We start from the raw sequence: 120,990 nt of genomic DNA on the forward strand, positions 1-120,990 counted from the left end.
TTAATAAATAAATAAAATAAAATAAGCTCAGTGATGGCTCTAGTGTGTGTGCTTTGCAAAATCAAGGACTAAACAGTTATGTGTGTGTGTGTCTGTATTTGTAAATTCATAAAATATTACTCCAATCCATTATCTCTGAATCCCCAGAGATCAGCAGTTTCTGAAATATTCATAGTAGCCCGTCTAGCACCTACAACCAGGCCACATTCAAAGTAAATCAGCAGTTCGTTTGACCATGTTTACATGTTTAAATGGACGTATTTGTGTAAAAAAGCAGTTGAACAAGTACCCAATAAAGTGGTTGTATATGTATATGAGTGTATATGGTAGGATTGTTATCTTAAATTAAATAATCTTAAATTACACTGTGTTACATTTACAGGCTCTGAGCTGTTGTGCATGTGTGGCTGGCAAGAACACGTTAGGATGAGCAACAGAAATGAAGTTAAGGTATGATATTAACACACTCACTACACCATCTCTCCCATTAAGTTCCAGCATGCATACATAAATATAGATGATTTGAATCATCTTTCATTTCTGCTGCATGAAGAGCCCAGTGTTACGTCTTGGCACAGTGCAATAACGTGATGCTCAGGAACATTGTTACCCAGGGATCCAAGTTTGTGACTTACAACCTCAAACTCTGTCTCAGAAAACACTGTTAGAGATATCACACACACACACACACACACTCATATTACACTACCTACATGGTCTAATTATCTGTCTGAATATTATTATTTTCATCCTTTTCTTTATTTGTTTCTCTTAATTTCTTTAAAACCGTTTTTTATTTTGTAGGTTCTACAACTGCATCACCTGCATTTCCCAGGGGTGCGTACATTAAGTAAATCTTATCTAATCTAATCTAATTCTTACTTGATATTTCAATCAGGAGAGGCAAGTGGATGAATTAATTAATTACAGATTGGAGAAAATAATGTGCTAATGAAACAGAATCCTTTGTTGGCAGTCTTAAATGAATCTTTGGTGCTTGGGTAAGATATCTGGGCTGAGGACACGTGTCTAGGAGGGTGCACATCATGACAGCGATGAGTGAGAGAACGAAGGCAGGAAGAGAAAAAAATAGTGAAGAAGAAACAGCAACAAGATGATCGGCTAACAAGCTATGGGCATCGAAGTGCTACAGGGGCAGACCAAACCAGCTGAAGAGCTGCTCGCGTCATTGAACATCATGTTCTTTTCCTGGTGCTTATGGTCATGATGCATTATTTCCAACCATACTATATATATATACATGTGTGTATATATATATATATATATATATATATATATATACATGTGTGTATATATATGTGTATATACATACACATATATAATTATCTGTTCTGTTTTTGGTAAATAAAGTGCCAAGGTACAGTACGTCTCTAAACAACTAGAGTTGCCCACTCACGAGCCACAGTTTCCTCAGCCTATAATTGTCCAGGACAGCCAGGCAAAGCCATTTCTGGAGAGTTGTCTCACCCTTTATGCATTTTCCTCATACACTGCTAAATGCCATAATTGTGTCTATCACATGTCAGGAGCCTGTGCAACAGTGCTCACAGGAAGTGGTCACCTCAACAGTGATGCTGTACTAGCTCTCTTTCTCACTCTCACACACACACACACACACACACACACACATAAGCAAACATATAACAATTCTAAATGAACATTATGAGAAGACATGCATACACATCTTGTAATCTGCAAGAGAAAAGTCAGTCCTCTCCTATGCATCTTTGCCCAAATATTCATCCCATCTTTTGTTTTTTTTTGTGAGTTCATGTCCACTGTCTCACACGCTGTGGATCGTGTCAGACAGCCGCTGGTTTCATGTCAATCCAGTAAGGTGTGAAAAATTAATGAGCAGAAGCAGTTTGAAACTGATAACCCAAGTATCCTTGGGCAGCTGAAACCCGAGCTTGCTGCACAGGAACACAAGCTAAAATTGCATTTGCAACAAGTTATTTGACTATTGGCAAAACATCTGCTAAACAGGAGTTTGCGAGTAGTAGCTTAGCAACTGCAGCTGCAGGCACAGCGAGCAAAGCTTGGGATTTCGCCACACAGAATTTGTGTAGAAAGAATGGATTTAATACGGTGGCCCCATTTAGACCTGGTATTAACATTGATCCTTAGTAATTCGAGCCACAAGTGGACAGGTTCAAGTTCAGGGGTGAATTTGAATCTCTAAAATAACAGATTCTGCACGTGAATATGCAGAATAACAAAACAGTGACCAATGGCTTTGGGAGTTTTGCAAGAAGGCCAAACCTACCCTCAGGAAAAATCTGCACTTACTTGTATTATTCTTGTCTTATTCAAAATGGTTGTTGAGGCTGAGCCACCACAGCCTAGACTGCGCAGCCCTGAACATGGAGGCATAGGTCTGAGATTACCAGTATTTATCCTAGTGCAGCTATGTGCTCTGTCTTCTCTGGCTTCTGCAATGAGTAGCAAGTATGTTAGAGTATATCTCATCTCCAGCCATGAAATTTGGCTTTGCAGCCCCAGGCGGGATGGTGAAAAATCGTGATCCTCCTGATCTTCATCTTCGGGATAGTTCCTCTCCAGGATGTTTTTCACCTGATGCCAGCCCCTGCTTCTCCATTACAATCAGTACATTTACATGCACAGTTTAATCGAGCTAAGACCGTAGTCTGACTAAGACAGGCAATCAGACAACATCTGACTCCGCCTCCATAGGTGGCGCTGTATCTCTATAAGCTAGTCTGTATTGAATCAGTTTCCTGTTGACATTTCCTTGTGGTTGTTGTGTTGTCCGAAACAGTACTGTGGTTTATCAAAGATCGGGGAGGACATTTTGGTGCATGTGCAGAGCGTAAGTGAACTCTGAATGGCATCATCTAGGTATGTTAGTCCGACTAACACTAGCTTTATTTCAGTTGGACGAATGTGATTACATGACATTAAATAAAAACAAGTTAGTGTCTTAGTCAGACTAAAATCGGACTTTTAACATGCAGGTAAACACACTGACTGTTCCTCTCCTCTATGGGCTCGACAGCATGGATTGTTCAGTTCTGAGTGCCTATTGGAAATCTCCATTATAAATAAATACCAGAATTTAAGTCCAGCTGCCTATATCTACACTCTTGAAGATACCAGTAACCGGATGAGAACCTTTGTGGACATGTAATGAGATTAGTGCTTCTGAGGTCACAAGGAGGCAGAAGAAAAACAACTGTAGCTCTAGCTTCAAGCTTTCAGCATGATAACATGTATGCATTTGCCAAGGGCATATTTAAGTCTACTTATCGTGACAAAAAACAGGTATAGAAGCATGCGTTTTCAAATAACCCCATTTTGCACATCTCACACAGTCTCTTTCACCCACACTGCAGAATAACCAGGTTACTCCCCTTAAATTGCAACAATTAGGAGCTTTTAAAGCATTTTACAGACTGAGCTGCTGCTGCTGCTGCTCTAAACCAGACCAGACCAGTTATTCTATTCCCTCAGGGAGAGGATCAGGCCACTGAGACAGAACCACTACAGTTAGAAAAGTGCCACAGCTCCTGACCTGTTGTGAATCTCATATCTTGTCAGTGTCTCCCCTGGCTTCACTGTATATAAGTGTGTACTTTTCCATTTGACTTGGTGTCAGGGGTCAGGGACGATAATGGGGTAAACGGCATGTAACTCACTGAGTGTCTGGACCGCTGGAGGAAAAAAAAAAAATGTTTTGTAAACTTTACTCGTGGAGGAGGTGAGGGAGGGAGACTATATATACTGAATAATACAGAATTGTTGTCTCCGAGTGATCTAAGTGGCAATTTAAATCTAGATGTCAGAAAATCTACTAACATCCAGCTGTAGTCTTAAAAAATTTAAAATAAACTTCTATTCTCAAATTGTTGGATCAGCCTGTTTAAATTCAGCTCACATCCTCCTCAGTCCATATATTTTAACATTAATGTTGAACAGTGAGCATTTTTGTGTGCTGAGATCACTGCAGATTATCTAGTTTACATTAAAAACAGTCAACTTGAAATGCACCATACTAAATATTTTATTTTATACCAAATTAGACAGACTATCAAGGAAGCTTCTTGGAGTTTAGTGTGGAATTATGTAGCATTAATAACTCCAGAAATCCAATATTTGGTGATTTGATGACCTGATTTAATAGAATGTAAAAAAAAAAAAACCCTCTGTATTTGGTCTTGTGAATGAAAATAGGAAAACAGCCGTGGAAGAGTGCTGGGGGACACAAGATTAAAGAGTGCAGCATGTCTTTTACGACTCGTTCACAAATTCATTTATAAATTAGTAGTAAGTGATAAATTGGAAGTAATTTCAGAACATCAAAATCCAGCCGCCCTTCTCCTCCTCCTTTGTGGATGTGGTGTACTGGAGCACAGACCATGTGGGACCAAAGCAGCCTCTGGTGCGTAATGACTTGTCGCTGTGGCACAGATTTAGAGACCCTCACATGTAGAGCCACAATGGGCAGACCCACTGCTGTGATTCATCTTCATTGTAATTGGGACCATTTTTGTGTTGCTCACATTAATAAACCAAAGCCCTACAGTGATTTTTCTCCAAAACTCATTAATGCACAAGATGCAGTCCTGGCCGCCACGGCGCTCACCGAGGAAACGAGAAAGTACTTTTCTTCCTCCTCTTCATCACCCATTTGTCCTCATCCTCATCCATCATTACTCTCTTATCAATGGAATCATTTTTCCCATCCTTCCACTGTTGTCTGCAGCTGCATAATCAGATGTGATGCTATATCTCTACCAACGCCGGAATGGTGTAAAACTATTAAAGTTAATGTTGAGGTAATGGTGATTAGGCCTGCAACATAAAATACATTAGTAATTGACTACTACATTATTTTCATAATTGTTTCATCAATTTGAGTCGTTTTTTTTTTTGCATCTTAAGTTTTTGGTTTTCATCAAAAAAATAAGCTTCAGCATTATCAGAGCAGACAGAAGCGCTGCATTCAGGCTCATACTGTGTTATGAAGTGTTGATATTATGGAAGTTGTCACTGCAGAGTGTTCAGAAAGACTCTCGACTCCTCTCAGTTGTGTGACGGGTTTGAAACAGTGAGAGGCAGATGTAACGCGGTGACGGGCTGCAACCTTCTGGTCACCTCCTGCTACAAACGCTGGAGCTGCTTTGGGAAAGCGATTGGTGATTCCTGCTGGCAAACTGATTCATTTTGTTTCTGTGTCCATATGCTGTTGTGTGGCTTCGAAAAGACTTGGAACGCGTCTCCCTCAGGAAACGGGAAGGGCACACAATAACAGCAGCGTCTTACACTTATTCAACATCCAATTCAACATCACAAACCACAGCCATACTCTTAAAATACGCACCTGTGAGAATAATACAAGCTTCACTTTTCTGCTTTGTGTTTGGGTTCTATTTTTTCACCCTAATCTTGACAGGCTATTGCTGTGATTGCAGCTGCTCGACAATCTGTGTGTGTATCTGTATGTATGTGTATGTTTGATAAGTGCCCTGCAGGTGCATATCTGGCTTTAAGAATACTGAAAATGGAGAGGGAAGGAAAAGGCTTTGAGTGGTTCTTATCAGCAACAGGCAGTCCATAGCAACACAGCAGGAAACCAGACCAAAAGAGAAACAGGTTCATTTGTGCTATACATCTCAGATCTGCTCCGCGCTGCCTTTGATCACGCAAGCCGCCCAACCTGTAACCCATTACTCAGCACCCGGGGCAATTGGACACGTGCGCTCTGAGATTTGGGCATAGTCCCTCATTATCACAGCCCGGCTTCTTACCAGTTCTCTTCCACAGCACAGCCAGTTTAAGGAGAATAAATCATTTTCAACGTCAGCCATTGCAAAACTGGATCGGTTCCAAACTGGAGCTCATTCTGAGAATTTTCAGAGGATTTAGTTACAGTGGAATTGTCAAGAAACAAAAGGGATTCCAAACTTGGTGAAGCAATTAACAAACTGCACACAACAAAAGGAGACCCAACACAAAAGAACTAGACTAAAGCAAACCCCTGATTTAGACTATTTTTATGTGCTTCCCACAGCTGCTGAGAGCACTTATCTTGCTTGTGCAAGACAATATTCCATGTTCTACGATGGAAACCTCCCCACACAGTTGCATAGCATGTTAGCATGTTATTTGATCTTAATTTTCTATAAATTCAAGTTACTTAAGTGAATAAATATTGAATTTATGTGCAACAATAATTAACTGTTGTGTTGAAGACCCCTGACTTACTCAAGAGATTATCTCAATGTGCAAAAGCTCTGTACTCTACAGGACACACCACTGTGACCACATATTGATAATGCAATATATTTGAAATCATGTCTCACGCAATATGATTATCCAGAGTCTGGTGCCAAAAACTGCACAGAAAAAAACAGCTCTCATGTCCTGAGCAGCTCCTGCTTGTCATTGTTGTGAACATTCAGCAGCACACGGGTACTTTTCCTCTGACCTGTATTGTGTTGTGTCATAATAAGCAGTAAAAACATGTATACTTAATGGTTTTTGATACAGAGTTCCCCATTTTCCGTGAAAACAAAGAGATAAACATAGGGAAAGCAAGGCTCATAGGAGATCAATACAAACCTGGATGATGTACTTTTTCTATTGTTACTACACTGAGTAAACATCATAATGACACATTTAAGAGAAAGGGTTGATCATTTCAGCTTTTATACTGTATATAAATATATATACTTTTTTTTTGTTTTGTTAAAGTGTATAGATATTTCCCACACTCTTTGACTGTATTTTTATGTCGAGAATGAAAATCAGGTTGTATATACTGTAGGCTGTGTCCGCTGCTTAGAAGCACTACACTGGAGCAACGCTTTACCACATTCAACACAGATATTTAGAGGTTAACCTTTGTTTTCCTGCAGGCACTGTAATCCTGCTCAACTTTGTGTGTTCCAGCTATAATAGTAAGTTTTGATCATTGATTATTATTGGTATGCTGGTATCTGTAAAAGGATGCCTCTCACCTTTTCACCAGAGAACAATGGAGTGGAATCTTTTGACCGCATTTGATTCTGTGTGTGATTGCACTCTCACACTCAATGAGCCATTAAGGAATCACATGTGCAGCCTCTCAAAGTATGTTCACGTCATCAATCAACTCCCATGTTTAGTCTGTCACAGCTAGACGCCCCCATTTTGTTGAGGGCAATTAGGACTGATTTGGGAAGAACCAGGTTTAACCTCTGAGGCTGATACCGGTCTAGTGAGTTGAACCATGCAGATTGTTCACCCCTCCCAGTTTCAGGTTGTTGGTTTCACCCAAGACAAGGCGTGAACGGGTAATTAGGGGGTCACCTGAGAGGCGGAGTCTACTATTGTGTGGGTGTTGGACTTCACTGTTGTTGTTGTTGTGTGTTTGCTTGTTGATTCTTAGATAGTTGGTGTCGAGTGATGGTTTCTCCAGGTTAACACAGATGGCTCCTTCACTCCTCTTTCAAACCACCTGTCTTCCCTGGCCAGAATGTGTGAACATTCTTATTCTCTGAAAACTGGCCCTTGTCCTTCAGATGTAGGTGGACAGCTGAGTCCTGTCCATATGAGCTGGCTCTTCTGTGCTGTGGCATGTTTATGCAGAGGCTGTTTGGTTTCAATGTAGAGATCAGGACACTCCTCACTACATTGCACTGCATTTACTGCATACATTAAGCCTCCACCTCTGCTTCTGTCAACTATAGACTCATAAATGACACTTTTTGTTTCTGGTTTAACTTATGCTTGTTGGCCTGTGACGCAACAACCCGACTGAGCATGTTTATTTTTGTGCCTACAAAGTAAATGGAGGTCACCATTTACATGAATGGAGGTTGTTTCTTATTTTCATGTCAGAGGTAAATGGCAGCGTTTGCTTTTATCAGTGATTTTGTGATGAGTTACAGGGTAAAACTGGCAGCACAGGTGATGAAAGGCGGAATGGGCTTCAGGAGTTGAGTGATGAGACCACGGTAACATGGCACCCTGTCCTTCTGTGGGAGGACAGGGTGCCACACACACACACACACACACACACACACACAGAGGGGAGGGGGTCTGTTGATGGGGCTGTTAAAGTGGCATGAGTGGTTCTCAAGAGTGTGTGTGTTGTATTTTCTGGCATGCAGATCAAAACCTGGTCCAAAATCCAAATCAGTGCCCCATGTGCACCCTTGGTAAATTGCTGTGGGAATAATACACAACTCCTTATATGGACATCCTGGGGTGTGTGTTTATAGGTCATCTTCAGGCTTATCTTATGTGTTTTTGTGTCAAAGTTATGATTCATTTTATATCACAAAAGAATTGAGAGTAGCTTGTGCAAAAGTCACAAAATAGACAATTTTTCTTTTCTTTTTGTTTTAAAAAAAAATGAGCCTTCTGAACTTTGAACTTTGACATATTTCCAAATTCCACAAATTCAACCCGACTTACAACATTTTTAGTACCTTTAGCTCAGGTATCTATTCTGCACATTCTTATCGCCTCTGTAAATTACATAGTAATGGAAAAAAGCAGCCTAAATGCTCTGTGTTCTAAGGGTTAACGTTAGTGATGACACTTCGATTAGGCTGTCCAAATGAATGGAAGTCAATGCAGTGTCCTAAGAAGAATGGTTGCACAAACCTGTGTGTGTGTGTGTTCCCGGTCTTACTCATGTTGTGGGGACCTTAATCTGTTTCCACAGTCACAATATGTGGACTTGTCTTCCTGATAGGGACAAAAAGCAAGTGCCAATCATGTAAATGAGGACATTTTGTATGGTTAGGTTAAGGCCAGGGTTAGGTAAAGGCCAGTAGTAGTTATGGTTAAGGTAGTTATGGTTAAGGTTAAGATCTCCAGGAAATAAATGAAGTATATGTAAAGTGTGTGAGTGTGTGTGTGTGAGAGAGACAAAAGATGTTTCACTATTTGCATAAGGTTATGTAAATATGGCACAGAGCCAGCATAATGTCGCTGCTTCATGATTAACTTATGTTTGAGAAATTATAGCTTAAACATTTGCTATGTGCCCTGGCCACATGGCAGTATATTGGCTAGCACTGTTGCCTGACAGCAAAAAAAGACCCGGGTTCACGACTCGGTTCAACCGAGGGCTTTTCTGTTGTGCCGTGTGTGGGGGGGAGGGGGGGTTCTCACTGGGTTCTCTGGTTTCCTGCCACAGTACAAAAACATGCAGAGGTTAACTGGACACTCTAAACTGTCACAAATAAAGAAATACTTTTGGCACAGCAGCACCACATTATCTTTAGCATCAGGAAAAGATTGTGAAAGAAACTGAGTCTGTTTGAAAGAAACAATCACAAACACAGACTTGGAGAAAATCCTCTGCGTTCTGTTGTTATATAACAATAATAAAAATAATACTACATTAGATAATGATAAAAAGAATCTCATATTACGACTATTCTATAATAAATTTTTTATTATTACTTTATTCTCTTCAGTTTGGCCCTAATAGTCGTAAATATGTCTGTAACATTTTTCTTTTTAAAATCTACATCTGTACGGCTTTCTACATAGCTACCATGTAACTGTAAAGCTTGAAATGCGCTCAGGGAGGTTCACAAAGCCGTGAAAAATTCTCGTGTCTAGCTGCAGTGTTTTATTTGTACTTTGAGGGTCACATCAAGGGTGTGATTGCAACCCTGTGATGTCATGTTTGTCTTTTTGATGAAGAGAAAACACATCGCCCAGACCGACGGGTGAGACTGTGGAATATTTGCCAGGAAAAACAAAACAGGAGGCAATGTTCAAAGTTTTTAATGTTACCTAGAAAAAGACACATTTGTCCACTGCCGTCACCGGAGTCTACAAAAAAAAAAATAATGACCCACTGTCACCAAATGAGAGGAGGGCCCCCAATGCAAAAACAAGAAGTTCACTTGTAAATGCATTCTCTAGTCACAGTGTAAAGGCTGTCGGCAAACAACATTACAAATACAGCAGTTAAAAAGCAATCAAAAGTAGAGTAGTCGTTAATAAATGTACAGTAAAATTATACATTCATGTTATAAAGTGTCATTATGATTCAACAATGAAGCTACCGTGTTTGAGCACATAAAGTAGCAATGTAGAGATCAAAACATGTTCAAAATTTTAAAAAAAGCAGCAGCGGAAACCACATGACAGGCACAGTGTGAACTAATATTAGCTTCCCATCGAGGTCAGTTAATTTATTCAACTTCATTGTTGTTTTCCACGTACTTGACACTCAGTGACACACACAATGGCACAACTCACACTTCTGATCCGTTAAAAATGTCCCTCTCCACACACTGATATAAATAGGACACACAAGGAGATCACACTGCTACCTCATATTAATATTCTTTACCCTTTACCCAGCAGAACAGAGCACCTGGTGGATATTTCTCCCCCATCAGTGTTGATTGAACACGAAGCACGAACAGAGCCGTTATTCTCAACAGTTTTGTGTTTCTCTCGTGACCTTTTGAAAACATGTCAGCCGATCACAACCAATGTGATTTGTGCTTGAATTCATGATATCAATTTAAAGAAGTGGTATCCACTGTCCACAGAGTGAAACTGAACAGACGGACGGATGAGGAACACCAGAATCACATCTGCGACTGTGACGATCGCAGAGGTGCTGTTACAAAGCTGCTGCTGGCTGTTGATGCCGTATGGAAACTTAAAAACAGCACGGCCACATTTCAGAGTCAGTGACAAGCTGTTTTTTCTGATGAACTGAGAAAAATTACTAACAAATGTCTGTTACATTCAAACCCTTGCTCTCTCTACGTTTCTCAGATCTCACTCTGCGACATTCCCACACTTGCTTCAAAACAGATGGATGCGACAGCTGCAAACTGGTTGGAGTTTGACTGAAAAACGCAAAAGTCTCAGATGTGCTGATGTCGGGAAAACAAAACAATTTAAAGTGACATGAACATGGGTTATAATCTTCTGTGGGTTTGTGACCCAATTTGCATCAAAAATATGTAACACAAAACCAATTAAAAGCATTGTTTTTCTTTTTTTCCCCCCCCGTAGCCCTTGAACATGTTCATGTTCTACCACTGAGATAATGATGAACAACTGTTGAGTTTTGCTTTAAACCTTTAAAAACATATAAAAGCATCAAGCATTCATAATTCAGTGTCATCTACAGGAGCATTTCAGCAGAACGGATGCAACCAAATCAATTAAATCAAATTTGACTAAGACTTGCTAATCATTCATTAATTCAACAATACATTACTGGGATGATGACAATTTAGACTTCACTGCCTGTGTTTTCATCTGTATGGAAGTCAGAATATAACGAGAAACTAAATCCTAATTTAAGATAATATCCCATAATTATGAGATGCTATGTCATAATAATGAGATTCGAAATGATGACTTAGTATCTCGTATTTCCAACTCAGTATCCCATAATTATGACTTAACATCTCATAAATATGACTTACTATCTCACAGTTATGACATACTAATATATATAGTTATTTATATATAAGTGGAAGAGTAAACGTCCTTCCATACAGCGGGACAGGCAGAAACACAGACCTTAACTGTAACACATGAATCCCTGACTGGTTGTTATTGGTCTTGACTCGACTATCAGCTGTAAAAAAAACAAAAAATAACTTCTGTAACACTTACTTTCAGTTTCAGTGTCACCGTGGCGTTGGTCTAATTACAGAAACCCGTGTTTTTACATTTCACCGTGGGTCATTTCCCATTAGTAGTACTTTCCAAAAGTAGGCAGACAACTGCAGAGGAAAGAATCTGCTTCCTGTTTACACAAGAGTGTGCACGATAAGTGTTTTTAGTAGTAAGTATGGACGCAGATTACTGATACGGTGCTGAAACACTCATCTGGACACGGATCGTTTTGATCTGAAAACAAAATTGTGTATCTGCCCCAAACAGAGGGAGAACATGTAAATGCCACGCAGAAAAACCCCGCCTGAACCAGGACTTGAAGCAAGAGCCCTCCTGCTGTGAGCCACCATTGCTAACCACAAGAATGAAGGTAAGAATGTTCGCAGAGAGTCTCACAGAGAGACTTCAGACTCCACCTGTGGCAGTGGCACACAACGATCCACAAGTAACCACTGGCAGAAACCATCCACGTATTAAACACAGATAATATAATATTTGCAGGAAGAACAGCCAATGTGAGCGATAACTATAATCAATAAGACAATAAAGAAAATGACAGACACTCCACTGATTCAGGGTGTCTAATTATAAAGAGTGCAGTCACTTAGACGTCATGCATTACCTTACACAGGGGAATAATGGAAGCTTTTTTTGTTTTGTTGACGTGTGCAAATACGTAATTAAATATGTGCAGAGCTCCCATGCATGGTCCTTTCTCCACTTGTAAAAGTCAGTACTCTGTACAATGGCAGCACAACACTTCATCCTGCTTCAATTGTGGATCAGCTCAGTCACTACAGGACTCAAACACTTCTTCTTCATCTTCAAAAAAAACAAAACAAAAACAAAAAATCATCATCAAAATGCAGGAGAAAGCTGTTGTCTGAGGGGAATGAGGGTGATTCCTGGTTCCTCACTCCCTGATCAACAGACATAACTCACTCTGGTTCTGTCTCTCCGTGTGTTAAGTTCTCCGCAAATGTTTATTCATGTTTTCTCCTGGAGAGGGAAAGGAGAGAGTGCAGTGATTGTGGTGGAGTCGAGGGAGGAGTACAATCTTTTCTCCATCTGCTTCATCATCAAGACCTGACGAGGGAGAGGAGGAGGAGATGTGATTGTTCAGGCTTCAGGAAGAATCTTAATGCGACATCTTGGCCTTCATCAGAGCTTTCACTCCTCCAAGTAAATACCAGACGGAGACAAGAGTCCAAGCGTTTCCCTCTGTTTTCCTCCACGGAGTGAAAGTTCACATGACTCCATAGTCAATGAGAGACTTGAGCAGCACAGTGTCCTTGACATCGCTGAAGACCCTGCGGATGTTGTTGGTGTCTGTAGCACAGGTGAAGTGCGGGTAAAGAGTCTTCCACTCGTCCTTCTTGTCGTGGTTGATGGCGTTCTGCTCGTACATCTTGCGGATGAAGTTCTTGGCATCCTCGGGATCATGCCTCTTACCTGTTACAGAGATGAGGAGGAGACAAGGGGTTGGACAAAAATGCAAATACAAATTTGGTTTCGAGACTATTTTGATGAATGAGGCAAGATTAGTCTGCAGCTTAGATTATAGTCTCATTAACATACTTCTGGCTTTCATCTCCACTCATGACTCCGAGCAACAGCGCTGCCATAGACAGAATATGAGCCACTTGGCCCCCTCGGCTGTTGTAGAAGCCAAAAGTCTATTATGAAAGGCAACATGAGCCAGAATTGGGCTTCCAAATTATTACTGTTGCATCCAATAATTATTTAGACAATCCTTTATTTTAAACCATCTTTCATAAAAAAAATGTTTAACAATTAGTCTGTATAATGCTAAAAAAAAAGAAAAGAAAGTAATTCAATTTAAGATTAATATCAACTATTGTCTATCATTTGATAAGCCGATTCACAAAATATAGTTTGAGATTCAATCAGTTGATAGTTTAGTAATTTCTTTAAAGCAAAAAACACCAAGAATATGCTGGTTCCAGCTTCCTGAATTCTTCTTAAATATCAGAATTGGTCGCTGTTTTGTAGTTTAATTCACAAAATATTTTTTAGTCACTGGAGCGGCAGTCGTATTAAACAGCCTGTCAAAACAGACTGACTATTTTGAGGACAAAATAATCTGCGTACGTAAATACTAGCTGTGAATTACAGTAATTCTAATTAAAAACAGATCCTTCACTTGATTTACTGGAAGCGACGATAGGAATTCTGTGTCAAATGACTCATCATTTAATTGACTCATCATATTGACAGCCGTAGCCTTCAACTGTAGCTATAGTAGCTGCACATCTGCAGCACATCTGCAGCGAGTGGCTGGAGCAGCTCAGAGTTAGTGTGAGGGTTAAACTGACATCAAGGAGCTTGACCCTGTATGAGTCATTATTATGTGCTGTTAAAGCTAATGGTGAAACACAGTGGGCACAGCACACACACACACACACACACACACACACACACAGTAATATTCACTCACACCTCACATGTACACCTGGGGATTTGCAGCGGGAGCAAGCTTTCAGGAAGCACAGTGTCTGTCTGTGGTTGCCATGGGTAACGGAGGGAGAGAAGGTGAGGTGGAGGGTGTGGAGGGTGGGTACTGTTTGGGTACCGCTCAACAGCCTTTCACACCACAGAAGCTACAAGCTGCAGCCACATCAGTCCATAAGTACACCAAGTACCTGGACGTGCAGTGACGTGCTCAAAATTTCTTTTATCGTTGACAAAAGAAATTCAATTTGTCCACTTGACTGTTCTATAAATTAGTTTTCTGCATGATTTCAACATTTCTGTGGTCAAAACTGCTCAATTCATGCATTTCCTGTTCAAATACGCGGGAGAACGGTGAGGTGAGGCAGCGATGAGCTGTGCCTCCGCTCTGGTGACGCTGTGCCGCACACACTGACTGAAGCAGGCAGTTGGCGCATGCCCATTGCTGCCTCTCTCTATATCACCAATATACAATGTACAATATACCGTTACAAGATATGTATATATCAATATAAAGGTAAGACTATACACGATTTTCAATTTTAATTAACAAGAAAAAATTCGAATTTGACCTTATACTAATAAATATTCTTTTGTTATTCTTGCTATCGTATTGTTGAACACTATGGAATTGATTAAAGCATAATGAAAAGCTTTTAAAACAACTACATGTTTCAATTAAGGTTTAATAATAAATAGAAGCTTCTATTTTGGGTTCATATATTTGTGCCTCCCCAGTCATGAACCTCACCGCGCGTCACTGTTTGTGTGCGAGTGTACGAAGTGAAGTGAAGAAGAAGGAAAGCCGAAGCAAAACAAACAAACAATGATTAAAAATGTGATTGCTTTCTGGCTTTGCTGACATCATGAGGACCTTTTGAGTTTAGGCGGCACCAGAAATCACTCAACAATTCTGAAACATTATTTGCATCAGATGTTTTTGGATGTAATGAGATAAATGTTTACAGCACCAACATCACAGCCCTGTTTGCACATTATGATGGGACAATGAAGTGGTTTCTTGTTAATGGTGATGAACGTGCACCTGTGCTGTGACAACCTCTTGTTTAGATGTTTCATCCCCTACTTTGACATTCTCTAAAGCATGAGGCAAGTTTAAAACTTGTTTTCTTTTCTTGGTGTTTCAACTCATAGTGGAAACGAAATCTGAATTTTTGTGTAGGAACTATGCTATTGGTCAAATTTAAATGTCTATAGAATAAGTGTCTATCATATGTTCCCAAAAACACACAGATCTTTCAGTTATGTATTTCATATTTTCTCGTTCACAATAAATGCAGTAAATCCATTTTATTTTACCAGGCTAATACGCTGATTGATTTACATGTAGTTCATTGAACTAACACGACTCCTTCTGTATATCTTCATTTTGAACTAAAACTAACAGCTTACCTGGGAAGCTGGGGAAGTATTTTTTCAGGTCAGAGGTCTGGATTTTGTCAGCCAGGATGTCAGTCTTGTTGAGGAAGAGGATGATGGAGGTGTTGCGGAACCAAGGCGAATGGATGGTGGTGTAGAACAGAGCCAGGCTCTCCTGCATTCGGTTCTAAAGAAAGAGAGACAGAGAAGGATACAGCATCAGTCTGTTCTTAAGTTTTGATATTGTGTTCAAGTGATTGAAATGAACTTCAAGAGTGAAAAACAGGAGATCTCTTTGAAGATTTAGATACTAGAGGATGACGCATGGGGCAGGAAGGAAGTGGTGCCTTATATGGGAAGAGGGGGTGTTAGGCATTCAGGCCACAGTGGAGGTTAATTCACATTCAATCAAATACATTTTTTCTTTGTCTTGGTGAGGTGAAGGACATGAGACAACCCTCCACGCCCCACCACCACACAACCAAAAAGATAGGTGAAAAAAAGGGGTTCAGGGTTAAGGGAGACATGCAAAACTCACTGTGATATGTTATAGGCAAGGTAATAGTGGTTTACATTGTTATTATTATTATTATTATTATTATTATTATGATTATTATTATAATCATAATAATGACAGTGGTACAAAGTATGGAAATATAGCTGTTAGTGATGATAGAATGAACAGCTTTGTGACAGGATGGTAGGGAGGAAGTGGACAGATGGAGAAGGACGACTGGGGATGCTGAGTGTGGTGTGTGTGCGTGTGGGGGGGAAGTTTTCTTATACAAGGGTGAGACCTGCTGGTGGAGAAATGAAATGACTGACTGATGAGATAGATAGATAGATAGATAGATAGATAGATAGATAGATAGATAGATAGATACATAGATAGATAGATACATAGATTTCTAACCTTTTCACTTTTGCTGCTATCCTTCTATCACACGTCAGCCCTGAACACTTGTCTGCACCCACTCCACCCGGCCTGCACTCTCTGCTTCACCTCTCTTGTGCACTGTCCATTGCTTTGAATGATATTCTGTCTTGCTTCTACTAACTTTCATCCATCTTCTCTCTAGTGCATACTTCCACCTCTCCAGGCTTTTTCCCACCTGTCCCTTACTCTCACTACAGATTGCAATATCATCTGCAAAAAACATAGTCCACGGAGGCTCCTGTCTGACCTCATATGACAACTGTCACCTTTGCAAGAAAACAAGAAGGGGCTCAGAGCTGATCCCTGACGTAAACCTACCTTCACCTTGAACCCATTTGTCACTCCCACTGCACACCTCACTACTGTCTCACCGTCCTCATACATACTTCTCTGCCACGCCCAACTTCCTCATACAATACCACAGCTCCTCTCTTGGCACCCGATCATAAGCTTTTACTATATCAACAAAGTCACAGTGTTACTCTTTCAGGCCTTCTCATTATGTCTCTCCACCAGCACTCTCAAAGCAAAGCCAAATGTTTTTTTTCCAAGATTAATATTTACAAATAAGTGTATATATATATATATATATATATAAACACAGGTTCTTACTATGGTCTCTCTCTCCTCCAGGACTTGGTCAAACTCGCTGAGGGAGGCCAGGAAGATGAGGGAGGTTACATTTTCAAAGCAGTGGATCCACTTCCGACGCTCTGACTTCTGACCGCCCACGTCCACGATCCTGTCAGGGACCACAGCAGAGTGACAGAAAGAAGGAAAAGTCTGTTTAATATACTTCACAATAAATCTTTCCACATAGTATTCTATGTTTGGCCTGTATTATACTGTACATACATTAATATTCTTATTCAGGTGCTTTCTATATGTATTGTATTTATTGCATGTCTCTTAGTCTTTAAAGTCCTTATTTTATTCTTGGTTGAAGGAACTGAGTCAATATAGAGTCAGCACTGACCTGGGATATTTACAGGTTCAGAATAAGAATTAGTGACCTCTAATGGTTAGACTGCAGATTACAACAAACAGAAGACTCCCTTAAACTCTCCCATTATCCCTGCCTTTTCCTCCCTCTTCTTCATTGGTTTAGTCACCTGGTTTATGGGGACGAAGCAGGTCTTCTTAGTCTTCACTTCAAAAAAATGAAATGCACACTGACTGATTTGTCTGTTCCGACTTATGTGGGAAGCACTTGAGTCCATTGAAAATGTAATAAAACCTGATAATGTAATAACTTCCAGATAATGTAATAAAGTGCATTTCCCAATAATGTAATACACTTTTTTACCAATAATGTACTAAAGTATTACATTAACGGGAGGTTATTACATTATCAGGTTAGCCTTCATTTCGCAGGTCCTGATAATGTAATAATTCCTCAATATTGTAATAATTTAACAGCAGACCACCCGTTACATGGGTTCAAGTGGTGATACTGTGTAAGCAACGCAAGCTCGAGAGCTCTAGCGCCACCAACAGGACAAAGTTGGACATGCATGTATGTACATTAACTTTTGACTTGTTAATCACAAGTTGGGCCAAGCCGAGTTCAACGCATCCTTAATGTTTTTTTTCCGGCCATATTGGATTTTCTGCCATCTTTGACTTGATCCATAACCTTTCAAAGGCTTCTCTTGTCACACATTTTGTGTAATCTTCTCAAAACATTGTTCAGAAGATCTTCAGACCATGCCACACGAATGCATTCAACATCTTGAAATTCAAAGGCACTTGGCCGTGGCAGCCAATCAAACATGACGTTGAGGTCACCAAACCGGAGGTAAGCCAATTTCTCTGCAACTCTTTAACATATTTTAACCAAACTTGGTTAAAATAAATAACCCTAAATAACCCTAACCCTAACCCTATTCTAAAGCAATTATTCACAAATACAACACACTTACTTGGATAGTATATTCAATTTCTACCAATTATTCCTAAATGCTACCCACATGGACATCACGTGTTAACTTTACTCCATGTCTTTCAAGTGTTCAACAATAACTGAAGCTCAATGCTTTTGTCTGTTTAGATTCTGGGATCTACCATGTGATTTACTGTAAGAATAGGTGTCATTTCACACAGTAACACAAAGTCTCCTGTGAGTGAACTTTGGTCTTTGTCTGCTGAGCTCTGTTAGAGCCCCCGCTGGTCTAAGGCAGAAACAATACACTGCTCATGGTCAAAAATAAAAATGTACAGACAGCTCTGTGTGGAGGTAGCCCCGAAATGTGATCCCAACAAGAGACATCAACAGACAAAGCCTTTGTAGGAGTCAATTGTGTGGGGTTTTGTGTTTGTTTGGTTTGCTTCTTCACAAAAGAGGTTGTAATGTGAGGAGCGGTCACCTTAGTGTGATGGTCTTGATGTTGAAGGCGTAGTCATGGATGCCCGTGGTGGGGAATCGAACTCGAAGCACATCCTGTTCTGTGGGGATGTAGTCCTGGCTCGAGATTCGGTCCAGATTATTCATGTAGCTGAAAGAGAGGATGGTGGGAAATAATAAGCACATTTTACAGCAGTGCACACTAGTGTCATTGAGGCTCAGGGCGAGTAAAACTCCTGTGCCCTATTTTTACATCACATCCAGCCGTGCTTATGGAAAACAAACTGAAGTGTGATGAAGTATACGCATTACTGACAGTAAAAAGTGATTAAAAATACAAGGAGCAGGGGACGTGTGCAGATTATGGCTTTATGGCTTGTGTTGATACAAGGTGTCATTAGCTAATGTTGACTGGCCATCTCTTATCGTGTGCACACCATGATGACTGAACTGCAGGGTAAACACAGAACAGCAATAGAAAAGAGAGAAAACAGAGGAAGGCTGCCAGGCTTTGTTCTCTGTTACATCAGACGCTTTGAGCGTGAGCCTCACATTATCTCCGTGTTTGGCCTTTTTAGTCTGACGGTAACTCTGTGTTGCTCTTTGGGGTTATCATTTTATTTCTGATCGATCGATTGGTTGGTGAAGCCACTCTCGTATGACTTGGTCTCTGTTTTCCTTAAAGACTCAAAACATAATAACAGTAATCCTTATTTTTACGCCAGCAAAGAATCAGCTCCCTCCACTGGTCAGAGCACAAAATCACAAGTTAAGGCAGGAAACTATGATGTGGGCTAAGCTTAAAGACAATATGTCAATATTGCTTTGAATCTGATTGAAAAAGTATAAACACAGATAAAAATGCAACCAATTTTCATGTGCATGTTTAACATGCTTGAAAAAACCTTTTTATTGGTGGATTATTTGGTGTGAATGACAGCATTTTCTCAGAGCCCAAAGTTGTCCAAAATCCAGAGAAACATTTTTTAGATGGTATTCATATGCTGTGTCCTTACATTATACTTAATTTTTTTAGCCTAATCCTTTTTGTTGGTTAATTCCAGTTGAATGTTTCAGTGGAATGATGACACATCCCTTTGAGATTTTAACCATGTAGATAGTTTTTTGCTCTCACCACAATCATCTCGATACAATCAATATAGCACTTTGTGAACTTAGGACAACATTGAGAGTACTTCGCCTGTTTATTTATATGTTTTTTTAACAAATGAAATTGTTTCCTATAGGAACTCTTCACAGTGAATAATCCAAAGTGACGGGGGACACTGTTTCCAGAGGGAGAAATTTGAGTCATTTGTCAACCGGTCTCTTAACCAGGACAACTAATTAACTGAACTTATGAATTGAAGCTCAAATTATACCGATTTTATAGACAAAAAATCCATCCATCAATGCTTATCCTACAAATAAAGTGTATCATTGTAAATTAAATATCTGGCGTTACACTAGAGTACAGACTGATCTATAACCATAATAAATAAATATAGAATTAGATCAATGTGTAGGGCTTTGTTTCTAACGTGTGCAGTAAATAAAAACACAGTATTATATGATTTTTTTTGTTTTGCTGTTTGATCACTCATTGTGATGCGGTGCTTGCTGCCTATGACAGATTTCTGTAATGTGATATCACCTTTGGTAACTTTCACCAACAATGATTCATCATGTGACCCTCTCAGATTCCCAGCACTAACTCTCACTAGGGTGTGGTGCACACTGCACTCAAGCTCGGACTGTAGCTACGACACAGCTACTCACTACTCTGTGGAGTCCAGTAGTTGGTATTCACAGCGGCGGCTGTAGCAGACACGGATGCCCGGGTCTGCCCACAGGCGGCGAATCCCCTCAACATAGCCCCGTTCCAACTGGCTGATCTGAACTGTGTTTACGTCCTGCAGCCACTTAGCAAACATCTGAAAGGCAGCAATCAAAAGACACTCAAGTGAATGTGACATGGAACAAATCTGATCCTGATCATCTTGAAACCTTAAACCAAGATATAGTTTTCAGTTAACGTATGAATTTGTGCCAGTTTGATGCGTGCGTTTCCTTCAATGTCAGCATTAAGCTGAGTTATCTTGCATCGGTGCTGACATCTGTGTTTCTGAGGGAAAGTGTTCATGTGTGACTGGGTGTGTCCATTGGTGTTTCTGCTGGTGAAGGTCTGAGGACTGTTTGTGCCAGGTTTACCTCATTCTCTGGGTTGGAGTAGGGGATTCTGAGCGTGTCCATGGCTCCGGTCATGGCCTTGATGGCTGAGAGGATGTTCTGAAAGATACATTTGGCAAAGGTTTTCCTCTCCTCTTCAGAAAAACCTCGCCCATGGATGATCTTCATTTGTCGGATGAAAGTGGTTTTTCCACTCTCCCCGGTCCCTGTGCCAACACAGAATATGAGTTTCAAAAATGCAGCGCGGTGGTGTCAGGCAGGTGAGCAGCACAGCACATATTCAGCAGGTTCAGCAGGTTCAGCCCACATCTTTTATTTCATGATCTGCAACTTTTAATGCCTTATCTCAGCTGGAATTTCTAGACTTTAGAATCTGTAACGTATATGCACACACAAACACACACACCAATGAGTGATAGTACATTATCTTTCTGCATTTAACTCATCACCCGGGAGCAAGGCCAGTGGGCAGTTATCCTTGTATATCATTAAAGTGCACAGCTTGAGCCCGGCAGAGACGCGGTCCATAACTGCAAAAATGTTTCCTGCTAACATGGCCGCTAAACCCAGTGAGTCACATGACACCTGGAGCTCTATATTTTAAAAGTCAAAACCATACAAAGATGCCACAGAGGCTGTGCGGCCACGTACTCTATGGTGGAGTAGCTAATTGAGCAACAAGCAATTAGCAGCTTTAGCAATTATGACAGACTTTGCAACAACTTTTACTGAAGTCATTGTTTGTAGGATTTAGAGGCCTAAAGTGGCAAACTCGTGTGTTACGACTAATTTAATACCCTTCCACCCACCCATCCATCCACCTTCTACCACTTTATCTCCCACATGAGGGTCTTGTGGGGAGCTGTGCCAATCTTAGCAGACCCTGGACAGATCACCAGTCCATCACAGGGCCACAAACAACCATCCACTCACACTCTCACAGCTACAGTCAATTTAGAGTGTCCAGTTTACCTAATCCTCAAATCTGCATGTTTTTAGACTGTGGGAGGAAACCGGAGAACCCGGAGAAAACCCACACACACACACGGGGAGAACATGCAAACTCCATACAGAAAGGCCCTTGTTCTGACCGGGTCTCGTACGTGGGTCTTCTTGCCCCAAATCACCCCTTCTAAATGTGTGGTATAACCTACAGTGACACTTTGGTTTGTCATTTTTGCGCTACTATAGAAACATGGTGGTGGTGCATGGCAGTCCCACTCCCAGTGTGACTTATAAGTGAATGAAAACACAATGACGCTTAGTTTCAGCTGATTACACAGGGAAGATTAATGATGAAGTGTTTACAGCGTCTATTTTACCTAGTTAAAAGGTGAAAATGTGAACACCGTTAAAGGAAACCACAAAAAAGGAACTGGATTCCTGACAGATACTGTTGAACCAGACAATATTTAAACACATACATGCTTTTTCTGCACTGTTAATTGTGCTTGGATTATAGATATGAGGGAAAATGGTTTGTTTTGGTATGTTTGCTTGATTTAACAATTTTCTCTTATCTTTGCATATATTCATATAAAGTTGCCTTGCTGTTTATTGTTTGTAGTCTCTTCCAAAGCAGGCAGATGAAGACATAACCAAGTACTGACATGCCTAACAGAAAAAGGGCTGGGAAATTCTGGCTGATGTCGGCTCACATTCCCACAACAAATCATCATCACCAACTAAGACCAGAACTAGTACTCTGGTAAAATACCCTGCGTGCTATTTACACTATAGAACCTGGGACGATGCTAATACTGGCATCTGAGGCACAACATGAAGGCTGGAGAGCAACAGTCCACCCAGTGGAGATTGGCTTCAGGGGCTTTTTACTGTGAAATCCACCACTCAAAGACTCAAGAATATATAGACAAGCCCTGTGCTATTATTGTACACTTTATCATTTTATTGTATACTGTATCATTGATGGCTTTCCCCCAAGAAGTTGTTTATCAGACGTGGTAGGCCCATCATGATGATTTATTTTAATCATTATCCTTTAGTGTGTCATTAATAAATGAGCAAACAGGCCACAATTTAAAGGCCAAAATTTACAATTGACGTCATGGAAAACCCCAAATGCAATTGTCATATGAAGAATGTTATTTATTCATTTACTTTAAAGTTTCATTTTAAAATCTGGGAGTTTTTATTTGTTTTTATACAACTATTAGACAATTCTGTTGCCCATGTGAGCTTAAATACGTAGGTATTACTACTACTTCTAATACTACTCTTAGTACATGTCAGTATTGAAAAACTGAAACTTCCTGATACATTTGATCTATGTTGCCTTGTAAGACAAAATGGAAACATTTACTTTACAATGTACTTGTCTTATGCCTTCTCAGTTACTGTGACATCTAGGGGGGGGGGGGGGGTAAACTGGCAAATAAGAAACATTAAACAAAGAAAAGCACACTTGCTGCCACTCAGGTCTACAGTGCTCAAAGCAGCTGTGAAGTAGACCTGAAGATTTCTGGACGATGCAACTCTAAAGTCCCTGTGGTTTTTCAGGTATAACCAACCCCAGATCGAGACCATTCTTTAAATACTTACCGATCGTGACACATGCCTTACATTGTTTTCTCACTTGACTGCGGGCTATGAAACAAGCCTGGCAGTTTTTATTTGTATACAGGGTGTTCCGTAAGTCAATTTTATTTCGTTAATTTGTGCAATTAATGCCACTGGTATTGTTGAGTGTGTGTGTGTGTGTGTGTGTAAGACAGAGAGAGCGAGAGAGACATTTCAAGTTCGACATATAGTTATGTAAATATAAGGACATTTTGAGGTAGTGAGTACATTTTAGCAAGTCCTCACAACTTCAAATGGCTTTTTAAGGGTTAGTTTAATGGGTGTTTTATGGTTAGAACTGGGCTAAGACATGTAGCTAAGATTATTAAGGTTAGGGTAAGGGGCCTGGGAACACTTTACTGCTCTTAACTATGAGGCAGAATCTCATTTCTGAGGAACTGGTTAAGTTTTGAACTGTGGTATGGTTGAGGTTAGGGTTAAACATCAACTGGTTATAGTTAAGGTTAAGGTTACCCTTAACCCAACCAGGTCTTAACCCTGAAAAGGCCCTTTAACTTTGTGGTGACTACATAAAATGTCCTCATTAAGATAGGTTTGTATGTTTCTTGGTCTGCACGAGGATAGATAATAAATAAATTCATCTTTATTTATATAGCACATTTATACAACAAGGGTTGACCAAAGTAAAAGGTAAAAAGGGCTAAGTTAAGTTAAGATCTGACCAGATAACATATTGCCATGCTGAAGGGAAGACCAGAGAGAAGAGGGTTGTTCAATATGTGTTCAATGTTCAACAGTTAAATGCATTATTGTGTGTGTGTGTGTGTGTGTGTGTGTCATGTAAATACATGTTTTTCTATCCTTGTGGGGGCCAAGAAACATACCTATCTTCATGGGGACATTTTGTCTGGTCCCCACGAGGTTAAAGGGATTGTTCAGGGTTGTGTGTGTGTGTGTGTGTGTCCACTTACCCAGCAGGAGGATTTTAATTTCCCTCTTCTCCTTCTTCTTCTGCTGCTTGAGCTCCTGCTTAATGGCCTTGTCCACAGCGATGGTCCTCTTGTCCTCCTCGGACAGGCAGCACACGCAGGTGCGGTGGCACCACTGCCAGCAGCCGGCCATGGCCAAAACAACTGAAACGAGACAGTTAATGAATGATCCGCTGCAACGATGCGCCGATAAGGACCGACAATAAACGCTCTATCAAGCTGCCGTGCTGTGCCCAATCGTTGGCCTTTAGTTTTTGTTCGGAGTTTGTTGTAACACCTGGTCCCAGGAAGTTTTCTTTGAGGCTACAAACATAATCACTGCCTGCGTCAACACGTCGGTGTTCAGCTTTGAAAGTGCACTCACACTACACTGCCTTTAAAGTATTCATCATCTGCTTGAGTAATTATAGTCTTCTCTCTTTTTTTAGACTTTTGAGAGTTATAAAGTGAAAACAACACAAGCTCCTTACCTGGAGTCGGTCTGTCTCCCTCCCTGTTAACGAGCAGGTTCAGACTCTAATTGCTTTTTATCGTGGTCCATTTCTCACCGTGTCTCGTGTCCGCAGCGTCTGAGGCGCATCAGCATCGTCCCTGACCCACACTGACACACGGTTTTGATCAAACTTCAATAAGAAATTTCCACACACAAAAAAATCCGGTTCACTTTCAAGCGAGCGGGGAAAGTCCACCGCGCCTACAGAGGAATGCGCAGCCTCTGTGGTCCGCTGCGAAAGCACTGTAACCGGAATGCGCTCACGGCTACGCATGCGGTAAGAGAGCGGCAAAATACCGCGGGAGCGCCGGAAGTCAGACGTTGCTCGTGTAAAATAAGAGCACAATGTGACAACTGGACTACACTTAGAATATATTGATTGATTGAGAATCGAAGTAACTTCGCGGATTTTTGAGAAATTTAAATCGTTGAAATATTTAAGAAATTTTATACAAATTTAATTTCATAACACTTGTTGCCTGTGCTCATGGCTGGTCAATGATTCAATAACTATATATATATATATGAATATATATACACACACATACTACTAATAATAATATGTATATGTTCATGCATTGCATCAACACACTTTAACATATCCCAACAGTCTGCCGCTTTGTTTTAGCTCCGATGTATAGAATATTTGTAGCTTTAAGGGAATGTAAAGTACATTTGTAAAAGTACATTTTACTGGTTTCTTATTATTTTCTTTTAATTTTCCCCAAAAGCAAAAGTCTACCTTTAATTTCACCTTACTTCTGAACATACCGTGCCATAGGTTTTTTCAATGAACAAAAACAAAAAGCCAGGATGGGAGAAATATATTCATATATGTGAGTTCTAGTCGAAAGGCATGTCGCAGCATTCGGAAAAAGCTGAAGGCGAGCCATTGGAAGTGTATAAGTTTCTCAAGGCTGTGCCTAGGCAGAATCAATTTAACCTTGGTTACTTTTCCTTAATTGAAAGAAAGAAGCTGTTTTTATAACATCTATAATCATAGTCCATTATTACCCCCAGGTTTCCAATCACGGCTTTGTTGTAAAGATCAACAGTGGTAGAGGTGCTGCCTGGACTGAGTAGTATAATTTCAGCTTAATTTTCATTAAAAACTTAGAACATTTCAAGCCATTTAAAGCATTTAATCACAACACTAAAGTTGAATTAGCCTCTTTGTTCAACCTGAGAACTATCAGCAAAGCTTTGAGAAAGTTTTTGACTCTGGGACCAAATCAAACCAGTGAATCTTCTTATGGAATGCACTGGGAAAGCTGCATCATGTTGAACAATTTCAGTCCATAAAGTGCAGTGTCGCAGTTCTGCTCTGCACCTCTATGATTCACTGTTGATACTGACCACTCCCATTGCTGCAGAGTAAATTGGCCGCTGCATGACTCACCGCAGCTTGTTGCATGCATGAATACACCAATGTTGTGAATGCATCAAAAGCGGATGGATACTGTGATTCTGACTGTGGTTTTGGACGTTGTGCTGAATGTGTGACACTTGAAAAATGCAGTCATGTGGATTCAAGAAGCCAAAGAAAGTGGCACGCCTCAAGTACATAATGAATTTATCTCAAAAAGAAGTTAACAATATGTGAGTGCAACAAATACAACTCATTTCTAGTTTCTTAAAAGCATTTTTCATACGTGCCCCTCATGTTTAGGAAAAAGTGGTAGAAGTTGGATGAAAGGATTTGAGCTGAAATAATTACTCGACTTCTCTTTTTTCAGCTTCTAAAATGTGAACATTTGAGAATATCATCAGCAGCTCTAGAATGGATTATCAGATTTCGGATTCTTCGAATTATTTATCAAGGTCTGTTCGTGACCCTGTGACTTATTTTGAAAGGCTAAAACCGGAAAACAGCTGTGTGCTGTCTGATCTGACAGTTCTGTTTATGAATGAATGCGCTGCGCTGAGACGCGGATAAAGTTTCGTCTACGTGAGAGACTCGATGCTTCTTGTTTCCGCCGAGCTCGAGTGAAAGCAACCAGAAGTCTAAGTGTTAAACCTCGTCCGTGAATTTTCTAAAGCAAATACACACATTCGAGTTTATTACGTTTTGAGAACGATAGGATTTTGCATTGTTTGGAGCTCAATCTGTGCTTTCTTAATTTCCCATGACAGATGTGTTAATATTACAAAAAGCGCACCCAACAACGAGGGAAAGTTATTCTCTCACGGGGAAAAATGTGAATATGTCAAACAGTGCAGCTGGTGATCTGGTTTCCCTGAGTTTACAGCAGGTATTTAGTCACTCCTTCTCCTCAGCTGCTGTTTGGATGTCAAGCTTTTGTGTCAGCCAGCAGAACCGGTTTATCCAGGGTTTCCTGGTCTTCAATAGTGAGATCGCCCACTCTGCGTTGTCATGGTAACAAAGTTAGGTGACAGAGCAAAAGAGGTCTGCATGGACTTTCTGGTACAGTACATTAAGTATACATGACAGTTTAATATAAACCTGCTCCCAGGTCCTTACAAAAACGATGTCCTTTTTCAGGGTGTCACATGAGTCATGGTGTCACAGGTTACAGGGTTAGAATCAAGGGTTAGGGTTGGACATGGAGTTGAGATCTGTATGATTATAGGGTAAAGGGTCAGGAATGCATTATGTGTATGAAAGTCCTCACAACTGTTGAGGGATAAGTGTGTGTGTGTGTGTGTGTGTGTGTGTGTGTGTGTGTGTGTGTTGGTTGTATTTGTGACATTTTCTGGCATAAACATTGATTTTTGACTAACTTTGGTTATAGTTAAGAAGGCTGTCCAAGTGGCTGTAAGTGGATGTGGATCCTTAAAAGCACAGCCGCACCAACCTGTTTGTGTGATATTTGACTTACATTTAGGTAAACAAGTTTCATAAGATGAGTGCCAGCAGACATCCTATCTATATCATCCCTGAATGTATGGGTCTCCAATGTCATGTGCCTGTTGTTTTGCTGCGTCAGAGCTGATACATTTTATGTAAAATAAGATACAGTGAAAGAAGTAGGGGACTAAAAATCCAAGACAGTGTGGTGAGGAAACATGCAAAAATGGATGGGTGTGGACCGAGTGGAACAGAACATTATAGGTTTAACTTTATTTTATCATCACTGCCCATAACAGCGACGACGATAATGTATATACAGTCGTGTCATCGTCTGATAAAATCCTGCTCGTAGCCACAGCAGCACAGGGACCACAGGAGAAGAGAGTGAGGAGACTTTGTCCCCTGCTGCCGGCTGGTATAGGAAACAGGATGATCAATAATTAATCTGACAACAAGCATCACACCCTGTGAACATGGACGGGCACAACCCCAGGTGGCGCTCAAGCACCTGCTCTTTTGCCCTCTGACCCTTTGAATGACATGTTTATTAATTTTTTTTATGTGGCCCATAGCATGAAATACTGTATGTAATATGTTCTACATTATAATATCTAAAAACAACATGACTGATGTTTTATATTTTGTTTAGTAGCAGGTGCAAGCTTTTGAATTTTGAGTATGTTCAGAGAATGCCTCAAAAAGTAGAAAGGGGAAAATGCAAATTATAAGAAGGGCATGACTTCTCCTGTTGAACTCCACTTCTGCAAAGGGTTTTTATCGGACATTTAGCACAGTCACTTTAGTCACTCCTGTGGTGGGTGGAGTCTTGCGATATGATCAGCAGCCTGGTGAGTTGTGGGCAGGCAGGTCAGGCTGTAATCCTGTGAGTCATGACTAAAGATTTTCCTGATCATACCAAACATACCAACTGTGTTGACACCTGAATCACTTTGTTCTTTAGAGTTATATTGTGTGTCTTCAGGAGCTCATACTCAAAACTGCCACAGTTTATCATTATGAGAATATGAATGTGATTTGAGCCTCAACACATTTCTATTTGTATTTTCTGTATAATACGTAAATACGAGCATTTGCTTCAGATTAAAGAACACAAAAGTTATCACCAGTGTTGTAATGTGAATTTTGTACTTCAGTACAAATACTTTGTTACAGTACTTAAGTACAAAAGTCACATAACTGTACTTTACTTTGTTATTTATATTTCTAGCAACTTTTACTTTTACTCCACTACATTTCCCCTAACTATTTTTGTTACTCGTTACCACCAAATAAAATCAGAAGAAGAAGAGTTACAGTAATAATGGTCTGTATTTATATAGAGCTTAGTCTTCATAAGCTGCTTTACGCTACAGTTTTGCCATTCACACACTTCAACATGAGGTTATGTTTCTTGCTCAAGGACACAAATAGACTAGCTGAGCTAGGAATTGAACTGAAAACTTAAGTACATTTTATATCAGAAAATTACTTTTAATACTTCAGTACAGTAAATGCCATCTACTTAAAGACTTAAACTTCAGTAATATTACTATATACACACGTATAGACACCCTCCTTCCCTTCCCTTTCAGGTACTTTATACAAGACTGGTTATCACCACAGTTCTCTAAAATGGGGCGTTTTATGGAACCTTACTCTTGCAACTGCATCCTGTGTCCACAAGATGTCACTTGGCTCAACAACACTGTGTGCAAGCTCATTCCAATAGAAAATACCTTACACAGAGTAACTTTGTTTAGTTTCAAGTTGCTACAAAATGAAAATAAACACCTAAGAAATAGTTTGCTGTTTACTTCTGTCACCATCACCATCATCTCCCTGCTCCAGTGAACACTGCCGGAACAGTAGGAAATAAATAAGTAAAGCTTAGTGTAATGTAAAATCAGGATACACATGACGGATTATTTCATTTTTGTGTTACTGCAAACCAGAACTTCACCTCACAAAATATGAGGCAACTTTTTTACATTTCACTTCTTAAAAGCACACTAAGTCATTAAAAAAATTATTTAAAAACACTTTACTAAATCAAGAACTTCCATCAAAGGATGCCAGAAATGTTGCAGTTATTACACGTTTAGCATTTTACTCATAATAAAGTACTTTCACTTCCAAATACAGTGTGTAACTGTAAGTAAGTTCTCTACATCAAACTAAAACTAAACTAAAAATTAATTGGAGGAGTGTATGTCGTTTATTGTTTTAAAATGTATTTCTTTATGTTTGGGGGAAGTTTGACATTTTAAAAATGTTATTTTAATGGCTGATATTTCAGATTTGTTGAGATTAATTTTGAAGATTAAGAGTGTTTTTTTTATTGACTTGCATATACAGTGATATTGTCTTAGAAACGTATTATTGCACTTATTCACAAGGTCCATATAGTATATTTTAATGTTATGTAATCATGGTATTCTCTCCAGATTGTTTTTAATTGATTGAATAAGGTCTATTGGAATTGTTGTGTCTCTCTCGTATAAGTCTTAATAGAACAGTCAGTATTAAATGTTGACAAAAAATAATGCAGTTTAAGTAAAGGATCATTTACGTTAACATATGTGCAGGTCTTTGACAGGAGCTGGGCGTGGTCCATCCAGTCAAATGTCAGCCGCTTTTCGCCGACACGCCTCCAAGAGGAAGCCTTCCGCTCAACCAAACATGACAGGTTAATCATTCAGTAAAGACACGCCTTCAACACCCACAAGCTCTGAGTTAATTCGATCTGCCTCCGTCAATCAACTATATCCCGAACTACGTCAGCAGCAGCAGGAGCTGAAGCAGCAGCGCCACACCGGGGTTTAGGAATGGGTGACGAGGAATGATCACCACCACCAGGAAAAATCACCAAGAACCGTCAAATGCACGGATTAAGATGTGACTGCCAGTAAGGCGTTTTCGCGTTTACGAGTCGAGTCCAGGAGAACTGTTTTGGGGAAACTTAAATTTTGCCGGAGGTCCTCTGTCAACCCGAGCGTTGCTGTTTTAAAGCGAGTCTGTTGCAAATCCTTGGATGGCTAGCGGAGCTAACCTAGCCGAGTAACAATTAGCCTGTCCATTTAGCTATCCTGGTTACTGGAGCCGCGGTCTGTGAGAGGACACCAGCTCCAAACGCCGCTGTCGTTGCGGTAGTTTTAGTCGTGTTATTATTCGGCAGGCCGTTTGTAGACGTTGGAGTTTGCCCTTCTGTTTGTACAGTGGATGGGCAGTTTAACGGGCGCTCATTGTCACTGCGCGGGCGTAAGGCTTTGCTTTCGGGGCGGCTAGGTTTGTGCTCGGCCGGGCAACCAGCGCAGTGTTTGTACAAATGTGGCAGTGACAGCCAACTGTGTCCCACTGTGTCTGGGGCCGAAGTTTGTATTCTTAAATTCATAACCGTTTTATCATTGAATGCTGTAGTTACACGGGGAAGGGAAAAATATACAGTATTGTCATGGTAGCCCGTTTGCAACATTAGCTGCGTTTAGCTCGCCAAGTAATATCAGCCTCTCTGGAAAGTGCTGCAAATAAAATGGTAATTTGCACCGTCGTTGAATATCGTACATGTTTATGGCCATGTTGTGTTGTAAATCTTCTGTGATCAGCTGTCAGACCCCGTAGACTGATGATTTAGACGTTGTCGAAGCTGTCACATTTTTCATACTGTTTCACCCTCGACGTGGAACGGCCGTATTCTCCAGCGAACTTGGTTAACAGCGTCTGGAAGTAACTCTTGAGTGTTTTTCATTTAATTGATAAATTAGTGTGAGGTGTAGCCCGGCGCCCCTTGTCACACGGGCTTTTTAGCTCATGTGGTGATGACTTTAGACTCCATGATGGCTTGTTGCCTGAGTGAGGAGGCGAAGGAATCCAAACGAATCAACGCTGAGATCGAGAAACAAATCCGGCGAGACAAGAGAGATTCAAGACGGGAGCTGAAGCTGCTTCTGCTGGGTAAGACCGCTGCATCCACACTGACTCACACTTGACTGGAGAAGTGTGCTTCACCTCAACTCTGACACACACACACACACACACACACTGGTTTACGTAGCTATTCCTAATAGGACACTACATTGACTCTCAGTCATTTGGATAGCCTAACCAAAACCTTATCTCTAAGCTATATAACCTTTATATCTAAGCCATAATAGGTTATAGCTAAACCTTCATCTTTACATGTAACCACAACTAACATATTTATCCTAACTTTAACCACAGCTTCAGAAATTAGGTTCAATCTCATTAGAACCTACACACACACACACACAATGGTTTTGATTGTTTTGCACAGGCTTCACATGCAAAACACTGCACCCACAACTGCACAATTGCATGACCCATGTCACCACAAGATTTGTGCTTCCCATTCAACGGGAAATAGCGGTGGGAGAGATATAACTGATAAGATTGATCATTTTAGTTGTATATAATTTACACAGACTTATAGGTTGCATGTGATTCTTACTATAGTTACTGTACCATCCATCTTTGACCACAGACAGCCACAGTAAAATAAATTAAAATGGCTATTAGTTAGATCTGTGGTTCTCAAACTTCTTATACCAAGTACCACCTGAGAAAATATTGAGCACTCAAAGTAGCACCATTATCACCGACATTGATATACAGTGGTCTAAATAAACCCAGCACAGTCCTCTTCCTATATACATCAGACACTGGTAAATTGAAATTAGGTTAAGATGGAGTTATTCGTTTCATTTTCTGCACACTTGGGTCTAAGTTAGCTCCACTCCAATTATGCACCCTGGTATATTCAGTAGAACAGTATTTCTGATATTTCTCCAAGTACTACCAGAGGAAGCTCACGTACCACTGGTCGTACACGAGCCACAGTTTGACAACCATGGAGTTAGATCTCACCGTGTGTCACTATTTCAGTTTGGGGGTGGGAATCACAGGGTACCTCACGATACGCATGGATACATGGTCCACGATACCAATAATATCACGATTCGATTCTGTGATCATCAATATGTTGCAAGACAATCATATAGCTATACATCATGATATCTGTCTGACTTGAAACAAAATGTAAAAAGCTAAAAGTGCAGGATTCCTCGATGACTGTTTACTTTAGAACGGCTTTATTTAAATAAAATATTGATATTTGCCCTGGCATTTCAGTTATCATATTGCATGAGGAAAGAAAACTGTGACACCAAAATAATATATCTGTTTGGGGAATTAATTGTTCTCCAGAGAATAGGCCGTGCCACCTACAGACACATTTTGAAGGAAGCCTGGCAGAGCATTGTTGAGCATTTTAAATGTAATATCACAATGATTGAAAATACTGTTCTTTTGTTCACTGCACACTAGTGCTGGGCGATATACAGATTCATACAGAAAACTTTATTTTTTATGATATGAATCACACGACTGGTGTATATAGAAAACGAAACACCGCACAGCAAAACACTATTTGGGCAGGGACCCTTTACACTGTTGCGCCACACATGCTAAGGCCATAGCTGAAGAAGTAACTGTGGTAGCAATTGCATCAATGAGCAATTTACTTCACCACCTTAGCAGAAAACACATGTTAGGGCTCCAATGTATGTAGTTACGTTAACCAATACACATAATTCTGCCACGCACTCTCTCTTGCTTGATCACTCACTTAATACAAACACACACACACACACAATCACCTTCACCTCTCTCGCTGGAGCACTCACTCTGTTGTATACCATGAAACGGTTGAAATACCGTGGTATAAATGTCTGTTCATGCTGCCCAGCACTACTGCACACTACAATGAAACTAAGTTAGGGTTTCATTGTATCAGACTTTAGCCGGTATCCACTGTGTGGATAACAAATGCCCATATAACAGTATATGTATGTATGTATGTATGAATGTATGTATGTGTATATACACACACACGCATTCCCCATGTGCCCAACTGCAGGACATTTAGTCTCTTTTGTAGTAAAGTTAATATAATATTTTGCATAATCAAGTCACAGCAGATATAGACATACATTTGATTTATTGTGCATAATAAGTAAACATAGGAAAATAATTGTTGATGGCACTAGCACTTGCCAATATCTGATAATACATTTTAAATTAGATTAGACTGTATGGACTGGCGAGCTGTCCAGGGTGTACCCCGCCTATCGCCCGATGTAGCTGAGATTGGCACAGCACCCCCCGCGACCCTCTGGTGGAGGATGAAGCGGTAGATGATGACTGACTGACTGTATTGATCCCACACTGGGGAAATTGACATTACCGATTTAGTGCCAATTATATTTTTTGCAAAATTTTGTTGCTCCCCTAATACACCACAAACATCACAGTTTTCATTATTTTATTAACAAATGTAATTATTGTTACTTCATTAACAGTGCTGCTAGCAGTAGAGTATTCATAACATACTGCACTTAGTAGTGTAGGGAAAGGGAAATCACTGACAACAGGAGGAGGCTCTAACAACTAAATTGTAATAATGGTAATCCATTTTATGGTAAAGCATAGAACCAAACGGCCTATATTTATTTCTGACATTATTGCCAGAAATCCTGATCTCTTTTTACAATATTGCCTGCTGATAAGAACACAAGCTCAGAGTACGCAGATGTCCCTGGCACACACAGACAGCTTCCAGAGAGTATTAGGTTAGGTTATTAGCAGGTTTTTGGTGCACGCCAAGTATCTTCATCAAAAGCAGCGGGTGCTATCCGTAGAGAGGAGAGGGAGGAGTATCGCGCTTACATCTCTAAGATGTTGTGCCTGCTGTGCTTACAGCTGACACTCATTTGATATGGTAGGAAACCTTATGTGTCCCCTCTGCTGGATTCTAAGGGATACTACTTAAAAAGGCACGTATGAGATGCCGGCCTGCATTTCGACCGTGAAAATTACATCCAATGTTCAAAATAATATGGGAATTTAAATAAAAAGGGACAGCCCTAGCAGAGATGCCAATATTGTCCTGCTTTTCCTGCTCAGAGATGAGATCCTGTTACCATGACTCATTGAAGGAGACAGAATTGGGAGACATCCCTTTTCCCTCCACAACCCAAACTGTTGTGACGAAGATGTCAACAATCATATATAAACAATGTATTATGTAACCGCACATTGTTTTGCAAATATTTTCCTTTTACTTTAACATAACTATGCAAATAATAATGATTATTTTGGTGGTGGACTAGTTTGTTGTTGTTGTTGTTGTTATTGTGATAATAATAATAATAATAATAATAATAATTATAGTAAGCTACTTTTTTTCGATTTATCACAAAGAGCTCATCCACATGCCCTTGCTTAGTAGAACTCACACTGCAGATACACCTGGACAGTTTTTTGCTACCACTGATGTAAGCATTCAACTTATTTCATTGGTTTAATTTTAGTGAACAGTTTCAGTCCCAATTTTTCTGCCTTTGCACCATTCTTCATACATGTACAGGGCTTTTGTAATATCTGAAACCAAATATATGCTATATTTTAGCTTGAACTATTAAAGCTGGGTATTACTTGAATTTCCATTTGCAATTTCCACACAAAGTTTATTTAAATGTAGTGGCTTCACTGTAGTACTGTGGATTGATGGACTGTGAAATTTGCCTGTGCTACCTACTGAGGCAGACTGGTAGTTGTGTCTGATGTTTTAAGTGGAGGTAATTATTGCAGCTGTTTATCAGCAACAGGCTGTCTTTCCTCAGTGGTGTGGTTAGTTAATGCATGGAAGACATGCAGGCTGAGGAAGAGCCAGGGTCAGAGGACTCCTCTGCCTTTTGCTCTGTAGCTAATGAAAGCCACATATAATTAAACATGTACAGCCTGAGCTCAGGGAGCTGCAATTACTATACCAGTTTTTGAACTTCCTTTGGAAAATAAACAAAGTTTTTTTTCTTAATTAACTGTGTTGGAGTGACTGTGTTACACCTGTTACTGCTATTTTTTAAACTAATTTAAATCATCAGGTGAACTCCTGCAAAAGTTGGCGTACAAATAAAAAACAGAAAACGCTTACGCACATAAATATTCTGATTTATAAAATCACACACATGCTCTTCCCATGCTAGTTTTCCTTTATCAGCCCTAACATTCCTTTTATCAACTTGCAGTTTAGCACAGCTATTGCAAGCTTCAGGTAACACCCGTAGTTGACCATAAATATTCAAAAACCACCCCCAGATTAATATTAAAAGATGCTGTAAAGGCAGAAGGCCAATGGTGCACACTAAAGTTCTGCTTCTCTGCACACTGGGTTGGGAAAAAAAGAATCAGTAGTCACTGCTTATGTAGTCGCCATACCTAGAAGCAGTTGGGGGTTAGGGTTTCTGGGCACGCTGATGCTGGATCCAGTGGGGCAAAGAGATCCAGCAGGACACAGTCGGAACTGGCTCACAATCCATTCATCATCACTGGCTAACAGATCTGACAGGTCTCTGAAAATCCTCTATCTCGCTCTCCCTGAAGCTTCCATTTGCCTCATCCTCTAGCAGAGCCAAATAAACTATTTGTCATCTTTGTGCATTGTGATTGCATTTCTTTTTATTCCCTCTCCATTTGGCTTCAGTTGTGGCAATTAAACTGATCGTAGATAACAGTCCTGCACAAGGATGATGATCATAATGTTTTTTTAATTCCAAAATTTGCGTAGAAAGTGGGGCATGCCTTCTTTTGTGTGTGTATGCAAGCTTTATAAATTAGGCTCCTTGTGACTGTGGAAGGCATTTCAACACAGTGGGAGAAACTGTTGTCAGGTTCAAGGTTTGCTATTTGAGCTACATGACATGGTACTATCCTGCTGGAAGTAGCAATTACATGGGTACACTGTGGTCATAAAGGGATGGACATCATCTTGATCATATCTACATCCTAAATCCATTTTGAGTTTGTCATGAGGTGGGCTGAATAGATATTTGAATTAATAAGTAGTTGAACGGATGTTAAAGGAACAGAAAAGTTTGTCATGCATTGTGACTGTGTGCAAACAGTGAGACACTTTACTATGTGGATCTGATGTTGACTGATGTCTAAGTCAATTGTATAAATGGAAAAACCTGTGTAACATGTACTACTGCAGTGCTGCACAAATTGTTCATATATTTCCTATTTGTGAAAGTATATTCATATTGAAAAAGCAGAACATCTGACCTACCTGACAAACTTATTGCATCATTTGTGGTTTGAATATTATTTAAGACATAGTCGTATTAAGTTGTAGGTATACTTATTACGATGATGGGTAATGCTAATTACAAACTTCAAACAAGGCAGCACTACAAGAGTGAGTGTTACAGGAATAAATCCCTGGCAGTGCTAGACTCAAAGATGTGCAGCTATTTGCCTCGGCCGGTTGGGTTGAAAGGAAAATAAGGGGCAGTGGAGAGGGGGTAGACAGAAAGGGGAGTAACAAGGCAACAAAAAAACAACATATCAATGCTAGTCTGGGGTGGGAATCGCCAGAGACACCACAAAATCAAAAAATCAAAAGTGCCCCACGACATATCACAATATTTCACTGTATTGATTTCCCCCATCCCAAATCCTAGTACAAAAGAACACACAAGAACGAAACAGCAAAAGGACAAAACAATAGAATAATTACATGGGCAAGCTAAAACAGACCAAGCCTGAACACACAAGTTTAAAAACAAAAAAACAGAAACGCACGTCTTTTTCTGTACATTACACTGTACATTAGCAGCATGTCAGTTATGTGTGCCAATTATAACAAGGCTGCTGTGTCACCCTGTTAAAAGTTCAGTTTGAGTTCAAAATATACAGCCTGGAAGTTCATTGCACCATCAGAAGTAATTACCATGTGCATTGCATAGGATGAGGTGAACGCAGCTTATCCCTAGTTTCACTTTGAATTCATCAGAAAAAAAAGACGGCGATGCTATGTTATTCTGTGAACCTAAGGTTTTGCTGTAATAGTTAAGGACATAGGGTTAACAAAACCATCCTCTTGCTCACAATTCTGCTTGTGTTCTTTATTTCATGTGAGTGTGGAAGTATTTCAGGTTCCTTACTGTAGATGAGAATCTAATCAACAACTCTGCACTCACCTGCAGCTTAAGAGGCATTACAGACAGTGCATCAAATGATCAACCTCATGTTACTAATTGTAATATAATGTCATCACATTTGTGCGTGTGGGTAAGGGTTAGCGAACAACTGGATAACTTTGAAGGAATAACCTGTCGCAATATTAATTCAAACATGACTTCTGGAAAAAAGTGACAGTCCTAATAATTTCCATTCCTGGAGGGCACACACAGGTGTCGACAGTTGTAGTCTGCTCTGACTATGTGTCAGTATCTCACACAACCACACCTCAGAAACTCGAAGTATCACTTGAATATTAATCATGTTTGCTTTATTTAAATAAGAACTGGCTTTCAATTAATGTGATCAAGCATGCCATATTTTAAGGAGTTAATGCACAACTGAGCAGCAACACTGTGCTTTGTGCAGAGAATCACTCCAAAGATATGTAAGCTAAAAGCTAAAATTAGTCACATTTGACAAATGTTTATCATTCACTTTATCAAACAACTCCTTATGCTGCCACTCTGAGCATTGCAGTATTTGTCATGTGAAACCTCACAATATAAGACAGCAGAGAAAGAGAACCTAGCAGACAAAGAGAACTAACAGAGATTTGAGTCGGATTTTAATTCACCCTATGAGGAGCATATTCTCCATACATAAATTAGCTGATGAGTCAGGATATACAGCAGGGGTTAATTTGTGCCAGATCCTTTTCTGGCAGGATCCGCTTGGATTTGGCCTGCCTGCGTTCCAGGACTTCTTTGGGCCGACCCAGTACCTCTTGTATAGAGAAAAAAAAAAGAACATATATATGAATATATATACTATATATATAAAAAAGAAGTTTAAAAATAATGTAGAAAAATAAAATTCACTGAACAAACCCCAAGAATTTCATGTTTATTAAGATTTAACGTCATTTGAGAGAGTTGGAGATCTGTTGACCCACTGAAAAGCTAAAACAAAAAAACAAAAAAGACTGAAAAGTTTACTGGGTCATCTACAGAAGCGTATTGCTGCCACACATACAAAAAAAGTGGTGCTCCGTATTACGTTATAACGAGAAACTATCACAAGATAAGATAGTTTCTCGTTATAACGTGATAACATCTTTCCGTGACTTGGAAAGATATTTAAATTGTTAGCTAGCTATATATAGACAGAATTGTCTTGGCTTTTCACATTGGTATGTTACTGTCATGCTAAAGATCCTCTTAAGAACAACTCCTTTGAACAAATGTGTTTAAGTAAGATGACTTACTAAATTAAATTAAAAATAGTGTTCAGCTACATGTGAGAAAGTGTAGGGCACCATAACGCCACACACTAATCAGGTATATGATAACAAGTAGGACTGCAATTAATGATCCAGTTAGTTGCAGCCTTTTGTCTTTATTGTGGATACAATAAATACTTATTACTGTGTTTTATGTAATGCAATTCTACTTGTTCTGTCATCCATCCTAACTTTTCTTTCATAGGGTTATGTATGCTGTCTTATTTATATGTGCTGTACTTTATAGATACACCCCCCCCCCCTCCCAAATAAAAAACAAACAAACAAAACAGAGTATTACAGTGTGGTACGAAGTCAAGGCAAGTGTAGATGTTTGTAGTTCTGCACTATTTGTCTGGCTGTTCTGTTGGTTTAGCGAACTGATGTTGACACACCCAGTTTCGGCAAGTATGTGGCAGTCAGCCTGTGAAAGACAGCCCGATCCTTCTCATGTCACTGCCTGTCTTGCTTGTTATGACAGAAACGTATGGCCCACATTAAATTGTCACATTATTATTATGTTATGATGTATATTCAAGCGCTCTATCAACATTTTTAAATGTATATGGGCACGTTTAGGTATTGTGCAAAAACCTACCTCACATGAGATGTTAAGCTGCTGCCACTTGGGAGCAAAAATCTATCTTTGAATATCTGACATGTATTATGTACTATTTTTTTTAAACGTTTTATTTTGATCATGTTTCTTGGCCATATTGAGCATGAGGTTGAGTGAATCTTGAGAATGGTGGAGAGGAAATATGGAGTTATGTAGCAAGTGTTGCTGGCAGAGCCTGAAAGGCAAATGTGTGTTCATCGAGAAGAAAAAAATAAAGTTAAATTGAGAAGAATATTCAAAGATAACTGAGAGCAGACTGTTCTTGGTAGACAAGAGTGTATGCCAAACTGGCTGCAATGGTGATTTGATAAAGAATTTGACTACATAAACTTCAGGGCTGATGAGTTTGTGTGTAGACAGTGTATAGAAAGTTAGGTGATCAGGCAGGTGGGAGAGAATGAGGAGTGTAACACCCACACCAGCAAGACAGAGAGACAAATATGACAGAATCACCATATTATCACAAATACCCTGAATTTGAAGTGACATTTCGACTAACTGGAACTTGTTAGAAGAACAACAAAAGTCGTCACCTCATTCATATTGGTATGCAATCCCATATTGTGTGCTGCCGGCCCACAAATCCCATTAAAATTTCTTGTCAATGTAATCAGCTTTTTCTTGGCATACATCTACCTCCTGAAAAATCTCTTACCTTTTACTTGACTTTCAGACAGATTTTGTCCCAGTTGATGACTTTATAAACACACCAGACACCATTTAAATGTCCATATTAATTAGTTTAGTGTCACTTTAACAGCTGTGTATTGTGTAAAAGAGGTGCATGCTTCACATGCAACTTGGAGAAAAAAAAAGCTGAAATAGAAAACGACATTGGGATCACTTAGTCGGGAAAGTAAATAAACAAAGGAGGTTGCAGCTCTACTAAGGGATTGTGATAAATAATGCTGCTGGTTTGGCTGGTCATGTTTTCTGCACCATTTCGGGCTGGATGCATATTCCTGTAGCCACTCTGTCCCTGGCACTGACGAGAAGTTTAAGAGATTGATACAGTGAAGACTTGATATCTTAAGTTTACTGTGTGTGTGCGCAGGGACGTAGTGCAATATATTAATATTATATCTATATCGTGACATGAGACAGACATTGTCTTACATTTTGGATATCTTTGTATCGTGATGTATAAGGTATCTGTGATGATTTTATAACACTTGAATTTTTTTTATATATATATATGTGTGTGTGTGTGTGTGTATATATACATATATGCATATATATGTGTGTGTGTGTGTGTATATATACATATATGCATATATATGTGTGTTTGTGTCTATATATACATATATGCATATATATATATGTGTGTGTGTGTGTGTATATATACATATATGCATATATATATGTGTGTGTGTGTGTATATATATGCATATGCAATTCTGGAACACTTGAAGCTAAAATCTTAATGGTACAGCAAACAAAATATACAGCTGTTACCATTTAAAGATGTAATGTTTAAGCAAAGTTGAAGTTCTTTTCCGTGACACCCACAGCATAACTTTGAATCCTGCTCACATAGCCAAGGGCTTGAGAAGGCAAGGGAGGCGAGACTGGATGTGTGAGTGTCAGTGTTATGGGTGTCCTCAGGTCATACAAAATGTGGAGCACCACAGACTCGTTCAGTAATTAAACCTGTGGTAGGCAGGATTGACAGAAAATGTGTTGCCTGCTGAGTTTAATGTGCAAACTGTAAATATACTAATGTTTTGGGATCCAAGCTCCATGTCCTGAGCTCCCCTTATCAGATGAGCATAACATACTTGTTTCACATGCAACAGGTGACCTGAGGCAGTGTTTTATCCTCTGAAACTATCTTATGTTGACACTAGATTTTGTCACCTCATTATTTTTTAAGTTTCTTTTTGGGGTTGGAAGTCATGCTGGACTAGCTTTCTTTCCATCTAACTACCCCCTCCAAAGGGGGGTAGTTCATGTGGATGAAGACATTTCCTGAAATTAATTAATTACATTTTTTCAAAACGACAAAGAAAAAGAATGTTTACGTTTCTGTGTCGATGGGGCCTTATTAGCTCAGGTCATAGGAGAACAGCACAAGATGGTGGATAGCTGTTGTGCCAAAACAGTCGGACAGAGGCTAATGGGAGAACATTTTACCGGATCCCCACACATTCAGAGAGATGGCAGCGATGAGTTGCCGTTATGAAATGAGCTCACGATGAGCAGAAGATGGAGTGATGGGAACCCACAAGGAATGGATTTCATCTCAAGAGCTAGTGTCTGCACTGCAATGTAAACTCAATTATTTACGTTACACTGTCCATGCAAATTCTGACATTATCCTAACCTGCCACTTATCCTTCCAATGACAACAACACTATCTTTAGCCGGTGGACTCCAGAGTTGAATGTTCATCACAAATCCAGATTGTGTTTAAGTGACTCTCCAGAGTAAGACGAATGGAAGCTAATGAGGAAGTTAAAGATATCAGGATACTGCAGGTCTGGAATAATGTCCTCTCTGGCTGTTTCCAAACTTGCTAAAAGCGTGTCAGGGGCTTTACAAGTATCAGATATATTCAGTCAAGTTTTGCGATATTGGCTGGTCTTGTGGATTTCAAGTGTGCAGTGAACTCAGACAGGTTGAATCCACCACAGGTCCTGTTCGTTTTTGCTGCATTATAGAAAGGGAGTCACGTGACGTCGGGAGCTCGATATAAAATGGTCACCATATCAAGAATGACACACTGCCATCCCTACAATATCTCGAGGTATCAACAGCTGTGAATCAACATTATCTTAATTCTTATGATGAAAAAAGGTGTGAACTGTGCAGCTAGGTTCTCAGATGGTTGTTGGAAGTGAGGGCTGCCCACTTATGATGACATAATACAGGTACATGAGTATTAATAATTTCAGTTTTTCAACCCTATATAACCCAAATTCCCTTTTTTGTCCCATTTGCTTTGTCCATAAACTCTATATTGAGCTATATATAATGAGTTTCTGGAGGATTTGTTGGGGGTTGGATGCAGTGACAAGAGAAAATAATATGAATGAAATGTCGTGGCACACGTTATTTTTTTCAAGCAAACGGGAATTCCAGTATCTATAGCAGTCATAAACTGAAGCATTTACCAAGCATGAAGATGCCATCAGTAAGGCGGCCAGCCGGTTCTATGTGAGTGAGACTTAAATAGCTTCCTTAGTCCAGGACTAGCTGTAACTAGCCCCAGGATCTAGAAGCTTTCTCATGTATGTTGGTTTTTACTCAACTGGAAAGGCAAATAAGACTTATAATAGACAAGTTATGCCTTTTATATAATAAGTACATTAAAGAAGCCAGCAGTAAGTTGAAAGGGTCAGTGAAGGTACTATAAAGCAAGCACACCAGACTGTTGAGATCTGCTCGTTTTTTCCCCTGCCTCAATTACAGTGAATCAAACATGCACATGGGTGACACATTAAAGTAATGATCTGAATAATTGAGTGGCTAACAACAAATGCTGATGCTTCAATACATCGTGTAAGGGGGCAGGCACTTAATGAAAAATGTGATCTATCTGAATGAATGCTTTAAACAAGGTAAAGCAATTTTGAAACTAATTGGCATTCCAAAGGTCAACCCCAATATTTCTTTATGGCATAATCCCAATATTGTCATGGAGTAGGAAATGTCATGCCTTTTTTTTGTTAACCAGTGATGTAAAGTAAATAATTATGGAGTTAGAACTGAAACAGTTTATCTTCAGAAGTCTTCTCTAAAATATTTAGCCATGTCTAAAAATGGCTTCATGATGCACAGGAGCCATACTTAAATCAACTCCTCCTCAAACACAGTGTCGATATGTAAAAACTCAGCGGCTGTAACTGCTGCCATTGCTTTGCTAGCTAGCTGAGCTGTCTTTGTCTCACAAATGTGTCTTACCTAGAAGAAGATCTGAAAGAGGAGCAGACTCCTGCTGTGAGGCTGCAGGTAATACTGAAGAAGAGGGACAGAGAGAGAGGGTTGAGGACTGCTGCTACACTAGTTCTGTTTATGTGCAATAGGTTGTTTAAAAAATGGTTTAAATGTTGCTTCTCCACACGTTATCAGAGCGTATACATTAATAGTCTGTACCAACACTGACGAACCAAGATATTCACAGGCTCTGGTCCCCACTTGAATTGGAATTGGTCCACACACACACACCAGTGGCTGCAGTGGTCAAGCCCCCACAGTCTCAGATCAGACAATAAAGCTGAGGGTTTACATGATTTAAAACCTAATTTTTAAACACTTTGTGAGTTTTTTAATCACTCAAATTTAGTGAGGTTGTTACTAATGTGTTTTCTTGTGGGGTGATAAAGTCAGAAGGGATATTTTTTTATTACTTTACAGGATCTTAAATGATCAATATCCCTAGTATGGAGCATGAATCTCAAAAAAATGCTGAAACTGACCCAGGAACTTTACCCGGGACTATGCTCTGGCAGTCAAAACAAGAGTGAGAGATTTCCTAGAAATGTCCTTGGAAATGCCCTTGCAGACATAACAGGTCACCAAACAGCCAATCAGTTATTTACTTCTGTACAGTCAGACAGGCCTTCAACAAGCATTTCCCAATACTGAGCTCAAGTGAATGTAGCTTACTTTTTGTTGTGCTTTGGGAAGATTTAAAGGATAATTTGCTCAGAGCACATGTCTCGTCTTCTGCCATGTTACTCTTCATGAAAACCATAGCTAAAATGTTTCCTATGCCCTCCAGCTAGTTCTGACTGATGTGACAGATCAGTTTCAGCTACTCCCCTGTTCTTTGTGAGTTAATGGTTATGTAGCAGAATGACTAATACCTTAGCCAGTCTATGATGTGGGTAGAGTGACGTGATGGTTATGCTTTGGTTAATGGTCACAGCAGTGTGACTACTGGGCTTCACTCTGGTCCTGGCTTTGCTGTGTTAGAGATTTTGTGATGGCTCGAGGTGGAGGCAGATGATCTGATCCTTAAAGGGAGAGGCCGAAAGAAGAATAAAAATAAAAATAAAAATAATAATTACTTATTATAAAAAATAAGTAACATAGTCAGGATTTTTTGAGCAGAAAATAATTGCTTTTAATAAAAACCTAAATTGTAGTTGTGAAATTGAAAACCTAAATACCACAAAAGTGATTGTATTGTAATAATTTACTTCAAAAAGCATTTATTTAAATGTTTGTGTATTGAACTCTATGGGTTTACAAATTCAGTGAGTTCAAGTGCACATTAGTCAGTATAAGATGCATGTAAATATATAGACATTATTTTCTTCAGAGAAATGTAAGTAGATACCTGCCATTTTTTGTGTGCGAGACTTCTGGTTGGGCCTTTCCTGTCAGTAGTTGTGTAGCTTTACACTGCAGACAGGACAACAACCTTTGACAGATGATATCACTTCTAGAAAATGGGTATCATGTGTGCCCGTCAGGGCGTTGGTTGAAGTGGAAAGATTTAACGGAATGTTTTCATCATCAGGCACAAATAAGACTGGAATGTGGATCCAAAGTATAAACTTTTTTTACTCCTCCGTTGGTGATCTAGTCATGTAATTTAAACTGTGGTATTCATTGTTTAATTTCATTCATTCATTCATTCAACCGTCCACACCGAGCAACAGCACAAAATAATTAAAGATACCCTCATACGTTACCTGAGGCCACTTCCTCATATTCCTCCCCATCCGTAATATTAGTAATATTAGAGGATGTAGAACTGACCTGCCATTTCTATTTGTTGTCGATAGCTGTGAGTGATTGCACAAAATTGTCAAGAAAGTAGACTTGGTCCGTTCACACGTATATACAAGGAGAAAACAATATGGAAGTGCCACACATGCACAGGACGTTGGACCCTTTGTTTTTTATCAAAAATAAGGTCTATATGTATCTAAATGTTTTATATATTTTTCATTTCCAGGCCCTGAGAGCAGAATAGTGGCTAAGTGTTTTGGGATTAAAAGTTGCTTCTGTGGAGATGTACCGAAGCCTATCAGCTGGTGTTTTCTGCCATGTATTTATGAGTCTAGAGCAGGAGTTGCCATGGGAACTAACATTACCCCTCAGGAGTAGCTCCAGTGAATGTACACTAGCTTGACTCTGAGAAATGTTTCTGCTTGGTTTTCCAGTCGGGCAGAAGAATGAGATGTGTTGAATGAAGCCGATCATGCCTACAAGACCTGTTATTCTTGGAATTAAAATTGTAGTACTAATTGTCCCACATGAGCTATTTAAATTCATGCAGAACCTGCAAATAAAACGGCATATGCTGCAGGGCAAACATAATCAGCATTTCAGTCTAAAATCAATAAAAGAAGTGGGTATTAGGATATTACTTTTTTGCAGTCTTCCTGACCAATTAATTTATTTCTGTACTGTAAAAGTGAGGCCAGCTTGAGCAAGGTCAGAGAAAATGACAGACGGACTGCAGTCATTTAATAAATAATTTGGCAGAAATGGTGAATATTATAATCATGGAGAGTACTTTTTTCTGTTGCCTCTTTAAGCTCTAGCCTGGTGCTACTGGAGTTCTCCTGGCCTGCTGAGAATTGCATGTCTGTTGCAGCAATGAACATAGTTACAGCTGAAACAATAAGTGATTTACCATGTTTATGTCTGACAACACTAACAGAAGGTGAGACATTAGTTTTGAGGTTGCAACAAATCTTTTTTCATTTCTAATTTTTTGATAATATTCTCAATTACAGTATAAATGCTGCCTACCATTATGTAGTTGATACAACTATCAACTGTTTGTCCTCTTCAGTAACCAAAATCTGGAATACCTGCAGTCTGCCTTGGATGTTTAGACCCACTAAACTAAACCCAAGCTGCTGGTGGTTCATGCAGAACAATCCTAATTCATGTTATTTGCAAATGGCAAAGAACTACCATCTAATCTTCCAAAGATCTCAACTACTCAATAGATTGAAATTGAGATGGTCACATCTTACAAGTATTTAGGTATCATCATTGATCAGAACCTGTTATTCACCGCACATTCCAAACCTTATCTCCAAGCTGAAGGTCAAGTTGGGTTTCTTTTTTAGTAACAAATTCAATTTCTCACTCAGGGCAACAAAGTACTTGATATCAGCAGCTTTCTTACTTTAGGTGTATTGTATTATGGTGATTTGGTGTTTATGAATCCCCCTGAACAGTATCTAAAGATGTTAGACATTGTGTACCATTGTGCTTCTAGATGTTTCTGTAGGGCTGTAGCCTGTTATTCGGTATTTAATATTATTTTGAACATGGGATATTTAGTTTGTGTTCAAACTGTAATTACCTGCTCGAAATGCATGCTGCCACCTCATAGGCACGTAGTGAAATAGTAACCCTCAGAATCCAGCAAAGGGTTCACATAAGGTTTCCTACTATGCTGACAGAACCGCTACAATGCCCACCCCTGTAAGACCCATATATACTATTAACCCACAAAACTGATGTGTCATGATCACAGGTCAGTTTTAAATTGGCTGCTCATCAACACTGAGTGAGGAAGAGGGAATCTGATAAAATACACTAAAGTTGGTAGATACCTTTTCTTTCTTACTCCATCCCACACATCCCAGAATCTCTTCTGAAGCTGTTCAGCTCTTTAGTCAATGAGAAAGTAAACTCCAGTGCTGTCTTGACAACTGCTATTTATGTCTCTCTCAAAGACATACTTTGTCTGAGGGGGAAACTCCAATGTTGCTTGACCTGCTTCCTCCAGTGAAAGATCCTGTCTGGTTAGAGGGCAGGCGATGTTCATGGCACTCCTTTACTGTACACAACTCTGCTCTTAATCCAGCGACAGTCAAACACCACTCAAGTAATCCTGGAAGACATTTCAGTTACTTTGCCTTGGGGATACCAGCTGTACTTTCTAACACAGAGCACAATCTATTATCTAATGAGCCACTGCAAAAATGGTTGGTCTGTATATATTATCAGTGTTTCATCAAGCCTTACATGTTTTGTTTTGCAGATATTTTGTTCCCGAATAGTATTGGTATGCTCTACTGTCAATATGCAGTTTTACTTTCACTTATGAAACCCTCCCTTGCTTGTTTAAGGAGGGGACTATGAATGATTATGTCAGTATTTGTTATACTACCACTGTCCTAATATCTTGACATAAGATAGACAGTCATTGTAATGTAGGATGAATTTGAACATTCTAACAATTTGTCAGTGCCACTATAAGGGGGCGTTCACATGTTCATGCACAAATACATTACTTTAAATGGAGATGCACGTCAGGCACTGGCACATACAGATTAATTCCTGGAACTGGTTCGTATCTAGCTCTTTTTGTATCAGTTAGCAAGTCATTATAACAGTCCTTTGTTCAGAGGCCATGACAAAATACTCTTCCCAAAAGACGATGAGAAAAATATAAAACAGAAAATGATGTACTTGCACTACACTGATTACAAAACAGTCATAAAGAATAATACAGTATGTGTTCACCTAGATTATGGATATAATTTGCCACCCCTAAATCTTGATGAGAATTTCTTTCTGCACTTATTTAGGAAGATCTGTCGATGGTGTTTTATAGGGGTGGACCAGTGAGTTCACTTTAAGATAACTCTTAAACTGCTCAGAGATATTCCTTTGAAAATAGTTATTAAAATACATGTGATTATTTCATAAATATTTAAAATCTAGAGTCTACAGTTTTATACACCAGACTCTGGTCGGGTTGTAACTCAAAACATTTCTGGAGGACCGTTTTTATATTTTATTATTATTTTATTTATTAAATATTTCCCCAAACTAAACTACATTATGAAAACGTTTCAACATTTCCTATTACTAGCTAACAATATTTTCATGTCATCTTCTCAGGAACTGGAGAGAGCGGCAAGAGCACTTTCATCAAACAGATGAGAATAATCCATGGTTCAGGCTACTCGGACGAGGACAAGAAGGGCTTTACCAAACTGGTGTACCAGAACATCTTCACCTCCATGCAGGCCATGATCCGTGCAACTGAGACCCTCAAGATCCCATACAAGTATGAACAGAATAAGGTGTGTACTCAAGTATTGTGGTACAAATATTATTTGTGGCATGTGAGGTTCCATTGCAGTATTCTGTAACGTATTATATTCTCTGAACGAGATGATGAAGATGATAGTGATGATGATTATTGTTATATCATTCTCAAATACACTTGTTATACAACTGTTCTACAACTGTTCATGGTCTCTATTGCCAAAAGCTTGCTCATTGTGTTCCTGTGTGCTCTCTCTATGATGATTGTAAGGTCTTGACCTTACTATATTAAGTGCCTTGAGCTAATGTATGTTATGAATTGGTGCTATACAAATAAAATGTTTTTTTTGGTGGGGTATAAATGCAGGTTTTGTTAGTAGACCCTTATCTTTGAATATTAACTGTTGTGAAAAGTCTTTGGTGTATTGCTCTTCCACAAAAGACTAACCACTCTGTGTGGAATCTTAATTCTTAAAGTCAGTCTCTTATGAAATGTTTCACTGCAGTCAGAATAATCACGGTGCATCATTTTCAATCACACCAGCTAATGTAAACATAATTCTGGCTGTGAGCTCCCCTTCTCCAGCCAAATGTGGCCTCCCACAATGAATGTGGTCAGTGGTCTGACATGAATAAGTTTCCCTAGAATAGTTGATTTGTATTTTACCAATTGAATTTTGAACAGAATCTGAACGTACTAATTTCAAATGCTATTATTGCAACTTTCCCTTTATGCACTGTTGCTTTTCTCTCAGAATAATGCCCAGATTGTGCGTGAGGTTGACGTGGAAAAGGTGTCGTCATTTGATCAGCCGTACATTGGTGCGATAAAGATGCTGTGGGCCGACCCTGGCATCCAGGAGGCCTATGATCGCAGGAGGGAGTACCAGCTCTCTGACTCAACCAAATAGTATGTCTTTGAATAACCAATTATTTGCATAATGTTAAAGTGATGAAGCACTCAGACTTGGGTTTAGGCAAATGTTAGGAAAATCCTCAAGTGTTGCCAGGTTTATTAATGACTGATAATTGTTGCATTAATCCATTTCAGAGAATATGCATCTTCCTGATGTTTAGGACTAAGAATTAATTGTAATGAATGTATTTTTTTTGTATTCATGAGCTGCATCTGCTGGCTATATTCATATTTGTTTTATACTTGTAGGTTTTTGATGGACAGCAATTGTTTGTGAGTCAGTACTTGGCATGTAAATGTGCATGTGGTCTCATATAGTTGAGATTGGTGAATTGCCTACATGTGCATTCCATATGTTCCTTCCCCCTCCACAGTTACCTTAATGAATTAGAACGAATAGCTTCACCGGGGTACGTGCCCACTCAGCAGGACGTCCTGCGGGTTCGAGTGCCTACCACCGGTATCATTGAGTACCCATTTGACCTGGAGGATAGTATCTTCAGGTACTAGTGTCAAGTGCTGCTGATCACTGGTTGACTAGCTGCTTGACAGTTAGTCAGTTAGTTGGAAACCCGCCGATGCCGCTATTCACGTCTACCTTGTGCTGCACAGCAGAACTTGGCACTGTAACGCATCCCTGATGGTGTACTCTCAAAGACATCCTCTCGAGGCTCATCAGAAAGGCACTTGCATGTATTTTCTCTCAGGCAGTCAAATGTGGCCTTATAAGTGCTAAATCATCCATCTGGAGGCAACTTTAAAGTCCCTGCTTGCCTTAAAATTTCTAACTTATTTTGTCTTTGGGAGCTGCCATCAAGGATGATCTTAATTTCTAAGAGAACATTTGTGGGGTGGTGGTACTAAATGTCACCTAATCCCCTCATAACTCTTGGGAATGTTTTCTCCTTTGGTTATATCTGGACTGTTCTACTTGCTTTTGGAGGGGGTGTGCCGTATCTGCTGTTATGCTTCACTTTCTCCTCCCTCCCTCCCTATGTCCTTGTTGTCCTTCCTGTCTCTAGCTATCTAAGTGATCTGGATCGTATTGCTGAACCATCCTATCTACCAACCCAACAAGATGTGCTTAGGGTTCGAATCCCAACCACTGGGATCATAGAATACCCTTTCGACTTGCAAAGCATCATTTTCAGGTAGAAGAAGAACCACTCTTTATATTTTTTCATCATCATTTCAAAATCCAAAAGGCCCACTGAAGTGTGAGTCAAGATGTTTGTGTGTCCTATAACAGCTCATGTCCCATTTGTACAATAAAACCTAATGTCTGAATATTTTTCCAATCTGTTATGTGTTGCATAGTCAGTAGTTTTTACCGAAATTGAAATAACAGTTTATCTGTTAACTGACAACACACCATGAATGTTAAATTAACAAACATTAGGACTTTTTTTTTAGTTGATTTGTCAATGCCTGTGGTTACCATGGCAACAGCAAGTGTTTCACTACAGGAAACACTACTTGGTTAGAAATACGACAGTGAAAGAAAGTGGTGTATCCATTTACAGCATGGACAACAAATCTGGTGTGTTGATAAAAGAAGTACGACCAGAATCTGAATTCATGCTGTGCACGGCCCAGTGAATGTTCCATACCTGCTACATTTCTGTGTACGGCCTCTGACCTGAACACCACACTTGCCTGCAGTTTTTGTTCTGCTAAAAATTAAAGATAAATAAAATGACACTACATTATGCATGCATTGTTTGAAAGAATCCCACATACATATCACTCAAAGCGGAGTAGACAAATGTGTTTTATCCTCTGAAGTCAATTAATGCAAACGTCTAACAACAAAATTATTTCCTTCATTTGTAGAAACTGTACTGCTGTGAATAGCTCATCCAATCATGCATCAAATCAGCTAATTGTGGCTTTGGTGGGATGCATGAAGGTGTTTTTGTTGTTGTTGTTTTTTTTTCTCTCAGTACTTTAAATACTTTGAAAATCTCTACTGCTTGTTTTTTTTTTTCAACATCGCCAACTTTACTTTTAACTGCAGCATAGAGTTTGGCATCCCTCAATCATATTGATGCATTCCAAGGCAAACTATTCCTTTGTGTGTCCAGACACCGAAATGCTGACAAAAGACAACACATTTTACATGATAATCCCAGTCTGTGTTTCCCAGAGACACAGGTCCCAGGAATTGGCACAGAGACGGTCTTAGGACCTGACACAAATAAGCAGAGCAGAGCTTCCATTTGTAGAAAGAGAGCTATTGCAGAGACGTAGATACACCCAGGCAACAAGAGCATTTACAGAAGAGCAAATCAATAGGAAGCCATCATGTCAGCCCTCTCCTACGCTTACCAAGGCTTGAAATAACTCTGCTTGCAGTGACGTTGTGCTGAAGAGGTTCCCAGCTGCCCTGCTGCCCTGCTGCTGTTGGCCAATAGACTCCTTTCTGCTTAGCTGTACTGCTCATGATGAATCACTTACATGCTCTCATTGACATCAATTATGTGTAGAATTGTGCCCAAAAAAAACCCCACAAACAAATATGAAGTGGGCATACACGTGAGGTGTCAGGCTTCATTGAAAGATGAGCATGATTATGGAATTTATTTAGTTATTTATAAGTATGTTTTGTATTGTTCAACCCAATATGTTTAACAAGGACGTGTAAAATTAAGCTGCCTCTACTTGCAGCTGACAGGCCTGTTGCCAAAAAAAGGACGCCTTTCATAGACATCAGGCTCACATCCCTCTCTTGTAATTGGCTTTTGAAGTAATTGAAAATGTAATTTTATTCTGGCTTATCCAGTGTAGGAGAGCTTATGGTACAAAGTAGGTCACTCATCCTTGCTAGAGGAAGAAAGGGAGGCTGTCTGATGTGAAGGAGTTTTATTTTGGGCATCTTCTTTTGGAGGACTCCATTTATCAATGCCCTCCCTCCCTTAGAGTCAAAGACTGAGTGCACCTGTGTGATGTATTTAAATTTTCCTTTGTAGGTGATTTTAGATATTTGGTAGAATTAATTATAAAGCTCTGGCAGCTCACATCACAGTGTTGTAATGCAACATTTTGATAGGAAGCTGCGTTGTTCAAATCCATAGCGTTGTGGCCAGGATGCCAAAACAGTCGGGACAAGCAAAGACAAAATCATTGTATCGTATCGCCAAAGACCCTGTGAGATGGCAGAGGTGGATCGCTGCTATATACGCTCAAGGTGATCACAGGAGTCATGGGAACCCACAGGCAACAAATTCTGCGTGTGTAGTGATCACTTCATTTTAAGTACAGAATCCAGGGCTAATTAACTGTAATATCTTGCTTTTATTGCTATGTCAAAACATTCCGTGAAGTAGAACGAGGGAAAGTTCATAAGGAAGTTGAACATATCAGAATAATGTGTGTGTGTCACGTCTGTTTACTCGTGAAATGCCTTTATAAGGGTCACGTATATTAAGCCTGTCCAGTTCTGTGATAGGTTGATCGATCTCCGTTGATTTAAAGTGTATAGTGAACTCTGACGGCTTAAAACCAGCACTGGTGCTGTTCATTTTCGCAGAGAAGAGCAGAGGTGTAAACATGGCAGTGTGTGAGTCACATGATATCTGGACCTCTATGGAAGTGAGACTAAATTCCAATAAATATAGTCAGAGGGTTTTTTTTTTCGCTCTAGGTCTCCATCTCCAGAATTGAAACCGGTGTCCTTGTTTGACTATTTCTTCGTATTTCTTTCTTTTTGAAATTCCTTTTGTTCTCCTCCAACTTTAATCTGTGACTCCTGTTATCCCTCACACTCAGTACTTCTTTGATAGGCACCTTTTAAAAGAATAATATGTAGCAATATGTTCTTTGTCTCTCTCCTGCATGTGCTCTCCAGTATCTGTGTTGCATAGAATGAAGTGGGTCGTGTACATGCATGCTTACTTGTAGATATTTTTGATTCCCTTCAGGGAAACTTTGCTTGGTCCTTGCTGCGGATTCTTGTTTCTTTTATACTCTCGGTGCGAAAAGGACATTTGGCTTGGACTAGACTAGAATCCTTAAATATTATCTTAAAGTTGTCATATCAGTCGGAACACATTGGCTTTGACATATGTTTATTGGCCACCATTTTATACAAAACGCTGGTGCAGTTTTAAATGAGAATTTGGCCCAACCATTGCGAGATAAACGCCTCTTTACAATGATGGATTGTGTACTGTAAAGTCCCACTCCTATTCTGTACTGATCCAGACTGTCTGTCCTTGACTAAATCACCTGAAGGTTTCCTTTCTTGTGGCTTTTAAATGATTTGAATATCATAAATGGGATGTTGGTGCAAATAAAGGCGTAGGAATTTTGTGCTAATTGTAATTTTCTTTACTTTTGTGGCCCTTCATCGTCTGTCACGTTCCAATCAGGATGGTGGATGTGGGGGGTCAGAGGTCAGAGAGAAGGAAGTGGATCCACTGCTTTGAGAATGTCACCTCCATCATGTTCCTGGTGGCGCTCAGCGAGTATGACCAAGTCCTGGTGGAGTCGGACAATGAGGTGAGTCGGAGGCACAGAACAGTTTGATACAGCATGTGCATACATTTAAGTCGTTTTTTTATTTGGTGCTATAAGATGTGAGCAAATTAAGGATAGGGGATCCAGCGAAGCTAAATTTGAATTACACATTCTAACCTTTTCACTGGGCCAAAAAGTCATGTTTTACGTTGCAATAAATATTTGGTCCAAATAGTCCCTAAGTGTATGTAAAAACTGTAAATTACTTTACAATAACTTTTCCGTTTCTGTTTTATTTTATCATCCCTCTCACATTACTGAGGTGGGATATACTGTAGTTATTAATATGCCCATTACAATTACAACTTCACAAATACCTTATTAAAATGAGTTATTTTTGCACACACCCACCAATTAATGATTCCTTTCCTCTTGGCCATGGGCTGCCAAGAGACTAACTACTGTTACGTTTACAATTACGTAAATCAGGACTGAATGATAAACCGTTGTTAGGGGTATTTGTCCTCTCCTGTTGACTTTCATTTGAAAAAGACGTGTTTTCATTGTCTTTTTATGATGACAAACGTGCAGATGAGTGGAGGTGTGTCATTGGTGCCATCCCGAATCATATACGCAAACACACAGTAATGATAAATGCAAGGTCGAGTAAGCTCTCCATCTGTTTACTCCATAGATTTGCCCATATCACTGGCTCTATCTCTCCTGAATGTTCAGATAGAATTAAGCTAATGTGATCAACCCCTGCAGCCCTCCGCTCCACCCCGATGAACGTTCTCTGACCTGGTCATTCCTATGTTTTATAAACCAGCCTCACTCGCTCTCCTCTACATCACTTCAACTTTACTCGATGTGATATACGTAGGGCCCTTTAACAACAACATCAGAGACACTGTAGTAGTACATTATCACACAGACAGTGCATCATCTGCACTGGTTCTTTGTAGGTGTAGTGTCTCATTAAACACACAAACAATTGTGATTTGTGAATGTGGGCTATCCAAATAAACTTTTGTTTAATTAAATATATTTTCCCCACTAAGGGGGTTATTCTTCAGCCGTGTCTGTCTGTCTGCCTGGTTTGTTTGGCTGTTTGTGATCAGTGCATCTTAAAAAGGGCTGCGTTTGATGAATTCTTCTGGGAATGGACCTGGTTATATTTAGGCTGCAGACAAATAGATTATTTTGGTGATACATAATCCATTTTAATTTTTTATTTATAAATTGTATTATTTTTTTACTTCATTGAGTCACGTCTGACCAGGATCATATTATGAGTTACTGTAAATAAACTGAGGGAGTGATGCTGGAAAGAAGTTAAAATCAGAGGAAGATTGTTGTTCCACTTTTTACATGTGTTTGACTGTTTTATTTAGAGGAACAAGTCTTACATTTATAACTTGTTGGGATCAGTGAACAGGAAAAATTTCACGTTCAACCCCCTCAACTATTTCTCAAGCTGATCTAAAATAAAAAGATAACTAAAAGCTAACTGATGCTGGCAATGTTAACAACCGTATAATATGATGAAGTAACATAACACATTAGAGCGGATGAATGCAAATAAATCACCAGTAGCTGCTCTCCAGTTGTCAGGGTTTCCTTTAAAGAGAAGCTGAATGTTGGTTTCAGTTCTTTGCATTTTCATTATCACTACTAATATTTTTGCTGCCATGATCTAGCTTGGTGTTTATGTTTTGATGAATTCCACTGTCCCTACCCACCTAAACACATACCTGTAATCCTATTCTTTTATGGCTCTAATTAGCCACATATTCAACATTTCATCATACACAGATTCAGATAAATGTCAAAAGTAAAGGTTGTCTGCAACATTTTCAGATTCTTAGACTTGAAACCAGAAAAATAGACATACAAAGACACACAACTCCTCAAAGTAATTGTGTACTTTTGTAATTACTTACACTCACCTGTCACTTTATTCGGTACACAGACAGGAGGCTTCTGTTCACTGCATTCAAAGTCCCTTAAGTCAACATTCTCAGATGCACGTTTTGATCTTGAGCAGGTCGTCTTGACTGTGTCTGCATGCCTAAGGGCACTGAGTTGCTGTCATGTGATTGGCTGATTAGATATTTGCAATTATATACTGCATATTTGCAACATGCAGTTGAACAGGTGCATCTGTGCACAAGGCCATAAATAATTAAACCTGCGTTTCTATAATTGCATTCACACCGAAGACGGAGTTGAGCAGAATTCTAAATGTCTTGCATACCGAACGCGTGCTAACGTTGTGTTTCCTCCTCGTCTGCCGTCAGAATCGTATGGAGGAGAGTAAAGCTCTGTTCAGGACTATCATCACATATCCTTGGTTCCAAAACTCCTCGGTCATCCTCTTCCTCAACAAGAAGGACCTGCTGGAAGAGAAGATCATGTACTCTCACCTGGTTGACTACTTTCCAGAATTTGACGGTATTTGAAAATCCATTTTATTTATTTGTGTAACCTCTGGCTGTGTTGTTTTACACAGAAATACAACTTCCTGGTTTCTGTCCAACAGTTTCTTCTGAATGCTAGGGTTAAAATGATCCACCTGTATTGTGATTGTAGAGTGACATCTTATGGTTGTAATGCTGTACTGCAATGCAACCAGATACTCACTCCCCGAAGTAAGTGAACACAGTAGCTCTTGGTGCATTTGGCTTATGACCTTCTAAAATGCCTACTCACCCCAACCCATCACAGGGTAATCTCGGATTGGCACATTGCCCAGAAATAATCCTCCTCCATTTTTATCACATTTAGGGATATTTTATTTTATGACATATTTCAACTCAAACTGAGAATAGTTATAGTTACAACCTTAAATGTCCACCAGTCCAATACAGTCATTTAGCCTCTTTCAAACAACTTAGCTCTTGCTAAGAAATGTGTGCAAGTCATTAACAGCCATATAAACTCCCACTGCATTTGCACCCCTTGTCACATGACGGTGGTGTTGCACATCTGTCTTTACGGCATGTTCCCTGTGACTAATGAAGCATTTACATTATATTTGTGATGTATGAAATCGACAATCATATTTTTTTAACCAATCCAGTTACTTGGGCCACTGTGGAGTGGATACCGATACTGAGCAACGGTATCGTCTTATCCCTAACTGAAAAGTGATGGAATGACACCAAAGAACAATAGAGGCTGAATGAGGCTAACATGATGCTCCATAAAAGCTAAACAAAAGCAATTGTCTATTGTTCTCCCAGGTCCCCAGCGCGATGCCCAGGCCGGCCGCGAGTTCATCTTGAAGATGTTTGTGGACTTGAACCCAGACAGTGACAAGATCATCTACTCCCATTTCACGTGCGCCACCGACACGGAGAACATCCGCTTTGTCTTCGCTGCTGTCAAAGACACCATCTTGCAGCTCAACCTCAAAGAGTACAACCTTGTTTGAAGGAGAAACGGAAAATAGAAAGTGATGGAGTGAGAGCCAGCAAGAGACCTGTAGCCACCCCACCCCACCCAGACACACCAAAAGCAAACTCCACACACACATACACCGACATGAAACACACAGCTGCATAGAGATGAGCTTTGTTTTCTACTTTACCAGACCAACTTTACTCTTGCTCTGTTACCTCTTCAGTTGTGTGTTTGCTTCTTTTCTTTTTTTTTTCTTTTTTTTAATGGTTTTCTTGTTTTATTAATCACTCCTCTTGCACAGACACACTTAAACACACTAATATACACTATAACACTCCTATCACCCGTTTTTAACAGTTTTGGTCTGGGGGGGCTTTCTTTGGGGGGGTGGTCCTCTTTTTGGGCCTTGTCGTTGCTCACATTTCTTTCTTTCTTTCTTTACACTACATTATCCACAGTGTTTGTGTATGTGAGGTGGTTAGAGGGCCTTCTTTGGGCAGAGTAAGCTTTTATGGAGTAAGGGCTTTCTCTTGTTATTTAACCCATGCATGCTATACACTACAGGACGAGGGATTGAGGCCAGGCTGCAGGCTCTGGACTCACTATGATAATAGGGATATATTATCAGGCAGTGCTGGGGTGCAGCGAGGCACCTCTTGGTTCCCCTCTGGTCTTTAGTTGTGTATTTGCAATTTTCTTTTGGCAAACCTGCCCCAAACCGGAGCACAGGAGCTCTTTTGAATGTAAATAAAGTTTTTGTGGTGCTCATACAAAGGTGAGGGGTAGATAAAGACAACTACACATTCTCTATATATTTTAAATATTTTCCGCTATATTACTTTCTTGGTTATATTATTGCTTTTATAGTTCTCCTGTTCAAGTTGAATTGAAGATGACCATCCTACAGAAAGAGTCACAATCTTTTCCTTTATACGCTGCTTCTCACTGTAAAGAGTCGACCAACATCTTGAAAGACAAAAAAAAAAAAGATCGAGACACAGCACTTAAAAGTATTTACACACCACGTATCAACTCTCATGTTATTTTTTTACCACGTTGCCAAATTCAAACCACACACGTGTTCTGTAAATATAATTACATTGCCAGTATCCTGTTCGTCACCTCAAGTCGTTGAGATACCAACAAAACATATTTGGAAACTGGCATTGCCGTAGCAAATGTTTTCTCGTATTGGATCTTTCAGACATCGGCGTGGCGCAACAACTCACTTTTGTGTGGCATTTCCTTCCATGTCGACAGTTTGTCTTAATCACACGGTGTATCGGTGCCGTCTCCACTGATGGCGACAAAATAAATCCTCCTGTTCACGACCTGTGAATGACGACACTACATTAATCCAGTGCGGTCGTCACTTGTAGATAAAGCTTTCGCGCTGCCAGTTAACCTCATTCACAAGTTGGTCTTGATCGTCCAAATCGCTCGTCATCAAATTGATTTTACACCATATTATTCAACTAACATTTGATAAACTGTAAGTGATAGCACGGGAGTAAATACTTCTTTTTTTGTGTCTAATTTATCAATCAAATCTATGTATTGTCAACAGTAAATGAGACTTCCTCCCTAGTTCCGGTGCAAAGTTTTTCCAGCTGTCGGAGATGGAAGGAGATTTTATACTGCTGTAATATATCAAGACTATTTTATGGACAAGTGTTCTATCTTTCTAATGATACTTAATATTTTAAGTTGTTGGAGTTCTGTTTTTGAAATTCTTGACAACGGAAAAACAGTTCCCATGTCGGGGTTTATGCTTTATGCAAATAGGAAAATGAAAACAGACAAAAAAAACAAAAACATAGTGGTTGAATATTTACTGTTCAAGGATGCTTGCTTTTTTTGGAATTTGTATTTGGCTCTTGGTACCGATCCCATATTGTGTCTCTTGCCTGATAGTTGTTTGAATATTCCATTAAGCTGAACGTTGATAGATGGCTATTTTTTGTCTTCACAATGTAATTCAGGTAAGTTTTCATAACTTTTTCATCACAAGGGCTACTTCTAGCGGCTTTGGTAGAAATGAAAGGTCTATAGACGGTGTGCGGTATAGCAGAAGGTGAAGTTTATTAATCAGAAGTGAGATTACGTTTGTCGTCCCACTGAGGATGAGGGACACCGGTTTAGTGGGGGGCGGGGGGGTGCAGCAGTCCACACAGATGCCCTCTTGGCGTTTGTGTGCTGGCTATTAGCTCTTTGTTCGCTGTTGCCTTTAGAAAAGGTTAATGACTAATATCAAAAGAAATGGCGTTTCCCAAGGTGCAAAAGCACATTGTTTGTGTCGCAGCTGTTGTACCTAAACATTTCTTTTGGTCTTTTTTTTTTTTTTTACAAATTTTGTGCTGACATTATTGGCTTTACGATCATTTCTACTACGTGGTTATGTGTTCTTGCTTCATCTTATCATTGGTAGTGTAGCCATGGTTGACTTTGCCGTCGTCTGTGTGGATTCAGAAGAAAAATGCTTGGACATCTTAAAAAAAAATAAAAATGGTGCAATGATTTAAACCCATTCAGACTAAACTTAACGGAAATTATTTATTTTTAATCGTTTGCCAAAATGTTTACACTTAAAATGGTCTTTGTTCTACTTATTTAGATGATCACAAATCTCATGCAAATGTACGTTATATTAATGATGCCATTTAGACTTAAATGTAATCCGAAACGTTATTGAGGGACATAAAAATATGTATTTATTCTAAGTGCCACAATTTTGAATGATCTCAGAACAGACTTATGAAGGTAACGGTTTTATTTCCAACATTTAAAAGCCTTCTCTTCCCGCTAATGTAAGGTTCACACTCTTTCCTCCTAACATTAGTTTTTTGTGTACTACATTTCAGCCCATTTAAACTTTTGAAATTAAAAGCCTATGTAGTTTTGGATGAATAAATTGACTTAAGCAGTCTGTTTTTTTCGCTGCTGGGGAAACATGCTGATGTCCATCTGTGTGTTGTGTTATTTTAAATTCTGTCATTTCTTGGCATCTCCTTAACTACAGCTTTACAACCTTTAGACCCAGTGTGTGTCTCCTTGCACGTCATTCTCATGTAGATGATTAGATGTCTAGCAAATTGACTTGAATGACTGCAGTGAGGATGATAAAGGTGACCAGTGTCAGTGTGAGGAAATACCCTGTGATAGTAATAGTTTTGACTCTCTGATGAGGTGGTGGTGCCTCTCTGGTTAATCCAGCGCCAGAGTCGACACAGAGCGAGCGTCAGATGGGTACACTTACCAGTGTTTGAATGCGGAGCAGAGCTGGTTCATTTGTCTAAAAATCCTCTGCATTTGTTTCTACTGTATTTGCTTTATCTGCACGGAATGCAAGTTGGAGGAAGTTTGTGCGACAATCCATTACAAAAACACTGTGCCAAGCAGAAAATCAATCAGCAATTGAAAAGATATCCAAAAGTAAACATTTGGAGTAACTTGACCCAGATTTGCATCTTTAGTTAATCCAATTAGTTTTTTCCAAATGAAGCTTGAGTGTTGAGCCTCAGTATTAATGTATTTATTGAAATTATTTCAAAGTGAAGGTACTGAAATGGCTATTAATATAATATTTTGGTGGTTATGATAAGGAGCGCGTTTACATGTCCACTATTGTCCACTTTTTCTTTGGTTTCCTCCCTTACTTGATTGGACTGTGTATTCTTTCCCCGGGTCGAAGGCACTGAAACTGCAACACTGCAATGGGCCTGCATTCATGCAACTTAGACGTCCTTTTCAAACGCGCTTATTGGTACTCTAAGCTGTGTGCGTGTGCGTGCGTGCGCGTGTGTGTGTGTATACGCGTTTGATGGCTATTGCTTATGCTCGAGATCCATTCTGTTAAGAGGGATGGACATACGGTGATATTAAAAGCTATCTTTGCTTTTTTTTTTCTTCTCTTTTGTAAGGTTGACACACCTTAACATGTGTATTTAGGACCACTTAAGATGAAAGACTTTTTTTAAGAGTTAAACTTTGTGTAGTGGTGTACAAATTGAAAGTAATGTATTTTTGTTTTCTTTTCTCTTTTTTTTTTTTTTTTTTTTTTTTTTAAGTATACCAAATGTAAATTATGTACAATGAGTGTGCCAATCCCCTTTCTTTGTAAAGCCAGACTCTTAACAAGTGCCAATGTTGTGAAAAATAAGAGGGCCTGTGAGTTTCATGGTCCTGTTTTTAAAACAAATAAACAATAAGTATGTGATTAATTAACAAAAAAAAAGGACAGTTTTATTCTATATTGAAGATTAATAATGAACTGCTGTTTTTAAAAATAACTGTCATTTTAATTGCATGTGTTTACCAGGTTAGGGAGGGAGTGGGTGGGTGAGATACTGTATTCATGCAACACCCTCATGAAAAGGGTTTTAATGGTTATTGATTTACTGTATTTTAGCCATATTTCTCTTTTGTATGTTTCATTTCAACCACTGTTGCCTGAACCTCATTCAGACATGAAAATGATTTTTCATAGCCTTCTCCTTTAAATGTTTTGAATTGGAATAAAATATGTTCCTATACTCTCTTATTGCATCCCTGTACATTTCTGTTTTCAGCCACATCATTAAAATAAGGCAACTGGTTTTATTGATGTGATCAATCTGTGTGTTTTTGACTTTGTCAGCAGGGTTTAAATGACATAGCAGTTAAAAATGAACTGTTTTAAACCACAATACAGATTATACACTGCTCTGCCACAGCAATAAAAACAATTTCCATGTTTGCTTTATGTTACTGCCTACATATTCAGAGCATATCATAGTTTTGACAGTTGCATTTGCAGTTAAATCAGGTGCTGAATTGCATTGTCTGTCTTGACTAAGTACAAATTAAAACGTTTTTTTTTTTCTCAATCTTTTGACCTCTTGGACAACATTCACAGTTAGTCAAGACCAGGGCCGGGCACAGACATTTGGAAGGGCAGGGGTAAAAATTTAAATGGGCACCTACTGCGGGCACTACAAGTATATCATTTCCCACATTCTCACACAACTATCTATATTTAATCTATACATGTATTTATAACCTGAGGTCACAAATAGATCATAACAAAACGGCAGGATTGTCTATGGATAAAATACATAGGCTTTGCTCAGGTATGGAAACAAATACGTTTTGAGAAACTTTCTCTAAGTTCACCTTATTGTCCATTTGGCTGTTTGTTCTTCATGGAGGTGAAATATAATAATAATCCATTCCGATCACTTTTTCCCTCATTTTCGCTACTATTTTCTGAGATTGAAAGTGGTAGAAGATGAATGGATGGATTGTGTTTACAAAAAGCGGCCACCTTTATTGGTCTAGCTCGGACCTGGCAAATATTCCATATTAGAAGAAAACTCAAACTAACACTAAAACTAATAAAAACCAAACTAAAACAAAGCATTAACACATTTTAAACTCATAAAAACTAAGCAAACCCACTCAAAAAAGCAAATTAAAACTAAAGCATTTTAAAAACAAATGCTAATTAAAACTAAATCTCATGAAAAAACCAAAAATATTATTATTATAATAACCTTGCTCATGACCTGCTTTCCATACATGGGACAATACACTGCTCTGTCCACAGGAGGCGCTCGCTGCTCACACATCAGCCGTCAGATGCGGCAGATCCGCGGTGTGTAGATCAGCGCACATGATCTAGCTGCTGTGTTTCTGTGTGGGGCGTTCAGCGGCGGCGGCGTCATCATCATCAGCAGCAGCAGCAGAAGCAGCAGCAGAGTCTTCTCTTCAGGAATGAACTGACTTTGTGGCTTCATCTACACACTCAGTTTCTTCAGGATTCCTCGTGCTCACACGGATAAACCTTCACAATCAGGGATATATCGATACATTTGAAGTGTTTTCCTCTACTCATCCTTCTTATTAGCGCCTCAGCGGCTACACTGAATATTAGTCGCTGTTGCCCGGATTTTTATTGAGGCAAATCCGCAGACATTTTGTTATTTAGAGCGTTTTTTTTTTCTTCTCGTCAGTGTTCTCGCAGCTGGCTGAAGAGAAGGAAACTGACAGTTTGTTTTTCTGAGGGGGGGAAGGAAGCACAAGAAGAAGTAAGAAACACACAGCGCTGCGTCAGCTCGCTTTCACCCCCACACTACAACACCGCTCTCTGCGAATGTGTTTATGTGTGACGTTATTAATTCACCCGCGTTTAGCTCGCGTCGCTGCCGCTGGTTCGTTGAGGCGGAAAGCTCGCAACAGCGATGAATCATTTTTGACGGAGAGCTTTTGAAGAATTAGCTAGCAGCAGCAGCAGCAGCAGCGAGGAGAAGCAGCAGCAGCAGCAGCAGCACTGATGGTGGTTTCCTGTCCACACGCTCTGTAAACACGGGGGTCAGGACAGGTACGGCTGGACACACGCGAGACACCGACTCTTTTACTTCGTTAACGGCTTGAAAGTGCATCACTTTCGTCCGGCTAATATCTATTTTTGTTTTTTTGTATTTGTTTATTTGGCTTTTTCTTTGGGGGGGGGAAGGGGATAGCTAGCTGCCGTAAGCTAGTCATCCGGCTAACAGTGGACAGATCCTGTTAAAGGCTGGGCTCGCTGTGGACAAAGGACCAACGCCAGGGGAAAATATAAACACGGAGCAAACACACTAGTAAACCGTGTCTGTGAAGGAGAGCAACAAACCAGGACCTGACATGATGTTTCCACAATCAAGACACTCAGTAAGTGGGTTTTTCTTTTTACTGACGTGTTTGTCAATAAATTAGCTGCGTGTTTTGCTCCACCTGATTTATCAAGGCAGGTAGGTTAAGCATTGAAATGATGCATGCAACTTGTATTTGTGTGTTCTTTTGACAGTATGTTACAGCATTTTAACTTGGGACTGTTACAACGGCAGTATTTCGTTGTGGACGAGAGATTATTAATGCAAAGTGCTTGTGTCTGTCCCAACTTTTCCCAGATGATGGCATTCTAGTTATTATTCTATTCTTTTAAAATTCATACAGACAACATGTTCTACATGTTTTATAAATCACTATTTATAATGGATGGTACATTACATTACATGTTTGGATGTATAGTCTCGCTGGCATCAACACAAAAACATAGCCACAGAGCAGAGAGACCGGTCCATCACAAAGAAATCCCAAGTTGTTTTAATAGTTCTACTGGTCAATGTGAATTTGCCTGAGGCAGGCTTTATCATCTAATTAATCTTTTGTTTTTATGTCTGATAATGTACTTGATAAATAACACAATTTACTTTCTTGTTAAGTAAAAATTAACTAAGGCCTACATAACAGAAATACTGTATTTAAAATAAAGCACCTTAGATTCACATTCCAAAAATTAGCACCTTAAACAAAATGACTAATTTCGTGGAAGAATTGGTGTACATTAAGCTTCCCTTTTTCTATTTGTTAACTAAAGCATCTTTCCAGATTACTCCGTTTGGCTGTTAGAGGAAACCATTTAAAGTTACTTTTCTCACCTCTACCAGTATGTGTGTGTCTCACTGACTAGCTCTGGTCCTAATGCTCATCAGAATTCTCTGATGTGATTCTTTTAGTATCAACATGTGGTCATTTACAGTGCATGCAACTGATCTAAAAATTCCCCAAGTGGCTGTTTTCCCCGAAATGCCCTGTCCATCCCCACCAATCGGGTATTTATCAGCCATACTTCTGTCAGAACATCTTTAAAAAAGCAAATCCGCACAAGTAGTGGTGTTACAGCCAATGCTTAACAGATTTCTGTGGGTGAATTTTAATACCGAAGAAAGGGCAGTCTCCTGTTTCCCTAAATCTTAAGTTTCCATGGTAACGGAAACTCAGTCCAAGGCCTGCATTCATCAGTGACAGGGGCTCTCATCCCATCGGTGAAACATTTATGTTCATTGACTGGCAGCCAAGGACTCGAGAAAATAAATGTATGTTTTGACTTTAAAAAGATAAATTAAGTGCAACGCCATCTTGAATGGTCCTATAAGTATTGTTTGATACCTTGTCAAGTACCTTGTTTGATAAGAGCAAATATGGCAGTGCAAGTGCAGCACAGGTAAACACAACAACAACAACAGGGTTGTTTTGTTGCCAGGGACTGTGCCCTCTGCTCTTTTCCCTGGCAAGTTCTTGTTGCCACTACTACTTCTTTTGCTGCAGAAAGGGGAAGATTGTTTGCTGAAACCAGAACCTGAAGGTCTTTTGTGACATGAATGGTTTGCCCTTTGGCGGCCAGTCTGTGTGGCAGCATGATTGTTCTGTGCCCTTGTGCTGCTGTTAATGTGAGGCAGCCAATGTGTGACAGAAGGATGTGAGCGTTTTGAAACCTCTGGTCACAACCTGACTTGTCAGCAGAGTGAGCTGTATCAACAGTGCCGACCACATGTTTAACTTAAGTGTTTTAAAATCGATTACCTTTGGAGAATATTTTGGGTTTTTTATTCATTAGAAGAATTATGACAGCAGGCTACAATTTTAGGCTATTAGAATTAATTACCTCAGGAAGCTGAAAAACAAATAATGCAACATGCAAACTGAAATGCAAATGAAAATTTATAGAAGTAGAACATCACAGTAGAGATGCCTGGACTCTCGAGCCTTACAAACTCCAACATCCACAACTGAGTCAATGCCTGAGTGAGTGTTACAATAATGTCTGGTGAGTGTTGTTTACTGCTGCTCTTTCAAAATGATCCCCCCACACACAGTTTCTGTTATGTCTTTAGGGAGAGGGACTGGTTTTTGTCTACTGCTCCAATATTCAAATATTTGGTAGCAGGTGTTTGAGACATTCTGCATATGATAGTCAGCTGTGTAAGCTGTCCCTCAATGACACATTTGTCTCATGCATTACAGATCACCTCGAAGCGTGGGCTGACCAATTCTTTATCCAAATTCTTGAGTATTGTGCTGCCACTTTGGGAGCGATGCACTTATAATGGTTGCTACACAGTACTTTAACATGATGTTGGATCCAAAACTGAGCTTTGGAAACGTATAATTGTACTGTAATTGTACTAAATTGAATTTCAGTTTGCCCCATTAACACCCACCCACAGATATTTTGATGGCAGAATGACAGGGAAATGGTGCTCGACATGCTAATGACCAGCCACCGGCTGAAGTTTTTGTCCTCTGGGACATAATAGGTCAACTAGTAAACACCTGTTATCAACAAGCTGAAAAGAAGCATATTCCCACCCAGCATGAACTTCATTCATTGAATTGATGCCACGCATGTCATTTCACAAGTACTGCGGCTGGTTGAGTCATAACCCACCGTGTCCATTTCTATCTCACTCCTTTAATATACCAGCGTATTCGCTCCCCACTCACGGTTTTAAACAGAAAAACATTCTACGTACACCTTTCATTTTCAAATCCAGCTCCTCCTCTGCTGCTGCCACGGCTGTCACCAGGGTCTAAGGATGAGGAGAATGTATGACACCCATATAGATATGAGTGTTAAAGATAAGGAGCTGGAGGATGAGAGAGTAACGGCAACGTGTCACAATGACAGATGATAGCTCTCTCCAACGGACTCAGTCATTACTCAATCTGCTTTTGTTATACTTATACTTTGTTATGCTTTGTTCACACTGCGGTAACATCACTGTTAAGGTTCTAGACTGTTTTTTACAACGATATATAGGGTGGAAATCACAGGGTACCAATAATATCGCGATACAACGATTCTGTGATAATCAATATATTGCAAGACAATCATATAGCGATACATCACCAAATCTGTCTAACTGATCAAAACAAAATGTCCATGAAAGAGAAGTGCAGGATTTCTCTATTTCATTCACAACATAGAGGACAAAGTGCATAAAGTCTATGTCTTAAACGTGGATGGGGCATCTCTTCTTCACCCAGCGAGTTAAACTGGCAGGGACCGTAAAATAACGATATTTACCCCGGTGTATTGATGGACGACGATATATCACCTAATCGATATTTTGACCCACCCCTAAAGATATGCACAATGAAGCATGTTCTCATGTATGATGCATCTAATTTACAGCAGCAGAAGAAATGAAAGACACAAAAGAAAGACCATTGTTTATTTGTCCCTTTGTTTACACTATAGTGGTTCTGCTGTTTTTTTCCACATGGTGTAGGTCATACCATTTTGATTCGGTTAAATGCATGTTGTGTTTTCAGAATATGGAGAACATGAATGACAAAGAATAATTATAGCACCTGTCAGCATCTAATTTACATTTACTTATTTATAATGCAATTATCAATTATGTAAAGTTCAATGGAAAATGTGTTGAATTAAACTAACAAACTAACTTCTGCCCCAAGTCTTTTTAAGAATGTGATGATTACATAGTAAGCCCCATGCTTTTTGATCATTATAAGTGGTTGATCACCGAAACCATCATTATAATAAGTGGTTTCCTCTCCAATAGTCCCACTGAGATACAAATAAGACCAAGGTTAAAATTAAACTGGGAATCTTGTGTCTTTTTCCCTCCAGTGGGCAGCTTTTAATCCACTGCAGCAGGTTTGTTGGTTTGCAAGGGGAAAAAAATGCCTAATTTGAAAGTGGCACAGTGCCTGACCCAGTTGATGGCTTTTGCCATATTGTTTGGGTGTTGATTAATCCTAATACAGCCTCAACAAAGCTGGCTGTGGCATGAAAGTGGAGCAACAGAAAGGCCCGGTGCCAAAGCCAGAGAGTAGCACAAGGAATATGGAGGCGAAATCTCTCAAGTCCTCTGAGCCTGTGCTTGAGATGGCCACAGGTTGCACACACACGTGCGCACATGGACACACTCCCTCCTCCTCCTCCTCCTCCCTCTCCTCCTCCTCCTGCTTGTCTCCCTTTATCATGTGTTTCCTCCCAGATCTGCTATAGTGGTGGGAGGGTCAGGGGCAGTGGGTGCACAGGCATTATTAAGCCCACTTGAATTAACAGAACAGCCCCCAGTCTTTCCTCTAAAGCCTCCAGCTGGGGGGAGCTTAATACATGGTCCCCTGTTTCATCCATTAAACAAACCCCCCCACCCCACCTCTGCACACACAGACACACACACACACACACACACACACACACACACACACGTTTGTGTGTGAGCAAAATGCCTGGCTGAGTATGTGCTGAATATTAGTGCACATAGACCCATAGAAGAAGTTATGGCTTTGAACATGCATACATACTTGAGATCTTCTTGACTGGTAATTATTGCTCGAGTTCATGCATAGAAATAAAAGCATTATTTCCTTTCACCCATGTATTAACAAGGACACACACACACACACACAGACATTCTTACTCGCCTCAAGGGTCTTATCTGCTTTTTTGTATCTAGGGAACAAATTGAATGTGGGGCATGACACACGCAGGCCAGCAGATGTCTGGGTCGTTAAGGTTAGGCCAGCTGATTAGCATGACAAACAGATTGCCCCCCCCCCCCACCGCCTTTACACCCACCAAAACACTCCCACCCTATAGGAGGCCTTGCCTTTGAGTGGCAGAGTCGAGGCCATGGGTCACAGGTGATGTTGATTTTTGTGGAAGGCCACAGTGGATGATTGTCAAAATGCTTTTGGGTTGGTTGAATGGGGGGGGGGGGGGTACTGGTGCAGCCCTCTCTTCTTGAAAACACGCACACAGTCACTCACTGATTGGGACCCAAGGAGATACATGAATACACATTAAAACGACTTTAACTTCTCTTAGATATCAGACTTTTGGACCCCACTCCACCCCGACTTTTGAATTTGGGGGTGGGGGACCCACTTGTTTATCCACTTTCAGCCTGTGTCTGTCTATCAGACAAGACGGTCGTCACAGGTCATCAGTAACATGGTGCAAGGGTTAACCTAAATGTCCAGTATATCAACACAATTAAAATGTGAAGGTGTCCTTTTTAATAACAAATCTTTTATGGTGTTTATAGAAAAAGCCAATGGAACTTGTGATGGCAGGTGTACAGTATGTGTTTTGTGTAACTGATCAGAATGTTTTACTGATTTTGTCTGCTGCAGTCTTGTGCTTCATGATTATTAGTTTTTATAGTTTTTTTAGTCAGCTTTTATGCTGCATTGTCATAGTAGCACACCAATTAGCCTCAACAGTAAAACTTGCGACTATGTAACTTCAGTGTTGTGGCGGTGTCCTCTCCTGATGTTGAAGACTGCATTGAGTGTCTGTATACACTGCCATATATGCAATTCCCTGTGTCCTCTGCACATCCTCTACTATTACACTCAAGTCTTGCAAGATCTGTGTGAGCGCCAGTGGAGCTAACAGCTAAACTAACAGCTGAGTCTGCAGATTTGTCTGTTACATTGCCATCTGTGGTGTAGAACCAGAAATACTTCCTCACACCGCTTTTCAGATGCTTTGTTGTTGTGATTGTCTGCTCATTTAGTTTGTTTGTGTCCTCCATTGTCACCACAAAGCAACATAACATCACTGTTGTCTTCTAATGAACAAAGAGGGCATGGATGCAGGCCAAGTTGTACTCACAGCACCCTCTGCTGCACAACTTGGTAATAACTTCAAACTGTCTGATGCAATTCTTGGCTGGATAAAAAAAAAACCAAAACATTTAAACAGGTTTTTATATTTGAGTTTGTAGAATTGCACTGAGAGCTCAAATTAAAAGTGCATTAATGTAACTACGTTGGGGTAAACTTTCTATGTGAATGTATTTTAAGTGACGCACCTGGTTAGAGATCCAAATGTTGTACTATTTGCACATTCTGTGAACCTCAATTTCACAACTAAGCAAACATATTATAATAGAAATCAACATTTTAAAACGTGTACATTGCAATATATTGTGATGTGCAACTGGATAATCAAAGACCTGAATGTAACAAGAAATAATCCAGGGATAGTTGTTGCCGATTGCCACATTTTCTGAGGTTTTGGAACCTGTATATGAATATTTGCAGTCTTTATTATGTCAACTTTATTATTTTATAGAATGTGTGCATTGATATATCGCCAAAGTGTCAGATAACGTTTTTTTTTTCTTGAAGCTTAAAGCACTCAAAACTTTATTTGGAGGAAAGGTGTTCTGGAATGAATTTGGTGTTTGCTTACAGTTGCAACACAGTCCAAATGCATCATGGGCCTCTTTGAAGGACTGACTACCCCTGATCCTGCTGAATATGCACAATGAATGAAAAGTATTAGTGGTCGTCGAAGCCAACACCTAAGTAAAAACAATCAATTGTTAGCCACCAGGGGGTGATAGGTTTATAAAAAAATTTGAATAGATTTCAGATTCTTATAGATGATGTCACTGCAGGGTGTTACTTGATAAGATTATTCTAGGTCTGAATAGAGCCCGCCCCCATCCTCAGTGAGGGTGATAACATGTTTGCAAAAATATTAAGTTGTTCCCATTTCAAACCCCTGCGTGTGGTTGGGAGAAAAATAGTGTATGATTTGTGAAATGGGTTTGTTCAATTCTACACACAGAGACTATGTGATCCAGCTGTTTTACTGCATTGCTGCCAAGTGGCAATTGAGAGGTTGTTTACATCGTAAACATAACAAGTGTAATTTGTCATATTGACAAGCTTTACGGGACAGCCATGTGTTTTCAAATGATTCCGATTTATTTTCCGCAACGGAGCTTTGTGTCATGAAGTTTGATGTTTTTGTTGCATCACATTATACAGCCTCAGTGAATGTAGCTGCAGAAGAACACAACTAAAGAAAAATCTTTATTAAGTGATTGGAAATATACAAAAAAATATATATTTATATAAATATAAGCCATAATCAAACTTATATGCTACAGGCATGAGTAAAATAAGCTATACTTTATATGTTTTCCTCTCTGGCCTGCTTGGCCTTACATAAAGCACTGCAGCAAATTCACCAGAAACAACAAAACAACAAAAATAAAAACAGATGTCAGCGGAGTTGTATCATGTTTTTGGTAGTGTTTACGTCTGCCAAAGTTACCGATGTGTGTGTGTGTACTTGTGTGTACTATTTGTTTACTCTTTCTGGCATAAACTAATCTTGTCAGGGCCAGTAGTCTTCAAGGAGTCCTGGAACCTCATTTCTGAGGAACTGGTTACGTGTAGGGCAAAGATGTAAATTTGGGTTATTCTAAGGTTTGGGTTAGGCATTAACTGGTTATGGTTGTGGTTAGGGATTAGCTGTGTGTGTGTGTGTGTGTGTGTGTGTGTGTGTGTGTGTGTGTGTGTGTGTGTTTATGCACAACATTAACAGGCACAGTGGTGGTTGCGAGTATAGGTTGTCATGTTATAAATTCATGAGCATTTGACAGCTTTGTTTGTGTGGGAGGGCCTTGTTGTCTATGCATTATTATCTTAAAAATGTATTTGCGCATTTGTCTGTGTGTGTGTGTGTGTGTGTGTGTGTTTTCAGACATGCTGACTGAAGGATGTTGTCGGTGGAAGGAAAAGAAAGCACAATGTTAATGAGTTTGTGCTTGTGTGTGTTTACATGCACCTTAACGCAGGCACACAAGAGTGTGTGTGCGTGTGTGTGTGTGTGTGTGTGTGTGTGTGAGAGGGCTGGGTGGAGAGGGGAGTAGCTGCATCAGTATTCAGGAGTGTGTGGGAGGTGGGGGTATTAGTGCTTCCCTCAGGCAGAACGGTGCGATGGGCTGGAACAAAGCAGCTCAACGGGGGGGCTGCCTGATTGGGACCGCCTGACGAGGGCCCCTAGATCTGCCAGAGCGTAAGGCACTGCACCAGTCCAGACAAGAGAATTAGCTGCTCTGTTTGTGTGCCTGAGAGCGGTGGGGCCTCTACTGGAACAATACGTCACCTCATCACCACCAGCATCCCATTCAGACAGTGAGGATTCACAAGCAAGACCATGAAAACCTCCCTCACTTAGTCTGTTTGTTCAGGAGGTGGGGGGAGCACGTCCACTGGGAGACGGGCCTGCTTTCTATCATGTTGCATTCAAATACATGTTGGCAGGTATTGCCGTCACCCTGCTGTGAAGTTGGCGCCCCGCTCTTTTAAGTGCAACCAGTGTAGGGCTGCAGCGACCAATTATTTTCATTACTGCTTAATCTGTTCTCTGTTTTCACGATCGGTCTATAAAATGCAGAAAAATAGCTAACAGCATTGATCAATGTTTCCCAAAATTGAAAATCTGAACATCCAAAAAGTCTTATTTTGTCAAAAACAAAGACATTAATTTTACTGTCACAGTGGAGTAAAAAACAAAACAAAGAAAGAAAATAAATTAAATTGAAAGGGCTGAAAGTCTTAAGCCCCTGTTCTGTCCTCAGTGACCTGATCAGATGTGGACAATGCTTATTGTGGCTGTTCACACCTGGCAATAAAATGTGTCCTGGGCACGTCTCCTCAGGTGAGATCTGTCCCTGCCCTGTATCCAAACACATACTGACGTCATGTTTCTTTGCAAGAACAAAATTCTGTTTTAACAAGTCTGAATGAACAGATGTGTCCACTGTCTGTCTGTGTGTGTGTGTGTGTATGCTTGTGTCTACACCAGTGACAGGGAGGGGGGGGGGGGGGGGGTGAGTAGAGGTTTGACTGAATCAAACTCTCTACTGACACTGCTGTATCATGAAATATGATTTTAAGCAGGAGAAAAAGAAATCTTGTCATGATCAGTGTTGACCTTGTAGCAGTGGCTGCAAATAAATCACTGTATTGGTTCTGATTTGAGTGTGCTTGACTGTGCTGATCAGAAAACGTCAGTGAAGGAAGCTCTAATTAGTCCTGAGGATGATTTGAGTTCATTTATGCTCAGAAACTTGGCCATTTGCATTTTTGCTTCTGCATATGATGGAATCACAGATGTAAACACCAGGTCTAATCAGGGTCTAAATGTTGCCTGGAACATGGAGACGTTTAATTATATCATAGCTTAACGTAAATATTACATTGGGACTTATTTGCTGATTATCAAAATTAAATGACTGCAATCAAGGGAAAAGAGCACTAACTTTCAAAAATTGCAATATACAGTATACACACAAACGCGCACACACAAGAACTTTAGTGCCGTCACCTCAGTCAAGCAAATTAAACACAATCCCTGGTGTCAGCTACATTCCAGCACTCCAGCTTTTTTCTTTCATTATCCACTTATTTGTTGCGAACTTTGGGAGTAATCTTCCTTTTCTTGCCTCGGTCCTCCCTTGTTCACCGGGTGTTGTAAGTAATAACCTTGGTTTTTACAAGCAGGCATCAATCATCTGCACAACCGTACTGGGTGTAATCTTAAAGCCCCCCTTCTGTGAGGCTGGCTTTAATCTCAGCCATGGTCTCCAAACCCACAGCCGTGTCAGCCTCACCACTTTCCACTCTTGACAAATTGCCCATTTCCCTTGGCTTTGCAATCTCTGCACTTTTTCCCTTTGATAGTGTGTGTGTGTGTGTGTGTGTGTGTGTGTATGTGTATGTGTTGTGTCATGGGATGCCTGCTCCCACCTTGCGTTTGTGTACACGCCTGTGTTTGTGGGCAGACTCTGCTACATTTTTGTGCATCTGTGATTTCGGTGGCTGAGATGTCATGCTGGTGTGTTTGCAGTGAGCGCTCAACTGGCTTTGTGCAGGGGGTCGAGATAGTTCTGCAGAGTGGGGAGAGAGGGCGAGCCACGCCAAGCCTATGTTTGCAAGGGCACTTCACTCCAAGTGATAAAAGTAGCGTAATCCTCTTTAAAGCGTCTTAACGAGGTCAAATCTGTTGGTCTGCAGTGTGTGTGTGTGTTGTGGGAATAACAGTGCAGAAATGGGGGTAAACCTTGGCTTGGTTTGTGAGCGATAATAATCAAAATCAAATTCCTGGCCCAAACAGGATTATGCTCTCCCTGCGCTCTAAAGCCCCTGTCCTGAGCGGCTGAAGAGACAATCCTATTCCTTAGCCTCCTTCTCACACACACACACACACACACGCACACGCACACGCACTCACACAAATCAGCTAACATTGCAGGGTGTACTTGGCCCAGACCGAGTTGGCCAGGGTGAGCTTGGATGTGGGCCAGTTAGCCCCATCCCTCTCTCAGATCACTGGGCACACAGGCTTTAGTCCAAACACTAATCATGGATATTTAGTTGGAACTGTTTGGTTGGAGCTATTCTTAGATGGAGGATGTGATCTTATTTGATGCTGGTGTATTAGCGAAAAGCTTAGGCTTGCAACGTCTGCCTCTGTGGATTTTTCTTTTTAAGTAGTTTGTCTACATGTTAAACACGTATGGCACATGTTTCGTTCTCTCAAATAATTAACCTCTCTAATAGTCTGAATTCTGCTCTACAAGTAGGAACTTATATTTGGGATGGAATTGGCTGGGGGAAAAATGGCAACTTCCCTGTTTACACTTTACATTTCAGAGTTGAGATGAATTATTCCAAGTGTAACACAGTAGAGGCCACAGTGCATCATGGAGATGCAAATAACTGGCACAAAATTGCAAGTAAATAAATATGAGGATACGTTCCAAACACCCTTACTATTCACATTAAGTGTGATGCAATTAAGGGGATACATAATAAGCACCAGAATTAATTTTCTCACAGGAAGAAACAGTTGGAGTCCAGATCTAGTGATGATGAGCCGATGCTCAGCCAACACTGAAGAAGAGAAAATGGCTGTGAGTCAGTCTGTCTGAGGATTTGTTGAAGCTACTATTTGTAAATAGTCTTAAGTTGGACTGGGCGGTATGGCTTTAAACTCATATTGGTATACATTCTTGTGTATATATATATGTGCATTTGTGCACTTCACGGAGTTCTTTCTCCCCTTTGCTCACTGACCTGTGCATACAGTTTTGGCATTTCCACTTCTCATGGCCAGAAAGACGCTTCTCTCGTCTCAAGGGTTGTAAACAAGAATAAGTTGTAGGTAAATGTTTGTCTTTACTTGAGGCAAAAATGTAAACACACACACACACACATTAAATGGTGACATTGCTTTGCTGGTTAGATAATCAACAGGGAAAACACTGACCATTTAGTTGTGGTTATATGGCATATTAGAGGGTGGCATGCAAATGGAAACTTCAAGGCAGATTTTATTCAATAGCTGTAACTCTGTTGAAAATATGAAACTACCATACTATATAATGACTATTACTATACTGCACTGGTGTGGTCATTCACCACAAAATCTCCTACCATTGATATCGTTTCTACTGCACACCTGTGGTAGAACGAGTCGCCTTTCAACTTGAAGGTTATGGGTTTGATTCCACTAGTCTACATGTTGATGTGTCGTTGGGCAAGACACTTATCCAGGACCAACGTGGGGTTGCTCCTGACGGCTGTGAGTGGGTATGAATGATGAGTCATCAGGACTCGTAAAGCGCTATATAATTGCAGACCATTTATAAATGTGCACAGTCTTTGCTGTGCACATTTTAATGTTTTATGTCCCATCATTAGCATCCCTATCCTGTCTGAATTAGTAAATCAAAAAAGTAATAGCCACATCATCGCTCCCATTCGCCGAATATGGATATGAAAAATACTTAATAACTTGCATGAACAAAAAATAGTTTCTGGTGTTTTAATGCTTTCATATTTACTTCACAGCCATTGAAAAATGACAGCCACAGTCATTGAGGAAAACCAGTATTCTTGTGTAATCAATAATCGTGAGTCTTCGTCTGTCCTCCCCCCTCAAACTGGGCACGGGAGTCTGTGATGGACAGAGGAGGCGGATGCTCAAATGGCATCCATGAGACTGTTGCCATGGAGCAAACAAACAGGCTGGCATTGAAAAATAGGCCAACTGTTCATCAGTGTAGATCTTCTACATTCATTTAAAAGTGGCAGTGAGATAACATCCAGTCATTAGTGAGTGGTTACAATGCCAAGACTCAATCCCTGCCCCCAGCACACACACACACACACTGACTGAGATGTAAACAGTCAGGCAGCGCTCCAGGAAATACAATCCCCACACTGCAACTACCCTCAGGCAGGATTTATACAGAGGAGGATGTTTTCCAATGTATCCTGCTGTTAATGTGCGTGTCTGTGTGTGTGTGTGTGTGTGTTATTTGTATCTTAATACTTCATTGAATATGTGTACTTTATTCCTTGAATTGGGGTGTCTAATCACTGCAGTGTGTGTGCGTGTGTCTAAAGCCGACCTCCCCTGTCTTCCCTTTGACTGATCTATGGAGCAGAAACAGCCTAAGCCTGATTCTTATTTAAAAAAGACATTATACTTCACAGTAGATTTCACATGGATTGGACCGGATGATGAGGCCAGGATGGGGAACAGTGTGTGTGTCTGCGCGTGTGTGTGTGTAATGAGTGGACTGTGGGTTGGTGGGTGGGGGATGGGGGTGGGGCAGCAATTTCCTGAAACGATGAATCCCATTTATTCGGCAAAGACTGTCTCAATTGCCTCACCAGCACACAAAGCTTTTTAATGCTTTAATTGCGTCTCAAAGGAGCAGGGCAGAATCAAATTAGAGATTGTCCTACATTTAGGTTCTTTGTGTGTACAGGGAGTTTGTGTGTGTGTGTGTGTGTGTGTGTGTGTGTGTGTGTGTGTGTGTGTGTGTGTGTGTGTGTGTGTGAGTGAGTATGCGCTATGCAAATGTAGCATGTGAGAAAGTGTCTGTGGGCTATTGTATGATTGTGTATGATTCATGGCAGTGAATATTAGCTCCTCTGGCAGCCAAGAGTCATACATAGAAGCTTATCACACCCTGTACACAGATACACACACACACACACACACACACACCTTTGTGTCTCTTTCTCCATCACGTCCACACTGTCTAGGCTATTCCTATACACACGCGCGCGCACACGCATTGGCCAAGCTTCTCTCCTCCACAAACACATCTTCACACTCGCAGCATGTAGGCACCTTTTTTGTCACAGCAGATGGCATGTGTCACAATATTACGGCAGTATTTCATTAACATTATGGGCATCCATCTGTTGTGGGCTCTCCGGCCCCTGTAGAGCACCTTGTTTTGGTCACTGACAGAGAGTGAGAGATAATAAACATTGTTAGCTGCGCGTGTTGCATGGAGCTGGGAGAGGCCGACATAGTCTGAGTGTGTAATGGGAAAACATTCAGGGAAACACTGTGAAAATTGCCCTTAAATCTCCTGCAGTGCTTAATGTTGCATCCAGGATTCAAGCTAGAGAATTTGATTAAGGATTGCTGTTGGATGAATCGCAATAACATTTTTTTTTTTTCAGTCATTTGCAAAACAATTTAACAATCACACTGTTCGAAGAGTGCTATTGTGCGTAGGTCTTCTATTTGATGTGTTTTTTAATAACAAAACTATTGAAATTTTTTTTCAAAAACGACTTCTTTCTTTGTTAGTTTTTACTTTGTCACTGTGTCACATTAAAATCTAACAGAAGTGAATTATGGAGAGTAGGGATGCACGATATATCGGCATTAATATTGGTATCGGCCGATGTTCGTCATTTTTTAACATATCGGCATCGGTGCAATGAGTAAAACTGCGCCGATTTTAACAACCGATGTTTATACCCGTCTAATTGCTGTTTGTGTATGTGTGTCGGGAAGGTGACAGCGTCAGTGATGCAAGCGCAGCACAAGGTGTGTGTGTGTGTGTGTGTGTGTGTGGAGGAGAGAGAATGTCAGCGGTGTGGGCGATTTTTCAGGGTGTCAATAGAAGATACGCGAAAAGCATTATGCAACACTTGCAAAGTCGAGGTAATGCGAGGAGGGTTCCGCGTCAAGTCATTCAATACCACAAATTTGATCATGTCATTTGAAAAACCGCCACCCAGAAGTACACAAACAACGGCAGGAAGCTAACGCTAGTAACGTTAGGCAGCAGACAAAAAGAAAGCAGCGCAGCTGGGACTCGACCAAAGGAAGACAGTGGCCAGGGCAATAACGATCAAGGTAATGGAAATGATTGCTCTTGACGACCAGCCGAGGGTTCCGACGGTTGATAGCGCATATTGAACCCCGCAACAACCTGCCAATTCGGCGCTACTTTTCCGATGTTTTGCAATTGAATAAATATCTGGTTGCCATGAATACTGGCAAGTTTGATAAAGTATTTTAACATGTTTTTTTTAATTATGGCAGCTCTTAGTAGAGCTTGTCAGGTATTGTTTCTCATATCTGTTGTGTAGTTTTATTGTGAAGGGAAGTGGCGCGGTTGTTGTTGTCGGGAGGAAGGGTTGTTGACTTTATTTACGTACCCAGTATAGACGCCCTTATCTCGGTTACAGTAACTTTGGCAGGGTATTATTTTTATTTATGTTCATGTTTGTAATTTATGATCCAAACTTTCTCACAGGAGTTGAGGGAGTTAAACTGTACTTTAATTTAGTTACACACTTGCTACAAGTGGTAAAGGTTTCTAAAAACCTTTACTTGTAGTTGGTTACTTGTGTCTTATGTGACCTTGTTATTTGGAGGTAAAACATGTTTTGAAAATAAAGAAAGACATTCAAAAATTCAGCTTGCATGATTTTCATTCTGTACAAACTTTTATCATCTCAGAAACTTTTTTTTAAAAACATATATCGATATCGGTAAATATCGGTTATCGGCCATAGCAGCAATATTAATATCGGATATCGGTATCGGTGGAAATAGTCATATCGGTGCATCCCTAATGGAGAGGTTTTAGCTAGAGATGAATGATCTGGGGAAAATACCTTTATAGTGATATTTCCTGACAGATATTGCAATAATGTTAGATTTAAATGTTATGTTAGTATTGCATATTACCACTCAACACAAGAAAAACATGAACTATTCTAGATTGCTATACGATAATATTAATTAATAGAACAAACATGTATGCAATACATTAAGTTGCAGCTGTTTGAATTAGTAATTTTGATGTAATGTTCTGCCTTAGTTTTAGCCACATAGCCAGTTGTACAACTCTGCATAATGTTAAAGTTTCTACAATTTCTCAACAGCACATGTTACCAGCTGTTATGATGATGACATGAAACACCACAAACTATAAATTAGAGTTGAGACTGTAATCATATTTGTTTTCAAGTCGGTACTAGTTTGTAACAATACCTTTGATACAATGATTTATCGAATTTGCTGATTTGATTCATTAGTAATCAGCTGTTGTTTTCACAAAACCTGGGTCAAGCTAAAAACCGATTCTTCAGATGCTTCAGATACAGTCTCAGCCTGGCCAGAAAGTCCTCGACATGCCCACAACATGTGAACTGTCCTGACGACAACAATCCACTCCCTTCAAACATCATCTCAGTCAGTCTGCGGAGATCTGTTATGAACATCTGCTCTGAGTGATCGTTACATGCTGACAGCTCAAAGTACAGGTTTGAACTAACGTCTGTTTGTAAAGTTTGTAAAGCCGTTTACTAAGTTGACATCATGTGCTATTGAAGAAGACCTGAAACTAAAAACTGAGACTATTAAGTCCTTAACTTGAACTAAGTTATTTGTAGCCACTGCTGCGATATTACATTGATATTACATTCATTGATCAACACATGATTTATTTCTGACTGGTCATTTCAAACAGTTTCTGGTTATTCATCCTTCTGCCATGGGAGTCACAGTTCCCCCTCCCTCCTCTGCACATACGCATTGGGTCAGAGTTTCCGTGAAGGACTGCACGTTTCCCATCAAGTTTGTTTTTTATAAATCCCGAACTGTGGTCAGAAAGTGGCATACGCCTTCTTTTGTGTGTATGCCAGCTTAATATTTCAGGTTCCATGGCCAGCACTGGTCCAACTGATTTACGGTCATTTGCATTCTCTCATACAACCCCTGATTTGGTTTATGATGTTCTGGCTTATAAGTTCTCTCTGTCTCGTTCTCATGCCCTCATTTCCCTCATCTTTGTCCTCTTCTGTCTCCTCTGCCTCCTTTTTGGTTTCCCGAGGGGCACGATGCACAACCTGGGGCTGTTGATCAAGAGAAACTTTGGTATATTAAACTTTTACATTCTGTACTCCACAGGGAGGAAATTAGAACTAGGGCACCAGAGCTACCCTCATGCCCAGGGGGCAACCTGTTTGTAGACAAAACCACAAGCACATAAGCCATTTTTCCACTTGTCTAAGAACTCAATAACGCCCACTAACATCTGGATTTTGTTTGCAGTTGCAGACAGACCGTCAGTATTCACTCCTGAGTCAAATCACTCGGCATTAGACAGGTTTTTATCAGCTCCATCTCTTATCTTGCACTGATGGAAACTTCACACCAAGTTGAAAATGGTGCAAATAAAAAAAAAATGTCAGCGTTCTATCAGACGCTGACGTGCACCAACCTAAAAATCTTTCGGTTGCCTTTTAATTCTAAAAGGACCAAAGGAAAAGACTGAGGTGTATCCACCCTCATATTATTCCATGATTTTTATTGTGCTTTCTTATGTTGTGTTTTTCTGCCTCTGCCCACATTGCTTTCCTACACTTTGGTTTCCAGTGTTTTTGTGACAGTGAACATGACTCACCAGGGGAGTAAAATGAAAGGCAAAGTCCTCTTCTGGCGTTGGGAAAGGAGCTGTTTTTGCTGTGTGGGTTGCATGGCTGCCTGTAGCTAAGTGTTTTGTGTTGACACTGTCTCTGTGTGGCACAAAGCCATATAGACGAGCTGTTGTTTGCAGAGTTTGGTCTATGCCACAGTGGATGGAGAGATAACAGAAAAGGTTATTCTGTTTTACAGTCGAGGTTCTGTCTCCGGGCAGCAGCTAGGTTGGTGTGTGTGTATGTGGTGGCAGCCTGACGGTGTCCGTTCTTCTCATGACAACTGAACGTGTAATGGCTCAGGTCGCCGTGCTTGTCACCGTGTGTGAGTTTGAATGACCTTTCAATAGTCCAACCTTTTACGGACTCTCTTCAAGCATACATATGTGTTTTTATCTATACCGTGGGAAGCTTTAGTCGGAATTCTTCCCCCAGTCCTGAGCATGTAAGAGCCAAGCACTCGCAAAACGAAATTCAAAAAGGTGTATTACGACAACCTGAAGCGATCCTGTTGCTTTGCATATTCTCTGAACATAGTTCTGTGAATGCAAAGCAGCCGGTTTTGTAGTTAAACATGAAGCTGTGTGACATGCCATGGGGAGCAGAGTACAAAGTGACAGGTCATTCCTAACAGCAGCAGGCTGGTTTCCCGTAAGTGCTGCAATCAGATTTCTGATGGGGGTTTTTTTTATGCCTGCTCAATCATAGTGGGAAAATGTCGATTTTTCTTTTTCTGCCCACCTGACCCATTATGCAGCCTGCTGAGAAATAATGAGATTTTGTCCCTATTTGGGTTTGATTCTTGCTGTGCACACAGCCAGGCCTTGAGAAAGTAGTGTGGACAGAATTACAATAAGAACTATAAAAGCAACATTTAGTCTAAGCAGAAGGATAATTTTCAGGTCATACAATGACGAGAGAAAGGTTCTGAGAGGAAATGGGTGGCATTTAGTACAGTTTTATCCAACATGCCTAACATTAACCCTACCTGCGGCTACAGGGGACATTGTGGCAGTTCAGTATCTCATTATACACAGCTTTCTCAAGGTTCTGCATCATAGGTCCTCCTAATGAGGCCAGCGTTTCAGTGAAATATCTCACAGAAATATCTCTGAAATATATCCGTGATATCTCACGGATATTACTGTTATAATTTGATGTATATTTTAAGTCAGGCTTTAGTTCAATAACTACTGTGTTTATAGATCGAAACCTTAATGGAACTGGAAATGTAAAAGTAACTACTGTACAGTAGTACACTGATGCAAAAACGATCTAAAACAGAAAGATTACACTGCAGCCTTTACAATTTGCCGATTGCATTGTTTAAAACTGCAGAGTAAGTTGTGTTTCATGTTTATTTTCTTTCACGTCTAAGCTGATCACAGGATACTACAAGATAGCGATGCCTCATCATTAACATGATGTCTACCATATTGAGTGCGTTTTGTAATTGTTGTGTTTCATCTTTTTAGTTTTATACTTTATACTTTTTGATCGAATATACCCAGTTCTTCACGATAGTTATGTAGTTACGTCTTCTGTAATGTCACACATGTGTTAAGTATCACCTCCTAAAAACCCTTTTCACTGCTGCACCACACATGCTAAGGGTCTAGCTGTTTGACAATTACTGTGCTACTAACTGCAGGAACGACCAATTTACTCCACCACAAAAAAATGTCATATGTGTGAGAACATCTGCATCCTTATTATTGTCATGACTTGCCATCACAGGGTTCTTACTTGTTCTTCTCTGCTGTTTTTCTCTTTGGCAGGCTTCATCGCAGCAGCTGAAATTTACGACCTCTGACTCGTGTGACAGGATCAAGGATGAGTTTCAGTTCCTCCAAGCACAATACCACAGGTGCAAACAGAAACACCCATGTCTATTTCTACATATACACACACATTACATACATGGCTTTCTCATAGTATACATAGTATATCTCCAGGCCATAATTGGCTCAACCGTTGCTCCTAATTATTGAAGTTGAATATCTGAAATGAGCTGTAGTATGGCAACAAGAACCTGCCATATTTTAGCCAGAAATGAAAATATAAAAGACTTAATTCCTCAATATTATTCGTTAATTTGTGAAATCTTGGTCAGTTCTCAGTGTACAGGCAGGCATACAATTATACATGTAGCTTAGGAAGAATTATGTCTATGTTCATAAATCAATAATGAATCATCAGTGTTTGCTTTGGTTTAAATGGAGAAGATAGTTCAGTGAATTTCCAGTGGGAAAAGGAACTGTTGCCTTTTAGCTCTTTCCCATATTTGTGTACTACATTGCATTAGTTCTTTGTGAAAACTAGACTAGATAATTATAAATTGAGAAATAACGGTTTGTACTCGACTGTGATAAAAATAAAAGCTGCCTTTATTCCCCTTCACTTTAACTCAAACACACTGAAACATTTTTATAAATGTATTGTGTTTTATTGACTCATACCTAATTTAATCTTGTTGACCCGTGGCTATAGATCATTTTTACAGCTCGATTTCCGCCACAGTGCAGGATGAGGCACCTCCGAAGTATTTTATCTGATTGTAACTCATCTTTTTGACAGTAAAGAGTGGTGGGTGGGGGGTGATGGGGTGAGACAGGGTCTGCGTCTCAGTGAGAGATCCTGTCTTTGTAAGATGTTGGACTTTGAAGACCATTTTCCTTCCTGAGGAGTTGGGTTTGTTCCTCTGTACCTGTTCTCTGAGAACCTCACACAGGCTCTGCCTCTGCTGAGACAGGCGAAGGCAGATGAAAGCCTGGCATATTGTGTGCAAAATCCCTGCTCTGGTCTGATCACTCTTGTTTGTGGAGGATTTTGAAGCTGCAATAACACCCTGTGTGTCTTTTTCCTTGCCTTTGGTTTTTGTAATTCCCACAACGATGAGCAGCACCGTTTAACCCTCTTCAGAGAGGCAGGGCTCAGTTGAAAGAAGACCCTTTTTGTCTGAGCATACAGAACATGCATACAGTGCCTATTGACTCAGGAGTGGGGCTGGGATAGGGTGTGGGGGGGTGTGGGGGGCTTGGGAACTACAGATGGGGCTTTGTAGCGCTCTGTCGCTGCACTGTGCTTGTCTGATGCTGAAGCCTTTAAAAGGCAAATGTACCGCAGGCGTTCCCTCGGGTATAGTAGCAAGCATTGTAGCTGTCATAGTCTTCCTCCTCCCACCCCCCTTTTTACCGCCTCCCCCTCCCCCTCCCCTCGTTCACATGCATAAATAGATCAGGGAATACATAAATCAAAATAAAGATGACAGCAGGAACGATTTAGAGACGGAAGACTCTGCAATAAAACTCCATCAAAGTGTCGTTTGAGAGCAGCGGTGCAGGCCCAGGGGCTTCTGAGCACCAATCAGAGGAGGCACAAAGCCAATCCCAGGTAGGCTGGCAGCAGGGAGGCCTGTTGTCATGACAACCCACCACACAGCCTACGCATGAACACAGGGATAGCAGAGAGGGTTTAATGTAGGAGGGAAGGGCAGTGGCAGTTTCGGATAAGTGGAGGCTGCTTATTCACACACAGGAAGAAGGTGGCAGAATAAAACCGCTCGTCACGGACAACAAACAAAAAAAAACAGGTTGCATGTGGTAACCACCATGATCACCTAACCTGTATGCTGAACTGACGGGACATGTCTTTTCTCAATTCTTTCCTTAAATTATGGAAAGCTGGTCCATATCTAGAAATCAAAATCACAATACGACCTTCTGCAATATCCCAAAAAACTGCTTCCCAAAAAACCTGCTTGACCTTTTGTAATGGGTCAGCTGCTGAATACATACATTATACATTATAGTCACCTAAGACTGAAGGTCAGGGATGCGACGGAGTTAACACTCCTGCTATTCTCTGGTGCAGAAATCAGAAAAGTGCTTGTATTTATAAATCCAATTTTGATGGATTGAAAAATTTTGGAAATTGTTGGAATCAGTTTTTTTAGTTTAGTTAAGTACAGAAATGCATCAAGTAAAGCATTTATTCACTGGCGTTTAAAACAAAAGGAAAAAAAAGGTTCATCGTTTCCATATGCACTAATAACAACCGTGTAGTTCAGATAGAGATGACCAATACTGAAGGTAACTCCAGCCAACCCTGCTGCTGCTGCTGCTGCAGTAATTATAGACGCCCTGGAAAATGCTGTACGTTAGAGATAGCTCACATTATAGTTGTTTGTAACGTTGTGTTCAGTCGGGCAGTTAAGACTTATCAGCGATGAAGATTCATGCAGCGCTCGCTGTAATGGGGCTGTCATTCCTGCAGACAGCTCAGAACATCCCTGCATAAATATACACACATCATCAAACAGGTTTGTCAGACTTACCCTAAATATAAACGTATCCAGTGTGTGCCTGTGCATATCTTTAGGTGATATGAGACTTATCAGATGTTGCCTTCTGAGACCTGCATGTTGTATCTGGCTGTTTCAATCAAAGGCATCATGGGGGATATTTTTTTTTTTCTTTGTTTTTTTTTTTTCTTTCTTCAATCTCTGTCTTATTCACTCAGCGATCAGGCTGACGTTTTGACGCGTCCTCCTTTGTCCTGTCGCCTCACATATCATCAGTTCTGACGTGATTACAGCTAATGGCTGTTGGAGGGACTGGGTCACAGGAAACGTTCCGCTGCTATATATAGACTTTTTACTTCACTGCTTCTTCCCTGAATTAGAAAGCAGGATTTAGGCTAGGCCCATCTCTGTAGGTTGGAACAGGGTTGACCCCTGTCAACTGACACCAGGCCAAGTTTGATGACAAAGTTGTTGCTGACTAGTACAAGTGATGATGATAACGACGGTAATGATGATGATAATTATTGAGGTGGCGGTGGTGATGATAAAGACGGTAATCGGGGCTGAGAGGATGACGGCGGAGGTGGTGCTGATGATGCTAAATGTGGAGGCAGTGATGAGGGTTGAAGTGATGATGAAAGTGATGACAGTGCTGTTGGTGAAAGTGGAGGTAATGATGATGAAGGAGGGGAGAAGTCATCAGGTGTCAGCACTTTAGGAGGATGACTGTCAAGATGACTAACAAGCTCTAACTCTGTGCTCCTTCACCTTTCTCTGCAGTTTGAAGCTTGAATGTGACAAGTTGGCCAGTGAGAAGTCGGAGATGCAGCGCCATTATATCATGGTAAGTGAGCTGTGTGTCTGTGACTTCCATGGATGTTTATTTGCAAATAAATACTTTATAGCTGTTCCCCATCCTCCTCCACCAACACCCTGCAGTTTTATTATTTTCTGCTCAATTCAAAAAGTAGTCAAACCTTTTTATCTATACAAACTGCACACAGAAGAATTGTTGATTTTTTTGGTCTCCATGGCGCCTACTGGTCGTTGTTAATGGCAGAAAAGGTCCTAACGATGTGACATATACAAGCACACATGCATATTATTCTTTCCTTTTCAATTCTGGTTATTTTATGTGCGTGTTCCTCTCTCCTCAACCATTATTTCCTCCCCCCTCTGTTTCTCTCTTCCTCTGTCTCTCTGTACACACACACACACACACACACACACATTTGAAAACACAGATGTGCTCACCCCTCTCCGCTCCACCTCAGGACTAATCTCATTGTTGCTGGCCATGGCTGTGTAGCTGTCTGATGTTTTGCCTCTAATTGATCCTCTGACTGGCTTTAATCTTATCTAATCTGTGCCGCCGCATTGCTCTCTCCACCATTAGCCAGCCAGCAGACAGAGACACATACACACATACTCGTGTGTGTGTGTGTGTGTGTGTGTGTGTGTGTGTGGGTCTGTGTGTGACGGACACGCTCACACTCACTCAAGCATTGTCAGTTTGATCGTAGTCGTTCCCACTCACAAAGACAACATGACTGTCACTTTTTGTACAAAAAATTCAAGCATCGCCTTGAACGTTGTAAATTATAAACATCAATAGCTCAATCTTTGCAGTCTGAAAGAGCAACAGACTTTTTGAAATAGTTTGGTGATTCATTTGACCTTTGGCTGTCCTTACTGACCTCTCGAATGAGTAATGTTTTGTTGTTTGCCATAGAAGGTTGTGGACTTTTCTTTGATGGTTGGGTAAATCGTGCTAGCAGGATGTTTGGTTGTTTACAGGCTGAAATTATCATCAGAAAGTAAGGAAAGGACGATGTAGAGTTCTCATTAGTGACATCAGTCGCGTTTGGTATTTGTATTCACTTTCTGGATCCCTGTACAGGGCACATCACCTTGCAGCTGCTGTGTTTTTTTGTCCCCAAGGCAGTTTATTTTCTTTAATAATATTTGCTTTTTGTTCACCTTGTGCCTTAATGGCTGCCATATAAAAGAAATACTTTACTCTATCAATCTGTCGTTTCTGTTGTCTGTTGGTTTTAATCCCTGAAATGTTGCAGCTTCATGTCACCATGAGCACAAGCTCAATGTTTTACCGCCATAGAAATGACTACTACAAATGTGACTACCAAAATGAAGACTATTACACAAACCTCTTTTTGTTGTATTTCCTTTGGAAGACATGTAAGAGAAATACAAAGCAGTCCAGATAGAGGAGTCACTCCTGGAGTGTTCGTATAACCCACTGAGTAGTTATGATTACATTTCTGAGGCTCATATGAGATCGACAGACTTACATCACACAATCTTATTGTTGAGAGCTGTAGCTGTGACTTAAAAATCTAAATTCACTCCATCAGTCTAGTGTTTGAATAAATAAAGTATTTCATCAGTAATGATCTAATCTCAAAACGGATCTCAAGATAAATGAGAACGCATCACATCGGTGCTGTAGGACTTTTCCCACATGGTTACCATGACAACAAATCAACTGTTACAAATGGATGGAAGTCATTTGATGTAAAGTTTTTTTTTTTATGATTGCACTATGTCCACTGCATTTGAATTCCTTTGGAGAAGCAGAATGTTTGTTCCCATTTGTTCTAACCGGGACTGTGATTCTTTGATACAGAGGCACAAACAATGCTTTACTTTTTTACTACCCTTTGTGTTACTGCGGCAACATGAATTTCCCCTATGGGGATTAATTAAAGTGTGTCTTGTCACATTCCTGCTGTTATCTAACTGCACCATTTAAAATACATAATTTCTTTAGAAAAAAAAAAAAAGAACAAAAGGATTCTACCAATATTTGGCTAAAGTGAGGCTATAAAAGTGAACAGAATTAATGCAATATTGCTTCCTTGTTCACTTGCTCCCTTATACTCACAGATGCACACAGACACACCATGTGTGCATGCACACACACGCACTTGTAATCGCACTTCCACTCCATCAGTGGCAAGCTCAGCCTTGTATCCCTACAAAAATCCCCTCCTGCCGCTGGCCTTCTAATAGCATATCAGGTTGCCCCACTCTTCCAGCCAGCGGCAGCACCTCCATTTCCCCAGTGCAGTAATTGCTTTAGGGAGCTTCCACATGGACACAAACAGTTACAGTGTGTGTGTGTGTGTGTGTGTGTGTGTGTGTGCGCGTGCGCGTGTGCGTGTGCGTGTGCATTTCTGTGTGAGAGAGCTGTGTGCTGTTTGTTTTCCGGAGACAGAGCCAGTCCCCCTGCAGACAGAGTGGGTGATTAACAGGGTTGACACCTAGAGGGTGGCCCTCTCATTAACACTGAACACACACACACACACACACACACACACACACACACACACACACACACTCACACACTCAGTTCCCTTTACTGCTTGTAGCTGTGTGCCTTCCGTTTGTTTGTTGATCTGAATGATTAAATGAGTAACCGTGTTCAAGGTGTGTCATTTAGGTTGCCAATGCACCGTGTGTTAATAATTACTGATGCCAAGTTTTCACGTAATCACCTTATTTTTTCACTCCATGGTTGAAAATCTTCAAAATGATCTCCAGGTTTTTAAATTCTGCTTTTGCAACAAGCATATTAATATCCTGAATTATTTTTATCATCAATAATAGAGAGGATACATAAAGATTTGGTTCATTTGTTGATGTAACCTTTTTTTTTCTTTCTTTTTCAGTACTATGAGATGTCTTACGGGCTTAATATCGAGATGCACAAACAGGTGAGTCCGTTATTTCACACGAGTCTCCTGAATTATTTTCTTGTGTATGAAAAACTTTATTTTGCTAAGGCAAAAAAAGGAACAGGAAGATCTCTTGAAAATGTATAGCGAGTGAGTGGGAGAGTTTCCTACCTCAGGTGCCTCCCCTCGTCTGAAGGTTGTAGGAATTTTCCTGCAGTTGTGAGCAGACAGTCTCCCACTGCATTCTTCATATGAGAAATCATAACATGTATAGGTATATAATGAGTTTAAGGTGCACTGTGGTATTAAAAAGTCAAGGTATCTAAACCACTAAAATATACTGTCATACCGTGCCTGAGGTGTAACAGTAAATGACTCGCAAAACCATGATAACCTGACATTGGTATATGTGGTATATATACATATATATATATATATATATAAACGTATGTCTGCCGGGTTCAGGTGGTGTTGGACAAAAAAATACAGGACGCACGTCGAGCTCTAGATAAGATAATTAATTGTTTAGTTGTTCATGCTGATAATTCAGCTGGGAAAGATTTATGGCCATCAAAGCCTGGAAGGTGCTCTCGCTGCCTGTCGCTAACATGATCTATGAAAACAAAGAAAACAACACATTTACGTCCACAACCTTGAACATAAATGACTGAATAACGTCTCACACTGTGTGATGCAGTCACAGCTGTGCATTCCCAACCCAATTTCGCCTCCGCACATTTGCAGCTCACTGATTGGCAGGTGTGAATTGTGGAAATAATCTCAAATATTTGAATGTCATCTGCGGCTCTGTGTAAAAAAAAAAAACAGCAGAGGGGATTTCAGATTAGTTTTTGTCCACTCTAAAATCAGTATTCCATTTCTGCTGAATATGGAAATGTTTATACAGCAATTTTATTATTTCAAATGCTGGTAAATGTAAAAAAAAATTGCACTAAAATGACAATATGTGGATTTTAATGTTATGTTTTAGAGGTAATCTGTCTTATTTTTTCATCAGCCGTTGACCGCTGTTGACCGCTAACGTACTTAACAGGCATCTTTAATGTGGTTGCCAAAGGTTGCCCCACTCCTGTGCAGACACTGCAGTTGGATCCCGTGGAGCCACTTTAAACAGAAAAGAAAAGGAAGCCTTTGCTCGAGCAGGTGCCCATACATCAGTTTTTGTGGCTGAAGCAGGGGAAGTAATTTATGATCAGTCTGTAGGAGGGAAAGAACGATGGGTCTCCGAAGGGCCAGCCCTTATCGCTGACCTCGTCTGGTTCTGCCACATACACACGCACACACACGTACTGTCTTATGATTGACGGCCCATGCTGACAGCCATATTGGAAGAACCGAGTGGGCTATGACAAATTGAAACACACACACACACACACACACACAGAAAGAGGTAGCAGCTCCCATGATTTAAAGATCTTCACATTTATGCACCGACACAAACTCTGAGGTAGGAAGTGAGGCACAGGCACTGGTATACATGCAGGGCAAACACACACACACACGCACACTAACACACAAGGGTACGTGGTGTGAGCGTGTGTGTGTGTGTATTCATCTCAGTTAGCCCATATGCTACATTTGCATGTTACTAGCACATGCTCTTAACCTTTTGTGAGAGAGAGAGAGTGTGTGTGTGTGTGTGTTTGCATGTACATGCTTTCCACAGGCACAATATGAGTGGGTGCAAAGAGTTGCTAGTTCCATTAGAGAGTTGAAATTGAAGGGGAAGTGTGTAAATGAGTGTCGAGGAGCATTCATGTCTAGGCCTATTGTGCAGATCTACCCTCCTCCACTGCTCCTCCTCCTCCTCCTCCTCATTTTTCCACCTCTGTCTCTGTTTCCCTTTCTCTCTCTCTCTCTCTCTCTCTCTCACACATGCTCACACGTTCAATTGCTCCCTCTTGATCACTCTGTCCTACTCAATTCAAAAAGTGCCCCTCTATTCTGTTCCCTCCCTCTCCCTCTGTTCTCCTCTCTATGCGTGTGTGTGTGTGTGTGTTGAGGAGAAGCAAAGTTGAGCTGTAGATTGAACTGGGAATATGTTGAATTGAGCTGTATTATTGCTGGGTTGTCTTTGTTAGTTCTGCTTTTCACTCGGTGTTGCTCCCTGTAACCATAGGTTCTCCCTGACGACATATTATCGAGTGGCTCTTTTACACACAGCATGTTTCCATGCTACAGTTGCCCTTGACCCAGTATCCAAGAAGTAGTGCAGAATCGAACGATCCTTGGAATGAAGTGTGTTTCAGACATGAACTCCGCATTATGTCCAGATAATTGTCACGCAGAGGTGTCGGAGAGTCTGTGTGTGTGTGTGTGTGTGTGTGTAATGATGAGCGGATAAGAGTGAGGCGCTTGATGGGAAGTTGTGCTCTGCATGCCTAATGACTGTTACAAGGGCCCCTCTCTCCTCATCGTGCCACAAATTAGGCTCTAACACAATTACTGCTGCTTTGCATATCTCACACGGATTGGATGATTACCAACCAAATGTGATAATAGACGTATGTGAGAAAGACGGGGAGCGTGCATGTGTGCGTGCTTCCAAGAGTTTTGAGAAAGCATATCAAGTACGAGCAACTTAATTAATGAGGTGATAAAGGGATTCTGATATGGCTGATATATGTGTAAGCGTGATTGTGTGTGTGTGTGATACAAAGTGTGTGCCCGGGTTCAGAAAGGTCACAGCAGACGCTCCTCATACCAGTGAAAGTGTGTCATGAATCGCTGAACGTCAATTTTAATATAATGGGGGTTTAAAAGACGAGCCAGGTGATATATTTTCCCAGTCAATGAATGCTGTGAACGAACGATACGTTCATTCTGCTAACAGGAATCGTCTGTGTTTACAAAGCCCGTTGTGTGGAATTATGACGGGAACTACATGATGCTACCAAAGTATGATCCTGACACTGTGATCAGAAATGCCATGACTGCTCCTTTGTACTATTTTTTTATTCTGACCCAAATTATGATGATTTATTATATTGGTGATAATTGTAGAAAAGATGCTAGAATCTTAAACATGTGGAGCCTTCTGTGCACAACCTACCTGCTGACCTAGTGTGTTTACTGCTGTTTTTTCAGGGTAGGCAGTGTCAGGCTAGACTTTTAGAGTTTAGCATAAGACCCAGATACTTGGTAATCACGACTAGAACTCCATCACCCCCATAGAGCAGGTTGTTGTTTCTTAAGAAGCAAATTCTCAGATTCATGGATTTTTCCCACAGTGTGCAGTGCCTCAACTGTGAATTCAGCCATTATAGATTGTATAATCTACACCCCTGGGTTTTTCTGCTGTGATATGTCAAACTGTATTATGTGAAAAAAGACCATGAAGGCTGCTCATCAACCCAGTTGGCCCAGTGTTGTTGGCGCATGAGTGGGTGTGGTTTCCACTCCATTTCAATTTGCCATCGAAAAATATTGCGCCGTCCAAAACCATCGTTAATAATAATAATAATAATAATAATAATAATAATAACAGAATGAACACATTCCATCACTTGTCACTGTTATCACACAAATAGAAAATGGCCCGTACTGTCTGCCAACAATCATAGCTGAGAAACAATAAAGGTTTTCCACAGCCACCGCTCGATTCTGCACTCGCTGCCACAGCACACAGGCTAATGCAGCACAGTCTGTGTGTCAGTGGTGTTAGCATTCGGGTCCGAACATGTGCAACAAAAGTAAAGGCGGAGTGATTGAGCTGTAAGTCTATTTATGCGTAACCACACAGGCTTGACAAAGATCTAGACTCTCTAGACTAAAACGCAGCCGCAGAGGAAAGCAGAATGTATGTGTTTTTTAAATTAACATGTTATAATGTGGGTTACACCGTTGGGAAACATTTGCGACTCATTTTTAAAAGGTAACATCACACAACAAAAAAAGCAATTAATAGGGTTTGAGAATTTAAATTCTAGAGACTCTAATTCTGTGGCTGAACTGTTTTGTTTGGGATTTGTTGATAATGACAATCAAATTGAATCAGAATTGCCCTTAAACTGATTAAATCTTCCTCCACAGGCAGAGATAGTGAAGAGATTGAACGGGATCTGCGCACAAATCCTCCCCTACCTATCTCAGGAGGTAAGCGTGCACGCACACACACACACACACACACACACACACACACACACACACACACACACACAGACATCACTAACCCCTTGACCTGCAGCCCTATTCCTTACAGCGCTGAATGAGATCACCCTCATTCCTGACTCATTATCTTTCCACCTCTGTGACCCCTCGCTCAGTTTCTCCCATTCTCCTTCTCTCTCCTCCACCCATCATTCATCATCACTGGCTTCCTGTATCCCCCCCCCCCCCCGACACTTTCTCTTTATTCCTCTCTCTCTCCCATCTTGACGTTCTACCATATTCAGTGTGCTCCCCTCTTCCATTTTGACCTCCCGTCTCACTCCCCTCCCTCCCCTCTAACCCCCCACCCTTGTCTTCTTTTCCTTTATACGTGTGTGTGTGTTTGTGTCTGTCAGTGTAATAAATGGTTGTGTGATTCGGATAAGGCATGCTCTTATCTGCCCAACAGGGGGTTGACCTCCACCTATTACAGCCCACCAGCCGACCATCCATTCTCCAGTGTCACATAAGGCTTTTTTTGTGCGTGTGTGTCTGGATGAATAGCTGAATGGTGTGAGTGAGTGGTTGGTTGGTTGGTGGGGGGGGGTTGTATGTGTGTGCATCACTAGGGAGCGTTGTTGGGCCTCTGTTGCTACTGTTGATATTGATCTAACCTTTCAACCCCTCTCCCCACAAACCCTCCTCTCCTTGTTTCTGCCTCATTTTTATTGTCTCCCTCACTTTTCCCCCGCCCTCCCCACCCTCCCCACCCTTCGTCATCTCCAGCACCAGCAGCAGGTACTGGCAGCCATAGAGAGGGCCAAGCAGGTCACCCCTCCGGAGATGAACTCCATCATAAGGGTAAGATGTTCCTGCCTGCTGTGATGGATAGAGTAGTGAAGTTATTGGTCAGTTCGATAAATTCTGTTCTGTTCTTTAATGGCCGTCTTTACATTTACAAATGTTGAATCTTTTTGATCAGTTATTAATCGGCAAATAAAATAGTAGGGTGTATTGACTCTGTGGGAAGTGGGAAACTGAGCGATGTATGATCTTTAGCTTCTCTCACCGTTGGCCAACTAATAAAACACAAACGTTGACATGCTCTACTTTGGAATTCATATAGTTTAAATATTATAATTTTTATTAATCTCATTTATATGCCATCTTTGTGGCCCAGCCCATATATTTTATTTAAAAGGAAGTAACCACTTTGCATTTTCCTGTGACTGTGGCACATTATATATATATATATATACATATATATTATTTTATTGCTTTTATTTTAAATCAAACTTTAATCAGTAATCAGTGATCAAAGTAGCTGTTTCTTGTGTTGATTGACTAATCACTTCCTGTAATCGGCTAATAGTTGCTGTGAGGATGCATACTTTCAAAATACAGAATGTTTTCTTACTACAACACAGCATCTTTTCTTTGACGCCACCTATCCACCCCTGGGCACATTCACTGGGGTCACTTACATTATCTATAAGTCCAGTGTTGGTTGAACTAACCACTCTATCATTGAGGCGTAGAAAGTACACTTCTATACAGACCTGTGTTGATTGGACGTGTTTTCCTGACTACTGGGACATGTCCACTTTCAGCCTGTCCCTGATTACCATCAGTATCTTCCTCTAATGGCTGCTCATATCACTATATGTACCTACAGTATGTAGAACACTTTCATAGGCAGGGTGAGCTTAGGTGGATAAATGCTTATGTCTACGATAAGTCCGTCAGAATTGTGATAAATATCAAGCCACTGATGTGTCATGCTGCGTGTGAGCACAGTGTGGAGTGATTGGCCTGCACATGCCTGCCACTTACTGTTTGTCTTTTTTGGGAACGAAGACGCATGATTTTGCCGTCTGTCGTCTGTCCTCTGCTGGATTATGGACATTTTATTCATTTTAACACCAGGTTACTCCCTCTGATATTTCCCTTCACCCATTTTCACTGTGTTTAAGATGTTTTGCATTTATGATAAATAAGTTAAGTGTGCTGCAGATTGTCCGTCTACTGGGTCTGTACTTAATCTATGATGTATTCTATTGTGCTGTAGCTATTAGTGCTCATAGTGCCTCACATGTCATATTAAACACCAGTTGTGATTTATACCAGGTCTGTGAATTGCAGATTTTGTATTTCTTACAGTATCAGTGTGTGTGTGTGTGTGCTTGTGTGCGTGTGTGTGTGCATGTGTGTGTTTGTCTTCTGTGCAGCAGCAGCTTCAGGCTCACCAGCTGTCTCAGCTCCAGGGCCTGGCCCTGCCCATGACCCCACTGCCTCTGGGCCTGAGCCAGCCATCTCTCCCCGCTGTCACCACCTCCTCCGGTCTCTTCTCCCTCTCCTCCCTGCTGGCCTCCCAAGCCCAGCTGGCCAAGGAGGAGAAGGCGTCACGTGATGGTGTGGACAGCCACCGCGAGGAGGACGGGGACAAGTCTGATTAGCTGCTTTCCCATTCAGCTCTGTTTTCACCCAGGGACCCGAATCCCAAGATTTGAGCCCCCTTGGCCTACAGTCACACTACTGGTCTCCATCTACCTGACCGTAGTTATCATGGGCTTTCATCCCAACACCATTTTAACATATCTGTATGTATCTTTCATGTCTCTCTCTCATTAAGTCTGTGTCTTTTCTTCACACGCACTCTTTTGTGTATGTGATTAAACAGGACTTCTACTTTTTTTTTTTTTTTTTTTTTATTACCAGCGCTGCTTTCTATTTCTGTTGTTTCCTGTCGTCCTGTCCCTGTTCTTGCTCATGTTCTCTCTTCCTGTTCCTTTGCCTCTGTTCCGGGCAGAGTGGTGGGTGGGGGGAGGGTGGGGGGGGGGTGAGACTGGACACACAGTCCTGTAAGTGTCCGAACAGGCTTAATGTTAAACAAAGGGATTCTTTGGCGAACCATAAAACTTGTCACAGACACTACGCGGTTCTTAAAACTCACTTTCCTAACTGGTTCAAAGCTAAATTTAAACACTGGATCGGGGACTTGTTTAAATATTTGCCCTAATGCTGAAGTGAAGGAGAGACATTTCCGTCTTGTGTTTCCTTCTGCAGCTGCAGTCACATCACCAACCAAATGCTGCTTCTGAGCAGAATTGTAATAACACCTCCGGGCACCAGGCTAGAGATTTTCCGTATAATCCTAAATTTATAAGAAAAAAGGAAAAGCACCTTGTTAGAGTTACAACATGCTGAGAACTGTCAGTCTAGATAACAAACCCAGCTTAGTAAGTAATCCCCCCCCATTTCCGATCCTTGCCTGACCCTGCGAGGTACGGCAGATAAATCCACTCAGCAGGCAAATTTCTTTTTTTTTTATATATCAGGGGTTTTAAAGAGCTGAGATGGCAACAGAGAGAACAGAGATGCCACTTGACTCTGTTATCCTCCCACCACCCTTTTCCTTCTTTAATGTTCACTAATATCAGAGCAGAGACTGAGGGGAGCGAGTGTGCATGTTGCGTGTTTGACAGCAGAGGGCAGCGTGTGTCTTTGAACAAGTGTCCTTGGCGAGTTCAGGCTTGAGCAAAACAAGTACAGGACGGAGAACAAGCTGTGCCACCAGAGCGGACGGCTTATTCGTCCATTTATGAGTGTTTCCAACTTAATAAGACAATAAACTCTGCATGCGGTCAGTCCCAGTCGCCGTCATGAGCCCGCGTTTGAGAGGAGGAAACCTGGTCCCTCTTTAAATCCAAATTTAATCTGTGTGTATTTTTGATTCACTGTTCACACACACAATATTGCACAGGTGATTTAACGTGTTAATGTGACACAGTGAGTGGGAAATCTCAGTGATTTAACAAAAGCAGAAATCAGAGAGATGAAGCGTTGAGTAGAAGCTCTTTCAGCCTCACAGGCCCTGCACACCTATCCATCACTGTTCATTGACTCTGTGACTGTGTGTGATTAAAACTGTTATTAGATCCAATCAGTGAAACTGCACGGAGAATAATGTCCTCAACTGTGGCTGCATCCAACATCTCTGGCAGTCTATGGCTCCATGTGTTCCCCGAGTTATTTGTATTCGAGTATCGGAACCCTGTGAATTTTAAAATTCCCCCAAGTGGCCAGTTTGATTTCCACAGTGACTCTTTGCTGCATGTTACGCCCTCGCTCTCTCTTTCATCCCTCACTTCCTGTCATGTCTTTAATGTCTGTCTTTGAAGAGCAAATGGTCCAAAATTTCATACAAATCCACACATTTTTCTTTTCTTTTTCTTTTTCGTTTTTTAACAGCAGTTTGCGTCCATAATGTTGCATCACTGCCTTCTTATCTCTCCTTTACACACCTCAGCTGTCCTAATAAAAAACAAAGGTACTTCTCTATTTTATGTCACTACAAACACATCCTGGCATGTTTCTCAGAACAATCTCACGCTCAAGGACAAATATTAAGGGCCCATGTTGAGAATTTCACAACATAGGTCAGCTCTTATTTGTGTATTGCCCCTGCATTTATCTCTGGTTTCCTCGCTGCCAGTGTTGTCTCTATGCCAGAATAGTTTTGCGATCTGTGAAGGTTAAAAACACTGCGTCTTACTTCAGTTTCACCAAAGCATGTCTGTGTGATTAAAGGCAAAAAGCAAACTCGAGTTAAGTTGTGATATGACGTAAACAACTCATGGAATCAAAGACCATAGTCTTAACACTGGTGCAAAAAGCCGGCTTTATTTAATGTGACGTCAAATGGGACGCAAAGGTCCAGTGGGTAAGAATTAGTGACGTGGAATGATGAGAAACCCAAACAGACTCCTCTGTTCACGCCGTCCCTTTCGCTCAGTTCAACTACGTTGGACTTTGCTCTTTCCCTGCCTGAAGTACACATAAGAAGGTCTATTCCAGTGAACTTCTATTTTAAAGCCATTTTTTTACGAATACAAACACAATTATGTTTAGTATACAGTATATATATACATCATTAAACCCTCCTGAATGTTACACACTGGACCCTTCAGTCAGTTAAATGTCTGAATTGGATTAAACGCCACACTGTTTCCTCTGTGAATGCAGTTTACTGCGTACAATTATTAGTATTCCATTGGAGGCGCCACAGCAGGACGTGTGGGGAAAGGTGTAATTAGTCAGTGAAAACACACGCGTGTGTGGACGGACACGCGTGTTCTTCCGCAAAATGAGAAAACACACACACATGCATTTTCCTCTTCATCAACTGATCTCTGGAATAACGACGAAGCACATTTTATTGTTGAAGTCCCCATACTACGTCCCTTGCTGATTTCTGCGTGCGTTTTGTTGTTTTTCCATCCGTGTAAATTCAGCAAACAAAACGACAAATGTAAAGTAATTCCATACTGAAGTCCTTCACGCGTGTGAAGGTTTTCCGATGACGAACACCGGCGTGTGTTTAAACCGTTTGTACAGGTTCAGTTCTGTTCTTTCTACAAACATGCTATCTCATCCCGCTTGTGAATTCCGCTCGTCGACCTCTCATTCAGCCACACGCGGGTGTGGATCTAGCTCCATACTGTACTCGTCATAGTGATATGCAGAGCATGTAGACCAAGTGTCACACAAACACACACGTAAAGTGCATGTCTGCGAGGGAGCCCAGAGAGATTTTCTGTCTTTAATTCTTTCTTCTTTTTTTTTTTTTTTCCCTGGTAGAGACATTTATTCGAGAAAAACGAATGTTTGGTCCAAATTTCCTGTGATCGATGCACTTGTATTGATTTATTATTATTATTATTTTGATTATTGTTTTGAAATATTAATCAATATGAACTAGAACCAGAATCACAGAACTGATGTTATGAACCTACAAATGAAATTCTATGTATTTGTTGAAGTAGTTGGAGGCGCTCACCTCTGTATACAGTTATACATAGAAAGCTTTATGTGTATATGGCTGCATCTTCTCTTGTCTGTCCTGGATGATTCTTGTGTTGTTGTGTTACAAACCTTATGTGACACTGGGGGAAACTGCAGTATGTTGACCTTTTTTTCCCCCCTCCCTCCCCCCGTTTCCTTTCTCCTCCTCCCCCTCCTCTCTGCCCTTTACTCCTGTGTCACTCCCCCCCCCCCCCCATAGAGTGAAGCATTGTAAGCGTTTTGAGCTTTGTAAAGGTCTTTTTTAAATACTTATTTTTGTGTATAATGTAAAACCTGAAAGTGTGTACTTTGGCAACAAAAAAAAGAGAAAAAAAAAGTGTTTTGTGTCTGAAACCATAGCTCCATTTAAACAAATAAACAAACAAAAAAAAGAAACTATAAAAGTACAACAAACATTTACTATGAATAATATGAAATGTTCTGCAGTAAAGAAGGACTTCTTGTGCCTTACAAATAAAGTCAATCAAATCATAAGCCTCGCTCCGCCTCTTTAAAACTCACCGCGAGTCGCGTCACAGTCGAGAGAGTGCAGATTGTTGTGCGGCTGGTGTGACGCCTCTGTGATAACACAGAGACAATTCACTGGGACTGAATCGTCACCTTTGACCCACTCAGGGATAGAGAGAGTCGTCCACTGTTGAGAAGGTTTATTCATGCCTTATCAGTTTAGTTGTTTAGACTCATGAGAATAAATCCAGACTGATTTTATGTCACACTGTGTGTAAGAGTGAACTTTAATAGGTTGACTGTTAAAATCTAAACTAAAACTTAAAAAAAGAAGCCATTTTTAACTATTTCGCTTCCTATTAAGAATAACAGGATACCAGAGAGTATCTAAATGCAATTATTTTGCAGATCTTGTTTCTTTATGTTAAAAAAACAAAACTATTAACTTAAACCGTTCGTCGGAAAAATAGTAAATACTCTACGCTAAGTGGCCAGAATTTGCTTTGGTGTGAAGCCCTGGAAACAAAGAACGTGGAACATTGGCAGATTTATCCAATGACTGTTCTGGTTTAGACATTCCTCACATTCTAGCTTCCAATATTGACTTGGCCAGGCTGACGTTTATTTTAAGACCAAACATCAAAGTACAGATCTGTTTCAGATCCTGGACTTGACCCATGCTGGTGATGACCTCGCTGCCTGAGGCCTCCTGCAGTTCGCTGCAGATCCACCAGGAGGAAGTGTTGATTTACGTTTAGCTGCACCTGCACTCTGAGGTGAAACCAGCCCATAATTGCCCTGAGATATTCCCTCATGTGCTCCAGTGTTTGTGTTTCACTGCAGGAGCCAGAGTATCCTGTTCTTTTGGCTGCGCTGATGGAGGTTTATCTATTCCGCTCCGCTCTGCGTGTTGGCAGAGTGGATCACGCAGATCGCGCTTTGCTTGGCACCTGCGTATAATCTTCATTTAGATGCTCCGTCTATGACGAGACATAACTTGGTTTGTTGCATTCATAGCTATTCCAATTTATACACACACACACACACACACTGGTAGGGCAGATGGATGCATGTGCAGTGGATGCTTTGTTGGTTTGTTGGTGAATGTCAGCAGGTCCTTCTTCCTCATTTCCTCTCCTGTCTGTCTTCTTCCTCCCTCTGTTTGTCTTTCCTCTGTGCAGACGGATGTGTGTGTGTGTGTGTGTGTGTGTTTAGAGAAAGACTGGTGAAACCTCAGAGTTCCTGTGGTTGCAGCCCTCCTCCCTTCCTCCTGCTCCCCACAGACAGCTCTGGATCTGACACTTAAATAAATATGAAAGTGTCCTATTTTTCCCTCTCTCTCCCTGTCTCTCTCCCTGTCTCTCTCCCTCTGTCTGAGGATTCACACACTCGGCACATGCAGCGGCTCAGAGCACTGCTCTGGTGCCACACAACCTGTCTTGCTTTGTTTAATTAGTGGCGTCACGGTTTTTCTAGATATTTGCTTTCAAACAAAGAAACTTGCATGTTTAAACTCTCACTACGACGTGAAATGTATTAACTGAAGTTAATCCCTGTCGAATGCCTTGTTTAATCCCATATGTTTGCAAATGTCCGGCTGTTTATAGACGTTATTTGCTTTTTGCTGCTTTTTTAAATACAGGAGCTTGACGACTGAACACTGGGCAGTGTTTGCTTTAAAGCACGGCTGTCGAGCTCTTTTTTAGAACCAGGGGCCACATACAGCACAAATTGATCTCTAGTGGGCCGGACCAGTAAAATAATAGCATAATACCCCATAAACAACAAGGACTCAGATCCTTTCCCTTTATTTTACATTAATGAAGAATCTTTTTACAAGCGTGTTTGTATGAAGCACTGACACATTGGTCCTTAAAAGGCTCACCTAATAAAATCAACACTAATTTCTGATCAGCCCTTTTCAGTTGGAGTCTATTGGTAAACACCTCACTCCCTGTACCAAAGTCCATAGAGAGAATGAACGATGTTACGTCACAGCCCACAGGAGGTGTTGCCTGCGTCAGTTTGAATTTACCTCAGCGACACAAACTTTAAGACTGTCCCACACGAGGAGGATTTTCAAATCTGAAAAGTGAGAGACCTCAGACACTCCCGACTCTGTAACCGATGTTTTAATCCTGAGAAAGCACAGACTAGACGACCCGGTGAAGACGCAGGACCACACACTCTCAGGGAGGAGATTCCAGGGATTTTTTGGGGGATCTCACAGAATGTAAACAGACATGGAGGCAGACTGTCTCTGTGTCTTGTTGCAGGACACGTTAAACATAAATCCACAAGTGTGTCCTCTTTCTCTACCGTCCACCGGGCTTGGCCAGATAATCTGTCCAAATCAGCCTAAAATCACGAGACACCCACGATTGCCGGAAGGGCCAGATCAGGACCGAAATCACAGATTTCCTCTCTGGACTTTGGTACAGGAGAGTGAGCGGTTTACAAACTTCAGTTCCAGTTGGAAAAGGCTGAGTAACAGACAGATAAGGTGACAAACACACACACGTTATGTTTTAAGAGCGCGAGGTCGTCCACGTGCCAGGCTCGTTTATCAGCAGTGCTCAGGGAAAGTCACACACTGCAGACACTGGAACCTGAATGAGGTGAAGTGTGCAAAACATTTTCTGATTAACAGTAACACGGTACATGGCACGTTAATTGCGACGTCTAATTGGCATCAACACAGACAAAATGGCTGCACGATCAGCACCAGAGATTTACAACAGAGTTTGGCAAAATAGGTAAATAATATTGTCATTTTGGTCATTTTTATGCCAAACCCTGATATGAGAAGGAAGTGATGCCTGTGAGCGACAGATATCATTATTATTATTATTATTATTGTTATTATTGTTATTATTATTATTAGATTATAATAAGGTGACGGATTCTTTTCTTCTTCTTTTTTAAATCAAGTTAAAAAGGTTTGGAAACCTGTGACTGTCATTTATGTCATGCATGTGTCCACATTTCTGATAGAAAAGCAGAGTATTATAGGACTGCAGTGGAAAACAAGACTCTGTGTGTGTGTGTGTGTGTGTGTGATGAGTCTGAGAGAGCGACAGAGAGTGAGAAGCATCTTGATTAATCATGATTGACTCATTCAGAGCCCACTCGTCTTTTCGCCCTCACTCCCTTGCTCCCTCTCTCTTTTATAGCTTGATTACGGAGATGTACTCTATCTCTCATTACCGCCGCGCCTCCACCCCCTCACCTCCTCATCCCCCCCCACTGCGCCAGTGTATTCACCCGTCCACTGGAATGGAGGCTGTCAATCTCAGTCTGCCACCTCTTCATCCTCTAACCCGACGCATGAACCCCATCCGTCCCTCCATCCATCCACCTCTCTTATTCATCACTGTCACTCTCTTTCTTTCTTTCTTTCTTTCTTTCTTTCTTTCTTTCTTTCTCTCTCTTCAACCCCTCTCCTGTTTGTTGTTGTTGTTTTCTCCTCTGCATTCAGAATGATTTGTCGCTCCCTGCTTGTCTGTCAGACACACTCACAAAAGTGAATAAAGGGAATACTCAACATTCTATCTCTCTCTCTCTCTCTCTCTCTGTCTGTACAGTTACTCATCACACACACACACACACACACACACACACATGAACAAATAACTCATCTAAATGTTCAGCCCTCTCTGGTTCAGCTCATTGACTTGTATTTATTTTTCTTTTATTGTATTTTAGTATACGTAAAACACGTAACATTCTTATATTTGTGTTGAAGCCAGGACGTGGTTAGCCTAGCATAGCTTAGCATCTCCCAAACACATGCATTTTGCAAATATTTATTTATTTATTTACTTACTTATTTAATGTTTGTAACACAAATGTATGTCAACACTTCATAGAATTACTGGAACAAGATTCACAAGAAAGTGGTTGCTCACAGTTCAGGTTTTTAGTCCTATAACATTGGAAGAAAGGAGGATACGTATAATACAACTATACCTAAGTCAAAAAGCACCACCAGCAGTAAGAACACGCCACGGGCAAATATCTCCAGTGCAAAACTTTATAATCGTTAAAAACTGTTTTAACACCAACGTCGCGCTAATAAAGCAAGACGGCTGCAAACATGGCGGTGCAGTGCACTCCTGTGCTACTGCTACATACACACAGAAGACCAAACAGAGGCAGCAATAGAACAAGTTATTTTTCTTGGTTTAGAAACGGCTAAACAAATTTCCCTTTGCAACCACAATACCTGCTTTTTTTTTCAATTTGATTTGATTTAATCCCCCCCCCCCCCCCCACACACACACACACACGGCTCTCTATCCCCACTGGTAATGTTGTGCAGTGTGGAGCCCTCCCCTGTGTAGTTAGTGGGCTGTTACCCAGCTGCCTCTGATACTTCCTGCCTGTCACTTCCAATCCTGGTGACAGTACGCCTAAAACACACACACACACACACACACACCTCATTGTTCACTGACATACCATTAGGATCACTATTTAGACGCCTGTTCCGCAGATATGCATAAACGCTCAGCGGTCATTTGTGTGTGTTTGAGTGTACACACACACACACACACACACACACACACACACACACACACACACACAAATACACACAAATACAAACACACACACTCTCAGCTGAAGACACAGACCCATGCAGGGAAGCACACATCAAATGGAGGCTCTTGCAACACACACTGACACATCGTATATATGAGAGGATGAAAATGTACGCTTTTACACGCATGCACACACACACACACACACACACACACACACACACACACACACTGTGTCACAGCAGTGGAATAGACTCCCCATCGCTGAAAGCCAAATTCATTTAGCATAAGCCCTCACTCTCTGGCTCACTCTTTCTCACCAGCTCTATTTGTAGCCTGCCTCCCTGCTCCTCCTCCTCCTCCTCCTCCTCCTCCTCCTCCTCCTCCTCCTCCAGAGAAACCAATCACTTTTCATCTTCCTTTTCATTTGTCTGTGACTTTGTCTCTGTTTGTCTTGGACGTCATTTTTCACCTTTTTTTTTTATAAAAAACAATTTATATTCCAACACATTCTTAATATTATTTAATTTAATTTAATGTGCTCATAAATGCTTTTCCCCACAAATACACCTGCATCAGTCATGTCTTATCATGCTGGGATTCTTTCTTGATGACTTTTATTCATTGTCTTTTTGTGTGATCCTTTCTGATCCATATACAGTATTTCCAGGTCTCTGGTTTCCTCCCACAGTTCCTCTCACTCTGTGTGAATGATTGTTTGTCGCTGTGGTCCTGTGATGGACTGGCTACCTGTGGACCCCGTCTTTTATCCTATGTCAGCAGCAACCAGTGACCCTGCAACTCTCATGTGGAGGATAAAGGTAAAATAAAATAAAATACAAATGAACTCATAAACTAGAATCGTTTCATCAGTAAGAATCTACACACAAAATATATAGAAGGAAGTATGACCATAAAAAATAGTCTAAGCTTTGCTTGCAGATCAACTCCATCGCTACACGGATCCCAGCAATACAGAGGTATAATCTACTCTAGAGAGTCACATTTTATATATATGTGTAATAGTGATTTCTGTGCCATCCCAAAATGATCACTGGTAACATGATAGAACTATTCTGTCTGTTGACTTCCTGTCCAGAGCTGAGGATTAGAATCCAGAGATCATCTAGTCTCTTCAGACTTTATAACAGCCTTATCGAGAGGCTTAATCTTTCTAACACTGTGTCCAATTTTAAATCACGTCTGAATCCCTTGTTTGATTTGTGCATCATTTGCATCATTTATTGATATTTTTAGTTTTGCCTCACTTTAATGGGTTTGTGTTTTTCTCGTCATTGCTGGTGTACTCCCTGTCTTGTTCTGTTTCTCTTCACAACTGTATCTTTATTCCTCTGTAAATGCTTTGACTCTATGATTCTATGTCTGCCACGATACATGCATTAGTGTTTTTATGACTTGTTCTCTCCAACAACACCAGTAACATGTTTTCCTTTATCAAGCTGTAAAAACTTTGTCAGGAAACATAATCTGTTAGAAAGGAGGAACCTGGAAAACCTGGGTAAAATGTGCACTTTAAATATAGATTGCACAAAGATGACCTGCTATTCACATTGACATGTCTACAGATCATACTTAAGTGTTGTTGACATGTGTGAGATGCGTCAACAGTTGGCGGGTTCATGACTGAACTCTGTCTCTCTCCTGTCTCACACACTGTCTACCTGCGTCCCACGAGCCCCGGCTTTGTCTTAGTTGGCACTGTTGTTTCTGGAAAGCACTTTCATCCTGATCCTCATCACTAATTCATCTGCTTACTACCTTCATCCATCAGTGCTAGCTCAAGTATGAAAACACCTCAGGCAATCTTACTACATCAGTGGACTGGCTTCCTCCCATGAATTCAACTCTGCTTGTTTTCTTTTTTTCCGGATATAACGGAAACAAAAACAACCTCTCCTTATCATACTTTGACTTTTTTTTAATTTCTCTTCAGCCATGTCTCTTAGGCCCCTTTACACCTGGTATACATATGCATCTCAGGTGTCCACATCAAGATCTGATGGCTATCCAATCAGGGTCATCCCCCGTTTACGTCCCCTCCCCCTTCTGCAAAGATTTCCAGCAGCAGACTACAGTGTGTTTACATTCATGTTAAAAGTGAGATTTTAGTGGGACTGAGACGATAATTCGGTTTTCTTTTATGGTGCAGCTAAAATTTAGCTAGTCTTTGTCGGACTAACATACCTGGATAATGTCATTCATAGTCCGATTACTCCTGCATGTAAACGCTTAGTTGGACTGGAGTGGGACTTGGCGTTCTGCGCATGCACCAACATTTCCTCCCTGGTCTTTGACCCGGAAGTAGAAGGAGACGACATATAATCTGCAGTACTGTTGCCGTAATAAAGTCCGATCACAGAAAACTGGTTTTAATACCAGGTGTAAAGTGGGCCTTATATTCTCTATTACATTTCCTGTCTTTTGTCCGTGTCTCTGCTTTTATTTCTAAACATCTCTGTCTCCAGCTTCCCTCTACAGTATATGCGCAACAGTCAAGTGCCAATGACATGATATTTAGCTTTAGTAATGCTAATATTAGATCCTCTCAGCTCCTCCCTACTTGTGTTTCTTTGTCTTTATGTTGTGAATTCACCGTCACCACTGTTGCACAAAGATCAAGGTTACAGACTGTGGAAGGGAACGTATTTACATTTGCTTGGATCTGCAGACTGTAGGGATTCATTCACAAGCTGCCGTGTGACTTCATAAATGCATGCTTGTCAGGCTGTGAAGTGCTGGCATTGCTCACTTGCTGGAATGCTGATTCTTTGTTGATACAGGTGTTTTCACCTGTCATCAGAGATATGCTACCTAGTGTTAGCTCGCCAGTCTGCATCCCAGCACTGTCCACGTTAACACCACCGTTTTTTTTACAGACTGGAATATGTGAACTACTTGTGCATGGATTTGCCATGAGAATCTGTGCAAACATTCATGTTACTGAGAGGATGAATCCCAATGATCCTGACAATCCTGGCTTTTCCACGTTCCCTTAGAACATGGTGTTTATTTCTGTCTGCAGAGCAACTGGGTTTCTATGACATGTGGTGAACCATTCATGTCAGCCTCAGGATGAATTGTAATAACTTTGGTCAATGCTGACTTTTCAGTTCACTCAAAAAATGTCTGCATAACTTTTTTTTTTTTTTAATGTTTTGACCTTTGAAATTGATAATTGTCATTTAACTGGGTTAAATTACCAGAGGGTTTAACAGACCCTGGATCTTAAAACTGATTTGAACAGAACATTAAATAATTGGACAGTAAAGTTTCCCCAACTTAAATATGTGGTAGATAGGATCCATTACTAATCGATAGTTCCATAATAACCTTTCAACATGATGTAAATCATGTGATTTGTGAGACGGCCAGACTTCCACTAAGCTCTGTTTACAGCCTAAGGGGGAGTTTGGCCCGTTAGACTTCGACCAATCACAGCTCAGTTCAGCAGAGAGACGGCGCTCCTACTGGCTGCTCCACTACAGCTGCTTTGCATACAAGCCCCTTCTGTAAAAGATCACTATTTCAGCATCAGCAATGACTGCTGAAAGGTCATCTTCAGGTCAACTGTCGTGTGGAGAGGAGCTCAGGACAGATCATATATATATATATATATATATATATATATGTAACGTATGCCGCACACATTTGGGTCATATATCATATATATACATATATATGTATATAGATATATACATATATATGTGTATATATATATATATATATATATATATATATCATATATATATACAGTATATATATAATATATATATCATATATAACCCACATGTATGCTGCCATTTTGTATTTCTTGCATATGGGTGACTATTAGAATGAATCGTGTCTCCACAGTGAGTCGTAAATACAGCCAGCTCTATAAAGATGGGACAGAGCTGGAACACTACCTTTTTTTTTTTTAGGAATTGCTCAAATTGGGCTCTTGGTCTGTGTAAACATCTACCTCCATCCACGAGCGATTCTGCTTGTCTTGCCTCACTCCCTTGACAGTCAGTTACCCTCTCAACCACACTTCATCCCTCTTGCCAACGCTCTTGCTGACTTTTTCTCCTTTGCGTCCTTCGCCTTTCCTCATCAGTCGCCACCCCCTACCACTCACTCAGGCCTCCTCCCTTCTGCAATCTTGTCCTCCCCTCTTTTCTCCTCCCTCCCTCCCTCCCTCCCTCCCTCCCTCTCCTGCTGCAGACAGCCATATGCAGCTCTGTAGATGCCAGAGTGCTGTGTGGTTGTCATGTGGTCTGACTGTGGTCTGTTTGCATCACCACTGCGGTTCATTCTGCTTACCAGCCCGCTGCTTCACCCCGTCTGGACCCGGCTGTCTGCCTGGCTGGCCGGCTCAGTGGTTGACTGACTGACTGCTGTGTGAATGCACACACTCGCACGCTGACACACACACACGCACACACACACACACTCCCTCCACCACAGGTCGATCATAAACTATATATCTGTGTGTCTCTGGAGACACAGAGCAGCCATCAGTGTCCCATTGCTTCTCTTTTCCCAGCTTAGTGTTCCCTGTTGTCTAAATACTCTGACAAAAGCACCAAACACCATTTATCATCTGATAATTGCAACCTGCAGAACGCCAGTCAGTGATAAAGCTGAAAATGATTAACATGATGACTCCTGGTACTTTATGTGTTAGTGCAGCCCATGGGACAGTGATCTACAGTGTTTGTAAGAGGCAGCTGTTACAGTCTGTGTCTGCTCGGCCTCACGTAGACAGCTATACTGTCCTTCCACATAGTGGAGTAGTTAATGAGCAAAAGGAAAAGAGGTAACGAGGGAAACGGAGGAAGAAATAAAGGATGAATTAGGAGGAGGGGTGGTCGTAATAAGGTGATGTTTGTGTGGCTAAATGAGTGTGTTCACACTGACTGCATGGAGACAAGAGAGGGAAGCCGAGTCAGACAGAAAGGAAGAGAAGGAGGGAGCTGCTAGAGGGTGAATGTTGGAACATAGAGCATGTTGTGTTGATTTGATTAAATTCAGCTCTGTTGTATTTGCAGTAGGCCTAGTTACTCAGCTATATTTGCACAGCACCGTCTGCTGACTTTTAACAACACAGACACAAATCTCCAGGAGAATGTGAGGCCTTGGATTATTCTCTGAAATACCCTTTTAGATAAAGGATTGCCCCGTTTGTGTGTTTCATGGCTCAGCCGCTGACACCAAATGAATGTCCCTGCTCCTGGGCCTCAGTGCAACAACATACAGCTAATAATAATAAGAATAATGCATGTTCAGCTCTTTGATCCATAGGTGGGTAAATGTGACGCTACTCGCCTGAGATGAGACAAGAGAGTCTGCGATCCCCCACTATTTGAGGGGTCAGCATCAACAAACACATGTATATCCATAATTGTCCCACCATCTGTTGTATTTTCATAAACATTCACTCTATTCGGTTCCTTTCGTGTGTCAATAATAGTGTCTGACAGTGCTGCACGGTGCCCAAACACAGGAGGCTGAACATGGCGGAAAAACCCAAGACATATTAGCTGATAATGGAGAGTGTTAGCTCTGCAGTTAGCGGCCAGTTAGTTTGTGTGTGTGTGTGTCACACGATATCCCCTCTGCTCTGCAGTTCAAACGGCAACATTTAGCAGATGCAATCTCAGTCAGCGCTGAGAGATCAGTGATGCAACAATGCGGCTGCTGCTTGTGGTCTAAAGGAACAATATTGCCAGTGCTATCACTGAGGGATCATTAGGACCAAGTGCTTCTTGGTAGAGAGGTCACTACGCAAAGAGAATCACACATTAATTCAGTCGCAGTGAAATAGTGCAAAATGTCACTCACTGACCACATTATTAGGTACACAGGAGACCTCATAACATGGCAGGAGTAGTAGTACCTAGTGTAGTCTTCTGCTGTTGTTGAAGTGATGCTCGAAACAAGACATTGCCATGTTTGAAAATGCCCACAGATCGGAGGTTTATAACACGTCTAAATGCCTCAATCTGCATGAATCTATTTGCATTAATAAGGAGTTGAACATGTGTTCCTAATGTCATTCAGTTGAGAGAACTGAAAGCGATTTATAAGAGTAGAGAGTGGGTTTTTTTCTTTGAATGTGTTGATGAGTTGGATGAATGGGTGGATTGAGCTCTGTGAGTGTGTTGATGGGGAGTTTACTGATTTGCGCCCGTCAGTGTCAGTCCCACGGGACACCCATGCAAGGTCAGTCACACACACACAGAGAGAGCGAGAGAGCGAGAGCCCAGACTGAAATGATGCTCACTCAATGTCACTTTGACATTTACTCTCTAGGGGAAGGCTGCTGTCACTGAGGATGAAATGTCACAAAATGCAGCGTAGAAGAATTCACAAGTTTTGATGCAGTAAATGCATTTTCTACAATAAGAACTTTAAACTGTTATTACAAACGCACAAGGAATTTGTGTCTTTCTCCTGATATGCAGGTCAGACTTTCTCCCTGTAGCACAGTTAAAATATCATCACAAATCATCATGTACCTTATAGTTCATATAACACTTCACATACTAACCACATCCATAGTCACATGGCCTTTAGTACAAGCAGATACTAGCTTTTCATTCATTTGTGTGGAAATTATTTTATTCTTTCTCCTTTTTTTTTCCGCATGAAAATTGAAGGTTTATCTTTTGAGAGCTCTTTGCAATTTGACGGATGAGCACAATATTATACAACGGCTTGCACCGCTTGTCCCGTAAAATTACATACATTCAATAAATGAAATTAGACTCATTGTCATATTCACGACGCACACACGTTCTGTTCATCCACCCACACTCCATACTTGCGTTCATTTGCTCACACACACACACACACACACACACACACACACACACACACACACAACTTAATTTGTCCTGTCGTCTGTGGCATCTGTGGCAGTGGAACATAAAAGGAGGAAACGTTAGGAGAGAGGAGTAGTGTGAGGTTGGGGGGGGGAAGTCAAAGTGTGTCAAATAATTGAAAGAAAACACTATATATATATATATATATATATATATATATATGTATATATATATTTTCATACAGACCTTAGGAGTGGCCAGTTGAAATGTGTTGGAGGTTTTCAGTTTAATATCAACAGTAATGTCTGTGGGTTATTTACTATATGTGTGTGCCTGGTTTTCCTTATGTTGTGGGGACCGTTTACGCAGTCACATTATGGGGGACTTGTCTTCCTTATAGGGACAAAAAGTCCCCGTATCATAAACAAATACATTTTAAGGGGAAGACATGTTTTTAAACAGCAAGGCCGCCACACGCGTCACACATGCAATATCACAGGACACCCCACACCCACTCGATCATCGCTTCCAACTCCTACCATCACGAAGGAGATTCAAAAGTAGGAAATGCAATAAGGCATTATTTGAGACGTTTCAAATGTACAGAAACTGTGAAAACGAGGCTGAGGTCAGGGGTAAGTTAAGTTAAGGTCAGGGTCAGGATTAGCTCAGTAGTAGTTATGGTTAAGGTTAGAATAAGTCAATGTAATGTCCTCTGAAGTCATGGAAACCAGTGTGTGTGTGTGTTAGGTTTCAACTCAGGACAGGGTTAATTTTGTGGGTAAGGATAAAAATCCCAGGTGGAACATCTGAACCTCTGGCTATGTGCCAAGCTTTCTCTCTCCCGCTCTGTCTCTCTCCCGCTCTGTCTCTGTCTCGCTCTGTCTCTGTCTCTGTCTGTCTCTGTCTCGCTTTCTTTGTGTGCATCTGTGTGATTATGTGAACATTTGCTCACACACACACACACACACACACGTGCACATGTTTGTGCTGCTACTCGTACAGTGTTTGTGCGTCAACAGTGTAATGTGTATGTTTGCTATGCTATGCTCATTCACACATGGGTGCAAAGGCGCGTGTGCACATTACTGCATGTGTGCATGTCTGCGTACAGACACGCATGGCAGGAAAACATGTTGGTGGTAGGCGCCACAAGGTATCTGAGTATCTGATCTCCGTTTCTACCTCGACTTCGTTCAAAGCCGGGCGACAGCAGGACAGCAGCAAAGAGCTTCTGCACGCTAAGCAAATGTGAGAGGGAGACGATAGCATGTTCACAAGCATCAAAAGTGGCTTAAAGCTGAAAGATGCTGTTCTGCAGAATTCCTGCTTCCTGGCTCCAACTCAACAGTTAAGATGCCGGTGATTCAGCTGCAGGTTTGTTATCATTTTAAGGGACAATTTCATATTTATTGTAAACTGTGGACCCAGACTGCGTTGTGCAATATCCACAAAGCTGAAAGTAGCTGCTAATCAGGGCCATATTGATGGAAAATTCTCCAGATTGAAGTAAACTGGATTTCTTTGGGGGGATATGATGCATTAGCTGGATTCAAAGCCTCGGGTGCGCTGAAGGATGAATAATGTATTCATAGCAACAGTAAGACTGTGTCATTACTGTTGTCAGTGTCAGATTTCAGTTTATATCGTCCATAAAAATGGAAATTTCAGTGCTTACACATACATGCACACTACAATTTAACATATGGTCACAGCCATTAAAAAGATAAATGTACTGTACAAACAGAAATGCAACATTAAGACAACGCCAAGTTGTGCTTCAGAAGGCCTCAGCTTTACCACATGCCTTTCATGATGTTATGAGAGAGAGTGGTCCAAGATCTCAGTCCTCACTGAAGACCACAGTGTGCAACCGGACCTACTTTTCCTCTAAATGAGGACATCATTTACTAAATTGACATCATGAGCCATTGAAGAAGATCTGAAAAGTAGCTAATGAGACATTAACTCCTCAGGAAAATGTTTATTGATGTCATAAATCAAATTCATCATTTCCCCATTACATAGACTTCCATGAAAACAAAGTTTTCGAGTCTCCCCTAGAGGCTACTCAATATATAGTAACTTCCTGGTCAGCTTCAATAGGGACCTGGAAGTATAATCTATGTGTGGAACACTGTTGACACGACCACCTGGCTGAATTGTCAGAACAGTAAGAATTCAAGTTTTGATGTTTATTTGTGCACATAGAACGAAGATCCATCAAGATAAAGCGACCACAAAGACAGGGCAAATAGATTCAAAGCAAATAACACCACAATGACTTGTATAAGGCACCACTGAGCCATGCTGCTGTATACAACTGTACACACCCCAGAATCAGAATCAGAATCAGAAGAGCTTTATTGCCAAGTACGATTTGCACATACAAGGAATTTGCCAAAGCTGCAGGGAATGACTCAAAGTAAGAAGACAGAGTGAAAGTTGGGGATCTAATGAGAACTTAGACTTCTAGTCGGCTCTGTGTGAGGCTTTGGGTTTGTCATGCTGGTCGCTGCCAATTTCCATTACCTAGTGCAGAGTCCAAGCGCGCTCCACTTGTGCTCTAATGATCTTGGCACACTGATGTGCAGCACACCTCACTCAGCAACCACCATGTCGAGGGAGCAGCCATGTGCTAATTTGTGTAAAGGGAAGTTAGGATCACTTAACGGCAGGCATTCATACTTATTCTCCCACCTTCGCTCCTTTTTTCTCACTGACTCTCTCGCACTTTGTTGCATTTAAAAACAGAAAACGACACATGAGGGAAAACAGCGTTGTGGTTGAAAACAATGAAATGCCATGATGATTTGTTCAAGAAGCTTCTCATTTCCATACTTTTAGTCCTGGCTACCTCCTACTTGTTCAGCCACTTGGGTTCACAGCAACATACCTCAGCATCTATCTGATACACATTCAAATCTCCCTTCTGAATTCATGTAATCGCTCTGGTGCACACCTGAGTTAACATTTAAAGTTATTGAGCGTCTAATATTAAGAATGTAATGGGATTGTCATTGTGTGCATGTTATTGAGTTGATGTTTGAACTTGTTAAACCTTAGTGCTCATGCGGCACAGACCTGTGCCGCTGTCACACCCTTATATGGGCATCCTGGGTGTGGGTTTACAGTATAGGTCATATCTTCAGGCTTTATAAAATGTGTTGTTGAGTCAAAGTTGAGATTCATTTTGTATTGCTTGCTTGCTTTGAAACCAAGAGTAGTGATACTAGAGCCAAGCGAACTTTGAAATGTGACGCATTTCCAAATTTCACAAATTCAAGTTGATTATTTTAGTACATTTTGCTCAGGTGTCTTTATTATAGTTGTTAAAAAAAATCATGTCATCAGATTGCCTATAGGTTGTGCTGAAAAAGAGGATGTAAGACACTCTATATTGCACATTCTTGTAGCATATGTATATGTTAGCATAGTGATTGAAAAAAGCAGCCTAAATGCTCTGTGTTCTAAGGGTTAAAAATGTTGATTAAAAAAAACCCCAAAACACCAGAAATCTGCAGCTGGATTAATTAAAGAAACATGTAAGTGAAAAGGCAGTTTAAAAATAAAAAAAAAGTTTGTTTGTAGTGACAAGACCAACAAACTATATCTAGGCTCAAGATAACAAATGAACAAATAAGATGTTAACTGAACAAAGGAGAACCACAGCGAGGCAGCATTTACTAGTGGGACCAAACCTCATATCTCAGCTGGGATTGACTCCAGCTTCTCCCAGGATGCTCACGAGGATAAGTGGCTGAAAATTAGAGAGTAGTTATTTTAAACATACTTATACATATATATATACACATACATGTATATGTAAATAGTGTAGAACTCACAAGTCGGGAGTCAACATGATACAGGAGAATGTTTACCTACTGTAGAAATCCACAGGCCAACATTTTGAGATCATGATGCTAATGATAATGAATGACCCCCCCCCCCCACACACACACACACAAAAATGTCAGCACTCCTAAAAACACAAACAGAAGCAAAACATTTGATCAATAAATCACTGTATTTGCAGTTGTTTTGAATGCACATGAATGATGTTTTATTGTCGTGGAGTTGATGCATCTTACGACCGGAGAGACAGACACGAATCCCAGAGAGGCTGAAGAAAACACAGCAGCTCACAGAGACACAGTCAAAATAACAACAATAACAATAATAATAAAATAAATCAGAATAACAGAAAGATGTTTCTTTGTCAGAGTTTCTCTGTGTTCCTCAAGTGTAACTCAAACTTTGATGGCAGTTTTTGCACACACACACACACACACACAGAAAAAGAGAGAGATCCCTCATGCATGCCTGCGCGCGAGTGTGTGCGTGTGTGTGTGTGTACATGTGTGTAGTGTTTGTCTGCTCAGTAAGGCCAGTTGAACAACAAGATATCCCCCAGGAAACTCCAAACATGGCATCATGAATTTTTCAGCACTGACATCCGCCATCTGCACCTTGGCCAGCACACACACACACACACACACACACACACACACACACACACACACACACACACACACACACACACACACACACACACGCACGCCAATCCAGCATTCCTCACACGCATACATGCATCTGCTCTCTCTCAGCCTGTCTCACCTCTCTCTTCCTCCTCTGTCTGTGTGTGTGTGTGTGTGTGTGTGTGTTTTTGAATATGCTGCATCTGGTCGCAGAAACTCCTGCCAGTACATTTTACACTTCAGCGTATTCAACTGTCAAAAATGTTTTTAAAGAGAGAAGCAGAGAGAGAGAGGGGGAGAGGGAGAGATGGAGAGATGAGCAGGGACACCGCAGTGAGAGATATTGATATTCCCGTTTGATTTGTGATATTGATAAAGCAGCAAATCTTTTTCCTGTCCAGGAGTATTGACTTCAACTAAGGAACCCTTAGAGGCAGATGAAGAGTGAGAGAAATCAAGGGAAACATTTGATATGCGGAGACAAAAAAAACTAAACACACAGTGTATCTGTGCTGCTGCTGCTGCTGCTGCTGCTGCTGCTGCTGCTGCTGCTGCTGCTCTCACAACGTAAAGAAGAAGTGCATGGATTTATATGTCAGGTGTCAGAGGGACAAACCATTGCCTTGAGGATTTAGAGAAAGTCTTGTAGTGTGTCTGTGGGCTCAGTTGTCCATAGTCACTGTAGATACACTTCTTTTGAAACACTACGATGAGTTTCAGAGCCCAATATCGCAGCGTCTTCACCTGACAGCGCCTTATCGAGCGTCTGTGCGTGAGAGTCTGCAAAGTTACACGCCAAGTTCATTTTAATACATCGGTTTACGCATGAGGCCCCTGGTCCTCAAGATGACAGGAGCACGTGTGAGCTCAGTTGGGCCACATCAAGAAGGAATGAATGAATGAATGAAACAAGACATTAATATGATGCAGGGATTCATGATTTTAAATAATTGAGCTTGTGTGCATGAAAAGAAAGTACAGAGGAATTATTGAAAGATAAGATTAAAGGGGGGGGGGGGGGGGGGGGGGGGGGGGTGATAATGATGGCGATGATTGAAGAGGAAGAGGTATTTTATTCGCCGCAGTCTGTCTCAGTCCCAGTTAATGACACGATTGGCTTGTGCCAAGTAGGCTGATTGCAGCGTAGTCTATTCCTGGAGACACACATGCACACACACTCACTCACTCACCCTCACTCACCCTCACTCACACATTCATACACAGCACAGCCAAATGTTTGCACTATACAAGGTCATGAGATCTTATGTTTGCTGGCACTTGGGGACCTGTAAGACACTGCAGGTACGTACACAGGGCACTTTTATTTGGCATGTGTGTGTTTGCTGACGTGTGACTACACATCTCTTTATTTATCCATTTGGCTGCAGAACATTAACAGTTTTCTAGATGATGTCACTATGTGACACATTTCAAAAACAAGGCCCATTTAAAACAGTATTCATTTGCATGAACACAAACAATCCACTAGGACTAAACATCGTCAGTAAGGTCCTGACTCTCGTCTCAGACAACATCAAATAAAGTGAATAGATTCTGGTGTTTATCCTGGTTCATACCTTCATGATGTTTTGGTTGATCTTTTCAAATCAGCAGAGTGAGCAGGCATTAGGCATTGATTTGATTCTAATAATGTAAAACACCAACAGTAAATGTCAGTTTTTAATGACACAGTTTTCCAGTTAAAGATCGACTTGTTTGTTTCCGAACAACAGGAAGCAAAGATGCCAGTTTCTCCGTTAGCAGCAGCCTCAATTAGCAGATAACACGCATACGTGTGAGGTCAGGTCAAAAACACCCAATAATAAAATTCCTCACTGAATATACAACGCTGAGGATGAGGCTCAGAGGAAGCAGACACAAAGAAAAGGCCACTTATGTATTTGTGGCCTGAGCGTCACACATACTGAGATGATCTCACTGGATGTTTCCTTTGGTAAGTGGACGCAGTCAGGGTCTCGTTCAGAAATATGAGAGTATCCTCCCAGAGAAGAACGCACGATTCTCATCCATAAAGAAAGACTGAGAAAATGGTCGTCAGCAGGTTTGTATTTCTTTTTACTCTGCAGCAGCAGCAGCATAAGCAGCAGCAGCAGCAGAAGCAGCAGAAGCAGCAGCAGCAGCAGCAGCAGCAGAGATGATAGGAAACATGGTCAGTGAAGGGGAAGCATGGATCATATAGGAAACACATCAGGTACATCTGTGGCCTCCTTAGGACCTTTCGTAGTGTAAGCACTGACCTTGTGAGGACCAGTAGTCCTCATGGAGACCAAAACCTGGTCCTAATGAGACAGAACCTCATTGTGGGGCTATTATTGTTGTGGTAAAGGTTAAAGTCTGTGTGTGTGTGTGTGAGGGGAGAATGAGAGCGTGTGGGAGAGAGAGCAGTAAAAACAATGGCAGGATTTAAATTAAAGGTGGAATTTACTGAGCATTTATGTAGCGTGACTGGCAGCGTGCGTGCGTGCACGTGTGCACGCGTGCGCGCAGAATAATTGGAACTTCAATGCCCACAATCCCCACTGACTCCTCTGCTTCACTCCGCCCCACACCTCCCCTCCTCCTCCTCCTCCTCCTGCACCGCTGCCGCCGTTGCTGCTGCTTCTGGCCACGCCCCATTCAGCAGCCGAGTCGGCTCACGGTTGGCCCTGTTTTGTCGTGACGTCATGACCCAACGTGGGGTTTCTCGGCAAGGGTTGGCTAGAACGAGGCAACCTGTCGTCCAATCAGAACGCAGAGAGAGTCCTACGACGAGGAAGAGCTTTTAAGGTGGAACCGAGGGTTTGAGTTCGACGCCGTGTTCAGTCCAAATTGAGACGTGAGTCCTGGAACTTGAATTTCGCTGTCGACGCAGGAGCACGAGGCACTCGCAGTAATCCAACCGACATGTGACGAGGTCTGGGCGTAAGTGACGTCATCTCCAATGACTGGTGTAAGTAAAGATGGTCAAATCACGCACAGTATCTACTTTCCCTTTTCTTTGTGGCGTCCGTGATGCTACGTTCTACTGTTGCAGCACAACACTCACATGTGTGTGAGTGAGTTAATGTTGAGTAAACAATTGAAAGTATACATAAATAAATACAATACAGCACGTGCACTGTTCAGAAGCCTTAGATCTGTTTGTTCACCAGTGCCATAATGACCATATATAGATATTTGTTCCAATCATTAGTGTTAAATTAGACTTTTTTCAGGAATGTTTATGTAAGTCTTTTACACACCACTGCACATGACAATACACTAATAGCTACATGAAAATGGAAAAACAAACAAACAAAAGTGAGGAGAACTCCTGTATTTGTTGTTTATGGCTGATGAAGATATAATGCAGGCACCCATGATCATCTTCTTTTTTGTCGCTGACGTCTTCGGTGTTCGATGCTGACATTTTACCACATAGAATATGAATTGGCCCCGAGGCCCCTGAGGAATTGTCTAAAAGGTTTCCAGAGTACTATTTATAGTCAAAATAATAAAAGATAAATACACAAGAGGACATTTTCTTTAAATATCTATTAGGGGTAGAAAATTGTGAACCATCAATAAGTATATTATTGCACAGTCTGAAGCAATTGAATTGTTAATGTTGGTCTGTTTAACACTGCCGTTATCATAGTGCTGATATTGAGATACTGATGTTGTTGTATTTCGTGTATCTGTGCTGACAGCTCGCTCTGCTCCTCTGACCATTACTCTGAAAGTGCTGACTCTGCCTGAACCTGCACCCTTAACTTTCCTTTCATCTTTTTTTTTTATACTAAGGCAGAGCTCAGTCAAAGCCACCTTTATAATTCATTCAGAATTTATAGAGAAAGGAAGTGTCTGTGACTGCTATTTTTCATCAGAAACAGGATGAACAGTAGTCGCTTTTCTCAGAAAACTGCTTCGAAGAAAATCTAAACCCTTTCTCATCCTCAACTCACCCCCTTCTGCTTTAGGTCACAAGGTCATTAGTCACTCCTGTAATTTCTGAACTGTGTTGACGTCTGTGCCCGTCTGTGTTCGTATGCTCGTCTGCCCATCTGTCTCTCAGAATCCCTGTGTGAGGAGTTGTGGGAATAATTACCTGTGTGATCCATTCTAGACAATTAGATAATGGTGATTAGTACAATGAATGGGCTTCACAGGGTATGGTGGTGTTGAATGTGAGGTGAGGTAGTGGTGTGGTGTTGTGCAGAGCTTACGCCATTGAATTACAATGTGTCTGTGTGAAAGAGGGAGCCATAAGAGCCTTTTTGAATGAAGGCGGACGAGGGGAAGAGAAGGTGTGGACTCAAGTCTGCACACAATGGAAAGGATTCATGCTGTGTAAATCCTTCCTGCTCCTGGTAGTGAAAGATATCTTTCCATAGTTTCCCATGCATCTCCAGTGAGATCTCCAGTACCTTCCTGCTCTTCATACAGAATAACAAACATGTCACATCATTTTGCAAAGTTTGTTTTAGTAAGCAAAGCGGGCAAAGAGTGGCTTAGTGTACCTGATGTACTGTGTGTGGTTGATGTAAGATTTCACATGGACAACACGTGCATTTATAGAGTTGGACTGGCTAAAAACAACATCATATAGAGTGGTGGGGTGAGTCTGATTATTGACAGTCTGTGTTTGAATAACGTGGGAGCCAATGGGAGCTGAGCTCCCATAAAAAAGGAATCAGGGCTCCCATGAAGGTAGTCAAATTGTACAACTGTGGGGGTCGCCGCTAAAATCGAACTAAAAACCAAGGGTAGGTTTGTGTGTGGACATGTCCCCACCAATATTTGGAGAAAGCCAAGATTGTCCCGGCCAATATTAGAGACATAGCCGGTGATGTGCTGTGAGTTTTCCTTTCTATTACATATTATTTTAATCTATAGCCGTCTGGCTATATAATGTTATGTATTTATCTCAGTCTTGGTTGACGTTGGTTATAGCACAACTCCCACAATTATAGGATTAGAATTTGAACCCTGCTGACAGTGATACGTTGTTATCTGAGGCGTGAAGTGACAGGTAAAAGGCTGTCTTCTTGTGATCGTGTTGTTTACACCAGGTGTTAAGGGTCTTTTTCTCGACCCGATTTCCTTGAGCCTAAAAGCACAGATGATTTGAATATGATAGATTTGGATGGCTAAATGTTTACCAGTGGAAAGTTGAGCCAGATGGTGATACTGTTTATTTGTATTTATCTATTTATTCGCGCAGTATTTTGGCAGCTTTTGCCTTCTGACTCCATGCTCGATTTCCAAGTGTGGAAAGGTTGAAGGGCTCAAGTTGTGGAGGATTCACAGTGGGCGATGAGTTTAAATACTAAAAATAATACAGGCCAGTGGGAGCCACTGTTCTTGCTCTGATTTGGTTTCTCTCTATAACACTGTGACATCTCGACCTTTTGTTGTAAAAAGTGCCAGGAGGCAGATTTAAATATTTGCTTTAGTCACTCTTTAGTTGAAACAGCGTAAGGTTGCGTTTATAGTCAGTGTGTAACTTTTTTTCACACAGCGTTATATTTGCTAATATTATCTACTTTTTTGGTACCTGCTCCGGCGAGGATACTAAATACTAAAATGGACGGAGCGAGCTGGACGTGTATAAAACGACGTCATGGCAGTTTGGCGCAGTCGTGCTATGACGACCCCACCCGCGGTGAGGAGGTACCGTGAAGTAATGGAAAGCGACCCGCCTGATACCAAACTGAGTCGAGTGGAGTCGAGTAGTGCTAGAACTGTATAATGAAAAGAGCTATAATTGAGGATGTAGTGGAGAAAACATGGACTGTATATAAAAATGGATTGAAAGGTGAAGCCCAAATGAACCAAAGTCACCCATCCACAGTCTTAGTC

At 40.8% G+C, this 120,990-nt stretch overlaps 3 protein-coding genes across 6 annotated transcripts; 2 read left to right on the plus strand and 1 right to left on the minus strand.

Annotated features, from left to right (window-relative positions):
• Window positions 1–9,755: 9,755 nt before the first annotated feature.
• Window positions 9,756–25,223, minus strand: LOC131465236 (guanine nucleotide-binding protein subunit alpha-11-like). Of its 2 annotated transcripts, none has more exons than XM_058637680.1 (8): window positions 25,042–25,223; window positions 24,476–24,637; window positions 20,985–21,169; window positions 20,553–20,707; window positions 18,796–18,924; window positions 17,042–17,171; window positions 15,526–15,679; window positions 9,756–13,092 (listed from the first exon to the last, which is right to left on the minus strand). In XM_058637680.1, the coding sequence occupies exons 2-8, from the start codon at window positions 24,624–24,626 to the stop codon at window positions 12,887–12,889; spliced, it is 1,110 nt and encodes a 369-aa protein (XP_058493663.1). In that variant the 5' UTR covers window positions 24,627–24,637; window positions 25,042–25,223; the 3' UTR covers window positions 9,756–12,886. The 2 variants fall into 2 exon arrangements, with proteins under 2 accessions (XP_058493663.1, XP_058493662.1); XM_058637679.1 differs by having other exon boundaries at window positions 24,964–25,223.
• Window positions 25,224–30,560: 5,337 nt separating this feature from the next.
• Window positions 30,561–62,026, plus strand: LOC131465237 (guanine nucleotide-binding protein G(q) subunit alpha-like). 2 transcript variants are annotated; one of them, XM_058637683.1, is made up of 7 exons: window positions 30,561–31,749; window positions 48,561–48,745; window positions 49,466–49,620; window positions 50,001–50,129; window positions 53,997–54,126; window positions 56,385–56,538; window positions 57,330–62,026. In XM_058637683.1, exons 1-7 carry the CDS (start codon window positions 31,614–31,616, stop codon window positions 57,518–57,520), a joined length of 1,080 nt encoding a protein of 359 aa, XP_058493666.1. In that variant the 5' UTR covers window positions 30,561–31,613; the 3' UTR covers window positions 57,521–62,026. The 2 variants fall into 2 exon arrangements, with proteins under 2 accessions (XP_058493666.1, XP_058493665.1); XM_058637682.1 differs by lacking the exon at window positions 50,001–50,129 and adding an exon at window positions 50,649–50,777 and having other exon boundaries at window positions 30,563–31,749.
• A 1,156-nt stretch (window positions 62,027–63,182) lies between these two features.
• tle5 (TLE family member 5, transcriptional modulator) lies at window positions 63,183–95,684 on the plus strand. 2 transcript variants are annotated; one of them, XM_058637684.1, is made up of 8 exons: window positions 63,183–63,847; window positions 63,983–64,176; window positions 82,659–82,747; window positions 85,964–86,027; window positions 88,876–88,920; window positions 92,935–92,997; window positions 93,778–93,852; window positions 95,220–95,684. In XM_058637684.1, the coding sequence occupies exons 2-8, from the start codon at window positions 64,150–64,152 to the stop codon at window positions 95,445–95,447; spliced, it is 591 nt and encodes a 196-aa protein (XP_058493667.1). In that variant the 5' UTR covers window positions 63,183–63,847; window positions 63,983–64,149; the 3' UTR covers window positions 95,448–95,684. The 2 variants fall into 2 exon arrangements, with proteins under 2 accessions (XP_058493667.1, XP_058493668.1); XM_058637685.1 differs by having other exon boundaries at window positions 95,223–95,684.
• Window positions 95,685–120,990: the final 25,306 nt, after the last annotated feature.

The sequence above is a fragment of the Solea solea genome, chromosome 9, assembly GCF_958295425.1.
Source record: "Solea solea chromosome 9, fSolSol10.1, whole genome shotgun sequence".
In the NCBI taxonomy this organism is placed as follows: Eukaryota; Metazoa; Chordata; class Actinopteri; order Pleuronectiformes; family Soleidae; genus Solea; species Solea solea.

What these genes read in the sequence shown, in the direction of transcription:
- LOC131465236 (XM_058637680.1), bottom strand. Translation starts at nt 24,626, where the DNA reads ATGGCCGGCTGCTGGCAGTGGTGCCACCGCACCTGCGTGTGCTGCCTG. An exon ending in ACTCCAACCCAGAGAATGAG is followed by an intron (nt 20,708 to 20,984) that starts GTAAACCTGGCA and finishes GCTGCCTTTCAG; the next exon opens with ATGTTTGCTAAGTGGCTGCA. An exon ending in CTACTGGACTCCACAGAGTA is followed by an intron (nt 18,925 to 20,552) that starts GTGAGTAGCTGT and finishes CCTCTCTTTCAG; the next exon opens with CTACATGAATAATCTGGACC.
- LOC131465237 (XM_058637683.1), top strand. Translation starts at nt 31,614, where the DNA reads ATGACTTTAGACTCCATGATGGCTTGTTGCCTGAGTGAGGAGGCGAAG. An exon ending in CTCTCTGACTCAACCAAATA is followed by an intron (nt 49,621 to 50,000) that starts GTATGTCTTTGA and finishes CCCCCTCCACAG; the next exon opens with TTACCTTAATGAATTAGAAC. An exon ending in CTACTTTCCAGAATTTGACG is followed by an intron (nt 56,539 to 57,329) that starts GTATTTGAAAAT and finishes TTGTTCTCCCAG; the next exon opens with GTCCCCAGCGCGATGCCCAG.
- tle5 (XM_058637684.1), top strand. Translation starts at nt 64,150, where the DNA reads ATGATGTTTCCACAATCAAGACACTCA. An exon ending in TTCCACAATCAAGACACTCA is followed by an intron (nt 64,177 to 82,658) that starts GTAAGTGGGTTT and finishes TCTCTTTGGCAG; the next exon opens with GCTTCATCGCAGCAGCTGAA. An exon ending in CTCCAAGCACAATACCACAG is followed by an intron (nt 82,748 to 85,963) that starts GTGCAAACAGAA and finishes CTTTCTCTGCAG; the next exon opens with TTTGAAGCTTGAATGTGACA.